This window comes from Rhinoderma darwinii, chromosome 2, assembly GCF_050947455.1.
Source record: "Rhinoderma darwinii isolate aRhiDar2 chromosome 2, aRhiDar2.hap1, whole genome shotgun sequence".
Taxonomy (NCBI): Eukaryota; Metazoa; Chordata; class Amphibia; order Anura; family Rhinodermatidae; genus Rhinoderma; species Rhinoderma darwinii.
Window position 1 is genome coordinate 52452470 of NC_134688.1, and position 144179 is coordinate 52596648.

Here is a 144179-nt window from a genome sequence, read left to right on the forward strand (position 1 = left end):
TTATTAGTTTCTATATGCAGTATCCACCAATACCCTCCACAGTTAGAATGACACTTTTTGTATGTCCTGGGTCAGAATGCCCCTTTTGTATGGCCCCACAGTAATGAAGCCCCCTTTTCTAAGCCCCGACTCAGTCCTTTTATCCCCGATATTAATAGTGCCCCCTTTGCTCCTATAAAATAAAAAATTATACTCACCTAATAGACGACCAACCGGGTCAGACATTTCGCTTCCTCCCTGTGCCGTTATTGTTTGTCCAATTTCAGGGGCGTATGGAGCCCCAGAGCTGTGGGCCACCCCAAATCCCTGGACCCCAGCCGGTCATCCTATTTAACCCTTTGGTAATTTTACACTGGTTGGGGACTGGACTCTGTTCTAGATAGAAATGTTGCCATTGATTGAGATTTGTCCTAATACATTGTCTTTCTTTCTCCTAGAATTAATTCCTCATAAGAGTTAATGATAACCACACGTCCCAGGAGGGCAGATCAAAGATTAAGCAGAGCCCTCCACCTCACATCACATAACGTTCTACATTCAGTCGGATGTATTCAGTAGGAGAGTCCAAGGTGAGTGTATTTTATTAACTGCATCTCTAAATGATCACATAGTGTGTATTACTGGTCAATACTGAAGAGGGCACTACCACCATAGATGGCCTGGGCACCCTCAACTTACACTGCCGATTCGGCATTTAGGGCCCAAACCTATAATATAAAAAAACAGAAAGATACAATCCCTAGTTTATTGACTGGGTGATGTTATTTGGGCACTGTATGATTAAATTATTTGGACACTACATGGTGCATCATAAGGGGGAGGACGTCACAGATACTGCACATGTCACCAATAAACCTAAGGCCGGCCCTGGATGTGACACAATAGCTGCCACTTGACATGCCATCCACACGGACATGACCGCTGTGGCCTAGCAACTAAAGACAACAGAACCACCAGCGCAGGAGCCACAGGGAATTTAAAAAATGAGTAGGGACAATTTGTTATTTTTAGCCATATGCGGCTTAGACTAAGGTTTATGAAACTGTCAGAGAACCCCTTTAATAATTATTTTGTCTGTTGAATCCAGAAATCCAATTTACCATTTTCTACTCTCTCTACTCCAGTCCAAAAGACTCCACAAAAGACAAATTAGAAGTTTTCCATTAAGGATAAGATTATATAGAAGAATAACAATAAGCTCCTGGTCCCTGATACAAAATCTATACCAGGGTCCTCCAACTATTATGTGCCATTATACTGCTGGTGTTATTTTTGTGGCAGAGGGGCATTGGACTCGCCCTGTGATAGAAAATGAAATGTGTGAAAGTAAATATATTATTATTCATTATAGATATGGGGTTATTTTATGTATGTGCATTAAACCCATTATGTATTTTACAGACATTTATAACATCTGAATATGTGGCACCAGTGACAGCCGACATGCTAGGAGATCCACTGTATATATGTAAGTATTATAGCAAATAACAACCTATAGAAATTCTATAATGTGATGTCATCCAGAGTGTTCCTATAGAGACACATGACAAGACTGTGGGAACAATCTCCCTGATGTTTTCAATAGGCTGAACATATATTTGTTGATATGATGAACCATACTAAGCGCACGTCATAATATCTTCACAGTTTATACTTTTTGTTCCAGAATTTCTTGAGATCGGCTGCCTGCTGCCAGGGGGACTCTCTGAAGTAATATTTCATCTATATGCGGTATGTCCATCATTAGTTACTATATACAGTATCCACCAGTAGCTCTGTACATTGAAAAAGTAATGAGCGGGCAAAATGCCAAGAAAGGCGTAGCAGTGGGGAACCTTGGATAGTTGGTAGGAATAGGCATAATGTAAGTTAGGGGTATCTTTGTCCAAAATGCTGGCCACATGGCTCGGTTTGGGACTGAACGTAGGTGTAAGGTAATTGGGTGAGGGAGTGTAGGGGGATTTTAGACAGCTTTGGTCTGCCAAGAACATTTGCGATGTGTCAAGGCCTGGATGCAATAGACAAGGACTTAAGTGAGTTTCATTACACAGTCATAATCTGCAGGCATAGGTGATAATGGACACTGGCAGAATGTTTTTATATTTACAGCACTCAAGCGGAAAGCAATGGAAGGTGCCAGGATATTGCCACGTATAGAGCCCCCACAAGTCATGCAGCACAAGGACCTGGACTTGGGGTGTACTGGATTGTTTGGAGCAAATGGCATCAAGGAAGCAAGGCAGGTATCCTCAATGGTATCATTCTAGCAAAAATTTGAGGGAACATGGCACGATGATGGGCCAAGTGCCAGGATCCTTGCGCAGGGATCCAGGGTCGATAAAGGCAGCAATATCCCAGTAGGGCCTCATAATCTCAACATGGGAGAGGGACACCTTGGGGTTGCCAAAATGTTTAGAACACGGGGTACTGGCACAATGTTTGGAATTACAGGAGCAGCGCATCTGGATGTAAAGAGAAGCAGAAGAAGGCAACAGTAGCTGGTTGAGTCTGATTCTGATCTGTCAGATGATAATAAGTGGTCTGATGTTGGGGATAGATGGGCTAATGGGCAAGACGTTTAAGATACTGAAAAAAATGTTTACGCAGGATAAAGTAAAAAGGTAAAAGCGAGGAGGCGTGATACCGAAAGCCAATCCTTTACTGGAAAGAGGGGGTAAAGTTTGGGGCCAGGAAACATGTTTGTTGATTTCTACCTACACACACTTGTCCCAGGAAATGTTGGGAAACATAAGGGAGGAAAGGCTTGTCTAGTTTTTGTGATGTCTATGGAAGATTTTGTTTAGTATTGCAGTGTTATGGTGGTGGAGCAGGACCCCCTTATTGATCAGGTGCCAATAAAAAGGGATGGTGCCTGTGAAGCAGGCTGGTAAGTATAAAAAAAATACATCTGTCGCATCTAAAGGAGGCATCAGTAAACGATGAAATAGACAAGGAGTTGAGTGAGTTGCATCATTTCAGCAGAATCTGCAGGCACGGATGACAATGGATACTTGCAGAATGTTTTTTGTGCCTACAGGACTCAAGTGAGAAGCAGTGGAAAGGACACGGATATCGCCACGGATAGGGCGTCCACGAGTCATGCAGCACAAGGAACTGGACTTCTGATGTAATTGACTGTTTGGAGGAGATGGCGTACATTTGCGAAGAATGTAGTTGGATTTCGAAGCGCGTAAGCAGTCTTGTATCATCACTTCAACATGCCGTGTGGTTTATAAAATGTTTTTCTAATAAAGTCATCACATTGTCATGAGGATTGCTGGACCGTATTTTCTTCTGTTTACTGTATATTTATTGGACAGTGCTAACGCCATACAGCCCTCCCTGTAGAGAACGCCATACAGCCCTCCTGTAGAGAACGCCATACAGTCCCCCTGCAGAGAACGCCATACAGCCCCCCCTGTAGAGAACGCCATACAGCCCCCCCCTGTAGAGAACGCCATACAGCCCCCCCTGTAGGGAACGCCATACATCCCGCCCCTGTAGAGAACGCCATAGAGCCCCCCCCTTGTAGGGAACGCCATACAGCCCCCCCTGTATGGAACGCCATACAGCCCCCCCTGTAGGGAACGCCATACAGCGTTCCCCCCCTGTAGGGAACACCATACAGCGTCCCCCCTCCCAAAAAAATGCGACCTACAGTGTGTCCTACAAAATACATGTATCCCCTATCCACAGGATAGGGGATACATGTGTGATCGCTGGCAGCGAAAGCTGCTTCTATCCTCTCTCCTCAGGGTCCCCGGCAGTCACTGACATCCGGAGACCCGACATTCAGCAGCCCGATCGCGCGGGCAGTAAGTTAAAACCGGAGTCGTAAAAAGTCTATGGCTCGGGTTTTAAGGACCCTGACCGCTGGCCGTAAAAATACAGCCAGCGGTCGGGAAACAGTTAATGGCAGAGCTGGGAGATACCTCCCTGCTCTGCCGTAGTGTTCAGTGGCGTCCCGCTGTAGCAGCCATAGCGGCTGCCAGCGGAGCCTCCGGCTATGGTGGGGGCCCGTGCCGGCGGGCGACACGGGCCCCCTCATGCCGCGGGCCCCGTAGCAGCCGCTACAGCTGCTACGGCGGTAGTTACGCCACTGCTCAGTACATATATACAACAACAAAAAAAATCTCAGTGTTATGACTGCGGACCTCTATCGCTCACCCTGTGATGAACGGCCGCGACCGCAACTTCCTGGCCACCTCCCCAGAGACCACGGCTGGCACGGCCTTCCCTTCCTGGAGTGTGCGAGGAGTGCCTTAAAGGGCCAGCGTGCGCACTTCCTAAAAGTTTTCAATCCTACCCCAGTGCACCCTGGATTATAAAAAGGTCTCTGCCCTTCCACTCCTTGCTTGAGCGTTGTTTGTACTTTTCCCATGTTTGTATTGCAAAGGGTCCCTTAGTATTTTCCTGCTTGATCCCAGAGTTCCCGTTCCCTGCATCCTATTTCCTGTATCCCTTGCTGTTTCCTAACTGTGCCTGCCTTTTATCAGAGTCGTGTGGTACCGCCGGCTGGATATGCCACGTCTGTGTGTCATCTACCATTCCTGCTGCTATCCGCTTCGTCTGGCGCAACCTGCCACACCTAGCCCTATCTGAGCCGGAGCCCACGGCCTAGTGGGTCCACATACGGATGTAGCCATCTTTAACTTGACTCTGATAACTTGTTGCAGCATGATATCACACAAAATTAATTGAAAAGGTCAAGATAAGGGATCTTTCCACTGTGTATTTAATGCGTTATTAGTCAAGTTAAAGTCAGCTACATATGTTCCCTAGATTGTGACAGTACGCTCAGGCCATGGAACCCGCTGGCCAGCCTAAGACCACAGTTCAGGTCATACAGACGGATATGCGTGACCTATATGCACGTCAGCAATTACTAAGGGGTGGACCCCAATAGTATATATTGTATCTATATGCACGTCAGGATCAACTCCTCGTGGCTGTAAACTCCATCATCGCCCGACTGGATCAACTTCCTGTTCCTTCCCCAGAGACTGCTGCCGTTCCACTGTCTAATACTCCTACTGTCTGTTTTCCGGATCCACAGTTGCACTGCCTCTTTTTCCTCGCTATGACTGCGTGCTCACCATTTCTCCTCTGATGAGGCGAAGGTAGCGTTCATTATTTCCCTCCTCGCTGGCAAGTCCTCGCATGGGCGAACCCCATCCTGGAATGACAGGGGCCCAAATTTTCGGACTTAGCCCTGTTCTTACAGACTTTTTGTGACGTGTTCAAGAAGCCGGGTCGAACATCCTTAGCAGCAGCCACTCTGCTAACCCTCAAGCAAGGGGGTCCACAGCAGGAGAGTATGCCATCTCCTTCCGTACCCTGGCAGCAGAGTTGGCATGGAACAATGAAGCATTGGTGGCGACCTATGGCATGGACTGTCCTCACACACCATGGACGAGCTGGCAGCCCGCGACCTCCCACCTACCTTGGATACCCATATCCTGTTGGCTACCCGGGTCAACATGAGGATCCAGGAACGCGATGAGGAGGTTCAGTGGAGAGACGTTTTCACAGATTAGCACCCTCGTTCCAGAGACCACTACTGCCCCCTCTTGTTGCTCTACCTGAGGAACCAATGCAGGTAGACAGAGTCAAGTTGTCCGAGCAGGAGAAACAGCGCTGACGCTCTTCAGGTCTGTGTTTGTATTGCGGCCTTAAAGGCCCTTTCGTGCGCCAATGTCCACAAAAGCCGGGAAACTCCAGCTCCTAGAGAGGCAACTCTAGGTGGGATGATGCCAAACATCAAAACCTCTTCCAAATTATCTATTCCTGTGACCATCATCTCGGGAGAGACATCACACTTCTCCTCTGCCTATTTTGACTCCAGGGCAGCTGCAGATTTCATCCAGCAGGATTTAGAAGACCGACTACATCTACCCACAGTTCTTCTGGAGAGATCCCTTGCTGTTGCTTCTGTAAATGGACTACCATTGCCCGATCCTATTGTGGCTATCATGAAACCACTTACGTTACAAATCGGAGTCCTTCACTCAGAACAGATCAACTTCCTCGTCCTGCCTAAAGCCATCAACCCGGTTCTGCTGGGTCTGCCTTGGCTTCGTCTACACGCCCAGGTCCTTCACTGGAGTTCTGGAGAGGTCCCCCAATGGGGGCCAAGATGCCTTAGCCGCTGCCTGCAACAGGTCCGCCCTGTTTTGCCTCCACTGCCTCAGTCACTCTCCGATCTACCATCTCATTAAGCCAGTTTTGAGGACATCTTCAGTAAGAGCAGGTAGATAAAACCAGTGGGAACCAGGTGGGATCCACTGTAAAAAAGAGACACCATCCAGGCGCAATACTTTTTTGAGAAAATATATATATATAATTAATTGTCTAAAACAATAGATCATAATAAAACATACATAAAAAAGAGAGATAGAGGGTCTCTTGAGGTACAACGCGTTTAGTGGAAACAGAACCACTTTATCAAGTAAACATGAGACCATAAAGTTTTTTCCAGAGAACCCCTTTAATGACCACCGTGAAAAGGCGTATTGTCATTAAGGAGTTAAATTCGCAGTGTTGGACGGTCATCTCCAGTTTACTGTTGTATCATTATTATACCGAAATTTATATTATATTATATAATATAATATAATAATATATTATATAATATATATATTATTATATTATACCTGTTAGGAGATGATGTCACCCCCAGATGAAGGCTGTGCCGAAACGTGCGTCGTGGTTGGCGCCATCCCGGTTGTGTCATATAGATGGGTATATATTGAGGCATGTTATTTCATATGCTGTACTCTTTTGAACATGTGTTGCACCTATCCTAGGACCACCACTACTTGTATTTAGCTTCTTGTCCATGTCCTTGTCCATCCTGCACTATTGTAAAGACAATTTATATTATATATGGTATATATATCCTTATTTCATATATATTGCTTAGCACTATACACTTTATAAATAAGATGTATCCGTATTGTTATGGGCATGTGTTCACCCTGTGTATTTCACTCTGGAGATGTTGCTATATCTATTGTGTGACACTTTTTATTCATTTGTCCTCTATATTTAATAAAGTTTTTTGATACTTTTCAAAAGCATCACTATTGGTGCTTGGTGCCATTATTGTTTAGGTCAGGTTTGCCCCCTGCCGCTAGGGGCTGTGGGGTAACACAGCAGGAGGCGTGTGCAGATGCCTGAGGGACTCAGTGGTGTGCCTGCTGAACATGGTGGGCGGTTCCCTGGTGAAGGGTGCGGGTCCATCCCAGGTTTTCGCGTGGGCGGTCCTGTAAAACATTTTCCCTTGTTAACCCTCTTCCGGTGAGTTATGAGGCTGTTGCGGTCTCAGTCCAGACTGAGACACCTAATTAGGTAAACAGGGATAACTTAGCTGTGTATGTCTGCTTCGAGGGATCGGAACCCATCTTAAGCAGGAGGTCAGGAAACAAATAGGGAAGGATGAGTATGTGGAGATGTTCTCCCTCCTCCCCTTGGAGAAGTTCTATCTGGATCAGGGGAAGAGGGGCTAGAGCATAAAAGAAGGAGGAGGAGAAAAGGCGTTATCTCCTGATTCCGCAAATGTTTACCAATTGGTTAATATGGTGAACGTTTTCATTTGCGATTCTAGCTAGAGTGATTTGCGAAAAGACCCCGGAGCACTGCTCGGCCCTTTTATGTTTTATGGATTCTATTGGGGAAGCATATAGGGTGTATAAGGGCCTGGTATGGCTCCGTTATGATAAAGAAGTCACAGTACAGCTGACACTAAGCTTTATGCAGAACATAGTGGAATGTCAAAAACAGCAAAAAAAATCAAGAGAATCAAAAGAAATTTAATAAAACAACACCAGTCCCAAGTGAATATAATTCGTAATGTTGTAGAGGGGTAAGGGAATGATAATGCTGGGAACTCTCTCTGTCATACTCTACTTAAACCCTATACACACACAAGAAACAGAGTATAGAGCCAAGTATATATGAAAAGAATAACAAATTTTATTAAATACATATAAAAACATACATGTAAAAAAGGTACATGAGTGGAGAGACTCTATATGATATGAACACAAGTAAGTAGGAAAACCAAGTGTATGGTGTGTTTAAAGTCTTTATATTAACTCCTTAACGCCGAAGGACGGATATATCCGTCCTCAGCAGCTGCTAGTTCGCGCAGGAGGACGGATATATCCGTCCTGTGATGGCGCGGGTACTGAGACTGTTATACACAGCCGGGCTCGTGCTGCAACTGCCGGAATCGAAGCGCGCTCCGATTCCTGCAGTTTAACCCATTAAATGCCGCTGTCAATAGTGACAGCGGCATTTAATGTGTTTGACAGAGGGAGGGAGCTCCCTCTGTCACCCGATCGGCGCCCCCGCAAACAAATCGCGGGTCGCCGTCGGGTTTCCATGACAGCCGGGGGTCTAACAAAGACCCCCAGGTCTGTCTTCCGCAACTGCCCGTTAGGCGATGCCGGAGGCATGACCTAACAGGTTGCCTGTCAGTTTCACACTGACAGGCAATAATGCTTTGGTATACTAAGTATACCAAAGCATTATATATGCGATCTGCAGATCGCATAGTGAAGTCCCCTGGTGGGACTTAAAAAAAAAATGTCAATCAGTTAAATAAAGTTTGTTGAAAAAAAAATAATAATAATTACAGTCAAAATCAAATAAAACTACTTTTTTTGCCCAAAAAGTGTTTTTTTCAGTAAAAGTGTCAAAACAAATAACACATACACATATATGGTAACAACTTGACCAATAAAATGAACACATTAATTAAACCGCCGGATGAACGGCGTCCAAAAAAACCGCAAAAAACAACGACAAAATTCTCTCTTTTCTCCCATTCCCCCCATAAAAAATAAAATAAAAGTTAATCTATAAGTCCTATGTACCCCAAAATAGTACTAATGAAAACTACACATTGGCCCGCAAAAATCAAGCCCACATACGGCCACATCGACGGAAAAATAAAAAAATGACGGCTCTTGGAACGCGGCGATGCAAAAACAAGTAATTTTTTTCTAAAAGGGTTTTTATTGTGCAAACGTAGGAAAACATATAAAACCTTTACATATTTGGTATCCCCGTAATCGTGCCGACCCATAGAATAAAGTTAACATGTTATTTACGCTGCATAGTAAACGGCGTAAATTTATAACGTGAAAATTAATGCTGGAATAGCTGCTTATTTTCAATTCTCTCCAAAAATAAAGTTAATAAAAGTTAATCAATATATTATAAGCATCTAAAAATGGTACAATTACAAAATACAACTCGTCCCGCAAAAAACAAGCCCTTATACGGCTATGTCGACGTAATAAAAAAAAGTTACGACTCTTGGAATGCGACCGTGAAAAAACAAAAAATAATCCTTGGTCATTAACGTGCAAAATGGCCCGGTCATTAAGGGGTTAAGGACATATGAATAGGGCAGTGTGCTATCGTATATAACGCTAGTTGTTTGAGTGTGAGCTGTTTTGTTAAGGACAGAAGTGTCCAAAGGGTGTTTTCTAGAGTAAAATACTCCCAACATTAATAACTCAGATAGCCTTACCCATAATAGTAGTCCTGGTAGCCTGGATACCTGTGTGTAGAACAATAAGATGTCATTTTTTATCAAAATTTCTTATTTTCACAGGAAACAAAATACCCCATTTTGTTGCCCAATTTGTCCTTGGTGCGGCAATACCCCATTTGTGGTGATAAACTGCCGTTTGGGCCCATGGGAGGGCTCAGAAGGAAAGGACCACCATTTGGCCTACTGGAGTTTTTCTGGTGCTAAGTCATGTATGCAGAAGCCCCTGAGGTACCAGTACAGTTGAAACCACTAAGAAGTGACCCCATTTTAAAAACTACACCCCTTAAGACATTCATCTAGAGGTGTAGTGAGCCTTTTGACCCCACAGGTACTGTGTAAAAGATAATGCGCAGCAGATGGGGCAGAGTGAGATTTGCAATTTTCTATATATATATGGCATGTCCGTGCCCGATATAGTGTGCCCAGCATGTGCCACTGGAGATATACACACCATAAGATGTAATGTGGGTTCTCCCGGGTACGGCAATACCCTACATGTGGCTGTTATTAGCTGCCTGGGCACACGGCAGGGCTCAGAAGGGAAAGATGAGGGGCATAAGTTGTGCGGAGTGTATCAGGGTAAATTAAAAATTAAGGGATGTATGATAAATTCGAAAACAATCTTTCATACAGAGCCCTGGTTTTTCGGGACACGTGTCGCATTCGTATATTGTTTACCTCCTTATTCCTCTCTTTGAGCAGACTCTGCACCTCTTTTGACTTTTTCCCTTCTTGCCAGTTTGGGGAACTTCTCCTGGAAAGTGTTGCCCTGGTACGATGCGTGTGGCCTCGCTTCCGGAAGTACTGGATGCTCCCTATTCTTGGTCCTAAAGATTAGGTTCTTGATAATCACCTCTTGAAATTCCAGGAAAGGGCCGCCATCAGGGGGGTATTAGGGCTACTACTGTAGGGGGCCCGGCCAAACTTAATTGAAAGGGGGGCCCGGCAACTGCCGCGACTTGCCTTTGGTAGAAAAAAACAGGCCCCTGCAATGGGGCCTGTTTTTTTCACCAAAACAATGTTGTGAGCTGCGGGCCCCCCTCTCGTGAAACACCGGCGTGAGCTGCGTGCCCCCCTCTCATCACCGCCGCGAAACACCGCCCGCTTGAGCGCATACGACCCCAAGCGCGCGCGCACAGGCGCGAACGACCAGGCGCGCCGCCGAGAGGGAGGCGGTGCGCCCGCAACACAAGATCTAGTGGGAAGGACAGCCACACTGGACAGCGGCGCAGTCTACTTACCTGCTGGCCCGCCTCCGACTCGTCCGCCTCCGATTCCACCTCCTCTTCCTCCTCGTCCGACTCCGCCTCCTCGTTCGACTCCGCCTCCTCCTTCTCCAGAGCGTGGCTGCGTAAGGAGAGGGGGAGGAGTCTAGTTGTTGCGCGGCGGCAGTTCTACGATCCCCGCCATTTTCTGGAGCCTGGAGCCTGGAGGTGAAGGACGACATCTGGACCGAAGACATCGCCTGAAGAGGACTGGAGTGGGAGCAGCTCTGCTGACATGGTGAGTAAAGTGTCTCAAAGTGCTGTTTATGTATGGCCCTGTTCACACAGAGTATTTTGCAGGCCGAAAAAATCTGCCTCAAAATTCCTTAAAGAATTTTGAGGCAGATTTTGACCTGCCCACACTATCTTGCCGCGTTTTTTGCTGCGTTTTTTGCCCGCTGCGATTGAGGACAGCAGACAAAAAATGCAGCGAAAAATGCATTTTCTGCCTCCCATTGATTTCGATGGGAGGTCAGAGGCGGAACCGCGGCAAGAAAGGACGTGCTGCTTTTTCTTTTTTCCTCGAATGGCTCCCATTGATTTCAGATTAAATCAATGGGAGGCGGTTTTGGAAGTTGTTTGGTGCTGATTCTGACGCAGTGTCCGAGTCAATATCAAGGCCCAAAAACTCTGTGAACTGGGCCTTATTGTTAGGGCTTATTCAGACGAACATGTAATACATCCGTGCAACGTGCGTGATTTTCACGCGCCTCGCACGGACCTATGTTACTCAATGGGGTCGTGCAGACTGTCAGTGATTTTCACGCAGCGTGTGTCCGTGTGTCCGCTGCGTAAAACTCACGACATGTCCTATATTTGTGCATTGTTGGCGCATCACGCACCCATTGAAGCCAATGGGTGGGTGAAAATCACGCCCAGCGCTTCCGCAGCAGTATAAACTATGAATGAAAACAGAAAAGCACCACGTGCTACAAACATACAAACAGAGTGTCATAATGATGGCGGCTGCGCGAAACTCACGCAGCCACGCATCATACGCTGCTGCCACACGGAGCGGTTATGGACCTTTTGCATGCGCAAAACGCCACATTTTTGCGCACACAAAAAGCACACGCTTGTGTGAATCCGGCCTTAGGGTAGGAACACACTAGGCATGAACACTGCGGATTTTATGCAACACATTTTATTGTGGAAAATCCGCAGCGTATTACAGTCGCAGCAGAGTGGATGAGATTTGAACAAATCTCATCCACACGCTGCAAAAAAAATGGACCTGCAGTGTGGCTTTTGGCTTTTTAAGCCGCAGCATGTCAATTTATGCTGCAGAATCGCCGCTCCTCTGTTGCGGAAATGCTGCGGTTCTGCCACAAAAATCACACATGAGAAAAAAAAAAGGTACTTTTTTACATTTATAAAAAAGTTTAGACTTGCCCCGGCCGTAGTCCTGGTGACGCGAACCTCTATTCTTAGCGCAGCCCGGCCTCCTGTCATGACGTTTCATCCCATGTGACTGCTGCAGTGGTCACATGGTCTACAGCGTCATCCCAGGAGGCGGGGCTACGTTCAGAAGAGAGAGATGCGTCACCAGGACTACGGCCGGGGCAAGTCTAAACTTTTTTTTCCCTGCAGGATTCCCGCAGCGGACGCGCCTCACGAAACCTGCGCCACTATTTGGTGCGGTTTTGCTGGCAGAATTCCCTGCGGCTACCGGGGCGGATAAGCTGTGGAGTTTTACTCAGCATATCCGCCTAGTGTGTTCCTTATGATGTCGCTCCTGGAGCTGCTGCTGGTCTCTAAATAGGCAATTGGTCCAGTAGAATTTGGAATTATTTTTTTCGTGAACCAGCTTAAAAAAACACAAAACTTTTGTGTTAGGGCCTGTTCACATCACCGTTCGCTTCCGCTCCGGGGTTCCGTCTGAGGTTTCTGTCGGGTGAACCCCGCAACGGAAAGTGAAAGTGACAGCACAGCTTCCGTTTCAGTCACCATTGATCTCAATGGTGACGGAAACATCACTAATGGTTTCCGTTCGTCACCATTCCGGCTGGTTTTCGGACGGAATCAATAGCGTAGTCGACTGCGCTAATGGTGACGGAAACGGAAGCTGTCACTTTCACTTTCCGTTGCGGGGTTCACCCGACGGAAACCTGAGACGGAACCCCGGAACGGAAGCGAACGGTGATGTGAACAGGCCCTAACACAAAAGTTTTGTATTTTTTTAAGCTGGTAAAACTCCACAGCTTATCCGCCCCGGTAGCCGCAGGGAATTCCGCCAGCAAAACCGCACCAAATAGTGGCGCAGGTTTCGTGAGGCATGTCCGCTGCGGGAATCCTGCAGGGAAAAAAAAGTTTAGACTTGCCCCGGCCGTAGTCCTGGTGACGCGTCTCTCTCTACTGAACGTTGCCCCGCCTCCTGGGATGACGCTGTAGACCATGTGACCGCTGCAGCAGTCACATGGGATGAAACGTCATGACAGGAGGCCGAGCTGCGCTAAGAATAGAGGATCGCGTCACCAGGACTACGGCTGGGGCAAGTCTAAACTTTTTTATAAATTTGAAAAAGTACCTTTTTTTTTTTTCCTCATGTGTGCTTTTTGCGGCAGAACCGCAGCATTTCCGCAACAGAGGAGCGGCGATTCCACAGAATACATTGACATGCTGCGGCTTAAAAAGCCACACTGCAGGTCCATTTTTTTTCCAGCGTGTGAATGAGATTTGTTCACATCTCATCCACTCTGCTGCGACTGTAATACGCTGCGGATTTTCCACAATAAAATGTGTTGCATAAAATCTGCAGTGTTCATGCCTAGCGTGTTCCTACCCTAAGGCCGGATTCACACGAGCGTGTGCTTTTTGTGTGCGCAAAAACGTGGCGTTTTGCGCATGCAAAAGGTCCATAACAGCTCCGTGTGTTAGCAGCGTATGATGCGCGGCTGCGTGATTTTCGCGCAGCCGCCATTATTATGACACTCTGTTTGTATGTTTGTAGCACGTGGTGCTTTTCTGTTTTCATTCATAGTTTATACGGCTGCGGAAGTGCTGGGCGTGATTTTCACGCACCCATTGACTTCAATGGGTGCGTGATGCGCGAACAATGCACAAATATCGGACATGTCGTGAGTTTTACGCAGCGGACACACGCTGCATGAAAATCACTGACAGTCTGAACGGCCCCATAGAGTAACATAGGTCCGTGCGAGGCGCGTGAAAATCACGCGCGTTGCACGGATGTATTACACGTTCGTCTGAATAAGCCCTAACAATAAGGCCCAGTTCACAGAGTTTTTGGGCCTTGATATTGACTCGGACACTGCGTCAGAATCAGCACCAAAAAACTTCCAAAACCGCCTCCCATTGATTTAATCTGGAATCAATGGGAGCCAGTCGCGGAAAAAAGAAAAAGCAGCACGTCCTTTCTTGCCGCGGTTCTGCCTCTGACCTCCCATCGAAATCAATGGGAGGCAGAAAATACATTTTTCCCTGCGTTTTTTGTCTGCTGTCCTCAATCGCCGCGGGCAAAAAACGCGGCAAGATAGTGTGGGCAGGTCAAAATCTGCCTCAAAATTCGGTGCGTGGTTCCAGGCGGTCGCGGGTGCGCATGCGCGGGAGTTTGCGGATGCGCACAAGCGGTCGTACGGGCGGCAGTGTTTGACGGCCCCCATGACGACCCCCATGCTACCCAGGGCCGCCATCAGGGGGGGTATTATGAGTACTGATGTGAGAGGCCCGGCCAAACCTAATTGAAAGGGGGGCCCGCAGCTCACGACATTCTTTTGGTGAAAAAAACGGGCCCCATTGCAGGGGCCTGTTTTTTTTCTAACAAAGGCAAGTCGCGGAAGTTGCCGGGCCCCCCTTTCAATTAGGTTTGGCCGGGCCTCTCACAACAGTACCCATAAAACCCCCCCTGATGGCGGCCCTGGGTACCATGATATAGTGCTGGACGGAGTACCGTTAACAGGCGGTGCCACGGTAGGGGGGCCCAGAAAATTTAGCTGTAGGGGGCCCTGAAATTCCTGATGGCGGCCCTGCGTACAGGTACATGGGTACTGGTGTGGCCATGTATTGTTGTTAGTACAAGGACATCTCTCTTGTCCTTGTACTTGACACACAATATGTTGCTCCAAGATTGTGCCCTGCTCTCACCCCTTCTGAGTGTTTGCCCAAGCAGAGTCTTAGGGAGGCCTCTCAGATTTTTTCTAGCAGTGCCGCATGCCGCAGGACTTCTGGAAGCGAGGCACTTGAAGAGTGGGACGCTGGTATAAAAATTATCCAAGTAGAGGTGGTAACCCTGGTCCAGCAGTGGGTGCACCAAATCCCACACAATTTTTGCGTTAATTCCCAGTAAGGGGGGGGGCATTCTGGGGGCTGAATACTGCTGTCCTTCCCTTCATACATCCTAAATTTCTAGGTATACCCTGATGCACTCTCGCACAGCTTATACATCTTTACGCCATACCTTGCCCTCTTACTCGGCAGGTACTGGCGGAATTGAAGCCTCCCTTTAAAATGTACCAGGGACTCATCAATAGAAATACACTTCTCGGGGGTGTATGCTTGGGCAAACCGAGCACTGAAATTGTCTAATAGGGGTCTCAGTTTGTACAAACGGTCAAAACTGGGGTCATCTCGGGGTGGGCACTGCTCATTATCCTTATAATTTAAGAAGCGAAATATTGCCTCATAATGCATCCTGGACATGGCCATACGGTACATTGGGGGTATGGTATAAGATGTTAATGCTCCAGTAGGTCCTAATGGATGGTTTTTTCAGAAGCCCCATGTTCAAGTGAAGTCCCCAGAACTTGCCCAACTCTGCTACATATACAGGGGTCCACCTGTAGGATTGGGCATAAAATGATGTAGGGTTCTTAGTAATATACTGTTGGACATATAAATTTGTCTGGGAGACCATAAGATCTATAAAGTCATCAGTGAAGAAGAACTTGAAAAAGCCCATTTCACTGAGCCCTGCCCTATAAAATTTTAACTCTGGGATTTTGGGCTCATAAATGTCTGGTGTGGGGGTCCAAATGGGGGCTTGAACTGCGGCGGGGTCATTTCGCTCGGGGGCTTCAACTGCACTTGTGGTCAAGGGGCATCTCCTAGGAGGTTCCTCTTCTTCATCACTGAATGAGGAGGTGGATAAATAAAACAGAGTCTCACCATCCGACGACTCTGTGTCGGAGGCAAGAAATGAATATGCCTCTTCGGCACTAAATGTCCGTTGGGACATGTTTGATTGCTTTCCTAACTAGGAGCAATAGGCTGCTACCTAAACCAGCTCAAAAAATTGGTGTTTTTATAGAACGAGTGGGCTTCCCTGAGACTAAACTTAACAAGGGCGAGGGTTCCTAACACTAAACTTAACTAGATTTTATTTGAACTTCCCTGAGACTAAATCTAACTACGGCGACTATTCTCTGACACTAAACCTAACTAGATTATTCTGAGCTTCCCTAACACTAAACCTAACTACGGTGACGGGTGCCTGACACTAAACCTATCTAGATTATTCCGAGCTTCCCTGACGCTAAACCTAACTACTGTGATGGACCCCTAACGCTAGATCTAACTATGGTGATGGATTCCTGACGCTATACCTAACTATGCTTTTTGACGGTTCCCTGACACTAACTAACACTAATACTAAACTAACTAGATAAATTGTCTCAATTAACAGGTTTTTTTTTCGTTTTTTTTTTTTTATATATATTTTTTTATTTTATATGTTTTATAAAGAAAAAAATAATTCCCAGGGACCAAGAAATTGGTCCTGAAGACTAAGAAGTGGTCATTGATAGGAGATCACTGACCAAAAATGTGGGGGGAACACAAGGAGGAAGGGTAAAGGACTGGGTAGTGGATTGGGGAGGTGGGAAGCAGAAAAAAGTTTTATTTTTTTCACTTTTGTTCACTCTTTTTCTTCTCTCCCTCTACTCACAACCGCTCTGAACGCCTCGCTATCTCCATCTCAGGGCGGGTGCGGCAGGATGTGATGTCAGGGAGAGGAAGTGAAGAGACCGATCGCCACTATTCGACAGTTACTCACTGACTGACCAATAGTGGCGATTGTGGAGGCGGGACCATCGCAATAGGTCCCGGCGTATTGAGCTGTGATAGCCTGCTGTCGGAAACAGCAGCTGTCACAGCTCGTGCACGCGCCGGTGGAAAATGGCGATGCATTTTCCCTGCGACATAATATTCCGTCGCTGAGCGCGAACGGGGCGGTCAGCGCGACGGAATATTACGTTGCTGAGCTCGAAGGGGTTAAATACATTGAATACACAGTGTCAAGAAACTTTAATTTCTGTAATGGTAGGAAGGAGGTGAAGGGAAAGTGAGCCCTAATCTACCCACCGCCCTGTCCCTGCCTACTTGCAACGACCCGCCCTAGGCGACGGGGTACAACTGGGCGGCTGTCCCTACGCTGTCTAAGTGCACGGGAGAACAAACAGGGAACACGCAAGGGAAGGGGCAGTAGCCCACGGAACGCCGCGAGGAAACGAGCGGAGAATGAGTTGTCAGGACCAGGATGAAGTGGAGTATACCCAAGTGAGCACGGAGGAGGAAGCAAGCCGGAGGCAAAGCGGGTTAAGCAGAACAGCAGCAAGGCAGAAGCACGGCAGAAGCAGGCTGGAGCAAGCAGCAGTGGGGCCAGGAATCCAAAAGAATTACAAGCACTGAGGAGGAGAACACAGCAGGTAATAAAGGACAGGGGGCGGAACTAACTCCGACTGACCAGGCCACGATAGGCTCTCCCACTCCTGAGCCTGCCACCCTGGTTGGTGGGAGATGGTGTCAGTCGAACAGGTCTGGCCTCAGGTGTGGATTGATTAATCCCAGGAGTATACCTAGACGTAGTACCTGGCAGATCCCTAACAGTACTCCCCCTTTTATGAGGGGCCACCGGACCCTTACTAAGAGGACCCGGTTTAGTAGGGAAGAGAAGGTGGAACCTCCTGATCAATACCCCAGCGTGATCATCACGGGCAGGTACCCAAGTCCTCTCCTCCGGCCCGTACCCTCTTCAATGGACCAGGTACTGGAGGGAGACCTGGACCATCCTACTGTCCATAATCTTGGCCACCTCGAATTCCACCCCCTCAGGGGTGAGAACGGGAACAGGAGGTTTCCTCGAGGGGGACCAGGACGGGGAGCAGCGTTTAAGGAGGGAGGCATGGAAGACGTCATGTATGCGAAAGGATGGTGGCAGCTCCAGACGGAAGGATACAGGATTGAGGACTTCAATGATCTTATAAGGCCCAATAAATCGGGGAGCAAACTTCCTGGACGGGACCTTAAGGCGCAATTTCCTGGATGACAACCAGACCAAATCCCCGATGACAAACCGGGGGTTAGCAGAACGTCTACTATCCGCCTGAATCTTTTGTGCGCTCTGGGACGCCTCTAGGTTCTTCTGAACCTGGGCCCAGACAGTGCACAGTTCCCGATGAACATCCTCTACCTCAGGATTATTGGAACAACCAGGGGAAACGGAGGAGAACCTTGGGTTAAACCCGAAATTACAGAAAAACGGGGAGACCCCTGACGAGTTACTGACCCGGTTATTCAGGGAAAATTCAGCAAGGGGAAGGAATGAGACCCAATCGAATTGACAGTCAGAGATGAAACACCTTAAATATTGTTCCAGGGACTGGTTAGTCCTCTCCGTTTGGCCATTAGTTTCGGGATGGAAGGCGGAGGAGAAGGACAGATCAATCTCCAACTTTTTACAAAAGGCTCTCCAAAATAAGGAAACAAATTGTACCCCTCTGTCAGGGATATTGACTGGGGCCCCATGGAGACGCAGGATGTGTTTCACAAACAAAGAAGCTAACGTCTTGGCGTTAGGTAGCTTCTTAAGGGGCACAAAGTGGCACATCTTGCTGAAGCGGTCTACTACCACCCACACCACCGACTTGCCCTGAGATGGAGGCAAATCGGTGATAAAATCCATGGAGATATGGGTCCAAGGTCTCTGGGGAATGGGCAAGGAACGTAGTAGGCCCGCAGGTCGGGACCTAGGGGTTTTGGACCTAGCGCAAACCTCATAAGCGGCGACGTAAGCTCTAATGTCTTTAGGCAACCCAGGCCACCAATAGTTTCTGGTAATGAGGTGTTTGGTGCCCAAGATGCCAGGATGACCAGATAGAGTGGAGTCATGGTTTTCCCTGAGTACCCTTAGCCGGTATTGCAGGGGAACAAACAGTTTGTCCCCAGGGACGTTCCCGGGAGCTGCACCCTGATCAGCCGCGATATCAGAAGCTAAATCAGAATCCGTGGCAGAAACTATTATACCAGGGGATAAAATACAAGCAGGATCCTTCTCGGAAGGAGGATTGGCCATGAAACTACGTGACAGGGCATCAGCCTTAATATTCTTGGACCCAGCCCTATAGGTAACCAAGAAATTAAATCTGGTAAAGAATAGTGCCCACCGAGCTTGTCTAGGATTAAGCCTCCTGGCCGATTCTAGGAAAACCAGATTCTTGTGATCCGTAAGGACCGTTACCTGGTGTCTGGCCCCCTCCAGGAAGTTCCGCCACTCTTCAAAAGCCCATTTAATGGCTAGAAGTTCGCGGTTGCCAATATCATAGTTACTCTCCGTGGGCAAAAACTTCCTAGAGAAGTAAGCACAGGGGCGGAGATGGGTGAGGGAGCTGGTACCCTGGGACAAGACGGCCCCCACTCCGACCTCGGATGCGTCAACCTCCACAATAAATGGCTCCTCTTGGTTGGGCTGAATCAGCACGGGGGCCGAGATAAAGCACTTCTTGAGGGTCTCAAAGGCCTGGACGGCCTCAGGGGGCCAATGGAGGATATCAGCACCCTTGCGAGTAAGGTCCGTAAGAGGCTTAGCGACGACCGAGAAGTTGGCAATAAATCTCCTGTAATAGTTGGCGAACCCTAAAAAACACTGTAACGCCTTAAGGGAGGCAGGTTGGACCCATTCCGCCACAGCCTGAACCTTGGCAGGGTCCATGCGGAATTCATGAGGAGTGAGGATTTGCCCTAAAAATGGTATCTCCTGTACCCCAAAGACACATTTTTCAGTCTTAGCAAACAGATTATTCTCCCGAAGGACCTGGAGCACCTTCCTGACATGCTCCACGTGGGAGGACCAGTCCTTGGAAAACACCAGTATGTCATCAAGGTACACAACAAGAAAATTACACAGGTAATCTCTCAGGATTTCATTAATAAAATTCTGGAAGACAGTAGGGGCATTACACAACCCAAAGGGCATGACCAGGTATTCGAAATGACCCTCGGGTGTGTTGAACGCAGTTTTCCACTCATCCCCCTCTTTGATGCGGATAAGGTTATATGCCCCCCGTAGATCGAACTTAGAAAACCATTGGGCTCCCTGAACCTGATTAAAAAGATCCGGAATCAAAGGAAGTGGGTACTGGTTCCTTACGGTGACCTTATTCAGGTTACGATAATCAATGCACGGCCTAAGACCACCATCCTTCTTCCCCACAAAGAAGAAGCCAGCACCTACAGGAGAAGTCGAGGGGCGAATGAAACCCTTGGCCAGGCATTCTTGGATATACACCCTCATAGCTTCACGTTCAGGACATGAAAGATTAAATATCCTACCCTTAGGAAGCTTGGCACCAGGCACCAAATCGATGGCGCAATCGTAATCTCTATGGGGGGGCAACACCTCGGAGGCCTCCTTAGAAAACACATCGGCGAAGTCCTCAACAAACTCAGGAAGCGTGTTTACCTCCTCCCGGGGAGAAATAGAGTTAACAGAAAGACATGACATAAGACATTCACTACCCCATTTGGTGAGATCCCCAGTATTCCAATCAAACGTGGGATTATGCAACTGCAACCAGGGAAGACCTAATACCAGATCAGACGATAATCCCTGCATCACCAGTACAGAGCACTGCTCCAAATGCATGGAGCCAACCAGGAGTTCAAAAACAGGAGTATGCTGAGTAAAATAACCATTAGCAAGGGGAGTTGAGTCGATACCTACTACAGGGATAGGATAAGGTAAATCAATAAAAGGCATTTTTAGAGACATAGCAAATTCCACAGACATGATATTAGCAGATGAGCCAGAATCCACGAAGGCACTGCCAGTGGCAGACCGGCCAGCAAACGAGACCTAAAAGGGAAGTAAAATTTTATTGCGTTTCACATTAACGGGAAATACCTGTGCGCCCAAGTGACCTCCCCGATGATCACTTAGGCGCGGAAGTTTTCCGGCTTTTTATTCTTGCGCCTGGGACAGGTGTTCAGAAGATGCTTGTCGTCCCCACAGTAGAAGCAGAGACCATTCATTCTGCGAAACTCCCTACGTTGTCGAGGGGACATGGAGGCCCCGAGTTGCATAGGTACCTCTGAGTCCTCCGTGGAGGGGCGAGGAGACGGGACCTCGGGGGGAATCGCAGAAAAGTCAGAGGGGAGCACATTGAAGCGTTCAAGCTGACGTTCCCTGAGACGTCGGTGAAGTCGTACTGCTAGGGCCATAACCTGGTCAAGGGAGTCAGAAGAGGGGTAACTAACCAGCAGATCCTTCAGGGCATCAGATAATCCTAACCTAAACTGGCACCTTAGGGCTGGATCGTTCCACCGAGAAGCTACGCACCACTTTCTAAAATCAGAACAGTACTCCTCAAGCGGTTTCCTACCCTGACGTAAGGTGACCAGCTGACTCTCGGCTAAAGCAGTCCTGTCAGTCTCGTCGTAAATGAGTCCGAGGGCAGAGAAAAAGCGATCAACAGAGGAAAGTTCAGGGGCGTCAGGAGCCAAGGAGAAGGCCCACTCTTGGGGCCCTTCCTGGAGTCGGGATATGATGATACCCACCCGCTGGTTCTCGGAACCTGAGGAGTGGGGTTTAAGGCGGAAATACAGTCTGCAACTCTCCCGGAAGGAGAGAAACGTCTTACGGTCCCCTGAGAACCGGTCAGGTAACTTGAGGTCGGGTTCTAGAGGTGAGGTGAGGGGAACTACTACGGCAGCGTCACCCTGGTTGACCCTCTAGGCCAGGGCCTGGACCTGTAGGGAGAGGCCCTGCATCTGCTGGGTCAGGGTCTCAAGGGGGTCCATGATAGCGTCAGCGTAGGGGAAATGGTAGACTAGGTAAGGGGCTTGTAATTATGTAATGGTAGGAAGGAGGTGAAGGGAAAGTGAGCCCTAATCTACCCACCGCCCTGTCCCTGCCTACATGCAACGACCCGCCCTAGGCGACGGGGTACAACTGGGCGGCGGTCCCTACGCTGTCTAAGTGCACGGGAGAACAAACAGGGAACACGCAAGGGAAGGGGCAGTAGCCCACGGAACGCCGCAAGGAGAATGAGTTGTCAGGACCAGGATGAAGTGGAGTATACCCAAGTGAGCACGGAGGAGGAAGCAAGCCGGAGGCAAAGCGGGTTAAGCAGAACGGGAGCAAGGCAGAAGCACGGCAGAAGCAGGCTGGAGCAAGCAGCAGTGGGGCCAGGAATCCAAAAGAATTACAAGCACTGAGGAGGAGAACACAGCAGGTAATAAAGGACAGGGGGCGGAGCTAACTCCGACTGACCAGGCCGCGATAGGCTCTCCCACTCCTGAGCCTGCCACCCTGGTTGGTGGGAGATGGTGTCAGTCGAACAGGTCTGGCCTCAGGTGTGGATTGATTAATCCCAGGAGTATACCTAGACGTAGTACCTGGCAGATCCCTAACAATTTCACTTTTTCAATGGTTTTCAGTGACTTAAGTGATAAATTATCATGCTGCAGCAAGTTATCAGAGTCAGGATAAGGATTGCTATATCTGTACACGACTGCAAACAAAGAAACAAGAAGTTCATCTGCTCACCAGGCCGTCCATGTGTCCAATAAACTCTCGGTGGGCGGATAATTGTCCGGTAACTTTATCCATTAAAATGGAGACGATCCAGAACTTAGGCTACATTCACACGACAGTGAAAAAAAATGGCCATTAAAAACTGATCAACTGCTAGCGCGCTGAACAAGATGGACGTGTGAAAGGAGAGCTCTCCCGGTGACTGAGGACAAATACCAGATTATACCGACTTAGCAGAATAGATCTCACCCTGATCCATCTGACACTTACGGTGAGGACATCAGGAGTGATAAGAGGTAAAAATCAGATGGCTGGAGAAGGTGGCGTGGTAACACGAGACCAGCCACAGGCCTGCGATAAGAGTAGCCGACACGAGGAGAACTCTCCTGCTAGCCACCCTCTCCCCCAGATCTCTCCCCCTCCGGATAGCACATCGGAGAGTGTTACCGGAGAATACCGGAACACGGAGACGGATTACTACTGCCAGGCAGTGGGAATGAAAGCCTGCTGCATTGCTCTCACACAGCAGCATTTGAGGTGGGAAGGAGACGGCGTTATCATCGCGAGTACGACGCCATTACGCCGCCATTACACCGCTACTGCAACAACTTAAGATATCAGCATAAGTTGGACGGAAGGAGATCTCTGCTGAGCCGTGAGTAAACAGACTTGGTGGGGTTTACCTACTCACTCACTACTATACCTATATATTACAAGACTGTAACCCTGCGACGGAGGCCTGTTGGTACTGTGAGACCAGGACCTCAATTAGCAACACAGGCGCACACAGGAGTGAACGGGTGAGAGAGGCTACATAGCAGCAGTGATTGACACAAGCGGGACTGTGTATACACCTGGGTATATGGGCATAGCTCACATTTTTCTTGAGGACTACTCAAGCCTCTAATACGAACACTGATATAAAACACCTATTAGGGTCATAGGCCCAATTTTTTCCCAAATTGGAACTATTTATATAATGGAACCAGTCTGAGAAGTGAAACTAGGAGAGGAGAAACTGGTGGACAAGCACAAGACATATACTTTGAGTCTTACCAAACATAGCGTTCAAAAATGGTCAGAGGACATAAAATGGATAGCTGGGACACCCCCAAACAGAAGAAAAAAGGACAGACAGATATGGATAAATTCCTACATAAAAAATCGCCTACATCGAAAAAAGAAGGCCGCAAAAGTGAGCAAGTGCCCTCCCAACAAGCAGATCAGTTAGAATCTTCAGATGAGAGTTCAGATGAGGAAGCTCCAAGAGGTGCTGGTTCAATAAATATATCCACAGCGGCAATGCAAAAGATAATTGAAAACGCTTTGAAACCGGTTCTGAAAGAACTTGTAGACTTCAAGCAAGAGGTGCGACAAATGCACAAGAGGGTCGAAGTACTAGAGGAAACCCAAAGCAAATTGATAATGCACAGTGCAGCAACAACTACCGCAATGGAGAACTGCCTAATTCCTTTTAATAGTATTCTCTCCTATGTAGAGGATCAAGATAATAGGGGGCGGAGAAACAACTTGCGAATAAAAGGTATTCCAGAGACGGTCATGCCAACTGAAATCCTGTCGACAGTAAGCAAAATGTTACAAGTGTTAATACCAGACGACCAAGGCGGCACTCTAGTAGTAGAAAGAGCGCACAGGGCGCTGAGGCCAAAGCCAAAGGATGGAGACCCTCCAAGAGATGTTATCTGCCAACTCATCACACAGAGATAAAATTCTCCGAGCAGCCAGAGAAGCTCATATGTTAATGTACAATGGCTATAATTACACAATATTTCAAGACATCTCTCCAGTTACTATGAACAAAAGACGACAACTAAAACCGTTGACGGAAGCTTTATGAGCCAAAGGTATCCAGTACAGATGGTTATTTCCTTTTGGGATCGCCTTCGGAATAAATGGGGCTATGAAAACCATAAGATGTCCGGATGACTTAACACCTTTATACAATGAGCTTGGAATGGACTCGCAACGACCGTTGTCCTGGCTTCAAATCGTGGATGTCGCATCGCTTCCGAGACCCCCGATCCCTACCATCACTGCATCAGGAATAACGGCGCGGGGACATAACAGTAGGAAGAGACTTTCCACCCAAACAGAAGTTGACCCAGAGAAGACTTCTTGAAGAGATACTCGTATCCTTACCTGGAATGCGTGTTTTCGAAATGTTTCTAAAATATTACGCAGGAATGTTTAATGTTTAATTTTTAAATTTGAGTTAGACGCGAGGAGTTACGCCATATATGGTCAATATCTGCACTTTTGAAGGTTTTGTGTATTTAGCTCAGTTTATTCTATGCTCTCCTCTCCTGGTTCATCACGTATTGTGAAATACCTATTTAAGTAATCCACTGTACTTGTATAGGATATTGTTATTGATCTTGTACAACACATTGCTAAACTTACACCAAATATGTCCGACATACACGTAACAACATGGAATGTAAAAGGGATGAATTCACCAACAAAGCGATCTAGACTTTTCCAGATCCTGAGATCTCAGAACACAGACGCGGCGATGTTGCAAGAAACGCACTTGACAAAGAGGAAAATGCCCCAGCTATCCACAACATACTTCAACAAGTGGTTTCATTCACAACACCCTGATTTAAAAAAATGTGGTGTATCAATAGCTATCAAAAAATCAGTGCCCTTTACATATATATATCACAGCTTTCTGATGCAGAAGGGAGATTCCTCTTTGTTAAAGGCTTGATTGCGAATACACCAATCACGTTTGCGAACATTTATGCGCCAAGCACTCAACAAGTCAAATGGTTGGTAACCACTTTGAAACAACTGAAGCTGTTCCAACATGGGATATGTATTTTAGGAGGTGATTTAAATGTCACTCTAGAGCCATTGCTAGATTCGTCCAAAGGTAGCTCACAGCAATCGTATAGGAGTCTTAGATTGCTACAAAAAACACTAGCAGACCTACAATTGAGAGACACATGGAGGTCGTTTCACCCAACGGTTAAAGACTATACACACTTTTCTGCGCCCCATCAGTCCTATCAACGGCTGGACTATATATTTGTTCAAGCCCCACAGCTCACTAAGGTGTCCGCAATAACAATTAAACAAATTGTAGTATCAGATCATGCCCCGGTGGTTATGGGCTTTAAGGTAATGTCTCTACCCAAATCGTCAAATGTCTGGAGATTAAATGAAACACTACTGAGGTCCTCGGTACACACACAGAGGATTTCAGATAGCCTTAGTCACTATTTTAAAGAAAATATAAATGAAGATATATCACTGGCTAACACATGGGAGGCACACAAGACAGTAATTAGGGGTGAGTTCATTTCTATTGGCTCTCGTGCTAAAAAGATTCATATGCAGGAAATAGATGAGACTATGAGGAAAATTTTAGAGTTAGAAGGACAACATAAATTATCCTTGGCAGCAAAGACCCAAAGAGAGTTAGTTACACAACGAGAACACCTCAAGCAGATACTTAACTTAAGAGCCTCCAAAGCATATTTAAACTCCAAACATGCAGTGTACCTTCACGGGAATAGGGGGTCAAAACTCATGGCCCTAATGGCTAAAAAACGACAGGACCAAGCCTATATTAGAACAATCAAGACAGAAAATGGGAAAATACACACAACAACAGAAAATATTGCACAACAATTTAAAACCTACTATGAGGCTTTATATGGGATAAGAGCACAGGAATCCGGGGAACAATTTGCACAGCGAAGCGAAGAAATAGATAATTTTTTGGAGAATATAAATCTTCCTAGGCTAGACGACAATCAGAGAGAAGTGTTGTCTCGACCCTTCTCTCCCACGGAAGTAGAAGAGGCCTTGAAAGGTATGCCTCTGGGGAAGAGCCCGGGACCTGATGGGCTCCCAGCGGTATACTACAAAACCTTTCAAGAATTGCTTTTGCCACATATGGTTTCGACATATAACTCAATATCTGAGGGTAGTGGGTTTACCCGTCAGACTTTAGAGGCACACATCTCTATAATCCCCAAAGCTGAAAAAGACCCGGCTCTTTGTAGTAGTTACAGACCGATATCATTACTAAATGTAGATATAAAAATTTATGCTAAAATCATCGCGAATAGACTGAGGCTGCTGATACCGAATTTGGTCAATATGGAGCAAGTGGGGTTTGTAGCGGGGAGGGAGGGAAGAGACAACACACTGAGAGTACTACATCTGATACAGCTGGCTCGTAGACGTAAAATTCCCTTGGCACTGTTATCTACCAACGCCGAAAAGGCATTTGACCGCGTAGATTGTACTTTTATGGTCAAAACACTTCACAAATTTGGCTTACCGGAACTCATGATTAAGCAAATTATGGCCTTATACGCCTGTCCTTCAGCAAAGGTTAGAGTGAATGGTATCCTATCCCCCCCTTTTCGGATTATGAATGGAACGAGACAGGGTTGTCCGCTATCGCCTCTTTTATTTGTCTTAGCTATTGAAACGATGATTCAACAAGTTTGTCAATGCAAACAGATTCAAGGGGTGGAGATTGGGGGCAGAGTACACCTGACGGCATCCTTCGCTGATGATCTCTTGATATTAACCTCAAACCCACAAATCTCATTCCCCATACTGGCCGACATGTTTGTCAAATTTGAAGGAATCTCTAACTTTAAAATTAACCCAGATAAGTCGGTTGCATTGAACATCACGTGCTCTGAAGAGGTGGTAGCGGAGACCCAGCTTTCGTCCCCATTTAAATGGTCATTAAACTCGATTAAGTATTTGGGCATACAGATTGCACCTTCCCCGGACTCATGGTTTTCAATGAACTATAAACCCTTGATCTCACAAATTGAGAGTATACTGACGAATTGGAAATTACCATATATATCCTGGCTAGGCAGATGTAACCTAATAAAAATGTTGATAATTCCCAAAATAACCTACCTGATACAGACAATGCCAATTTACCTACCACAAAAATACTTTCATAACATTAACAAGAAACTGCTAAGATACATATGGGGTGGAAGGGGACATCGGCTGGCGTTCAAAACCTTGATTAGACCAAAAGCACTAGGGGGAATAAATTTCACAGACCTCCAAACCTTCTACCAAGCTACTCAGATGAACAGAATACTAGACTGGTATGGGGTAACACGACACAAACTATATGTATATATAGAAGAAGAGGTGAGTGGTAGGCCTTTAACTCAGAGGTTAATACGGTCAGTGTTGCCTGGCATGAATGATACAACCACTAATATCCTCACAAAAGCGGTATTAGCTGTATGGAAAAAGTTGTCACTAGAAGAAGATGTTTGTCACACTCCTACATTACTGACAACACTAGGTGATCTATTAGGGCTTAAAGAGAAGAGGGAAGGGGCTCATATCTGCATGGGATCAGAATTGAGAGAAGTGGCCTTAGGAAACATTGTACACATGGATAAATTTCCCTCATTAGAGTACATTAGAGGTAAATACCCTCAAATGAGAATACATTATCTGGAGTACTTACAACTGCTCTCAAACTATAAATTTCTGGTAAAACATGGCTTTGTTATCAGACCACTGACATGGTTTGAGTCACTGCTGTCCTCAGCAACACCAATACCGAAATCCCTCTCCTTACTATATAAGAAGCTAGCTTCCATGAAGGGAAAGAGCGATTTACCACATATCTTATCATGGGAGAAAGAGCTGAAGGTTCAATTTACAAAGGCGGAAATACAATATATCTATAAATACAGCAGCGGGCCCTCTAGATGCATAAACCTACAAGAAACCTCCTATAAATTAGTCACTAGATGGTACAAAACGCCGGAACTATTGCATCGTATAGACCCAACGATATCTCCCCTTTGCTGGAGATGTAACCAACAGGTAGGAACATATACGCACATCTGGTGGGAGTGTACAAATATTCAATCCTTTTGGAGAAAAGTACAATGAATTCTGACAATTATTTGCCCCACAGCACAGACTTTAACACTTACCTATTTACTGCTGAACCTTCACTCTGTCAACCCCTCAGGTCATTCACGGGAGAAACTGTGGCCACAATTAGTTTTAGCAGCAAAGGCTTTGATACCGCTAAATTGGAGGAAGACAACCTCCCCATCAATTACCCAATATTAAACAAAATAGCTCAAATGTCGAGACTAGAGGAACTTAGCTATCTGGCCTTAAGAAACGTAGGTAAATACTATAGTATTTGGCAACCTTGGTTGAACTTCCTAAATGACACAAAGGGATATATGGAATGCTTAGAGGAATGAAACAGTGGGTATCTGTAGGTCTCATCGCCATACAAAGTAGTAACGAGATCGAATGATGTGTCTACCAATGGTAAGGAGTCATAACACCAATACAGAGACAATATGTGGATCGGTTGATGGCAAGTTAAGAAGTAGAGAAGTAAAAGAGAAATATTGGATGCAAATTTAAATGGAATAGGGGAATCTTGTATGATGTTGTCACGAAAGGTATTAAAGTGTTATGTAATTAACAATGGAATTATATGTATCTCTAGTACAAATGATTCATCCGAATTGTATTTTATAACATGTATGTTAAAAAATTTGGAAAAAACCAATAAACAAAGTTTGACAAAAAAAACAAAAACTGATCAACTGTCAGTTTTTCATGGCCGTTTTGCATCATTGTGTCTGCAAATTTGTATACACTTCCAGTCCGTCTGTCCGTTTTTAATGGCCGTTTGACATCCATTTTGCATCCGTTTTTCATGGCCGTTAAAAAAACTGATGAATTTCATTTGTCTGGCTTCTTTTGTACCAACCCCCTGAAAACACCCAAACAAAGGTCATTGTCATGATTGTTTCACAGCCCCCCTAGAGATGATGCCACACAGCCCCCCTGTAGATGATGGCACACGGACTCCCTGTATATGATGCCACACAGACCCCCTGTAGATGATGAAACACAGACCCCCTGTAGATGATGGCACACAGACCCCCTGTAGATGATGGCACACAGACCCCCTGTAGATGATGGCTCACAGCCTCCCTGTAGATGATGTCAAACAGCCCCCCTGTAGATGATGGCACACAGCCCCCCTGTAGATGATGGCACACAGCCCCCCTGTAGATGATGGCACACTGCCCCATGTAGATGATGGCACACAGCCCCCTTGTAGACGATGGCACACAGCCCCCTGTAGACGATGGCACACAGCCCCCCTGTAGATGATGACACAGACACCTCTCCGGAGAAAGCACCACACCCCCCCTCCCTGTGGTAATCTTCCGGGACTCTCTCTATAAATTCAGGACCGTGCTGAAAAATTTGCTACAGTAGACAACAATGTCCCCTGTACTAGCGCCATGCTACCATAGTAGTGAGCGCAACAATATCCGTAATTTTTGTCCGCCTGAATGCCCTACATACTCACCGATGCATGACCATCTACGTCACGAGTGATCTCTAGTCTCACTGGTTCTGCGAAGGCGACGAGAGGACGTCATCTCGTCACCTTCGCAGAACCCATGAGACTAGAGACCACACCTGTAGAGGACGGCGCTGCAACGGTGAGTATGTGTCATTGCGCCGCCGAATACCATCAAGGGAGCCAATAGTTCCCTTGGCTCTTGAATCCCCAAATCACAGAACCGTTTTTAACGGCTGTTACATATATTGACGGCCGTTAAAAATTGATCCATTGACTTCTATGGGGGCCGTCTGGCCGTGAAAGCGGCCAAAAATAGGACATGTTCTATTTTTTGACGGCCAATATTCACGGGTGGTTAAAAAAAGGCCGTGTGAATATACCCATAGAACATCATTGTTCTGAAATAAACAATCCCTTATCTTGACTTTTTCAATGGCTTTTGTTGTGTGATATCACGCTGCAACAAATGATATTTTATTTCACATATAGCGAAAAGTAGTAATCCAAAAATAGGTTTGTAACGTTTCGGTCTATACATTCAACCTTCTTTAGACACGGATATGCGGCGCTTGTGACCTCGGTCGCTGTTGGGTAATGGCGCCATTATTTTTGGATTACTACTTTTCGCTATATGTGAAATCAAATATCACTTATTGCATAATACCTTGGAGCGCTGAGTTCCAATTTTTTACACATTGGCGTGGAAGCCTACTAACGCACACTTGAAACACGGAGTGCTGCGGGATCAAGAAAGTATCACGCTGCAACAAGTTATCAGAGTCAAGTTAAAGATGGCTACATCTGTATTACAGTATAAAATCCATCTAGTAACAGATTACACGTTTCATACATTACATGTTCTTAGTCGTAGCCCCTATAACCACACATGTATCTTTCTTCCATGTTTATAAACAGCAGTCCCATGTAACGCCTATATCCAGTGTATGCACAGACAGTCTATCCAGGCAGTAGGAGATAATTAGATGATGTAACAGATACTGCAGCCGCTTATGATGTCACTGATGATGTCATAGACAGTACTAGCCGTTAGGTTCTATGTGCAGCTGGATTACATATTTTTTACAATTTCTGCCAATGACGTCTGGACCGGGACTGTGATTGACTGTGTGATTGACAGGTAAGATGCAGCATTTTATCATTAATTCTACATGTTACTGGACACATGAAATATATACGCTCTAGAATTCTCATATAAGGCCAGATTCACACTGGACATTACTGCAGCAATTTCTAACCACACCAACACCTCACCACAACTATATGATTGTAGAAGGATTTTTTTCTGGTGATTGTCGGGGGTTGTTTTTTTTTTTTAGACAAACAGTTCAAGTTCCAGTAAAATGTTTCTATTAATGCAAGTAACAACTGAACATTTTACATTCAGATTTCAATATTTCATATTTTCTCATTAAAGTTACAACTCAGTACAACAGAGTATGTTCACACAGCCTATTTTCAGCCGTTTTCCTGGCCGTAAACACCCCGAAAAACAGCCGAAAATACGGAGGCTAGACGCCTCCAAACATCTGCCCATTGATTTCAATGGGAAAAACTGTTTTTTTTTCCGATGGTGCATTTTACGTGGGCGTTTGATAAAGCGGCGCATAAAAAACACCCTGTAAAAAGAAGTGCATTTCACTCCTTCGGCCGTTTTTGGAGCCGTTTTTCATTGTCTCAATAGAAAAACAGCTCCAAGAACGTTGGTAAAAACGCCTCAAAAAATGTTTGTGGTTTAAAAAATGGCTGAAAATCAGAGGCTGTTTTCCCTTGAAAAGAGCTCTGTATTTTAGAGACGTTTTTTAGTTAAGTGTGTGAACATACCCTTACCATTGTCTGAGAATTGCAGCTGTCAGTAATGTGGAATGTGACTTCTCAGTCGTTTTCAATATGATGTCTAATTTAATTTAATTAAATAGTCTTAAAAAGCTACCGTATATTTTCCTAATAAGGCTCAGCAGTAGCCAGGGCCGGCCTTAGGGGTGTGCGACCTGTGCCATTACATAGGGCGCATCCCTCCAGCAGGTGGAACGGGGCGCTGCGCTGGCTCCCTTCCACTGCTTGTGTTTTAGAAGCGGCCGGGCAACTCAGCAGCTGCCTTTCCGCCTGGGTGCTTCTCTCACTGACATCGCGTTTCTAGCAGCGAAAATCGGGATTCCTCTAGGAGAAGGGGGCATTGGGGATTGGCATTTGTAAATTGCCCACATTGTGACCCCCCCTAATGTCAGTCATGGACACCTGGGCCTGGGTGTGACTGCAACCTCTTCACCCCTATAGTTATGTTCCCTGGGTTTACACTAAGATTACAAAATGTTTTCAATGTCTGACTCGTCCTGTGATAGAAAATGAAAGGTGTGAAAGTAAATATATTATTATTCATTATGGATATGGGGTTATTTTATGTTTATTCCATTATGTATTTTACAGACATTTATGACATCTGAATATGTGGCACCAGTGACAGCCGACATGCTAGGACATACACTGTATATATGTAAGTATTATAGCAAATGACAACCTATAGAAATTCTATAATCTGATGTCATCCAGAATGTTCCTATAGAGACACATGACAAGACTGTGGGAACAAATTCCCCAATGTTATTCATCCAGGGCCTGTCTTAGGGGTGTGCGACCTGTGCAGTTACACTGGGTGCATCACCTGTCACTAATGAATGGGGCGCCACTGGTCTTGATGTCTGGGGCACCGATTGCTTGAACACTCAATCCCACTCTTCATGTAAAAAAAGTAAAGGGCACTGCTCAGGATGCAGATACAATTCCTTGATAATGGATTACATTACAGTGTGGCAGACAATACTTGTCTGGCAGTGTTATTTGGGCACTGTATGATTGCAGTATTTGAGTACTATATTCTACGCCATAAAGCTGAATTCAGACGCTGCAGATTTGCTGCGCGGCAAAATTCACAAGTGTTACAGGTGAATAGTTACAGTCTCAAAAACTCATCCACATGTAGCAAAAGTAAACGCTGGGAATTTTGCTGCAGCTTTATATTATTATTATTATAGAAATGCTCCATAAAGAAGATATTATGGTATTAGTAATATATAAGGGACTTGTTATTTATGTAATTTCCTAATACACATTTGGCTTATGGGGGAGCACACAGCGCACACAGAGTGTCTACATTACCAGTACTGCAGTCTGTGCGCCACCATACAGGTCCGTCCACATGAAGTTGCAGTGTACATGAGCCCTAATGTACATTTCCTTCATTGTTGGGTGGTCCATACTGAGCACACGTCTGTCTGGAGAAATAAAACGACACAATTATTGTTTTTTCCAGAACACCTTAAGATCGGCTGCCTGCTGCCAGGGGGACTCTCTGAAGCAATATTTCATCTATGCAAGGTGCGTCTCTTATTAGTTACTATATGCAGTATCCACCAATACCCTCCACAGTTAGAATGACACTTTTTGTATGTCCTGGGTCAGAATGCCCCTTTTGTATGGCCCCACAGTAATGAAGCCCCCTTTTCTAAGCCCCGACTCAGTCCTTTTATCCCCCATATTAATAGTGCCCCCTTTGCTCCTATAAAATAAAAAATTATACTCACCTAATAGACGACCAACCGGGTCAGACATTTTGCTTCCTCCCTGCGCCGTTATTGTTTGTCCAATTTTTAGGGGTGTATGGAGCTCCAGAGCTGTGGGCCACCCCAAATCCCTGGACCCCAGCCGGTCATCCTATTTACCCCTTTGGTAATTTTACACTGGTTGGGGACTGGACTCGGTTCTAGATAGAAATGTTGCCATTGATTGAGATTTGTCCTAATACATTGTCTTTCTTTCTCCTAGAATTAATTCCTCATAAGAGTTAATGATAACCACGTCCCAGGAGGGCAGATCAAAGATTAAGCAGAGCCCTCCACCTCGCATCACATAACGTTCTACATTCAGTCGGATGTATTCAGTAGGAGAGTCCAAGGTCAGTGTATTTTATTAACTGCATCTCTAAATGATCACATAGTGTGTATTACTGGTCAATACTGAAGAGGGCACTACCACCATAGATGGCCTGGGCACCCTCAACTTACACTGCCGATCCGGCATTTAGGGCCCAAACCTATAATATAAAAAAATAGAAAGATACAATCCCTAGTTTATTGACTGGGTGATGTTATTTGGGCACTGTATGATTAAATTATTTGGACACTACATGGTGCATCATAAGGGGGAGGACGTCACAGATACTGCACATGTCACCAATAAACCTAAGGCCGGCCCTGGATGTGACACAATAGCTGCCACGTGACATGCCATCCACACAGACATGACCGCTGTGGCCTAGCAACTAAAGACAACAGAACCATCAGCGCAGGAGCCACAGGGAATTTAAAAAATGAGTAGGGACAATTTGTTATTTTTAGCCATATGCGGCTTAGACTAAGGTTTATGAAACTGTCAGAAAACCCCTTTAATAATTATTTTGTCTGTTGAATCCAGAAATCCAATTTACCATTTTCTACTCTCTCTACTCCAGTCCAAAAGACTCCACAAAAGACAAATTAGAAGTTTTCCATTAAGGATAAGATTATATAGAAGAATAACAATAAGCTCCTGGTCCCTGATACAAAATCTATACCAGGGTCCTCCAACTATTATGTGCCATTATACTGCTGGTGTTATTTTTGTGGCAGAGGGGCATTGGACTCGCCCTGTGATAGAAAATGAAATGTGTGAAAGTAAATATATTATTATTCATTATAGATATGGGGTTATTTTATGTATGTGCATTAAACCCATTATGTATTTTACAGACATTTATAACATCTGAATATGTGGCACCAGTGACAGCCGACATGCTAGGAGATCCACTGTATATATGTAAGTATTATAGCAAATAACAACCTATAGAAATTCTATAATGTGATGTCATCCAGAGTGTTCCTATAGAGACACATGACAAGACTGTGGGAACAATCTCCCTGATGTTTTCAATAGGCTGAACATATATTTGTTGATATGATGAACCATACTAAGCGCACGTCATAATATCTTCACAGTTTATACTTTTTGTTCCAGAATTTCTTGAGATCGGCTGCCTGCTGCCAGGGGGACTCTCTGAAGTAATATTTCATCTATATGCGGTATGTCCATCATTAGTTACTATATACAGTATCCACCAGTAGCTCTGTACATTGAAAAAGTAATGAGCGGGCAAAATGCCAAGAAAGGCGTAGCAGTGGGGAACCTTGGATAGTTGGTAGGAATAGGCATAATGTAAGTTAGGGGTATCTTTGTCCAAAATGCTGGCCACATGGCTCGGTTTGGGACTGAACGTAGGTGTAAGGTAATTGGGTGAGGGAGTGTAGGGGGATTTTAGACAGCTTTGGTCTGCCAAGAACATTTGCGATGTGTCAAGGCCTGGATGCAATAGACAAGGACTTAAGTGAGTTTCATTACACAGTCATAATCTGCAGGCATAGGTGATAATGGACACTGGCAGAATGTTTTTATATTTACAGCACTCAAGCGGAAAGCAATGGAAGGTGCCAGGATATTGCCACGTATAGAGCCCCCACAAGTCATGCAGCACAAGGACCTGGACTTGGGGTGTACTGGATTGTTTGGAGCAAATGGCATCAAGGAAGCAAGGCAGGTATCCTCAATGGTATCATTCTAGCAAAAATTTGAGGGAACATGGCACGATGATGGGCCAAGTGCCAGGATCCTTGCGCAGGGATCCAGGGTCGATAAAGGCAGCAATATCCCAGTAGGGCCTCATAATCTCAACATGGGAGAGGGACACCTTGGGGTTGCCAAAATGTTTAGAACACGGGGTACTGGCACAATGTTTGGAATTACAGGAGCAGCGCATCTGGATGTAAAGAGAAGCAGAAGAAGGCAACAGTAGCTGGTTGAGTCTGATTCTGATCTGTCAGATGATAATAAGTGGTCTGATGTTGGGGATAGATGGGCTAATGGGCAAGACGTTTAAGATACTGAAAAAAATGTTTACGCAGGATAAAGTAAAAAGGTAAAAGCGAGGAGGCGTGATACCGAAAGCCAATCCTTTACTGGAAAGAGGGGGTAAAGTTTGGGGCCAGGAAACATGTTTGTTGATTTCTACCTACACACACTTGTCCCAGGAAATGTTGGGAAACATAAGGGAGGAAAGGCTTGTCTAGTTTTTGTGATGTCTATGGAAGATTTTGTTTAGTATTGCAGTGTTATGGTGGTGGAGCAGGACCCCCTTATTGATCAGGTGCCAATAAAAAGGGATGGTGCCTGTGAAGCAGGCTGGTAAGTATAAAAAAAATACATCTGTCGCATCTAAAGGAGGCATCAGTAAACGATGAAATAGACAAGGAGTTGAGTGAGTTGCATCATTTCAGCAGAATCTGCAGGCACGGATGACAATGGATACTTGCAGAATGTTTTTTGTGCCTACAGGACTCAAGTGAGAAGCAGTGGAAAGGACACGGATATCGCCACGGATAGGGCGTCCACGAGTCATGCAGCACAAGGAACTGGACTTCTGATGTAATTGACTGTTTGGAGGAGATGGCGTACATTTGCGAAGAATGTAGTTGGATTTCGAAGCGCGTAAGCAGTCTTGTATCATCACTTCAACATGCCGTGTGGTTTATAAAATGTTTTTCTAATAAAGTCATCACATTGTCATGAGGATTGCTGGACCGTATTTTCTTCTGTTTACTGTATATTTATTGGACAGTGCTAACGCCATACAGCCCTCCCTGTAGAGAACGCCATACAGCCCTCCTGTAGAGAACGCCATACAGTCCCCCTGCAGAGAACGCCATACAGCCCCCCCTGTAGAGAACGCCATACAGCCCCCCCCTGTAGAGAACGCCATACAGCCCCCCCTGTAGGGAACGCCATACATCCCGCCCCTGTAGAGAACGCCATAGAGCCCCCCCCTTGTAGGGAACGCCATACAGCCCCCCCTGTATGGAACGCCATACAGCCCCCCCTGTAGGGAACGCCATACAGCGTTCCCCCCCTGTAGGGAACACCATACAGCGTCCCCCCTCCCAAAAAAATGCGACCTACAGTGTGTCCTACAAAATACATGTATCCCCTATCCACAGGATAGGGGATACATGTGTGATCGCTGGCAGCGAAAGCTGCTTCTATCCTCTCTCCTCAGGGTCCCCGGCAGTCACTGACATCCGGAGACCCGACATTCAGCAGCCCGATCGCGCGGGCAGTAAGTTAAAACCGGAGTCGTAAAAAGTCTATGGCTCGGGTTTTAAGGACCCTGACCGCTGGCCGTAAAAATACAGCCAGCGGTCGGGAAACAGTTAATGGCAGAGCTGGGAGATACCTCCCTGCTCTGCCGTAGTGTTCAGTGGCGTCCCGCTGTAGCAGCCATAGCGGCTGCCAGCGGAGCCTCCGGCTATGGTGGGGGCCCGTGCCGGCGGGCGACACGGGCCCCCTCATGCCGCGGGCCCCGTAGCAGCCGCTACAGCTGCTACGGCGGTAGTTACGCCACTGCTCAGTACATATATACAACAACAAAAAAAATCTCAGTGTTATGACTGCGGACCTCTATCGCTCACCCTGTGATGAACGGCCGCGACCGCAACTTCCTGGCCACCTCCCCAGAGACCACGGCTGGCACGGCCTTCCCTTCCTGGAGTGTGCGAGGAGTGCCTTAAAGGGCCAGCGTGCGCACTTCCTAAAAGTTTTCAATCCTACCCCAGTGCACCCTGGATTATAAAAAGGTCTCTGCCCTTCCACTCCTTGCTTGAGCGTTGTTTGTACTTTTCCCATGTTTGTATTGCAAAGGGTCCCTTAGTATTTTCCTGCTTGATCCCAGAGTTCCCGTTCCCTGCATCCTATTTCCTGTATCCCTTGCTGTTTCCTAACTGTGCCTGCCTTTTATCAGAGTCGTGTGGTACCGCCGGCTGGATATGCCACGTCTGTGTGTCATCTACCATTCCTGCTGCTATCCGCTTCGTCTGGCGCAACCTGCCACACCTAGCCCTATCTGAGCCGGAGCCCACGGCCTAGTGGGTCCACATACGGATGTAGCCATCTTTAACTTGACTCTGATAACTTGTTGCAGCATGATATCACACAAAATTAATTGAAAACGTCAAGATAAGGGATCTTTCCACTGTGTATTTAATGCGTTATTAGTCAAGTTAAAGTCAGCTACATATGTTCCCTAGATTGTGACAGTACGCTCAGGCCATGGAACCCGCTGGCCAGCCTAAGACCACAGTTCAGGTCATACAGACGGATATGCGTGACCTATATGCACGTCAGCAATTACTAAGGGGTGGACCCCAATAGTATATATTGTATCTATATGCACGTCAGGATCAACTCCTCGTGGCTGTAAACTCCATCATCGCCCGACTGGATCAACTTCCTGTTCCTTCCCCAGAGACTGCTGCCGTTCCACTGTCTAATACTCCTACTGTCTGTTTTCCGGATCCACAGTTGCACTGCCTCTTTTTCCTCGCTATGACTGCGTGCTCACCATTTCTCCTCTGATGAGGCGAAGGTAGCGTTCATTATTTCCCTCCTCGCTGGCAAGTCCTCGCATGGGCGAACCCCATCCTGGAATGACAGGGGCCCAAATTTTCGGACTTAGCCCTGTTCTTACAGACTTTTTGTGACGTGTTCAAGAAGCCGGGTCGAACATCCTTAGCAGCAGCCACTCTGCTAACCCTCAAGCAAGGGGGTCCACAGCAGGAGAGTATGCCATCTCCTTCCGTACCCTGGCAGCAGAGTTGGCATGGAACAATGAAGCATTGGTGGCGACCTATGGCATGGACTGTCCTCACACACCATGGACGAGCTGGCAGCCCGCGACCTCCCACCTACCTTGGATACCCATATCCTGTTGGCTACCCGGGTCAACATGAGGATCCAGGAACGCGATGAGGAGGTTCAGTGGAGAGACGTTTTCACAGATTAGCACCCTCGTTCCAGAGACCACTACTGCCCCCTCTTGTTGCTCTACCTGAGGAACCAATGCAGGTAGACAGAGTCAAGTTGTCCGAGCAGGAGAAACAGCGCTGACGCTCTTCAGGTCTGTGTTTGTATTGCGGCCTTAAAGGCCCTTTCGTGCGCCAATGTCCACAAAAGCCGGGAAACTCCAGCTCCTAGAGAGGCAACTCTAGGTGGGATGATGCCAAACATCAAAACCTCTTCCAAATTATCTATTCCTGTGACCATCATCTCGGGAGAGACATCACACTTCTCCTCTGCCTATTTTGACTCCAGGGCAGCTGCAGATTTCATCCAGCAGGATTTAGAAGACCGACTACATCTACCCACAGTTCTTCTGGAGAGATCCCTTGCTGTTGCTTCTGTAAATGGACTACCATTGCCCGATCCTATTGTGGCTATCATGAAACCACTTACGTTACAAATCGGAGTCCTTCACTCAGAACAGATCAACTTCCTCGTCCTGCCTAAAGCCATCAACCCGGTTCTGCTGGGTCTGCCTTGGCTTCGTCTACACGCCCAGGTCCTTCACTGGAGTTCTGGAGAGGTCCCCCAATGGGGGCCAAGATGCCTTAGCCGCTGCCTGCAACAGGTCCGCCCTGTTTTGCCTCCACTGCCTCAGTCACTCTCCGATCTACCATCTCATTAAGCCAGTTTTGAGGACATCTTCAGTAAGAGCAGGTAGATAAAACCAGTGGGAACCAGGTGGGATCCACTGTAAAAAAGAGACACCATCCAGGCGCAATACTTTTTTGAGAAAATATATATATATAATTAATTGTCTAAAACAATAGATCATAATAAAACATACATAAAAAAGAGAGATAGAGGGTCTCTTGAGGTACAACGCGTTTAGTGGAAACAGAACCACTTTATCAAGTAAACATGAGACCATAAAGTTTTTTCCAGAGAACCCCTTTAATGACCACCGTGAAAAGGCGTATTGTCATTAAGGAGTTAAATTCGCAGTGTTGGACGGTCATCTCCAGTTTACTGTTGTATCATTATTATACCGAAATTTATATTATATTATATAATATAATATAATAATATATTATATAATATATATATTATTATATTATACCTGTTAGGAGATGATGTCACCCCCAGATGAAGGCTGTGCCGAAACGTGCGTCGTGGTTGGCGCCATCCCGGTTGTGTCATATAGATGGGTATATATTGAGGCATGTTATTTCATATGCTGTACTCTTTTGAACATGTGTTGCACCTATCCTAGGACCACCACTACTTGTATTTAGCTTCTTGTCCATGTCCTTGTCCATCCTGCACTATTGTAAAGACAATTTATATTATATATGGTATATATATCCTTATTTCATATATATTGCTTAGCACTATACACTTTATAAATAAGATGTATCCGTATTGTTATGGGCATGTGTTCACCCTGTGTATTTCACTCTGGAGATGTTGCTATATCTATTGTGTGACACTTTTTATTCATTTGTCCTCTATATTTAATAAAGTTTTTTGATACTTTTCAAAAGCATCACTATTGGTGCTTGGTGCCATTATTGTTTAGGTCAGGTTTGCCCCCTGCCGCTAGGGGCTGTGGGGTAACACAGCAGGAGGCGTGTGCAGATACCTTAGGGACTCAGTGGTGTGCCTGCTGAACATGGTGGGCGGTTCCCTGGTGAAGGGTGCGGGTCCATCCCAGGTTTTCGCGTGGGCGGTCCTGTAAAACATTTTCCCTTGTTAACCCTCTTCCGGTGAGTTATGAGGCTGTTGCGGTCTCAGTCCAGACTGAGACACCTAATTAGGTAAACAGGGATAACTTAGCTGTGTATGTCTGCTTCGAGGGATCGGAACCCATCTTAAGCAGGAGGTCAGGAAACAAATAGGGAAGGATGAGTATGTGGAGATGTTCTCCCTCCTCCCCTTGGAGAAGTTCTATCTGGATCAGGGGAAGAGGGGCTAGAGCATAAAAGAAGGAGGAGGAGAAAAGGCGTTATCTCCTGATTCCGCAAATGTTTACCAATTGGTTAATATGGTGAACGTTTTCATTTGCGATTCTAGCTAGAGTGATTTGCGAAAAGACCCCGGAGCACTGCTCGGCCCTTTTATGTTTTATGGATTCTATTGGGGAAGCATATAGGGTGTATAAGGGCCTGGTATGGCTCCGTTATGATAAAGAAGTCACAGTACAGCTGACACTAAGCTTTATGCAGAACATAGTGGAATGTCAAAAACAGCAAAAAAAATCAAGAGAATCAAAAGAAATTTAATAAAACAACACCAGTCCCAAGTGAATATAATTCGTAATGTTGTAGAGGGGTAAGGGAATGATAATGCTGGGAACTCTCTCTGTCATACTCTACTTAAACCCTATACACACACAAGAAACAGAGTATAGAGCCAAGTATATATGAAAAGAATAACAAATTTTATTAAATACATATAAAAACATACATGTAAAAAAGGTACATGAGTGGAGAGACTCTATATGATATGAACACAAGTAAGTAGGAAAACCAAGTGTATGGTGTGTTTAAAGTCTTTATATTAACTCCTTAACGCCGAAGGACGGATATATCCGTCCTCAGCAGCTGCTAGTTCGCGCAGGAGGACGGATATATCCGTCCTGTGATTGTGCGGGTACTGAGACTGTACCCACGCGATCAGCGGCAGGAGCACGGCTGTTATACACAGCCGGGCTCGTGCTGCAACTGCCGGAATCGAAGCGCGCTCCGATTCCTGCAGTTTAACCCATTAAATGCCGCTGTCAATAGTGACAGCGGCATTTAATGTGTTTGACAGAGGGAGGGAGCTCCCTCTGTCACCCGATCGGCGCCCCCGCAAACAAATCGCGGGTCGCCGTCGGGTTTCCATGACAGCCGGGGGTCTAACAAAGACCCCCAGGTCTGTCTTCCGCAACTGCCCGTTAGGCGATGCCGGAGGCATGACCTAACAGGTTGCCTGTCAGTTTCACACTGACAGGCAATAATGCTTTGGTATACTAAGTATACCAAAGCATTATATATGCGATCTGCAGATCGCATAGTGAAGTCCCCTGGTGGGACTTAAAAAAAAAATGTCAATCAGTTAAATAAAGTTTGTTGAAAAAAAAATAATAATAATTACAGTCAAAATCAAATAAAACTACTTTTTTTGCCCAAAAAGTGTTTTTTTCAGTAAAAGTGTCAAAACAAATAACACATACACATATATGGTAACAACTTGACCAATAAAATGAACACATTAATTAAACCGCCGGATGAACGGCGTCCAAAAAAACCGCAAAAAACAACGACAAAATTCTCTCTTTTCTCCCATTCCCCCCATAAAAAATAAAATAAAAGTTAATCTATAAGTCCTATGTACCCCAAAATAGTACTAATGAAAACTACACATTGGCCCGCAAAAATCAAGCCCACATACGGCCACATCGACGGAAAAATAAAAAAATGACGGCTCTTGGAACGCGGCGATGCAAAAACAAGTAATTTTTTTCTAAAAGGGTTTTTATTGTGCAAACGTAGGAAAACATATAAAACCTTTACATATTTGGTATCCCCGTAATCGTGCCGACCCATAGAATAAAGTTAACATGTTATTTACGCTGCATAGTAAACGGCGTAAATTTATAACGTGAAAATTAATGCTGGAATAGCTGCTTATTTTCAATTCTCTCCAAAAATAAAGTTAATAAAAGTTAATCAATATATTATAAGCATCTAAAAATGGTACAATTACAAAATACAACTCGTCCCGCAAAAAACAAGCCCTTATACGGCTATGTCGACGTAATAAAAAAAAGTTACGACTCTTGGAATGCGACCGTGAAAAAACAAAAAATAATCCTTGGTCATTAACGTGCAAAATGGCCCGGTCATTAAGGGGTTAAGGACATATGAATAGGGCAGTGTGCTATCGTATATAACGCTAGTTGTTTGAGTGTGAGCTGTTTTGTTAAGGACAGAAGTGTCCAAAGGGTGTTTTCTAGAGTAAAATACTCCCAACATTAATAACTCAGATAGCCTTACCCATAATAGTAGTCCTGGTAGCCTGGATACCTGTGTGTAGAACAATAAGATGTCATTTTTTATCAAAATTTCTTATTTTCACAGGAAACAAAATACCCCATTTTGTTGCCCAATTTGTCCTTGGTGCGGCAATACCCCATTTGTGGTGATAAACTGCCGTTTGGGCCCATGGGAGGGCTCAGAAGGAAAGGACCACCATTTGGCCTACTGGAGTTTTTCTGGTGCTAAGTCATGTATGCAGAAGCCCCTGAGGTACCAGTACAGTTGAAACCACTAAGAAGTGACCCCATTTTAAAAACTACACCCCTTAAGACATTCATCTAGAGGTGTAGTGAGCCTTTTGACCCCACAGGTACTGTGTAAAAGATAATGCGCAGCAGATGGGGCAGAGTGAGATTTGCAATTTTCTATATATATATGGCATGTCCGTGCCCGATATAGTGTGCCCAGCATGTGCCACTGGAGATATACACACCATAAGATGTAATGTGGGTTCTCCCGGGTACGGCAATACCCTACATGTGGCTGTTATTAGCTGCCTGGGCACACGGCAGGGCTCAGAAGGGAAAGATGAGGGGCATAAGTTGTGCGGAGTGTATCAGGGTAAATTAAAAATTAAGGGATGTATGATAAATTCGAAAACAATCTTTCATACAGAGCCCTGGTTTTTCGGGACACGTGTCGCATTCGTATATTGTTTACCTCCTTATTCCTCTCTTTGAGCAGACTCTGCACCTCTTTTGACTTTTTCCCTTCTTGCCAGTTTGGGGAACTTCTCCTGGAAAGTGTTGCCCTGGTACGATGCGTGTGGCCTCGCTTCCGGAAGTACTGGATGCTCCCTATTCTTGGTCCTAAAGATTAGGTTCTTGATAATCACCTCTTGAAATTCCAGGAAAGGGCCGCCATCAGGGGGGTATTAGGGCTACTACTGTAGGGGGCCCGGCCAAACTTAATTGAAAGGGGGGCCCGGCAACTGCCGCGACTTGCCTTTGGTAGAAAAAAACAGGCCCCTGCAATGGGGCCTGTTTTTTTCACCAAAACAATGTTGTGAGCTGCGGGCCCCCCTCTCGTGAAACACCGGCGTGAGCTGCGGGCCCCCCTCTCATCACCGCCGCGAAACACCGCCCGCTTGAGCGCATACGACCCCAAGCGCGCGCGCACAGGCGCGAACGACCAGGCGCGCCGCCGAGAGGGAGGCGGTGCGCCCGCAACACAAGATCTAGTGGGAAGGACAGCCACACTGGACAGCGGCGCAGTCTACTTACCTGCTGGCCCGCCTCCGACTCGTCCGCCTCCGATTCCACCTCCTCTTCCTCCTCGTCCGACTCCGCCTCCTCGTTCGACTCCGCCTCCTCCTTCTCCAGAGCGTGGCTGCGTAAGGAGAGGGGGAGGAGTCTAGTTGTTGCGCGGCGGCAGTTCTACGATCCCCGCCATTTTCTGGAGCCTGGAGCCTGGAGGTGAAGGACGACATCTGGACCGAAGACATCGCCTGAAGAGGACTGGAGTGGGAGCAGCTCTGCTGACATGGTGAGTAAAGTGTCTCAAAGTGCTGTTTATGTATGGCCCTGTTCACACAGAGTATTTTGCAGGCCGAAAAAATCTGCCTCAAAATTCCTTAAAGAATTTTGAGGCAGATTTTGACCTGCCCACACTATCTTGCCGCGTTTTTTGCTGCGTTTTTTGCCCGCTGCGATTGAGGACAGCAGACAAAAAATGCAGCGAAAAATGCATTTTCTGCCTCCCATTGATTTCGATGGGAGGTCAGAGGCGGAACCGCGGCAAGAAAGGACGTGCTGCTTTTTCTTTTTTCCTCGAATGGCTCCCATTGATTTCAGATTAAATCAATGGGAGGCGGTTTTGGAAGTTGTTTGGTGCTGATTCTGACGCAGTGTCCGAGTCAATATCAAGGCCCAAAAACTCTGTGAACTGGGCCTTATTGTTAGGGCTTATTCAGACGAACATGTAATACATCCGTGCAACGTGCGTGATTTTCACGCGCCTCGCACGGACCTATGTTACTCAATGGGGTCGTGCAGACTGTCAGTGATTTTCACGCAGCGTGTGTCCGTGTGTCCGCTGCGTAAAACTCACGACATGTCCTATATTTGTGCATTGTTGGCGCATCACGCACCCATTGAAGCCAATGGGTGGGTGAAAATCACGCCCAGCGCTTCCGCAGCAGTATAAACTATGAATGAAAACAGAAAAGCACCACGTGCTACAAACATACAAACAGAGTGTCATAATGATGGCGGCTGCGCGAAACTCACGCAGCCACGCATCATACGCTGCTGCCACACGGAGCGGTTATGGACCTTTTGCATGCGCAAAACGCCACATTTTTGCGCACACAAAAAGCACACGCTTGTGTGAATCCGGCCTTAGGGTAGGAACACACTAGGCATGAACACTGCGGATTTTATGCAACACATTTTATTGTGGAAAATCCGCAGCGTATTACAGTCGCAGCAGAGTGGATGAGATTTGAACAAATCTCATCCACACGCTGCAAAAAAAATGGACCTGCAGTGTGGCTTTTGGCTTTTTAAGCCGCAGCATGTCAATTTATGCTGCAGAATCGCCGCTCCTCTGTTGCGGAAATGCTGCGGTTCTGCCACAAAAATCACACATGAGAAAAAAAAAAGGTACTTTTTTACATTTATAAAAAAGTTTAGACTTGCCCCGGCCGTAGTCCTGGTGACGCGAACCTCTATTCTTAGCGCAGCCCGGCCTCCTGTCATGACGTTTCATCCCATGTGACTGCTGCAGTGGTCACATGGTCTACAGCGTCATCCCAGGAGGCGGGGCTACGTTCAGAAGAGAGAGATGCGTCACCAGGACTACGGCCGGGGCAAGTCTAAACTTTTTTTTCCCTGCAGGATTCCCGCAGCGGACGCGCCTCACGAAACCTGCGCCACTATTTGGTGCGGTTTTGCTGGCAGAATTCCCTGCGGCTACCGGGGCGGATAAGCTGTGGAGTTTTACTCAGCATATCCGCCTAGTGTGTTCCTTATGATGTCGCTCCTGGAGCTGCTGCTGGTCTCTAAATAGGCAATTGGTCCAGTAGAATTTGGAATTATTTTTTTCGTGAACCAGCTTAAAAAAACACAAAACTTTTGTGTTAGGGCCTGTTCACATCACCGTTCGCTTCCGCTCCGGGGTTCCGTCTGAGGTTTCTGTCGGGTGAACCCCGCAACGGAAAGTGAAAGTGACAGCACAGCTTCCGTTTCAGTCACCATTGATCTCAATGGTGACGGAAACATCACTAATGGTTTCCGTTCGTCACCATTCCGGCTGGTTTTCGGACGGAATCAATAGCGTAGTCGACTGCGCTAATGGTGACGGAAACGGAAGCTGTCACTTTCACTTTCCGTTGCGGGGTTCACCCGACGGAAACCTCAGACGGAACCCCGGAACGGAAGCGAACGGTGATGTGAACAGGCCCTAACACAAAAGTTTTGTATTTTTTTAAGCTGGTAAAACTCCACAGCTTATCCGCCCCGGTAGCCGCAGGGAATTCCGCCAGCAAAACCGCACCAAATAGTGGCGCAGGTTTCGTGAGGCATGTCCGCTGCGGGAATCCTGCAGGGAAAAAAAAGTTTAGACTTGCCCCGGCCGTAGTCCTGGTGACGCGTCTCTCTCTACTGAACGTTGCCCCGCCTCCTGGGATGACGCTGTAGACCATGTGACCGCTGCAGCAGTCACATGGGATGAAACGTCATGACAGGAGGCCGAGCTGCGCTAAGAATAGAGGATCGCGTCACCAGGACTACGGCTGGGGCAAGTCTAAACTTTTTTATAAATTTGAAAAAGTACCTTTTTTTTTTTTCCTCATGTGTGCTTTTTGCGGCAGAACCGCAGCATTTCCGCAACAGAGGAGCGGCGATTCCACAGAATACATTGACATGCTGCGGCTTAAAAAGCCACACTGCAGGTCCATTTTTTTTCCAGCGTGTGAATGAGATTTGTTCACATCTCATCCACTCTGCTGCGACTGTAATACGCTGCGGATTTTCCACAATAAAATGTGTTGCATAAAATCTGCAGTGTTCATGCCTAGCGTGTTCCTACCCTAAGGCCGGATTCACACGAGCGTGTGCTTTTTGTGTGCGCAAAAACGTGGCGTTTTGCGCATGCAAAAGGTCCATAACAGCTCCGTGTGTTAGCAGCGTATGATGCGCGGCTGCGTGATTTTCGCGCAGCCGCCATTATTATGACACTCTGTTTGTATGTTTGTAGCACGTGGTGCTTTTCTGTTTTCATTCATAGTTTATACGGCTGCGGAAGTGCTGGGCGTGATTTTCACGCACCCATTGACTTCAATGGGTGCGTGATGCGCGAACAATGCACAAATATCGGACATGTCGTGAGTTTTACGCAGCGGACACACGCTGCATGAAAATCACTGACAGTCTGAACGGCCCCATAGAGTAACATAGGTCCGTGCGAGGCGCGTGAAAATCACGCGCGTTGCACGGATGTATTACACGTTCGTCTGAATAAGCCCTAACAATAAGGCCCAGTTCACAGAGTTTTTGGGCCTTGATATTGACTCGGACACTGCGTCAGAATCAGCACCAAAAAACTTCCAAAACCGCCTCCCATTGATTTAATCTGGAATCAATGGGAGCCAGTCGCGGAAAAAAGAAAAAGCAGCACGTCCTTTCTTGCCGCGGTTCTGCCTCTGACCTCCCATCGAAATCAATGGGAGGCAGAAAATACATTTTTCCCTGCGTTTTTTGTCTGCTGTCCTCAATCGCCGCGGGCAAAAAACGCGGCAAGATAGTGTGGGCAGGTCAAAATCTGCCTCAAAATTCGGTGCGTGGTTCCAGGCGGTCGCGGGTGCGCATGCGCGGGAGTTTGCGGATGCGCGCAAGCGGTCGTACGGGCGGCAGTGTTTGACGGCCCCCATGACGACCCCCATGCTACCCAGGGCCGCCATCAGGGGGGGTATTATGAGTACTGATGTGAGAGGCCCGGCCAAACCTAATTGAAAGGGGGGCCCGCAGCTCACGACATTCTTTTGGTGAAAAAAACGGGCCCCATTGCAGGGGCCTGTTTTTTTTCTAACAAAGGCAAGTCGCGGAAGTTGCCGGGCCCCCCTTTCAATTAGGTTTGGCCGGGCCTCTCACAACAGTACCCATAAAACCCCCCCTGATGGCGGCCCTGGGTACCATGATATAGTGCTGGACGGAGTACCGTTAACAGGCGGTGCCACGGTAGGGGGGCCCAGAAAATTTAGCTGTAGGGGGCCCTGAAATTCCTGATGGCGGCCCTGCGTACAGGTACATGGGTACTGGTGTGGCCATGTATTGTTGTTAGTACAAGGACATCTCTCTTGTCCTTGTACTTGACACACAATATGTTGCTCCAAGATTGTGCCCTGCTCTCACCCCTTCTGAGTGTTTGCCCAAGCAGAGTCTTAGGGAGGCCTCTCAGATTTTTTCTAGCAGTGCCGCATGCCGCAGGACTTCTGGAAGCGAGGCACTTGAAGAGTGGGACGCTGGTATAAAAATTATCCAAGTAGAGGTGGTAACCCTGGTCCAGCAGTGGGTGCACCAAATCCCACACAATTTTTGCGTTAATTCCCAGTAAGGGGGGGGGCATTCTGGGGGCTGAATACTGCTGTCCTTCCCTTCATACATCCTAAATTTCTAGGTATACCCTGATGCACTCTCGCACAGCTTATACATCTTTACGCCATACCTTGCCCTCTTACTCGGCAGGTACTGGCGGAATTGAAGCCTCCCTTTAAAATGTACCAGGGACTCATCAATAGAAATACACTTCTCGGGGGTGTATGCTTGGGCAAACCGAGCACTGAAATTGTCTAATAGGGGTCTCAGTTTGTACAAACGGTCAAAACTGGGGTCATCTCGGGGTGGGCACTGCTCATTATCCTTATAATTTAAGAAGCGAAATATTGCCTCATAATGCATCCTGGACATGGCCATACGGTACATTGGGGGTATGGTATAAGATGTTAATGCTCCAGTAGGTCCTAATGGATGGTTTTTTCAGAAGCCCCATGTTCAAGTGAAGTCCCCAGAACTTGCCCAACTCTGCTACATATACAGGGGTCCACCTGTAGGATTGGGCATAAAATGATGTAGGGTTCTTAGTAATATACTGTTGGACATATAAATTTGTCTGGGAGACCATAAGATCTATAAAGTCATCAGTGAAGAAGAACTTGAAAAAGCCCATTTCACTGAGCCCTGCCCTATAAAATTTTAACTCTGGGATTTTGGGCTCATAAATGTCTGGTGTGGGGATCCAAATGGGGGCTTGAACTGCGGCGGGGTCATTTCGCTCGGGGGCTTCAACTGCACTTGTGGTCAAGGGGCATCTCCTAGGAGGTTCCTCTTCTTCATCACTGAATGAGGAGGTGGATAAATAAAACAGAGTCTCACCATCCGACGACTCTGTGTCGGAGGCAAGAAATGAATATGCCTCTTCGGCACTAAATGTCCGTTGGGACATGTTTGATTGCTTTCCTAACTAGGAGCAATAGGCTGCTACCTAAACCAGCTCAAAAAATTGGTGTTTTTATAGAACGAGTGGGCTTCCCTGAGACTAAACTTAACAAGGGCGAGGGTTCCTAACACTAAACTTAACTAGATTTTATTTGAACTTCCCTGAGACTAAATCTAACTACGGCGACTATTCTCTGACACTAAACCTAACTAGATTATTCTGAGCTTCCCTAACACTAAACCTAACTACGGTGACGGGTGCCTGACACTAAACCTATCTAGATTATTCCGAGCTTCCCTGACGCTAAACCTAACTACTGTGATGGACCCCTAACGCTAGATCTAACTATGGTGATGGATTCCTGACGCTATACCTAACTATGCTTTTTGACGGTTCCCTGACACTAACTAACACTAATACTAAACTAACTAGATAAATTGTCTCAATTAACAGGTTTTTTTTTCGTTTTTTTTTTTTTATATATATTTTTTTATTTTATATGTTTTATAAAGAAAAAAATAATTCCCAGGGACCAAGAAATTGGTCCTGAAGACTAAGAAGTGGTCATTGATAGGAGATCACTGACCAAAAATGTGGGGGGAACACAAGGAGGAAGGGTAAAGGACTGGGTAGTGGATTGGGGAGGTGGGAAGCAGAAAAAAGTTTTATTTTTTTCACTTTTGTTCACTCTTTTTCTTCTCTCCCTCTACTCACAACCGCTCTGAACGCCTCGCTATCTCCATCTCAGGGCGGGTGCGGCAGGATGTGATGTCAGGGAGAGGAAGTGAAGAGACCGATCGCCACTATTCGACAGTTACTCACTGACTGACCAATAGTGGCGATTGTGGAGGCGGGACCATCGCAATAGGTCCCGGCGTATTGAGCTGTGATAGCCTGCTGTCGGAAACAGCAGCTGTCACAGCTCGTGCACGCGCCGGTGGAAAATGGCGATGCATTTTCCCTGCGACATAATATTCCGTCGCTGAGCGCGAACGGGGCGGTCAGCGCGACGGAATATTACGTTGCTGAGCTCGAAGGGGTTAAATACATTGAATACACAGTGTCAAGAAACTTTAATTTCTGTAATGGTAGGAAGGAGGTGAAGGGAAAGTGAGCCCTAATCTACCCACCGCCCTGTCCCTGCCTACTTGCAACGACCCGCCCTAGGCGACGGGGTACAACTGGGCGGCTGTCCCTACGCTGTCTAAGTGCACGGGAGAACAAACAGGGAACACGCAAGGGAAGGGGCAGTAGCCCACGGAACGCCGCGAGGAAACGAGCGGAGAATGAGTTGTCAGGACCAGGATGAAGTGGAGTATACCCAAGTGAGCACGGAGGAGGAAGCAAGCCGGAGGCAAAGCGGGTTAAGCAGAACAGCAGCAAGGCAGAAGCACGGCAGAAGCAGGCTGGAGCAAGCAGCAGTGGGGCCAGGAATCCAAAAGAATTACAAGCACTGAGGAGGAGAACACAGCAGGTAATAAAGGACAGGGGGCGGAACTAACTCCGACTGACCAGGCCACGATAGGCTCTCCCACTCCTGAGCCTGCCACCCTGGTTGGTGGGAGATGGTGTCAGTCGAACAGGTCTGGCCTCAGGTGTGGATTGATTAATCCCAGGAGTATACCTAGACGTAGTACCTGGCAGATCCCTAACAGTACTCCCCCTTTTATGAGGGGCCACCGGACCCTTACTAAGAGGACCCGGTTTAGTAGGGAAGAGAAGGTGGAACCTCCTGATCAATACCCCAGCGTGATCATCACGGGCAGGTACCCAAGTCCTCTCCTCCGGCCCGTACCCTCTTCAATGGACCAGGTACTGGAGGGAGACCTGGACCATCCTACTGTCCATAATCTTGGCCACCTCGAATTCCACCCCCTCAGGGGTGAGAACGGGAACAGGAGGTTTCCTCGAGGGGGACCAGGACGGGGAGCAGCGTTTAAGGAGGGAGGCATGGAAGACGTCATGTATGCGAAAGGATGGTGGCAGCTCCAGACGGAAGGATACAGGATTGAGGACTTCAATGATCTTATAAGGCCCAATAAATCGGGGAGCAAACTTCCTGGACGGGACCTTAAGGCGCAAGTTCCTGGATGACAACCAGACCAAATCCCCGATGACAAACCGGGGGTTAGCAGAACGTCTACTATCCGCCTGAATCTTTTGTGCGCTCTGGGACGCCTCTAGGTTCTTCTGAACCTGGGCCCAGACAGTGCACAGTTCCCGATGAACATCCTCTACCTCAGGATTATTGGAACAACCAGGGGAAACGGAGGAGAACCTTGGGTTAAACCCGAAATTACAGAAAAACGGGGAGACCCCTGACGAGTTACTGACCCGGTTATTCAGGGAAAATTCAGCAAGGGGAAGGAATGAGACCCAATCGAATTGACAGTCAGAGATGAAACACCTTAAATATTGTTCCAGGGACTGGTTAGTCCTCTCCGTTTGGCCATTAGTTTCGGGATGGAAGGCGGAGGAGAAGGACAGATCAATCTCCAACTTTTTACAAAAGGCTCTCCAAAATAAGGAAACAAATTGTACCCCTCTGTCAGGGATATTGACTGGGGCCCCATGGAGACGCAGGATGTGTTTCACAAACAAAGAAGCTAACGTCTTGGCGTTAGGTAGCTTCTTAAGGGGCACAAAGTGGCACATCTTGCTGAAGCGGTCTACTACCACCCACACCACCGACTTGCCCTGAGATGGAGGCAAATCGGTGATAAAATCCATGGAGATATGGGTCCAAGGTCTCTGGGGAATGGGCAAGGAACGTAGTAGGCCCGCAGGTCGGGACCTAGGGGTTTTGGACCTAGCGCAAACCTCATAAGCGGCGACGTAAGCTCTAATGTCTTTAGGCAACCCAGGCCACCAATAGTTTCTGGTAATGAGGTGTTTGGTGCCCAAGATGCCAGGATGACCAGATAGAGTGGAGTCATGGTTTTCCCTGAGTACCCTTAGCCGGTATTGCAGGGGAACAAACAGTTTGTCCCCAGGGACGTTCCCGGGAGCTGCACCCTGATCAGCCGCGATATCAGAAGCTAAATCAGAATCCGTGGCAGAAACTATTATACCAGGGGATAAAATACAAGCAGGATCCTTCTCGGAAGGAGGATTGGCCATGAAACTACGTGACAGGGCATCAGCCTTAATATTCTTGGACCCAGCCCTATAGGTAACCAAGAAATTAAATCTGGTAAAGAATAGTGCCCACCGAGCTTGTCTAGGATTAAGCCTCCTGGCCGATTCTAGGAAAACCAGATTCTTGTGATCCGTAAGGACCGTTACCTGGTGTCTGGCCCCCTCCAGGAAGTTCCGCCACTCTTCAAAAGCCCATTTAATGGCTAGAAGTTCGCGGTTGCCAATATCATAGTTACTCTCCGTGGGCAAAAACTTCCTAGAGAAGTAAGCACAGGGGCGGAGATGGGTGAGGGAGCTGGTACCCTGGGACAAGACGGCCCCCACTCCGACCTCGGATGCGTCAACCTCCACAATAAATGGCTCCTCTTGGTTGGGCTGAATCAGCACGGGGGCCGAGATAAAGCACTTCTTGAGGGTCTCAAAGGCCTGGACGGCCTCAGGGGGCCAATGGAGGATATCAGCACCCTTGCGAGTAAGGTCCGTAAGAGGCTTAGCGACGACCGAGAAGTTGGCAATAAATCTCCTGTAATAGTTGGCGAACCCTAAAAAACACTGTAACGCCTTAAGGGAGGCAGGTTGGACCCATTCCGCCACAGCCTGAACCTTGGCAGGGTCCATGCGGAATTCATGAGGAGTGAGGATTTGCCCTAAAAATGGTATCTCCTGTACCCCAAAGACACATTTTTCAGTCTTAGCAAACAGATTATTCTCCCGAAGGACCTGGAGCACCTTCCTGACATGCTCCACGTGGGAGGACCAGTCCTTGGAAAACACCAGTATGTCATCAAGGTACACAACAAGAAAATTACACAGGTAATCTCTCAGGATTTCATTAATAAAATTCTGGAAGACAGTAGGGGCATTACACAACCCAAAGGGCATGACCAGGTATTCGAAATGACCCTCGGGTGTGTTGAACGCAGTTTTCCACTCATCCCCCTCTTTGATGCGGATAAGGTTATATGCCCCCCGTAGATCGAACTTAGAAAACCATTGGGCTCCCTGAACCTGATTAAAAAGATCCGGAATCAAAGGAAGTGGGTACTGGTTCCTTACGGTGACCTTATTCAGGTTACGATAATCAATGCACGGCCTAAGACCACCATCCTTCTTCCCCACAAAGAAGAAGCCAGCACCTACAGGAGAAGTCGAGGGGCGAATGAAACCCTTGGCCAGGCATTCTTGGATATACACCCTCATAGCTTCACGTTCAGGACATGAAAGATTAAATATCCTACCCTTAGGAAGCTTGGCACCAGGCACCAAATCGATGGCGCAATCGTAATCTCTATGGGGGGGCAACACCTCGGAGGCCTCCTTAGAAAACACATCGGCGAAGTCCTCAACAAACTCAGGAAGCGTGTTTACCTCCTCCCGGGGAGAAATAGAGTTAACAGAAAGACATGACATAAGACATTCACTACCCCATTTGGTGAGATCCCCAGTATTCCAATCAAACGTGGGATTATGCAACTGCAACCAGGGAAGACCTAATACCAGATCAGACGATAATCCCTGCATCACCAGTACAGAGCACTGCTCCAAATGCATGGAGCCAACCAGGAGTTCAAAAACAGGAGTATGCTGAGTAAAATAACCATTAGCAAGGGGAGTTGAGTCGATACCTACTACAGGGATAGGATAAGGTAAATCAATAAAAGGCATTTTTAGAGACATAGCAAATTCCACAGACATGATATTAGCAGATGAGCCAGAATCCACGAAGGCACTGCCAGTGGCAGACCGGCCAGCAAACGAGACCTAAAAGGGAAGTAAAATTTTATTGCGTTTCACATTAACGGGAAATACCTGTGCGCCCAAGTGACCTCCCCGATGATCACTTAGGCGCGGAAGTTTTCCGGCTTTTTATTCTTGCGCCTGGGACAGGTGTTCAGAAGATGCTTGTCGTCCCCACAGTAGAAGCAGAGACCATTCATTCTGCGAAACTCCCTACGTTGTCGAGGGGACATGGAGGCCCCGAGTTGCATAGGTACCTCTGAGTCCTCCGTGGAGGGGCGAGGAGACGGGACCTCGGGGGGAATCGCAGAAAAGTCAGAGGGGAGCACATTGAAGCGTTCAAGCTGACGTTCCCTGAGACGTCGGTGAAGTCATACTGCTAGGGCCATAACCTGGTCAAGGGAGTCAGAAGAGGGGTAACTAACCAGCAGATCCTTCAGGGCATCAGATAATCCTAACCTAAACTGGCACCTTAGGGCTGGATCGTTCCACCGAGAAGCTACGCACCACTTTCTAAAATCAGAACAGTACTCCTCAAGCGGTTTCCTACCCTGACGTAAGGTGACCAGCTGACTCTCGGCTAAAGCAGTCCTGTCAGTCTCGTCGTAAATGAGTCCGAGGGCAGAGAAAAAGCGATCAACAGAGGAAAGTTCAGGGGCGTCAGGAGCCAAGGAGAAGGCCCACTCTTGGGGCCCTTCCTGGAGTCGGGATATGATGATACCCACCCGCTGGTTCTCGGAACCTGAGGAGTGGGGTTTAAGGCGGAAATACAGTCTGCAACTCTCCCGGAAGGAGAGAAACGTCTTACGGTCCCCTGAGAACCGGTCAGGTAACTTGAGGTCGGGTTCTAGAGGTGAGGTGAGGGGAACTACTACGGCAGCGTCACCCTGGTTGACCCTCTAGGCCAGGGCCTGGACCTGTAGGGAGAGGCCCTGCATCTGCTGGGTCAGGGTCTCAAGGGGGTCCATGATAGCGTCAGCGTAGGGGAAATGGTAGACTAGGTAAGGGGCTTGTAATTATGTAATGGTAGGAAGGAGGTGAAGGGAAAGTGAGCCCTAATCTACCCACCGCCCTGTCCCTGCCTACATGCAACGACCCGCCCTAGGCGACGGGGTACAACTGGGCGGCGGTCCCTACGCTGTCTAAGTGCACGGGAGAACAAACAGGGAACACGCAAGGGAAGGGGCAGTAGCCCACGGAACGCCGCAAGGAGAATGAGTTGTCAGGACCAGGATGAAGTGGAGTATACCCAAGTGAGCACGGAGGAGGAAGCAAGCCGGAGGCAAAGCGGGTTAAGCAGAACGGGAGCAAGGCAGAAGCACGGCAGAAGCAGGCTGGAGCAAGCAGCAGTGGGGCCAGGAATCCAAAAGAATTACAAGCACTGAGGAGGAGAACACAGCAGGTAATAAAGGACAGGGGGCGGAGCTAACTCCGACTGACCAGGCCGCGATAGGCTCTCCCACTCCTGAGCCTGCCACCCTGGTTGGTGGGAGATGGTGTCAGTCGAACAGGTCTGGCCTCAGGTGTGGATTGATTAATCCCAGGAGTATACCTAGACGTAGTACCTGGCAGATCCCTAACAATTTCACTTTTTCAATGGTTTTCAGTGACTTAAGTGATAAATTATCACGCTGCAGCAAGTTATCAGAGTCAGGATAAGGATTGCTATATCTGTACACGACTGCAAACAAAGAAACAAGAAGTTCATCTGCTCACCAGGCCGTCCATGTGTCCAATAAACTCTCGGTGGGCGGATAATTGTCCGGTAACTTTATCCATTAAAATGGAGACGATCCAGAACTTAGGCTACATTCACACGACAGTGAAAAAAAATGGCCATTAAAAACTGATCAACTGCTAGCGCGCTGAACAAGATGGACGTGTGAAAGGAGAGCTCTCCCGGTGACTGAGGACAAATACCAGATTATACCGACTTAGCAGAATAGATCTCACCCTGATCCATCTGACACTTACGGTGAGGACATCAGGAGTGATAAGAGGTAAAAATCAGATGGCTGGAGAAGGTGGCGTGGTAACACGAGACCAGCCACAGGCCTGCGATAAGAGTAGCCGACACGAGGAGAACTCTCCTGCTAGCCACCCTCTCCCCCAGATCTCTCCCCCTCCGGATAGCACATCGGAGAGTGTTACCGGAGAATACCGGAACACGGAGACGGATTACTACTGCCAGGCAGTGGGAATGAAAGCCTGCTGCATTGCTCTCACACAGCAGCATTTGAGGTGGGAAGGAGACGGCGTTATCATCGCGAGTACGACGCCATTACGCCGCCATTACACCGCTACTGCAACAACTTAAGATATCAGCATAAGTTGGACGGAAGGAGATCTCTGCTGAGCCGTGAGTAAACAGACTTGGTGGGGTTTACCTACTCACTCACTACTATACCTATATATTACAAGACTGTAACCCTGCGACGGAGGCCTGTTGGTACTGTGAGACCAGGACCTCAATTAGCAACACAGGCGCACACAGGAGTGAACGGGTGAGAGAGGCTACATAGCAGCAGTGATTGACACAAGCGGGACTGTGTATACACCTGGGTATATGGGCATAGCTCACATTTTTCTTGAGGACTACTCAAGCCTCTAATACGAACACTGATATAAAACACCTATTAGGGTCATAGGCCCAATTTTTTCCCAAATTGGAACTATTTATATAATGGAACCAGTCTGAGAAGTGAAACTAGGAGAGGAGAAACTGGTGGACAAGCACAAGACATATACTTTGAGTCTTACCAAACATAGCGTTCAAAAATGGTCAGAGGACATAAAATGGATAGCTGGGACACCCCCAAACAGAAGAAAAAAGGACAGACAGATATGGATAAATTCCTACATAAAAAATCGCCTACATCGAAAAAAGAAGGCCGCAAAAGTGAGCAAGTGCCCTCCCAACAAGCAGATCAGTTAGAATCTTCAGATGAGAGTTCAGATGAGGAAGCTCCAAGAGGTGCTGGTTCAATAAATATATCCACAGCGGCAATGCAAAAGATAATTGAAAACGCTTTGAAACCGGTTCTGAAAGAACTTGTAGACTTCAAGCAAGAGGTGCGACAAATGCACAAGAGGGTCGAAGTACTAGAGGAAACCCAAAGCAAATTGATAACGCACAGTGCAGCAACAACTACCGCAATGGAGAACTGCCTAATTCCTTTTAATAGTATTCTCTCCTATGTAGAGGATCAAGATAATAGGGGGCGGAGAAACAACTTGCGAATAAAAGGTATTCCAGAGACGGTCATGCCAACTGAAATCCTGTCGACAGTAAGCAAAATGTTACAAGTGTTAATACCAGACGACCAAGGCGGCACTCTAGTAGTAGAAAGAGCGCACAGGGCGCTGAGGCCAAAGCCAAAGGATGGAGACCCTCCAAGAGATGTTATCTGCCAACTCATCACACAGAGATAAAATTCTCCGAGCAGCCAGAGAAGCTCATATGTTAATGTACAATGGCTATAATTACACAATATTTCAAGACATCTCTCCAGTTACTATGAACAAAAGACGACAACTAAAACCGTTGACGGAAGCTTTATGAGCCAAAGGTATCCAGTACAGATGGTTATTTCCTTTTGGGATCGCCTTCGGAATAAATGGGGCTATGAAAACCATAAGATGTCCGGATGACTTAACACCTTTATACAATGAGCTTGGAATGGACTCGCAACGACCGTTGTCCTGGCTTCAAATCGTGGATGTCGCATCGCTTCCGAGACCCCCGATCCCTACCATCACTGCATCAGGAATAACGGCGCGGGGACATAACAGTAGGAAGAGACTTTCCACCCAAACAGAAGTTGACCCAGAGAAGACTTCTTGAAGAGATACTCGTATCCTTACCTGGAATGCGTGTTTTCGAAATGTTTCTAAAATATTACGCAGGAATGTTTAATGTTTAATTTTTAAATTTGAGTTAGACGCGAGGAGTTACGCCATATATGGTCAATATCTGCACTTTTGAAGGTTTTGTGTATTTAGCTCAGTTTATTCTATGCTCTCCTCTCCTGGTTCATCACGTATTGTGAAATACCTATTTAAGTAATCCACTGTACTTGTATAGGATATTGTTATTGATCTTGTACAACACATTGCTAAACTTACACCAAATATGTCCGACATACACGTAACAACATGGAATGTAAAAGGGATGAATTCACCAACAAAGCGATCTAGACTTTTCCAGATCCTGAGATCTCAGAACACAGACGTGGCGATGTTGCAAGAAACGCACTTGACAAAGAGGAAAATGCCCCAGCTATCCACAACATACTTCAACAAGTGGTTTCATTCACAACACCCTGATTTAAAAAAATGTGGTGTATCAATAGCTATCAAAAAATCAGTGCCCTTTACATATATATATCACAGCTTTCTGATGCAGAAGGGAGATTCCTCTTTGTTAAAGGCTTGATTGCGAATACACCAATCACGTTTGCGAACATTTATGCGCCAAGCACTCAACAAGTCAAATGGTTGGTAACCACTTTGAAACAACTGAAGCTGTTCCAACATGGGATATGTATTTTAGGAGGTGATTTAAATGTCACTCTAGAGCCATTGCTAGATTCGTCCAAAGGTAGCTCACAGCAATCGTATAGGAGTCTTAGATTGCTACAAAAAACACTAGCAGACCTACAATTGAGAGACACATGGAGGTCGTTTCACCCAACGGTTAAAGACTATACACACTTTTCTGCGCCCCATCAGTCCTATCAACGGCTGGACTATATATTTGTTCAAGCCCCACAGCTCACTAAGGTGTCCGCAATAACAATTAAACAAATTGTAGTATCAGATCATGCCCCGGTGGTTATGGGCTTTAAGGTAATGTCTCTACCCAAATCGTCAAATGTCTGGAGATTAAATGAAACACTACTGAGGTCCTCGGTACACACACAGAGGATTTCAGATAGCCTTAGTCACTATTTTAAAGAAAATATAAATGAAGATATATCACTGGCTAACACATGGGAGGCACACAAGACAGTAATTAGGGGTGAGTTCATTTCTATTGGCTCTCGTGCTAAAAAGATTCATATGCAGGAAATAGATGAGACTATGAGGAAAATTTTAGAGTTAGAAGGACAACATAAATTATCCTTGGCAGCAAAGACCCAAAGAGAGTTAGTTACACAACGAGAACACCTCAAGCAGATACTTAACTTAAGAGCCTCCAAAGCATATTTAAACTCCAAACATGCAGTGTACCTTCACGGGAATAGGGGGTCAAAACTCATGGCCCTAATGGCTAAAAAACGACAGGACCAAGCCTATATTAGAACAATCAAGACAGAAAATGGGAAAATACACACAACAACAGAAAATATTGCACAACAATTTAAAACCTACTATGAGGCTTTATATGGGATAAGAGCACAGGAATCCGGGGAACAATTTGCACAGCGAAGCGAAGAAATAGATAATTTTTTGGAGAATATAAATCTTCCTAGGCTAGACGACAATCAGAGAGAAGTGTTGTCTCGACCCTTCTCTCCCACGGAAGTAGAAGAGGCCTTGAAAGGTATGCCTCTGGGGAAGAGCCCGGGACCTGATGGGCTCCCAGCGGTATACTACAAAACCTTTCAAGAATTGCTTTTGCCACATATGGTTTCGACATATAACTCAATATCTGAGGGTAGTGGGTTTACCCGTCAGACTTTAGAGGCACACATCTCTATAATCCCCAAAGCTGAAAAAGACCCGGCTCTTTGTAGTAGTTACAGACCGATATCATTACTAAATGTAGATATAAAGATTTATGCTAAAATCATCGCGAATAGACTGAGGCTGCTGATACCGAATTTGGTCAATATGGAGCAAGTGGGGTTTGTAGCGGGGAGGGAGGGAAGAGACAACACACTGAGAGTACTACATCTGATACAGCTGGCTCGTAGACGTAAAATTCCCTTGGCACTGTTATCTACCAACGCCGAAAAGGCATTTGACCGCGTAGATTGTACTTTTATGGTCAAAACACTTCACAAATTTGGCTTACCGGAACTCATGATTAAGCAAATTATGGCCTTATACGCCTGTCCTTCAGCAAAGGTTAGAGTGAATGGTATCCTATCCCCCCCTTTTCGGATTATGAATGGAACGAGACAGGGTTGTCCGCTATCGCCTCTTTTATTTGTCTTAGCTATTGAAACGATGATTCAACAAGTTTGTCAATGCAAACAGATTCAAGGGGTGGAGATTGGGGGCAGAGTACACCTGACGGCATCCTTCGCTGATGATCTCTTGATATTAACCTCAAACCCACAAATCTCATTCCCCATACTGGCCGACATGTTTGTCAAATTTGAAGGAATCTCTAACTTTAAAATTAACCCAGATAAGTCGGTTGCATTGAACATCACGTGCTCTGAAGAGGTGGTAGCGGAGACCCAGCTTTCGTCCCCATTTAAATGGTCATTAAACTCGATTAAGTATTTGGGCATACAGATTGCACCTTCCCCGGACTCATGGTTTTCAATGAACTATAAACCCTTGATCTCACAAATTGAGAGTATACTGACGAATTGGAAATTACCATATATATCCTGGCTAGGCAGATGTAACCTAATAAAAATGTTGATAATTCCCAAAATAACCTACCTGATACAGACAATGCCAATTTACCTACCACAAAAATACTTTCATAACATTAACAAGAAACTGCTAAGATACATATGGGGTGGAAGGGGACATCGGCTGGCGTTCAAAACCTTGATTAGACCAAAAGCACTAGGGGGAATAAATTTCACAGACCTCCAAACCTTCTACCAAGCTACTCAGATGAACAGAATACTAGACTGGTATGGGGTAACACGACACAAACTATATGTATATATAGAAGAAGAGGTGAGTGGTAGGCCTTTAACTCAGAGGTTAATACGGTCAGTGTTGCCTGGCATGAATGATACAACCACTAATATCCTCACAAAAGCGGTATTAGCTGTATGGAAAAAGTTGTCACTAGAAGAAGATGTTTGTCACACTCCTACATTACTGACAACACTAGGTGATCTATTAGGGCTTAAAGAGAAGAGGGAAGGGGCTCATATCTGCATGGGATCAGAATTGAGAGAAGTGGCCTTAGGAAACATTGTACACATGGATAAATTTCCCTCATTAGAGTACATTAGAGGTAAATACCCTCAAATGAGAATACATTATCTGGAGTACTTACAACTGCTCTCAAACTATAAATTTCTGGTAAAACATGGCTTTGTTATCAGACCACTGACATGGTTTGAGTCACTGCTGTCCTCAGCAACACCAATACCGAAATCCCTCTCCTTACTATATAAGAAGCTAGCTTCCATGAAGGGAAAGAGCGATTTACCACATATCTTATCATGGGAGAAAGAGCTGAAGGTTCAATTTACAAAGGCGGAAATACAATATATCTATAAATACAGCAGCGGGCCCTCTAGATGCATAAACCTACAAGAAACCTCCTATAAATTAGTCACTAGATGGTACAAAACGCCGGAACTATTGCATCGTATAGACCCAACGATATCTCCCCTTTGCTGGAGATGTAACCAACAGGTAGGAACATATACGCACATCTGGTGGGAGTGTACAAATATTCAATCCTTTTGGAGAAAAGTACAATGAATTCTGACAATTATTTGCCCCACAGCACAGACTTTAACACTTACCTATTTACTGCTGAACCTTCACTCTGTCAACCCCTCAGGTCATTCACGGGAGAAACTGTGGCCACAATTAGTTTTAGCAGCAAAGGCTTTGATACCGCTAAATTGGAGGAAGACAACCTCCCCATCAATTACCCAATATTAAACAAAATAGCTCAAATGTCGAGACTAGAGGAACTTAGCTATCTGGCCTTAAGAAACGTAGGTAAATACTATAGTATTTGGCAACCTTGGTTGAACTTCCTAAATGACACAAAGGGATATATGGAATGCTTAGAGGAATGAAACAGTGGGTATCTGTAGGTCTCATCGCCATACAAAGTAGTAACGAGATCGAATGATGTGTCTACCAATGGTAAGGAGTCATAACACCAATACAGAGACAATATGTGGATCGGTTGATGGCAAGTTAAGAAGTAGAGAAGTAAAAGAGAAATATTGGATGCAAATTTAAATGGAATAGGGGAATCTTGTATGATGTTGTCACGAAAGGTATTAAAGTGTTATGTAATTAACAATGGAATTATATGTATCTCTAGTACAAATGATTCATCCGAATTGTATTTTATAACATGTATGTTAAAAAATTTGGAAAAAAACAATAAACAAAGTTTGACAAAAAAAACAAAAACTGATCAACTGTCAGTTTTTCATGGCCGTTTTGCATCATTGTGTCTGCAAATTTGTATACACTTCCAGTCCGTCTGTCCGTTTTTAATGGCCGTTTGACATCCATTTTGCATCCGTTTTTCATGGCCGTTAAAAAAACTGATGAATTTCATTTGTCTGGCTTCTTTTGTACCAACCCCCTGAAAACACCCAAACAAAGGTCATTGTCATGATTGTTTCACAGCCCCCCTAGAGATGATGCCACACAGCCCCCCTGTAGATGATGGCACACGGACTCCCTGTATATGATGCCACACAGACCCCCTGTAGATGATGAAACACAGACCCCCTGTAGATGATGGCACACAGACCCCCTGTAGATGATGGCACACAGACCCCCTGTAGATGATGGCTCACAGCCTCCCTGTAGATGATGTCAAACAGCCCCCCTGTAGATGATGGCACACAGCCCCCCTGTAGATGATGGCACACAGCCCCCCTGTAGATGATGGCACACTGCCCCATGTAGATGATGGCAAACAGCCCCCTTGTAGACGATGGCACACAGCCCCCTGTAGACGATGGCACACAGCCCCCCTGTAGATGATGACACAGACACCTCTCCGGAGAAAGCACCACACCCCCCCTCCCTGTGGTAATCTTCCGGGACTCTCTCTATAAATTCAGGACCGTGCTGAAAAATTTGCTACAGTAGACAACAATGTCCCCTGTACTAGCGCCATGCTACCATAGTAGTGAGCGCAACAATATCCGTAATTTTTGTCCGCCTGAATGCCCTACATACTCACCGATGCATGACCATCTACGTCACGAGTGATCTCTAGTCTCACTGGTTCTGCGAAGGCGACGAGAGGACGTCATCTCGTCACCTTCGCAGAACCCATGAGACTAGAGACCACACCTGTAGAGGACGGCGCTGCAACGGTGAGTATGTGTCATTGCGCCGCCGAATACCATCAAGGGAGCCAATAGTTCCCTTGGCTCTTGAATCCCCAAATCACAGAACCGTTTTTAACGGCTGTTACATATATTGACGGCCGTTAAAAATTGATCCATTGACTTCTATGGGGGCCGTCTGGCCGTGAAAGCGGCCAAAAATAGGACATGTTCTATTTTTTGACGGCCAATATTCACGGGTGGTTAAAAAAAGGCCGTGTGAATATACCCATAGAACATCATTGTTCTGAAATAAACAATCCCTTATCTTGACTTTTTCAATGGCTTTTGTTGTGTGATATCACGCTGCAACAAATGATATTTTATTTCACATATAGCGAAAAGTAGTAATCCAAAAATAGGTTTGTAACGTTTCGGTCTATACATTCAACCTTCTTTAGACACGGATATGCGGCGCTTGTGACCTCGGTCGCTGTTGGGTAATGGCGCCATTATTTTTGGATTACTACTTTTCGCTATATGTGAAATCAAATATCACTTATTGCATAATACCTTGGAGCGCTGAGTTCCAATTTTTTACACATTGGCGTGGAAGCCTACTAACGCACACTTGAAACACGGAGTGCTGCGGGATCAAGAAAGTATCACGCTGCAACAAGTTATCAGAGTCAAGTTAAAGATGGCTACATCTGTATTACAGTATAAAATCCATCTAGTAACAGATTACACGTTTCATACATTACATGTTCTTAGTCGTAGCCCCTATAACCACACATGTATCTTTCTTCCATGTTTATAAACAGCAGTCCCATGTAACGCCTATATCCAGTGTATGCACAGACAGTCTATCCAGGCAGTAGGAGATAATTAGATGATGTAACAGATACTGCAGCCGCTTATGATGTCACTGATGATGTCATAGACAGTACTAGCCGTTAGGTTCTATGTGCAGCTGGATTACATATTTTTTACAATTTCTGCCAATGACGTCTGGACCGGGACTGTGATTGACTGTGTGATTGACAGGTAAGATGCAGCATTTTATCATTAATTCTACATGTTACTGGACACATGAAATATATACGCTCTAGAATTCTCATATAAGGCCAGATTCACACTGGACATTACTGCAGCAATTTCTAACCACACCAACACCTCACCACAACTATATGATTGTAGAAGGATTTTTTTCTGGTGATTGTCGGGGGTTGTTTTTTTTTTTTAGACAAACAGTTCAAGTTCCAGTAAAATGTTTCTATTAATGCAAGTAACAACTGAACATTTTACATTCAGATTTCAATATTTCATATTTTCTCATTAAAGTTACAACTCAGTACAACAGAGTATGTTCACACAGCCTATTTTCAGCCGTTTTCCTGGCCGTAAACACCCCGAAAAACAGCCGAAAATACGGAGGCTAGACGCCTCCAAACATCTGCCCATTGATTTCAATGGGAAAAACTGTTTTTTTTTCCGATGGTGCATTTTACGTGGGCGTTTGATAAAGCGGCGCATAAAAAACACCCTGTAAAAAGAAGTGCATTTCACTCCTTCGGCCGTTTTTGGAGCCGTTTTTCATTGTCTCAATAGAAAAACAGCTCCAAGAACGTTGGTAAAAACGCCTCAAAAAATGTTTGTGGTTTAAAAAATGGCTGAAAATCAGAGGCTGTTTTCCCTTGAAAAGAGCTCTGTATTTTAGAGACGTTTTTTAGTTAAGTGTGTGAACATACCCTTACCATTGTCTGAGAATTGCAGCTGTCAGTAATGTGGAATGTGACTTCTCAGTCGTTTTCAATATGATGTCTAATTTAATTTAATTAAATAGTCTTAAAAAGCTACCGTATATTTTCCTAATAAGGCTCAGCAGTAGCCAGGGCCGGCCTTAGGGGTGTGCGACCTGTGCCATTACATAGGGCGCATCCCTCCAGCAGGTGGAACGGGGCGCTGCGCTGGCTCCCTTCCACTGCTTGTGTTTTAGAAGCGGCCGGGCAACTCAGCAGCTGCCTTTCACCCTGGGTGCTTCTCTCACTGACATCGCGTTTCTAGCAGCGAAAATCGGGATTCCTCTAGGAGAAGGGGGCATTGGGGATTGGCATTTGTAAATTGCCCACATTGTGACCCCCCCTAATGTCAGTCATGGACACCTGGGCCTGGGTGTGACTGCAACCTCTTCACCCCTATAGTTATGTTCCCTGGGTTTACACTAAGATTACAAAATGTTTTCAATGTCTGACTCGTCCTGTGATAGAAAATGAAAGGTGTGAAAGTAAATATATTATTATTCATTATGGATATGGGGTTTTTTTATGTTTATTCCATTATGTATTTTACAGACATTTATGACATCTGAATATGTGGCACCAGTGACAGCCGACATGCTAGGACATACACTGTATATATGTAAGTATTATAGCAAATGACAACCTATAGAAATTCTATAATCTGATGTCATCCAGAATGTTCCTATAGAGACACATGACAAGACTGTGGGAACAAATTCCCCAATGTTATTCATCCAGGGCCTGTCTTAGGGGTGTGCGACCTGTGCAGTTACACTGGGTGCATCACCTGTCACTAATGAATGGGGCGCCACTGGTCTTGATGTCTGGGGCACCGATTGCTTGAACACTCAATCCCACTCTTCATGTAAAAAAAGTAAAGGGCACTGCTCAGGATGCAGATACAATTCCTTGATAATGGATTACATTACAGTGTGGCAGACAATACTTGTCTGGCAGTGTTATTTGGGCACTGTATGATTGCAGTATTTGAGTACTATATTCTACGCCATAAAGCTGAATTCAGACGCTGCAGATTTGCTGCGCGGCAAAATTCACAAGTGTTACAGGTGAATAGTTACAGTCTCAAAAACTCATCCACATGTAGCAAAAGTAAACGCTGGGAATTTTGCTGCAGCTTTATATTATTATTATTATAGAAATGCTCCATAAAGAAGATATTATGGTATTAGTAATATATAAGGGACTTGTTATTTATGTAATTTCCTAATACACATTTGGCTTATGGGGGAGCACACAGCGCACACAGAGTGTCTACATTACCAGTACTGCAGTCTGTGCGCCACCATACAGGTCCGTCCACATGAAGTTGCAGTGTACATGAGCCCTAATGTACATTTCCTTCATTGTTGGGTGGTCCATACTGAGCACACGTCTGTCTGGAGAAATAAAACGACACAATTATTGTTTTTTCCAGAACACCTTAAGATCGGCTGCCTGCTGCCAGGGGGACTCTCTGAAGCAATATTTCATCTATGCAAGGTGCGTCTCTTATTAGTTACTATATGCAGTATCCACCAATACCCTCCACAGTTAGAATGACACTTTTTGTATGTCCTGGGTCAGAATGCCCCTTTTGTATGGCCCCACAGTAATGAAGCCCCCTTTTCTAAGCCCCGACTCAGTCCTTTTATCCCCCATATTAATAGTGCCCCCTTTGCTCCTATAAAATAAAAAATTATACTCACCTAATAGACGACCAACCGGGTCAGACATTTTGCTTCCTCCCTGCGCCGTTATTGTTTGTCCAATTTTTAGGGGTGTATGGAGCTCCAGAGCTGTGGGCCACCCCAAATCCCTGGACCCCAGCCGGTCATCCTATTTACCCCTTTGGTAATTTTACACTGGTTGGGGACTGGACTCGGTTCTAGATAGAAATGTTGCCATTGATTGAGATTTGTCCTAATACATTGTCTTTCTTTCTCCTAGAATTAATTCCTCATAAGAGTTAATGATAACCACGTCCCAGGAGGGCAGATCAAAGATTAAGCAGAGCCCTCCACCTCACATCACATAACGTTCTACATTCAGTCGGATGTATTCAGTAGGAGAGTCCAAGGTCAGTGTATTTTATTAACTGCATCTCTAAATGATCACATAGTGTGTATTACTGGTCAATACTGAAGAGGGCACTACCACCATAGATGGCCTGGGCACCCTCAACTTACACTGCCGATCCGGCATTTAGGGCCCAAACCTATAATATAAAAAAATAGAAAGATACAATCCCTAGTTTATTGACTGGGTGATGTTATTTGGGCACTGTATGATTAAATTATTTGGACACTACATGGTGCATCATAAGGGGGAGGACGTCACAGATACTGCACATGTCACCAATAAACCTAAGGCCGGCCCTGGATGTGACACAATAGCTGCCACGTGACATGCCATCCACACAGACATGACCGCTGTGGCCTAGCAACTAAAGACAACAGAACCATCAGCGCAGGAGCCACAGGGAATTTAAAAAATGAGTAGGGACAATTTGTTATTTTTAGCCATATGCGGCTTAGACTAAGGTTTATGAAACTGTCAGAAAACCCCTTTAATAATTATTTTGTCTGTTGAATCCAGAAATCCAATTTACCATTTTCTACTCTCTCTACTCCAGTCCAAAAGACTTCACAAAAGACAAATTAGAAGTTTTCCATTAAGGATAAGATTATATAGAAGAATAACAATAAGCTCCTGGTCCCTGATACAAAATCTATACCAGGGTCCTCCAACTATTATGTGCCATTATACTGCTGGTGTTATTTGTGTGGCAGAGGGGCATTGGACTCGCCCTGTGATAGAAAATGAAATGTGTGAAAGTAAATATATTATTATTCATTATAGATATGGGGTTATTTTATGTATGTGCATTAAACCCATTATGTATTTTACAGACATTTATAACATCTGAATATGTGGCACCAGTGACAGCCGACATGCTAGGACATACACTGTATATATGTAAGTATTATAGCAAATAACAACCTATAGAAATTCTATAATGTGATGTCATCCAGAATGTTCCTATAGAGACACATGACAAGACTGTGGGAACAATCTCCCTGATGTTTTCAATAGGCTGAACATATATTTGTTGATATGATGAACCATACTAAGCGCACGTCATAATATCTTCACAGTTTATACTTTTTGTTCCAGAATTTCTTGAGATCGGCTGCCTGCTGCCAGGGGGACTCTCTGAAGTAATATTTCATCTATATGCGGTATGTCCATCATTAGTTACTATATACAGTATCCACCAGTAGCTCTGTACATTGAAAAAGTAATGAGCGGGCAAAATGCCAAGAAAGGCGTAGCAGTGGGGAACCTTGGATAGTTGGTAGGAATAGGCATAATGTAAGTTAGGGGTATCTTTGTCCAAAATGCTGGCCACATGGCTCGGTTTGGAACTGAACGTAGGTGTAAGTTAATTGGGTGAGGGCGTGTAGGAGGATTTTAGACAGCTTTGGTCTGCCAAGAACATTTGCGATGTGTCAAGGCCTGGATGCAATAGACAAGGACTTAAGTGAGTTTCATTACACAGTCATAATCTGCAGGCATAGGTGATAATGGACACTGGCAGAATGTTTTTATATTTACAGCACTCAAGCGGAAAGCAATGGAAGGTGCCAGGATATTGTCACGTATAGAGCCCCCACAAGTCATGCAGCACAAGGACCTGGACTTGGGGTGTACTGGATTGTTTGGAGCAAATGGCATCAAGGAAGCAAGGCAGGTATCCTCAATGGTATCATTCTAGCAAAAATTTGAGGGAACATGGCACGATGATGGGCCAAGTGCCAGGATCCTTGCGCAGGGATCCAGGGTCGATGAAGGCAGCAATATCCCAGTAGGGCCTCATAATCTCAACATGGGAGAGGGACACCTTGGGGTTGCCAAAATGTTTAGAACACGGGGTACTGGCACAATGTTTGGAATTACAGGAGCAGCGCATCTGGATGTAAAGAGAAGCAGAAGAAGGCAACAGTAGCTGGTTGAGTCTGATTCTGATCTGTCAGATGATAATAAGTGGTCTGATGTTGGGGATAGATGGGCTAATGGGCAAGACGTTTAAGATGCTGAAAAAAATGTTTACGCAGGATAAAGTAAAAAGGTAAAAGCGAGGAGGCGTGATACCGAAAGCCAATCCTTTACTGGAAAGAGGGGGTAAAGTTTGGGGCCAGGAAACATGTTTGTTGATTTCTACCTACACACACACTTGTCCCAGGAAATGTTGGGAAACATAAGGGAGGAAAGGCTTGTCTAGTTTTTGTGATGTCTATGGAAGATTTTGTTTAGTATTGCAGTGTTATGGTGGTGGAGCAGGACCCCCTTATTGATCAGGTGCCAATAAAAAGGGATGGTGCCTGTGAAGCAGGCTGGTAAGTATAAAAAAAAATACATCTGTCGCATCTAAAAGAGGCATCAGTAAACGATGAAATAGACAAGGAGTTGAGTGAGTTGCATCATTAAAGCAGAATCTGCAGGCACGGATGACAATGGATACTTGCAGAATGTTTTTTGTGCCTACAGGACTCAAGTGAGAAGCAGTGGAAAGGACCCGGATATCGCCACGGATAGGGCGTCCACGAGTCATGCAGCACAAGGAACTGGACTTCTGATGTAATTGACTGTTTGGAGGAGATGGCGTACATTTGCGAAGAATGTAGTTGGCTTTCGAAGCGCGTAAGCAGTCTTGTATCATCACTTCAACATGCCGTGTGGTTTATAAAATGTTTTTCTAATAAAGTCATCACATTGTCATGAGGATTGCTGGACCGTATTTTCTTCTGTTTACTGTATATTTATTGGACAGTGCTAACGCCATACAGCCCTCCCTGTAGAGAACGCCATACAGCCCTCCTGTAGAGAACGCCATACAGTCCCCCTGCAGAGAACGCTATACAGCCCCCCCTGTAGAGAACGCCATACAGCCCCCCCTGTAGAGAACGCCATACAGCCCCCCTTGTAGGGAACGCCATACATCCCCCCCTGTAGAGAACGCCATAGAGCCCACCCCCTGTAGGGAACGCCATACAGCCCCCCTGTAGGGAACGCCATACAGCCCCCCCTTTAGGGAACGCCATACAGCGTTCCCCCCCCCTGTAGGGAACACCATACAGCGTCCCCCCTCCCAAAAAAATGTGAACTACAGTGTGTCCTACAAAATACATGTATCCCCTATCCACAGAATAGGGGATAGATGTGTGATCGCTGGCAGCGAAAGCTGTTTCTATCCTCTCCTCAGGGTCCCCGGCAGTCACTGACAGCCGGAGACCCGACATTCAGCAGCCCGATAGCGCGGTCAGTAAGTTAAAACCGGAGTCGTAAAAAGTCTATGGTTCGGGTTTTAAGGACCCTGACCGCTGGCCGTAAAAATACAGCCAGCGGTCGGGAACCAGTTAATGGCAGAGCGGGGAGATACCTCCCTGCTCTGCCATAGTGTTCAGTGGCGTCCCGCTGTAGCAGCCATAGCGGCTGCCAGCGGAGTCTCCGGCCATGGTGGTCGGCCCGTGCCGGCGGGCAACACGGGCCCCCTCATGCCGCGGGCCCCGTAGCAGCCGCTACGGCTGCTATGGCGGTAGTTACGCCACTGCTCAGTACATATATACAACACCAAAAAAAATCTCAGTGTTATGACTGCGGACCTCTGTCGCTCACCCTGTGATGAACGGCCGCGACCGCAACTTCCTGGCCACCTCCCCAGAGACCACGGCTGGCGCGGCCTTCCCTTCCTGGAGTGTGCGAGGAGTGCCTTAAAGGGCCAGCGTGCGCACTTCCTAAAAGTTTTCTATCCTACCCCAGTGCACCCTGGATTATAAAAAGGTCTCTGCCCTTCCACTCCTTGCTTGAGCGTTGTTTGTACTTTTCCCATGTTTGTATTGCAAAGGGTCCCTTAGTATTGCTTGATCCCAGAGTTCCCGTTCCCTGCATCCTATTTCCTGTATCCCTTGCTGTTTCCTAACTGTGCCTGCCTTTTATCAGAGTCGTGTGGTACCGCCGGCTGGATATGCCACATCTGTGTGTCATCTACCATTCCTGGTGCCATCCGCTTCGTCTGGCGCAACCTGCCACACCTAGCCCTATCTGAGCCGGAGCCCACGGCCTAGTGGGTCCACATACGGATGTAGCCATCTTTAACTTGACTCTGATAACTTGTTGCAGCGTGATATCACACAAAAATAACCATTGAGAAGTCATTGAAAAGGTCAAGATAAGGGATCTTTCCACTGTGTATTTAATGCGTTATTAGTCAAGCTAAAGTCAGCTACATATGTTCCCTAGATTGTGACAGTATGCTCAGGCCATGGAACCCGCTGGCCAGCCTAAGACCACAGTTCAGGTCATACACTCTTCCTGTGTCGACTTCATCTCAGGTACCCGCTTCTGACTCTGCATATGGGGACTTCCTGCAAATCTGGCAACAGACCCGGTCCTCTATTTTGCTGGTGGTCGAACGCATGAAGCGAAAGGCAGATACTAGGAGAAGAGAGCCGCCTCAGTATCTTCCGGGGACTAAAGTCTGGCTGTCCTCTCGGAACATTTGCTTGAGGGTGCCCTCATACAAGTTCGCTCCCAGGTTCCTTGGTCCTTTCGAGGTCCTGCAACAATTTAACCCTGTCTCCTATAAGCTGCGGCTGCCTCCTACCCTCAGAATCCCTAACTCCTTCCATGTGTCCCTCCTGAAACCAGTGGTCCTGAACCGCTACAGCAAGACCTCAAGTTCCACAGTTGCTCCCAGCGGTCCTTCTGATGTATTTGAGGTAAAGGAGATCCTGGACCGCAAGAGAGTAGGAGGAAGGACTTTCTATTTGGTGGACTAGAGAGGGTTTGGTCCTGAGGAGAGGTCCTGGGAGCCAGAAGAGAACCTCAGTGCTCCTGCTCTTATTAAAAAGTTCCTCTCTCACTCTGGCCCAAAGAAGAGGGGGCGTAAGAGGGGGGATACTGTAGCGCCCATGGCTGCGGGCCGTCGAGTTTACTCACCTCCCGACGCCCGCAGCCATGGATCTGTGAGCGCTGGCCTCCGTCTCCCTCCTAGGAGATGCCAGCGCTCACTTCCGCTCCGTTCGGCTAGATCCCGTAGGGTGCGCGCGCACGCTCGCGCCCGGCCTTAAAGGGCCAGCGCGCGCAATTAGGAAATTGTCATCACCATCAACTGCCACGATTTCCTGGTCTATAAGAAGGCCCCTGGCCTTCTAATCCTTGCCTGAGCGTTGTTAGTCTTTCCCAGTCTGTCTCGCAAATGGTTCCGTAGTGTCTCCCGTTCCAGCTGTTACCCATGCCCTGTTACCGTTCCTGTATTCCGTGTTGTTCCTGTGCCTACCCGCGTTCAAGTGTCTTCTGCCACGTCAAGTGGCATCTGCCACGTCAAGTGCCATCTGCCATGTCAAGTGCCATCTGCCACGTCAAGTGTCTTCTGCCACGTCAAATGCCATCTGCCACGTCAAGTGTCTTCTGCCACGTCAAGTGCCATCTGCCACTTCATGTGCCATCTGCCACGTCAAGTGCCATCTGCCACGTCAAGTGTCATCGGATACTGCCCGCCACGTCTGGCGCCACTTGCCGCACCTGCCTCCATCCATGCTGAAGCCACAGCCACCACCCGGACTATTTCAGGTACCCAAGCATACTGTCTGCCATTTACTTCTGCTTAGACTGTGACCTGGTCAGCTGCCTCCCCACTGCGGCAGAGCGGCCTAGTGGGTCCACATACCCTGTGCCCGTGACAGTTACTATGTACAGTACCCGCTAGTAGCTCTCTACACTGAAAGTCACGAGCGGGCAAAATACCCATAAGGAATGATAAGAAGGGCCACGTGGCCCCCAGAAAAGGTTAGTAGTTGGGAACTTTGGATAGCATGGTAGACATAGTGCAGTTAAAGGGATTCTTTGTCCACAATGGAGTAGCCATATGGCCCGCTTTGGGCCTGAAAATAGGTGTAAGGTAATTGTGTGAGGGGACAAGGGGTGGAGTAAAGGTAATTAGGTGAGGGGATTAGGCGTGGAGCAGTGTAGGGGGATTTTAGGCAAGGTTGGGACACATCAAGGCCCAGTAAAAGTATATGTAGGGGCTTCAGGGAGATGGGAATGAGGGTGCTGGCGGCTGCTGCAGTTACTTGTCAAGTGAAAAAGAAGCATAGGAGGTTAGTAGGGATTGGGTGAAGGGATTTTTTTGAGTAGTGCAGTATTATGATGCTGGTGCAAAGCCCCCTTTTTTGATGAAGTGTCAATAAAAACTGATGGTGCCCGGAAAGAAGGCTGGTAGGTATAGAACAATACAACATCTGTGGCATCTAAAAGAATCACCAGTAAACGATGCAATAGACAAGGAGTTGAGTGAGTTGCATTACCCAGGTATAGGTTGCAGGTATGGGTGACAATGGATACTGGCAGAATGTTTTTGTGCAAACAGGACTCAAGCGGGAAGCAGTGGAAGGATATCGCCACGAATATAGCGTCCACAAGTAATGCAACATAAGGACCTGGTTTGAGATGTAATAGACTGTTCGGAGGAGATGGCATATATTTGTTGGCGAAGAACACAGTTGGCGTTCGAAATGTGCAAGGAGTCTTGTATGATCACTTCACCAGGCCGGGTGGTTTATGAAATGTTTTTAGAATAAAGTCCTCACATTGTCAAGTGCATTGCAGGACCATATTTTCTTCTGTTAGCAGTACATCTGTTTGATAGTGGTGGTCGGGGGAGTCACGAAGATTGGTCAGGGTGTACAATGGCTACCTAGGTAGGGAGCCAGCTGGTGCAGGCGGGCACGGCAGAAGCGGGTTTAGTTGCCTGATGGTGCAGAACAAGGATTTTAGATGCAATGGACAGTTCAAAGAGCATGGTATATATTGGCTAGACATCGATCTTGATCTGTTAACGACCTGCAAGCACGGTAGAAGATGGTTTAAAAAGTGATAATTGGTGGGGGCAAAGTAGGCCAGTTGCAAAAAAAAATGTAAGCCCTGCCTATTTACATAGACCAGGCCTACAACCTATGGTATTTTAATTACAAATAATACATATGGTGCAATGCAACACACCCAAAAAGGAATACAGACTACGCACCAAATCGCCTATAGACGTACAGACATTAGTTGCTTTATATAACAAACAGACGTAGTGTAAAATAAATAAAAATAGAGGACTGTATATAATAAGGGACGACGCAGTAAAAACAGTAATAATAATGGAGGATGTTGTATTTAATTATAAGGAAGAACGCTGTATAGTATAGTATAGTGCATCGTGGAACATTATTCCTACTCAAATAATCTAATAAAAAAATTCTCGAATAAAACAATTACGATATTCCAAATGCACCATATATTAATGTTGACTTTTAAATAAATATGTTTCTATGTATGACTAATATCCTATAAACTTTCCAAGCCTGTGTGACTCCCTGTCCAGCATATGGGGCAAATTTACTATTCAAAATGATCCGGAGTTCTGGAGTACATGCCGTGGGACACATTTATTAACTGTTTTAGACACTTTTTTTACATGGTAGCACAAACCCCACAATACTCAATCAAAATGAAATAAAACATGACAACAGTTTCTTTGGATAAAAATGGCCACGGTGTTTATTAAGGGTAACCTAAGATAAAATAATTCGAAGAGAATAACCATAAATAATCGAATAAATAATAAAATATAAATATTTTGACCAATAAAAACCAAGTCCGCCCAGCATTAGCTGGGTGACAAACCCCTCTAACAAACAACGTGACGTGAAGGAATTTAAGAACAATAGGGCGGGAGGGTGGGCGACGGTCCAATCTTCAAAAACTGGCTGCTTGACCACGATGAACTGCTCCTTTTATGTCCAATTTTCCCGCCTTTAGGATTTTATCAATGACCAATCAGCTGGCCTTCCACAAAACTGCCTGGAGATAGAATCTGCCAGAACCTGCTCATGCAATTGCACAGCTGACCTAGGTCCAATCAGCTGGGACCAACTCCAAACTGCCCAGAGACAGAAACATCTGGAAACCGGCTCGTGCCACCAGCACAGCTTACCCGGGGGACACCACGATGGTAAGTACCATTCTAATATAAAACAACAAATGGAGAAAAGAGGGAAAGGGGGAGAGAAAAACATACCAAGCAAAAAAAAACATATTTTATTAACAACTTATGGGGGGCCGTGCGACCATGTGTCCCCCAGGCAATAGCCTGGGGGGCCCCTGACATTCTCAGCAAGGGACATGATCTATCAAAACGGGCGTGGTTAAAAATGCAACAACGGGCACCAAGATTTTGGTGCAAAATAACTGGCGTAAATTAAGCCAACTAAGAGGAGGTGTTAGGAAGAGAAAAGTGTCCAGCATGTCTAGCTAAATGCGCCAAATTTATCATGCAGAATGAACCACTTTGATACATTTGGCATGTTTTCTGACTGTCTTGTCTAAGTTTGAACTGCCTATGATTATATTAGTAAATCTGCTCCTATTTATATAATTACTAATATATATAGCATACATACCTACCCACAGTAATTATATTAAATTGACCTATTACGTATAGAACTGTATGTGCACATTCAGTACAGTAGTGCTCAGCTTATTTAGTGCACTGTGAGAACGGTGGAGAGCAATGTGGCGTGCATAGCATGCCACAGCAAATCACTTAGCTAGTTAAGACGACCCCCAAATACAAAAATTTTGTGTACAAATACAATATCAGATTCAAGCATAATGCATACATACGGTGATAAATTTAAGTTCAGTACATGAATACAGCACAAGAACCAAGCCCAGTACATGAATACAGCACAAGAACCAAGCTCAGTACATAAATAAAGCACCAGAACCAAGCTCAGTACATAAATACAGCACCAGAACAAAGATCAATACATAAATACAGAACCAGAACCAAGATCAGTACATAAATACAGAACCAAACCAAAGATCAGTACTGTAATCGCCATGGTTGCGGACCGCCATTACCGGCATCACTTACCCTACAGTGGCCGCAGACCAATGAACTCTAGCCGGCGTCTCCCTTCCCAGAGAGGCCAGCACACGCGGTTGCACTGCTCCACTGTTTCTCCTAGGGTGTCTCTAAAGGACCAGCGCACGCATCTGTAAAATACTCCCTGCCCAATCCCAATGCACCCTGGATTATAAAAAGGACTCTGCCCATTTCCACAATGCCTGATCATTGTTGTGTCTTCCCATGTTCGTTTACAAATGGTCCCTTAGTTGTATCCTGTATCCTGTGTTCCCGTATCCTGTATCCAGTAATTATGTTTGTTCCAGTGCGAAGTCTAATGTCGGAGTCGAGTCATCTGTGCCAAGTGTCTGCCAAGCCAAGTGTCTGCCAAATCTATCCAGGTACACTTGTCCTAAAGACTATCTTTGAATATTGCTTGGCCAGCTGCTACTCCGGTACATATTCCGGTACATACCCCATAGTCATAACAGTACGCTCGGGCAATGGGTCCCACTGGTCAACCGAAAACCGCAATTCAGATGTTGCAAGCGGACATGCGTGACCTCCGTGCACGCCAGAATCAGCTCCTACGGGCTGTAAACTCCATAATTACCTGTTTGGATCTTCCTTCTGTTCCTCCTATGGCTGCTTCTGCTACTCCACCACCGTCTAACCCTACTGCCTGTCCTGATTCTGCAATTTCATTGCCTCCACCTCCCCGCTATGATGGGAATCTTAAAACCTGTAGCGGCTTCATCAACCAGTGTACGATCCACTTCAAGTTACAAACTCATCTCTTCCCCTCTGATGAGGCCAATATCGCTTTTATTATCTCCCTCCTCTCTGGCAAAGCCCTGGCATGAGCGAACCCCATATTGGAACGAGAGGGTCCGGAATGCTCTGATTTACAACTGTTTCTAGAGACTTTCTGTACAGTGTTTGAAGAACCGGGCCGAACATTCTCTGCAGCTGCTTCACTGCTGTCCCTTAATCAAGGGGAATCAACTTCTGTAAAAAAGGCAATACATGACAAAAAAAGGGCATTTGAAAAATAGAAATCTGAGGGTACAGCTGTAGCCTTTGTAAATTATAAACAGCTTAATAAAAGTTGTAAAAAGGTAATAAAATCAGCAAAAATACAAAATAAAAGGCAGGTGGCCAAGGATAGTAAAATAAATCCCAAAAAATTCTTCAAGTATATAAATGCAAAAAAGCCAAGGTCTGAACATGTAGGACCCCTAGATAGTGGTAATGGGGAGTTGGTCACAGGGGATCAAGAGAAGGCAGAGTTACTAAATGGGTTCTTTAGTTCTGTATATACAACAGAAGAAAGAGCAAATGTTGTTAATATATCAGTTAACCCCTTCCCTCTTTAGCCACTTTTGACCTTCCTGACCGAGCCTCATATTTCAAATCTGACATGTGTCACTTTATGTGGTAATAACTCCGGAATGCTTTCACCTATCCAAGCGATTCTGAGATTGTTTTCTCGTGACACATTGGACTTTATGTTACTGTCAAAATTTGCTCGATATGTTCAGTATTTAATTGTGAAAAACACAAAAATGTAGTGAAAAATTGCAAAAATTAGCATTTTTCTCAATGTAAATGTATCTGCTTGTAAGACAGGCAGTTATACCACACAAAATTGTTGCTAATTAACATCCCCCATATGTCTACTTTAGATTGGCATCATTTTTTGAACATCCTTTTATTTTTCTATGACGTTACAAGGCTTAGAACTTTAGCAGCAATTTCTCACATTTTCATGAAAATTTCAAAAGGCCATTTTTACAGGGGCCAGTTCAGTTCTGAAGTGGCTTTGAGGGCCTTATATATTAGAAACCCCCAAAAAGTCACCCCATTTTAAAAACTTCACCCCTCAAAGTATTCAAAACAGCATTTAGAAAATGTCTTAACCCTTTACACATGTCACAGGAATTAAAGCAAAGTAGAGGTGAAATTTACAAATTTCATATTTTTTTGCAGAAATAAATTTTTAGTACAATTTTTTTTATAACACAGAAGGTTTTACCAGAGAAATGCAACTCAATATTTGTTGCCCAGTTTCTGCAGTTTTAGGAAATATCCCACATGTGGCCCTAGCATGCTACTGGACTGAAGCACCGGCCTCAGAAGCAAAGGAACACCTAGTGGATTTTGGGGCCTTATTTTTGTTAGAATAAATTTTAGGCACCATGTCAGGTTTGAAGGGCTCTTGCGGTGCCAAAACAGTCAAAATCCCCCAAAAGTGACCCCATCTGGGAAACTACACACCTCAAGGAAATTATCTAGGGGTACAGTGAGCATTTTGACCGCACAGGTTTTTTACAGAAATTATTGGAAGTAGGCCGTGAAAATTAAAATCAACATTTCTTCAAAGAAAATGTAGGTTTAGCGATTTTTTTTCTCATTTCCACAAGGACTAAAGGAGAAAAAGCACCGTAAAATTTGTAAAGCAATTTCTCCCGAGTAAAACAATACCCCACATGTGGTAATAAACGGTTGTTTGGAGACACGGCAGGGCTGAGAAGGGAAAGAGCGCTATTTGGCTTTTGGAGCTCAAGTTTAGCAGGAATGGTTTGCGGAGGCCATGTCACATTTACAAAGCCCCTGAGGGGACAAAACAGTGGAAACCCCCAACAAGTGACCCCATTTTGGAAACTACACCCATTGAGGAAATTATCTAGGGGTATAGTGAGCGTTTTGACCCAACAGGTTTTTTGCATAAATTATTGGAAATAGGCCCTGAAAATTACAATCTAAATTTTTTCAAAGAAAATGTAGGTTTAGCTAATTTTTTCTCATTTCCACAAGGACTGAAGGAGAAAAAGCACCGTAAAATTTGTAAACCAATCTCTCCCGAGTAAAACAATACCCCACATGTGGTAATAAACGGTTGTTTGGAGACACGGCAGGGCTGAGAAGGGAAAGAGCGCTATTTGGCTTTTGGAGTTCAAATTTAGCAGGAATGGTTTGCGGAGGCCATGTCACATTTACGAAGTCCCTGAGGAGACAAAACAGTGGAAACCCCCCACAAGTGACCCCATTTTGGAGACTACACCCATTGAGGAAATTATCTAGGGGTATAGTGAGCGATTTGACCCCACAGGTTTTTTGCAGAAATTATTGGAAGTAGGCCCTGAAAATAAAAATCAACATTTTTTCAAAGAAAATGTAGGTTTAGCTTATTTTTACTAATTTCCAGAAGGACTGAAGGAGAAAAAGCACCACAAAATTTGTAAAGCAATTTCTCCCGAGTAAAACAATGCCCCACATGTGGTAATAAACGGCTGTTTGGAGACACGGCTTGGCTTAGAAGGGAAAGAGCGCTATTTGGCTTTTGGAGATCACATTGAGCAGGAATGGGTTGCGGCGGCCATGTCACATTTGCAAAGCCCCTGAGGGGAAAAAACAATGAAAACGCCCAAAAAGTGACACCATTTAGGAAACTACACCTCTTGAGGAATTCATCTAGGGGCGTAGTGAGCATTTTGACCCCACAGATGTTTCATAGAATTTATTAGAATTGGGCAGTGAAAATAAAAACAATCCTTTTTCTTCAATAAGACGTAGCTTTAGCGCAATTTTTTTCATTTTCGCAACAAATAAAGGAAAAAAAAGAACCCAACATTTGTAAAGCAATTTCTCCCGAGTACGGCAATACCCCATATGTGGTCATAAACTGCTGTTTGGGCACACGGCAGGACTCAGAAGGGAAGGACCGCCATTTGGAGTGCAGATGTTGCTGGATTGGTTTCTGGGCGCCTGTGGGCCCAAAACAGTGGAAACCCCCCAGAAGTGACCCAATTTTGGAAACTACACCCCTCAATGCATTTACCTAGGGGTGTAGTGAGCATGTTAATCCTGCAGATGTTTTGTAGAAATTAGTGTGAACTCGATGTTGCAGAGTGAAAATGGGATTTTTTCCACAGATATGTGGACAATATGTGGTACCCGGCTTGTGCCACCATAACAAGACAGCTCTCTAATTATTATGCTGGGTTTCCTGGTTTTAGAAACACCCTACATGTGGCCCTAATCTCTTGCCTGGACAGTCGACCAGGCTCAGGAGTTAAAGCGTACCATGTAAAATTGAGGCCTAATTTGGCGATTTACAAAGTATTGGTTCACAACTGCAGAGGCTCAGATGTGAAATAATAAAAATAAACCCCTGGGAAGTGACCCCATTATGGAAACTGCACCCCTCAAGGCATTTATTAAGGGTTGTAGTGAGCATTTTCACCCCACAGGTCTTTTCCATAAATGAATGTGCGGTGGATGGTGCAAATTTAAAATTTATATTTTTCCCTAGATATGCCATTCAGTGGCAAATATGTCGTGCCCAGCTTATGCCACTGGAGACACACACCCCAAAAATTGCTAAAAGGGTTCTCCCGGGTATGACAGTGCCATATATGTGGAAGGAAACTGCTGTTTGGGCACGCTGTAGGGTTCAGATGGGAGGAAACGCCATTTGGCTTTTGGAGCGTGGATTTTGCTTGGTAGTAGTTTTGTTTGGAGTCTTACTGGTGTTTCCGTTTATAATGTAGGGCATATGTAAGCCGGGCGGAGTATATAAGGGGCATAGTCAGGTGGTATAATAATGGGGTAAAAAAAAACAATAAAATAATCCATAGATGTGTGTTACGCTGTGACACAATCATTTCCGCACAGGCCAGTGTCGCACTGATAAATGGCGTCCTTTCTTATGCCCCTTTTGGTCCATACTCCGCGCCTTTGTAGTTTGGGGAATTTTGCTAGGAAGTGTTGTCCTGGTGTAATACGGGCACCGTCGCTTCCAGCGGATATGTTTGGGCCCTCCCTTTCCTGGTTCCCTAATTTTAGGTCCTTGATAAATCGCCTCTTCAAACAGAAGAAATGTTCCCCTCGGGCACAACTGCATATTTTTTTATTTCCTGACTTATTGGAGCCATAACTCATTTTATTTTTCATAGACGTAGCGGTATGAGGGCTGGTTTGTTGCGGGACGAGCTGTAGTTATTATTGGTACCATTTTGGGGTACATGCAACTTTTTGATCACCTTTTATCCTATTTTTTGGGATGCCAGGTAAACAAAAAAACGCAATTCTGGCACAGCTTTTTTCGGGTTTTTTTATACAGCGTTCACCATGCGTTATAAATTACATATTAACTTTATTCTGCGGGTCAGTACGATTCCGGCGATACCTAATTTATAGCACTTTTTTATGTTTTACAACTTTTTGCACAATAAAATTACTTTTGTAAAAAGAATGTATTTTTTTTCTGTCGCCAAGTTTTGAGAACCATAACTTTTTATTTTTTTTGTCGACGGAGGTGTATGAGGGCTTGTTTTTTGCGGGACGAGCTATAGTTTTTATAGGTACCATTTTTGGATACGTGCGACTTTTTGATCACTTTTTATTCTAACATTTGTAGGGCAAAGTGACTAAAAAACAGAAACTCTGGTAACGTTTTTTACGTTTTTTTTTACGCTGTTCACCGCGTGCAATAAATAATATAATATTTTGATACCTCAGGTCGTTACGGTCGTGGCGATACCAAATACATATGGTTTATTATTATTTTTCAATAATAAAGGACTTGATAAGAGTAAAAGGGGGATTGTGTTTTATTTGATTACTTGAAACTTTTATTGTTTTCAAACTTATATTATTTGCACTTTTTTTTACACTTTTTTATACTTTTTTTACACTTTTTCTCAAGTCCCACTAGGGGACTTGAAGGTCCAACGGTCATATTTTTTTTTTTCTAATACATTGCACTACCTATGTAGTGCAATGTATTAGATCTGTCAGTCATTCACTGACAGCAAGCCGATTAGGCTTCGCCTCCCGGCGGGGCCTAAATCGGCTTCCGTAATGGCAGAGCAGGAGACCATTGTGTCTCCTGTTGCCATAACAGCAGTCGCCAGTCCTGATTGCCTGTCAGGGCTGGCGATCTGCTAGTAACCGCTACGATGCAGCAATCGCTTTCGATTGCTGCATCGAAGGGGTTAATGGCAGGGATCGGAGCTAGCTCCGGTTCCTGCCGTTACAGGTGGATGTCAGCTGTACAGTACAGCTGACTTCCACCGCTGATGACGCCGGATCAGCTCCTGACCCGGCGCTATCTTGCCGGCAGCTACGGAAGCCGATCAGGCTCCGCCGCCGGGCGGATCTTGACCGGCTTCGGTGCTAGGCAGACCGGGAGGCCAGTATTAGGCCTCCGGTTGCCATTGCAGCCACCGGAACCCCGGCAATTTCATTACTGGGGTTCCGATGAGCTGCAAACACCTTAAGTGCAGCGATCGCGTTTGAGCGCTGCACTTAAGGGGTTAATGGCGGGGATCGAAGCTAATTTCGGTCCCCGCCGTTACAGCCGGATGTCAGCTGTAAGATGACTAATCACTAATGATGTCACAGGGATTCTCTGTGCAGAGAGGGTTTGTAAGCTTGCATGCCAGACAAGATGCGATCTGTGGCACCAAGACGTTATAGTATTTTCTTTTCCCAACAGTTTGGCATGCACTGAAGGCTTGCACACATGTTGTTAAATTTATTTTTTATAGCCTGATAGTCCAGAATACATACAAGTTTATTAATGTTAAGACAAAGAAAGTTTTCCAGTTCGAATTGGCGTTGTGCTCCTCATTCTTTCCCATATTGTGGGAAAAGAATGGGTCATTTGTTGTAGGTAGAAGAGGAATGGTGTACTAATATTGGTACCAGAAGAACGCGCCTCCAAGGGATGAAGAGGAACTTGGCGCGCTACACACCTGTTGGATCGTGGAGTAACACATTTAGGAAAGGTATGGACAGCACTTGCGATCGGGAGCATTGGATATTCTGGGCCAGCAGGTACTATCCTATATTTAAACTAGATGTTAGGAAATATTGGTGTAATAATACTTCTAAAAATGCACCAATTCTGGACATGGAATGGCCGGCTGAAGGGGTAGGAGAAGGCCGGATTTTTTTTAACACCATGTGTGCATGCACTGAAGGCTTGCACACATGTTGTTAAATTCATTTTTTATAGCCTGATAGTCCAGAATACATACAAGTTTGTCACACGTTAAGACAAAGAATGTTATTCAGTTCGAATTGGCGTTGTGCCCCTCATTCTTTCCCATATTGTGGGCAAAAAATGGGTCATTTGTTGTAGGTAGAAGAGGAATTGTGTACTAATATTGGTACCAGAAGAACGCGCCTCCAAGGGATGAAGAGGAACTTGGCGCGCTACACACCTGTTGTATCGTGGAGTAACACATTTAGGAAAGGTATGGACAGCACTTGCGATCGGGAGCGTTGGATATTCTGGGCCAGCAGATACTATTCTATATTTAAACTAGATGTTAGGAAATATTGGTGTAATAATACTCCTAAAAATGCACCACTTATGGAGATGGAATGGCCGGCTGAAGGGGTAGGAGGAGGCCGGATTTTTTTTAACACCATGTGTGCATGCACTGAAGGCTTGCACACATGTTATTAAATTCATTTTTTACAGCCTGATAGTCCAGAATACATACAGGTTTGTCACACGTTAAGACAAAGAATGTTTTCCAGTTCGAATTGGCGTTGTGCCCCTCATTCTTTCCCATATTGTGGGCAAAGAATGGGTCATTTGTTGTAGGTAGAAGAGGAATGGTGTACTAATATTGGTACCAGAAGAATGCGCCTCCAAGGGATGAAGAGGAACTTGGCGCGCTACACACCTGTTGGATCGTGGAGTAACACACTTGGGAAAGGTAGGGACAGCACTTGTGATCGGGAGCGTTGCATATTCTGGGCCAGCAGGTACTATCCTATATTTAAACTAGATGTTAGGAAATATTGGTGTAATAATACTCCTAAAAATTCACCAATTCTGGAGATGGAATGGCCGGCTGAAAGGGTAGGAAGAGGCCGGATTTTTTTTTAACACCATGTGTGCATGCACTGAAGGCTTGCACACATGTTGTTAAATTCATTTTTTATAGCCTGATAGTCCAGAATACATACAAGTTTGTCACACGTTAAGACAAAGAATGTTTTCCAGTTCGAATTGGCGTTGTGCCCCTCATTCTTTCCCATATTGTGGGCAAAGAATGCGTCATTTGTTGTAGGTAGAAGAGGAATGGTGTACTAATATTGGTACCAGAAGAACGTGCCTCCAAGGAATGAAGAGGAACTTGGCACGCTACACATCTCTTAGATCATGGAGTAACACGTTTAAGAAAGGTATGGACAGCACTTGCGATCGGGAGCGTTGGATATTCTTGGCCAGCAGGTACTATCCTATATTTAAACTAGATGTTAGGAAATATTGGTGTAATAATACTCCTAAAAATGCACCAATTCTGGAGATGGAATGGCCGGCTGAAGGGTTAGGAGGAGGCCGGATTTTTTTTAACACCATGTGTGCATGCACTGGAGGCTTGCACACATGTTTTTAAATTCACTTTTTATAGCCTGATAGTCCAGAATACATACAAGTTTGTCACACGTTAAGACAAAGAATGTTTTCCAGTTCGAATTGGCGTTGTGCCCCTCATTCTTTCCCACATTGTGGGCAAAGAATGGGTCATTTGTTGTAGGTAGAAGAGGAATGGTGTACTAATATTGGTACCAGAAGAAAGCGCCTCCAAGGGATGAAGAGGAACTTGGCGTGCTACACACCTGTTGGATCGTGGAGTAACACATTTAGGAAAGGTATGGACAGCACTTGTGATCGGGAGCGTTGGATATTCTTGGCCAGCAGGTACTATCCTATATTTAAACTAGATGTTAGGAAATATTGGTGTAATAATACTCCTAAAAATGCACCAATTCTGGAGATGGAATGGCCGGCTGAAGGGGTAGGAGGAGGCCGGATTTTTTTTAACACCATGTGTGCATGCACTGAAGGCTTGCACACATGTAATTAAATTCATTTTTTATAGCCTGATAGTCCAGAATACATACAAGTTTGTCACACGTTAAGACAAAAAATGTTTTCCAGTTCGAATTTGCGTTGTGCCCCTCATTCTTTCCCATATTGTGGGCAAAGAATGGGTCATTTGTTGTAGGTAGAAGAGGAATGGTGTACTAATATTGGTACCAGAAGAACGCACCTCCAAGGGATGAAGAGGAACTTGGCGCGCTACAAACCTGTTGGATCGTGGAGTAACACATTTAGGAAAGGTATGGACAGCACTTGCGATCAGAAGCGTTGGATATTCTGGGCCAGCAGGTACTATCCTATATTGAAACTAAATGTTAGGAAATATTGGTGTAATAATACTCCTAAAAATGCACCAATTCTGGAGATGGAATGGCCGGCTGAAGGGTTAGGAGGAGGCCGGATTTTTTTTAACACCATGTGTGCATGCACTGGAGGCTTGCACACATGTAATTAAATTTATTTTTTATAGCCTGATAGTCCAGAATACATACAAGTTTGTCACACGTTAAGACAAAGAATGTTTTCCAGTTCGAATTGGCGTTGTGCCCCTCATTCTTTCCCATATTGTGGGCAAAGAATGGGTCATTTGTTGTAGGTAGATGAGGAATAAAGTACTAATATTGGTACCAGAAGAACGCGCCTCCAAGGGATGAAGAGGAACTTGGAGCGCTACACACCTGTTGGATCGTGGAGTAACACATTTAGGAAAGGTATGGACAGCACTTGCGATCGGGAGCGTTGGATATTCTGGGCCAGCAGGTCCTATCCTATATTTAAACTAGATGTTAGGAAATATTGGTGTAATAATACTCCTAAAAATGCACCAATTCTGGACATGGAATGGCCGGCTGAAGGGTTAGGAGGAGGCCGGATTTTTTTTAACACCATGTGTGCATGCACTGAAGGCTTGCACACATCTTGTTAAATTCATTTTTTACAGCCTGATAGTCCAGAATACATACAAGTTTGTCACACGTTAAGACAAAGAATGTTTTCCAGTTCGAATTTGCGTTGTGCCCCTCATTCTTTCCCATATTGTGGGCAAAGAATGGGTCATTTGTTGTAGGTAGAAGAGGAATGGTGTATTAATATTGGTACCAGAAGAATGCGCCTACAAGGGATGAAGAGGAACTTGGCGCGCTACAAACCTGTTGGATCGTGGAGTAACACATTTAGGAAAGGTATGTACAGCACTTGCGATCGGGAGCGTTGGATATTCTGGGCCAGCAGGTACTATCCTATATTTAAACTAGATGTTAGGAAATATTGGTGTAATAATACTCCTAAAAATGCACCAATTCTGGAGATGGAATGGCCGGCTGAAGGGGAAGGAGGAGGCCGGATTTTTTTTAACACCATGTGTGCATGCACTGAAGGCTTGCACACATGTTGTTAAATTCATTTTTTATAGCCTGATAGTCCAGAATACATACAAGTTTGTCACACGTTAAGACAAAGAATGTTTTCCAGTTCGAATTTGCGTTGTGCCCCTCATTCTTTCCCATATTGTGGGCAAAGAATGGGTCATTTGTTGTAGGTAGAAGAGGAATGGTATACTAATATTGGTACCAGAAGAACGCGCCTCCAAGGGATGAAGAGGAACTTGGCGCGCTACAAACCTGTTGGATCGTGGAGTAACACATTTAGGAAAGGTATGTACAGCACTTGCGATCGGGAGCGTTGGATATTCTGGGCCAGCAGGTACTATCCTATATTTAAACTAGATGTTAGGAAATATTGGTGTAATAATACTCCTAAAAATTCACCAATTCTGGAGATGGAATGGCCGGCTGAAGGGTTAGGAGGGGGCCGGATTTTTTTTAACACCATGTGTGCATGCACTGGAGGCTTGCACACATGTTTTTAAATTTATTTTTTATAGCCTGATAGTCCAGAATACATACAAGTTTGTTCATGTTAAGACAAAGAATGTTTTCCAGTTCGAATTGGCGTTGTGCCCCTCATTCTTTCCCATATAGTGGGCAAAGAGTGGGTCATTTGTTGTAGGTAGAAGAGGAATGGTGTACTAATATTGGTACCAGAAGTACGTGCCTCCGAGGGATGAAGAGGAACTTGGCGCGCTACACACCTGTTGGATCGTGGAGTAACAAATTTAAGAAAGATATGGACAGCACTTGCAATCGGGAGCGTTGGATATTCTGGGCCAGCAGGTACTATCCTATATTTAAACTAGATGTTAGGAAATATTGGTGTAATAATACTCCTAAAAATGCACCAATTCTGGAGATGGAATGGCCGGCTGAAGGGGTAGGAGGAGGCCGGATTTTTTTTAACACCATGTGTGCATGCACTGAAGGCTTGCACACATGTTGTTACATTTATTTTTTATAGCCTGATAGTCCAGAATACATACAAGTTTGTCACACGTTAAGACAAAGAATGTTTTCCAGTTCGAATTAGCAATGTGCCCCTCATTCTTTCCCATATTGTGGGCAAAGAGTGGGTCATTTGTTGTAGGTAGAAGAGGAATGGTGTACTAATATTGGTACCAGAAGAACGTGCCTCCAAGGGATGAAGAGGAACTTGGCGCGCTACACACCTGTTGGATCGTGGAGTAACAAATTTAAGAAAGATATGGACAGCACTTGCAATCGGGTGCGTTGGATATTCTGGCCAGCAGGTACTATCCTATATTTAAACTAGATGTTAGGAAATATTGGTGTAATAATACTCCTAAAAATGCACCAATTCTGGAGATGGAATGGCCGGCTGAAGGGGTATGAGGAGGCCGGATTTTTTTTAACACCATGTGTGCATGCACTGAAGCCTTGCACACATGTTGTTAAATTAATTTTTTACAGTCTAATAGTCCAGAATACATACAAGTTTGTTACACGTTAAGACAAAGAATGTTCTCCAGTTCGAATTGGCGTTGTGCCCCTCATTCTTTCCCAAATTGTGGGAAAAGAATGGGTCATTTGTTGTAGGTAGAAGAGGAATGGTGTACTAATATTGGTACCAGAAGAACGCGCCTCCAAGGGATGAAGAGGAACTTGGCACGCTACACACCTGTTGGATCGTGGAGTAACACATTTAAGAAAGGTATGGACAGGACTTGCGATCAGGAGCATTGGATATTCTGGACCAGCAGCTACTATCCTAACTTTAAACTAGATGTTAGGAAATATTGGTGTAATAATACTCCTAAAAATGCACCAATTCTGGAGATGGAATGGCCGGCTGAAGGGGTAGGAGGAGGCCGGATTTTTTTTAACACCATGTGTGCATGCACTGAAGGCTTGCACACATGTTGTTACATTTATTTTTTATAGCCTAATAGTCCAGAATACATACAAGTTTGTCACACGTTAAGACAAAGAATGTTTTCCAGTTCGAATTAGCAATGTGCCCCTCATTCTTTCCCATATTGTGGGCAAAGAGTGGGTCATTTGTTGTAGGTAGAAGAGGAATGGTGTACTAATATTGGTACCAGAAGAACGTGCCTCCAAGGGATGAAGAGGAACTTGGCGCGCTACACACCTGTTGGATCGTGGAGTAACAAATTTAAGAAAGATATGGACAGCACTTGCAATCGGGTGCGTTGGATATTCTGGCCAGCAGGTACTATCCTATATTTAAACTAGATGTTAGGAAATATTGGTGTAATAATACTCCTAAAAATGCACCAATTCTGGAGATGGAATGGCCGGCTGAAGGGGTAGGAGGAGGCCGGATTTTTTTTAACACCATGTGTGCATGCACTGAAGCCTTGCACACATGTTGTTAAATTTATTTTTTACAGTCTAATAGTCCAGAATACATACAAGTTTGTTACACGTTAAGACAAAGAATGTTTTCCAGTTCGAATTGGCGTTGTGCCCCTCATTCTTTCCCAAATTGTAGGAAAAGAATGGGTCATTTGTTGTAGGTAGAAGAGGAATGGTGTACTAATATTGGTACCAGAAATTGTGCATCCAAGGGATAAAGAGGAACTTGGCGCGCTACACACCTGTTGGATCCTGGAGTAACGCATTTAAGAAAGGTATGGACAGCACTTGCGATCGGGAGCGTTGGATATTCTGGACCAGCAGGTACTATCCTAACTTTAAACTAGATGTTAGCAAATATTGGTGTAATAATACTAAAAATGCACCACTTATGGAGATGGAATGGCCGGCTGAAGGGGTAGGAGGAGGCCGGATTTTTTTTAACACCATGTGTGCATGCACTGAAGGCTTGCACACATGTTGTTAAATTCATTTTTTATAGCCTGATAGTCCAGAATACATACAAGTTTGTCACACGTTAAGACAAAGAATGTTTTCCAGTTCGAATTGGCGTTGTGCCCTCATTCTTTCCCATATTGTGGATAAAGAATGGGTCATTTGTTGTAGGTAGAAGAGGAATGGTGTACTAATATTGGTACCAGAAGAACGCGCCTCCACGGGATGAAGAGGAACTTGGCGCGCTACACACCTGTTGGATCGTGGAGTAACACATTTAGGAAAGGTATGGACAGCACTTGCGATCGGGAGCAGTGGATATTCTGGGCCAGAAGGTACTATCCTATATTTAAACCAGATGTTAGGAAATATTGGTGTAATAATACTCCAAAAAATGCACCAATTTTGGACATGGAATGGCCGGCTGAAGGGTTAGGAGGAGGCCGGATTTTTTTTTAACACCATGTGTGCATGCACTGAAGGCTTGCACACATGTTGTTAAATTCATTTTTTATACCCTGATAGTCCAGAATACATACAAGTTTGTCACACGTTAAGACAAAGAATGTTTTCCAGTTCGAATTGGCGTTGTGCCCCTCATTCTTTCCAATATTGTGGGCAAAGAATGGGTCATTTGTTGTATGTAGAAGAGGAATGGTGTACTAATATTGGTACCAGAAGAACGCACCTCCAAGGGATAAAGAGGAACACGGCGCGCTACACACCTGTTGGATCGTGAGGTAACACATTTAGGAAAGGTATGGACAGCAATTGTGAACGGGATCATTGGATATTCTGGACCAGCAAGTACTATCCTATCTTTAAACTAGATGTTAGGAAATATTGGTGTAATAATACTCCTAAAAATGCACCAATTCTGGAGATGGAATGGCCGGCTGAAGGGGTAGGAGGAGGCCGGATTTTTTTTAACACCATGTGTGCATGCACTGAAGGCTTGCACACATGTTGTTAAATTCATTTTTTACAGTCTGATAGTCCAGAATACATACAAGTTTGTTCATGTTAAGACAAAGAATGTTTTACAGTTCGAATTGGCATTGTGCCCCTCATTCTTTCCCATATTGTGGGCAAAGAATGGGTCATTTGTTGTAGGTAGAAGAGGAATGGTGTACTAATATTGGTACCAGAAGAACGTGCATCCAAGGGATGAAGAGGAACTTGGAGCGCTACACACCTGTTGGATCCTGGAGTAACACATTTAAGAAAGGTATGGACAGCACTTGCGATCGGGAGCGTTGGATATTCTGGACCAGCAGGTACTATCCTAACTTTAAACTAGATGTTAGCAAATATTGGTGTAATAATACTCCTAAAAATGCACCAATTCTGGAGATGGAATGGCCGGCTGAAGGGGTAGGAGGAGGCCGGATTTTTTTTAACTCCATGTGTGCATGCACTGAAGGCTTGCACACATGTTGTTAAATTCCTTTTTTATAGCCTGATAGTCCAGAATACATACAAGTTTGTCACACGTTAAGACAAAGAATGTTTTCCAGTTCGAATTGGCGTTGTGCCCCTCATTCTTTCCCAAATTGTGGGCAAAGAATGGGTCATTTGTTGTAGGTAGAAGAGGAATGGTGTACTAATATTGGTACCAGAAGAACGCGCCTCCAAGGGATGAAGAGGAACTTGCCGCGCTACACACCTGTTGGATCGCGGAGTAACACATTTAAGAAAGGTATGGACAGGACTTGCGATCGGGAGCGTTGGATATTCTGGACCAGCAGGTACTATCCTAACTTTAAACTAGATGTTAGGAAATATTGGTGTAATAATACTCCTAAAAATGCACCAATTCTGGAGATGGAATGGCCGGCTGAAGGGGTAGGAGGAGGCCGGATTTTGTTTTAACACCATGTGTGCATGCACTGAAGGCTTGCACACATGTTGTTAAATTTATTTTTTATAGCCTGATAGTCCAGAATACATACAAGTTTGTTCATGTTAAGACAAAGAATGTTTTCCAGTTCGAATTGGCGTTGTGCCCCTCATTCTTTCCCATATTGTGGGCAAAGAATGGGTCATTTGTTGTAGGTAGAAGAGGAATGGTGTACTAATATTGGTACCAGAAGAACGTGCATCCAAGGGATGAAGAGGAACTTGGCGCGCTACACACCTGTTGGATCCTGGAGTAACACATTTAAGAAAGGTATGGACAGCACTTGCGATCGGGAGCGTTGGATATTCTGGACCAGCAGGTACTATCCTAACTTTAAACTAGATGTTAGCAAATATTGGTGTAATAATACTAAAAATGCACCACTTATGGAGATGGAATGGCCGGCTGAAGGGGTAGGAGGAGGCCGGATTTGTTTTAACACCATGTGTGCATGCACTGAAGGCTTGCACACATGTTGTTAAATTCATTTTTTACAGTCTGATAGTCCAGAATACATACAAGTTTGTTCATGTTAAGACAAAGAATGTTTTCCAGTTCGAATTGGCATTGTGCCCCTCATTCTTTCCCATATTGTGGGCAAAGAATGGGTCATTTGTTGTAGGTAGAAGAGGAATGGTGTACTAATCTTGGTACAAGAAGAACGTGCATCCAAGGGATGAAGAGGAACTTGGCGCGCTACACACCTGTTGGATCCTGGAGTAACACATTTAAGAAAGGTATGGACAGCACTTGCGATCGGGAGCGTTGGATATTCTGGACCAGCAGGTACTATCCTAACTTTAAACTAGATGTTAGGAAATATTGGTGTAATAATACTCCAAAAAATGCACCAATTCTGGACATGGAATTGCCGGCTGAAGGGTTAGGAGGAGGCCGGATTTTTTTTTAACACAATGTGTGCATGCACTGAAGGCTTGCACACATGTTGTTAAATTCATTTTTTATAGCCTGATAGTCCAGAATACATACAAGTTTGTCACACGTTAAGACAAAGAATGTTTTCCAGTTCGAATTGGCGTTGTGCCCCTCATTCTTTCCCATATTGTGGGCAAAGAATGGGTCATTTGTTGTATGTAGAAGAGGAATGGTGTACTAATATTGGTACCAGAAGAACGCGCCTCTAAGGGATAAAGAGGAACACGGCGCGCTACACACCTGTTGGATCGTGGAGTAACACATTTAGGAAAGGTATTGACAGCAATTGTGAACGGGATCGTTGGATGTTCTGGACCAGCAAGTACTATCCTATCTTTAAACGAGATGTTAGGAAATATTGGTGTAATAATACTCCTAAAAATGCACCAATTCTGGAGATGGAATGGCCGGCTGAAGGGGTAGGAGGAGGCCGGATTTTTTTTAACACCATGTGTGCATGCACTGAAGGCTTGCACACATGTTGTTCTCAGTCGTTTTCAATATGATGTCTAATTTAATTGAATTAAATAGTCTTAAAAAGCTACCGTATATTATCCTAATAAGGCTCAGCAGTAGCCAGGGCCGGCCTTAGGGGTGTGCGACCTGTGCCATTACATAGGGCGCATCCCTCCAGCAGGTGGAACGGGGCGCTGCGCTGGCTCCCTTCCACTGCTTGTGTTTTAGAAGCGGCCGGGCAACTCAGCAGCTTCCTTTCCGCCTGGGTGCTTCTCTCACTGACATCGCGTTTCTAGCAGCGAAAATCGGGATTCCTCTAGGAGATGGGGGCATTGGGGATTGGCATTTGTAAATTGCCCACATTGTGACCCCCCCTAATGTCAGTCATGGACAGCTGGGCCTGGGTGTGACTGCAACCTCTTCACCCCTATAGTTATGTTCCCTGGGTTTAAACTAACATTACAAAATGTTTTCAATGTCTGACTCGTCCTGTGATAGAAAATGAAAGGTGTGAAAGTAAATATATTATTATTCATTCTAGATATGGGGTTATTTTATGTTTATTCCATTATGTATTTTACAGACATTTATGACATCTGAATATGTGGCACCAGTGACAGCTGACATGCTAGAAGATCCACTGTATATATGTAAGTACTATAGCAAATGACAACCTATAGAAATTCTATAATCTGATGTCATCCAGAATGTTCCTATAGAGACACATGACAAGACTGTGGGAACAAATTCTCCAATGTTGTTCATCCAGGGCCTGTCTTAGGGGTGTGCGACCTGTGCAGTTACACTGGGTGCATCACCTGTCACTAATGAATGGGGCGCCACTGGTCTTGATGTCTGGGGCACCCATTGCTTGAACACTCAATCCCACTCTTCATGTAAAAAAAGTAAAGGGCACTGCTCAGGATGCAGATACAATTCCTTGATAATGGATTACATTACAGTGTGGCAGACAATACTTGTCTGGCAGTGTTATTTGGGCACTGTATGATTGCAGTATTTGAGTACTATATTCTACGCCATAAAGCTGAATTCAGACGCTGCAGATTTGCTGCGCGGCAAAATTCACAAGTGTTACAGGTGAATAGTTACAGTCTCAAAAACTCATCCACATTTAGCAAAAGTAAACGCTGGGAATTTTGCTGCAGCTTTATATTATTATTATTATAGAAATGCTCCATAAAGAAGATATTATGGTATTAGTAATATATAAGGGACTTGTTATTTATGTAATTTTCTAATACACATTTGGCTTATGGTGGAGCACACAGCGCACACAGAGTGTCTACATTACCAGTACTGCAGTCTGTGCGCCACCATACAGGTCCGTCCACATGAAGTTGCTGTGTACATGAGCCCTAATGTACATTTCCTTCATTGTTGGGTGGTCTATACTGAGTGCACGGCTTCCTTTGCTGCATTATCTCATTGTAGCCTTGGCCGTTTAATAGCTCCCTCGATCGCCCTGTCATTGCATGGCGTTTATTTTCTTTTCGCTATCGGCGATGTATGCTTGGCCGCCTGTAGCTCCCCCTTGTTACTAACGATGCATTCTGCATCTGTTCCATTGGCTGCGTAGTTACCAGGGAGCTGACCTGTGGGTGGGCGTCGCTGGTTGACGTCTTACTCTCCCATTGGTTCGGCTCGGCGTTACTCAATGCCTGGGAGGCGGGGCCTAGGCTTTAAAGCTTCCTAGTTTCCTCGGTGCGCGCTAGACCGCTATCAGTGTCTCGTATGCGCCGCTATACAATTTGAACAGCTGAATATCAGCTGACCGGCACTTCGTGAATAAATCCGAGAATTATCAGGAAACTCGTACCCCTGAGGACGCTCCCCTAATGTGGTGCAGAAACGCGTTGGGAAGTGTGCCTGTGAATCTGTGGCAATCAGACTTTACTAATATTTGCCAGCACATTTAAAGAGGGGCTGTGGGAAATTTACATCTGACTTTTTAGGCACTTGTCAATGAGCGCATGCTGATTGTCTATCTCACACACTCTTTACTGTGCGTTCCTGATCTGGTTGCCAACGCCTGTACTTGGATCTTTTGGCACTCTGTGCCCTACTATATTTTAATAATAAATTATCAATAAATAATAATTTTAAGCGTTTATACAGGCAGAACATTTGTATTCTAACAATTTAAACGTATACCTATACATCACCTATTTTGGACTTATCCTTCATTGTTGGGTGGTCTATACTGAGCACACGTCTGTCTGGAGAAATAAAACTACACAATTATTGTTTTTTCCAGAAAACCTTAAGATCGGCTGCCTGCTGCCAGGGGGACTCTCTGAAGCAATATTTCATCTATGCAAGGTGCGTCTCTTATTAGTTACTATATGCAGTATCCACCAATACCCTCCACAGTTAGAATGACACTTTTTGTATGTCCTGGGTCAGAATGCCCCTTTTGTATGGCCCCACAGTAATGAAGCCCCCGACTCAGTCCTTTTATCCCCGATATTAATAGTGCCCCCTTTGCTCCTATAAAATAAAAAATTATACTCACCTAATAGACGACCAACCGGGTCAGACATTTCGCTTCCTCCCTGTGCCGTTATTGTTTGTCCAATTTCAGGGGCGTATGGAGCCCCAGAGCTGTGGGCCACCCCAAATCCCTGGACCCCAGCCGGTCATCCTATTTACCCCTTTGGTAATTTTACACTGGTTGGGGACTGGACTCTGTTCTAGATAGAAATGTTGCCATTGATTGAGATTTGTCCTAATACATTGTCTTTCTTTCTCCTAGAATTAATTCCTCATAAGAGTTAATGATAACCACGTCCCAGGAGGGCAGATCAAAGATTAAGCAGAGCCCTCCACCTCACATCACGTTCTACATTCAGTCGGATGTATTCAGTAGGAGAGTCCAAGGTGAGTGTATTTTATTAACTGCATCTCTAAATGATCACATAGTGTGTATTACTGGTCAATACTGAAGAGGGCACTACCACCATAGATGGCCTGGGCACCCTCAACTTACACTGCCGATTCGGCATTTAGGGCCCAAACCTATAATATAAAAAAACAGAAAGATACAATCCCTAGTTTATTGACTGGGTGATGTTATTTGGGCACTGTATGATTAAATTATTTGGACACTACATGGTGCATCATAAGGGGGAGGACGTCACAGATACTGCACATGTCACCAATAAACCTAAGGCCGGCCCTGGATGTGACACAATAGCTGCCACTTGACATGCCATCCACACGGACATGACCGCTGTGGCCTAGCAACTAAAGACAACAGAACCATCAGCGCAGGAGCCACAGGGAATTTTAAAAATGAGTAGGGGCAATTTGTTATTTTTAGCCATATGCGGCTTAGACTAAGGTTTATGAAACTGTCAGAGAACCCCTTTAATAATTATTTTGTCTGTTGAATCCAGAAATCCAATTTACCATTTTCTACTCTCTCTACTCCAGTCCAAAAGACTCCACAAAAGACAAATTAGAAGTTTTCCATTAAGGATAAGATTATATAGAAGAATAACAATAAGCTCCTGGTCCCTGATACTAAATCTATACCAGGGTCCTCCAACTATTATATGCCATTATACTGCTGGTGTTATTTGTGTGGCAGAGGGGCATTGGACTCGCCCTGTGATAGAAAATGAAATGTGTGAAAGTAAATATATTATTATTCATTATAGATATGGGGTTATTTTATGTATGTGCATTAAACCCATTATGTATTTTACAGACATTTATAACATCTGAATATGTGGCACCAGTAATCAAAAATAGATATTGGGATGCACTCCTCAATCAATTGGCGTGGTGCTAGTAAGGTAGGGACGAGAATCCCACAATATTGAAAATATATAACCCCAGCACTCACAGAGGTACGCAAAAGATCCAGATGCAAACAAATTTAAGTTTTATTGCAACAAAAGATGGTAAAGTTGAGGTGGAAAGCGACTTGGTAAAGACGTTTCGACCGAACCTCGGCCTTTGTCACGGTCGCTAAAATGATAAAGAATAAAATGCTTTTACAAAGTTGGCAAAAAAATACAGTATGAACAAATGAAAATAATAATATGAAAACAACATATATAGATGAGTTATCTCTGTTTACATGAAATTATATAGCGCTGTCACCTCAGATATACACAGAGAACAATTATTATACATTATAAGGAAAAATAAAAATATTTTAATACTGAACTGTATAAAGAAAATTGCGTGATCAATTAGTGGAACACGTAACACAAGAATTAAGGAAATCATAATCATCTATGAAAGAATAAGTCATAATGATCTATAAAAACAAGACTAGGGGCTGAATAGTCAGAACAAAATTAAGTTAAATATGCTCAAGGAGGATCTAGCAGTATATAGCTGTATGTGGCATAAACAATCTGGAAACCTCTGATGGTGATGCAATACCTAGGTTACATATATTGATTTAGTTTTGTTATTGTGGTGGGGAGAGGAAAGAGTCCTCACTGTAGACCATACCATAAAGTACCGGTAGAAAATAAAGGACAGTGTGAAAAGGAACAAACGCTAGAGGATAAACTAAAGGGAGAAAGTAAGAGGAAAGACATGTGCTGCTGTACCTGTAAGACGATATCACTGGTATGGGTTGTCCGCCGGATATTCCCTGTGTGTCTGTGCTATGTGAGTTGCATCTGTGTTTATACCAGACCAACCGGAACTGACGTCAGTGGTACAGCCAGAGCCATCTAACAGCTGATATGTGAGTGCAGTGAATATTCATGAGGTAATTATAGCAAGGGACCGTGAAAAAGAAACCTTCTGGGAGTATTGACAGAGCCATCTAGCTGCTGATATGTGAGTGCAGTGAATATTCCTGAGGTAATTATAGTAAGGGACCGTGGAGAAAGAGAGCAAAGGGACCTAGCAGCTGATGTGAGTGCAATGAATATTCCTGAGGTTATTATAGTAAGAATGTGTGTTAGTGTGTGTGTATATATATATATATATATATATATACATATATACATATATATATATATATATATATATATATATACATACATATATATACATATATGTGAGTGGCATGTAATGAAGGAATGCAACTATATAGAGAAGTATGTTGGCAGAAACTGATTGGACGCTATCTAGTTGCCATGACAACGAACCAGAGAAGGAAAGGGACCGTATGTCTGAAGGTATAGATGATCTCAGCCCATGTGTATGGGATGTCAATGTAAGGATAGATGTAGGAACGGTATAGAAGGTGATAGTAGTCATGGCAACATGGAGAGAAGGGAAAATTAGAAAAATTAGAAAAAATTTTGAAAAAATAAAAAATAAAAAATAAAAATCAGAAAAAATATATATGTATAAAAATGAAGGAATAAAGATGAGATTTGACAGCCGGTTTTATGGTACTTTTACCTGGTCCATGTGGATGTGTTTTTTCTCTAGCGTGTCTAGAAACAGAAAAGACAACAAGTTAGAATATGCAAGTCAAACAAGATATAGGAACTGGCATTAATACATGAACTGCACAGAAGATAATAGGGTTTCGTATCAATTCATTAGGTCAAATTCCCTATTGAGACCCCTGGGACTTAAGGTTTGTAATGTATGTATCCAGTAGGATTCCCGTTCCTTAAGTAAATGTATGTGGTTGCCACCTCTACGTGGTTGAGGAACGTGTTCAATTATCTGGAACTGAAATTGGGAAAGTTGATGATTAGCCTTACTGAAGTGGTCTGGTAATGGTAACCAGTTTTTGTTACAGCGGATAGTAGATTTGTGGCTTGTTATGCGATCCCTAATGTGTTGTGTGGTGTGGCACCAGTGACAGCCGACATGCTAGGAGATCCACTGTATATATGTAAGTATTATAGCAAATAACAACCTATAGAAATTCTATAATGTGATGTCATCCAGAGTGTTCCTATAGAGACACATGACAAGACTGTGGGAACAATCTCCCTGATGTTTTCAATAGGCTGAACATATATTTGTTGATATGATGAACCATACTAAGCGCACGTCATAATATCTTCACAGTTTATACTTTTTGTTCCAGAATTTCTTGAGATCGGCTGCCTGCTGCCAGGGGGACTCTCTGAAGTAATATTTCATCTATATGCGGTATGTCCATCATTAGTTACTATATACAGTATCCACCAGTAGCTCTGTACATTGAAAAAGTAATGAGCGGGCAAAATGCCAAGAAAGGCGTAGCCGTGGGGAACCTTGGATAGTTGGTAGGAATAGGCATAATGTAAGTTAGGGGTATCTATGTCCAAAATGCTGGCCACATGGCTCGGTTTGGGACTGAACGTAGGTGTAAGGTAATTGGGTGAGGGAGTGTAGGGGGATTTTAGACAGCTTTGGTCTGCCAAGAACATTTGCGATGTGTCAAGGCCTGGATGCAATAGACAAGGACTTAAGTGAGTTTCATTACACAGTCATAATCTGCAGGCATAGGTGATAATGGACACTGGCAGAATGTTTTTATATTTACAGCACTCAAGCGGAAAGCAATGGAAGGTGCCAGGATATTGCCACGTATAGAGCCCCCACAAGTCATGCAGCACAAGGACCTGGACTTGGGGTGTACTGGATTGTTTGGAGCAAATGGCATCAAGGAAGCAAGGCAGGTATCCTCAATGGTATCATTCTAGCAAAAATTTGAGGGAACATGGCACGATGATGGGCCAAGTGCCAGGATCCTTGCGCAGGGATCCAGGGTCGATAAAGGCAGCAATATCCCAGTAGGGCCTCATAATCTCAACATGGGAGAGGGACACCTTGGGGTTGCCAAAATGTTTAGAACACGGGGTACTGGCACAATGTTTGGAATTACAGGAGCAGCGCATCTGGATGTAAAGAGAAGCAGAAGAAGGCAACAGTAGCTGGTTGAGTCTGATTCTGATCTGTCAGATGATAATAAGTGGTCTGATGTTGGGGATAGATGGGCTAATGGGCAAGACGTTTAAGATGCTGAAAAAAATGTTTACGCAGGATAAAGTAAAAAGGTAAAAGCGAGGAGGCGTGATACCGAAAGCCAATCCTTTACTGGAAAGAGGGGGTAAAGTTTGGGGCCAGGAAACATGTTTGTTGATTTCTACCTACACACACTTGTCCCAGGAAATGTTGGGAAACATAAGGGAGGAAAGGCTTGTCTAGTTTTTGTGATGTCTATGGAAGATTTTGTTTAGTATTGCAGTGTTATGGTGGTGGAGCAGGACCCCCTTATTGATCAGGTGCCAATAAAAAGGGATGGTGCCTGTGAAGCAGGCTGGTAAGTATAAAAAAAATACATCTGTCGCATCTAAAGGAGGCATCAGTAAACGATGAAATAGACAAGGAGTTGAGTGAGTTGCATCATTTCAGCAGAATCTGCAGGCACGGATGACAATGGATACTTGCAGAATGTTTTTTGTGCCTACAGGACTCAAGTGAGAAGCAGTGGAAAGGACACGGATATCGCCACGGATAGGGCGTCCACGAGTCATGCAGCACAAGGAACTGGACTTCTGATGTAATTGACTGTTTGGAGGAGATGGCGTACATTTGCGAAGAATGTAGTTGGATTTCGAAGCGCGTAAGCAGTCTTGTATCATCACTTCAACATGCCGTGTGGTTTATAAAATGTTTTTCTAATAAAGTCATCACATTGTCATGAGGATTGCTGGACCGTATTTTCTTCTGTTTACTGTATATTTATTGGACAGTGCTAACGCCATACAGCCCTCCCTGTAGAGAACGCCATACAGCCCTCCTGTAGAGAACGCCATACAGTCCCCCTGCAGAGAACGCCATACAGCCCCCCCTGTAGAGAACGCCATACAGCCCCCCCCTGTAGAGAACGCCATACAGCCCCCCCTGTAGGGAACGCCATACATCCCGCCCCTGTAGAGAACGCCATAGAGCCCCCCCCCTTGTAGGGAACGCCATACAGCCCCCCCTGTATGGAACGCCATACAGCCCCCCCTGTAGGGAACGCCATACAGCGTTCCCCCCCTGTAGGGAACACCATACAGCGTCCCCCCTCCCAAAAAAATGCGACCTACAGTGTGTCCTACAAAATACATGTATCCCCTATCCACAGGATAGGGGATACATGTGTGATCGCTGGCAGCGAAAGCTGCTTCTATCCTCTCCTCAGGGTCCCCGGCAGTCACTGACATCCGGAGACCCGACATTCAGCAGCCCGATCGCGCGGGCAGTAAGTTAAAACCGGAGTCGTAAAAAGTCTATGGCTCGGGTTTTAAGGACCCTGACCGCTGGCCGTAAAAATACAGCCAGCGGTCGGGAAACAGTTAATGGCAGAGCGGGGAGATACCTCCCTGCTCTGCCGTAGTGTTCAGTGGCGTCCCGCTGTAGCAGCCATAGCGGCTGCCAGCGGAGCCTCCGGCCATGGTGGGGGCCCGTGCCGGCGGGCGACACGGGCCCCCTCATGCCGCGGGCCCCGTAGCAGCCGCTACGGCTGCTACGGCGGTAGTTACGCCACTGCTCAGTACATATATACAACAACAAAAAAAATCTCAGTGTTATGACTGCGGACCTCTATCGCTCACCCTGTGATGAACGGCCGCGACCGCAACTTCCTGGCCACCTCCCCAGAGACCACGGCTGGCACGGCCTTCCCTTCCTGGAGTGTGCGAGGAGTGCCTTAAAGGGCCAGCGTGCGCACTTCCTAAAAGTTTTCAATCCTACCCCAGTGCACCCTGGATTATAAAAAGGTCTCTGCCCTTCCACTCCTTGCTTGAGCGTTGTTTGTACTTTTCCCATGTTTGTATTGCAAAGGGTCCCTTAGTATTTTCCTGCTTGATCCCAGAGTTCCCGTTCCCTGCATCCTATTTCCTGTATCCCTTGCTGTTTCCTAACTGTGCCTGCCTTTTATCAGAGTCGTGTGGTACCGCCGGCTGGATATGCCACGTCTGTGTGTCATCTACCATTCCTGCTGCCATCCGCTTCGTCTGGCGCAACCTGCCACACCTAGCCCTATCTGAGCCGGAGCCCACGGCCTAGTGGGTCCACATACGGATGTAGCCATCTTTAACTTGACTCTGATAACTTGTTGCAGCATGATATCACACAAAAATAATTGAAAAGGTCAAGATAAGTGATCTTGCCACTGTGTATTTAATGCGTTATTAGTCAAGTTAAAGTCAGCTACATATGTTCCCTAGATTGTGACAGTACGCTCAGGCCATGGAATCCGCTGGCCAGCCTAAGACCACAGTTCAGGTCATACAGACGGATATGCGTGACCTATATGCACGTCAGCAATTACTAAGGGGTGGACCCCAATAGTATATATTGTATCTATATGCACGTCAGGATCAACTCCTCGTGGCTGTAAACTCCATCATCGCCTGACTGGATCAACTTCCTGTTCCTTCCCCAGAGACTGCTGCCGTTCCACTGTCTAATACTCCTACTGTCTGTTTTCCGGATCCACAGTTGCACTGCCTCTTTTTCCTCGCTATGACTGCGTGCTCACCATTTCTCCTCTGATGAGGCGAAGGTAGCGTTCATTATTTCCCTCCTCGTTGGCAAGTCCTCGCATGGGCGAACCCCATCCTGGAATGACAGGGGCCCAAATTTTCGGACTTAGCCCTGTTCTTACAGACTTTTTGTGACGTGTTCAAGAAGCCGGGTCGAACATCCTTAGCAGCAGCCACTCTGCTAACCCTCAAGCAAGGGGGTCCACAGCAGGAGAGTATGCCATCTCCTTCCGTACCCTGGCAGCAGAGTTGGCATGGAACAATGAAGCATTGGTGGCGACCTATGGCATGGACTGTCCTCACACACCATGGACGAGCTGGCAGCCCGCGACCTCCCACCTACCTTGGATACCCATATCCTGTTGGCTACCCGGGTCAACATGAGGATCCAGGAACGCGATGAGGAGGTTCGGTGGAGAGACGTTTTCACAGATTAGCACCCTCGTTCCAGAGACCACTACTGCCCCCTCTTGTTGCTCTACCTGAGGAACCAATGCAGGTAGACAGAGTCAAGTTGTCCGAGCAGGAGAAACAGCGCTGACGCTCTTCAGGTCTGTGTTTGTATTGCGGCCTTAAAGGCCCTTTCGTGCGCCAATGTCCACAAAAGCCGGGAAACTCCAGCTCCTAGAGAGGCAACTCTAGGTGGGATGATGCCAAACATCAAAACCTCTTCCAAATTATCTATTCCTGTGACCATCATCTCGGGAGAGACATCACACTTCTCCTCTGCCTATTTTGACTCCAGGGCAGCTGCAGATTTCATCCAGCAGGATTTAGAAGACCGACTACATCTACCCACAGTTCTTCTGGAGAGATCCCTTGCTGTTGCTTCTGTAAATGGACTACCATTGCCCGATCCTATTGTGGCTATCATGAAACCACTTACGTTACAAATCGGAGTCCTTCACTCAGAACAGATCAACTTCCTCGTCCTGCCTAAAGCCATCAACCCGGTTCTGCTGGGTCTGCCTTGGCTTCGTCTACACGCCCAGGTCCTTCACTGGAGTTCTGGAGAGGTCCCCCAATGGGGGCCAAGATGCCTTAGCCGCTGCCTGCAACAGGTCCGCCCTGTTTTGCCTCCACTGCCTCAGTCACTCTCCGATCTACCATCTCATTAAGCCAGTTTTGAGGACATCTTCAGTAAGAGCAGGTAGATAAAAACAGTGGGAACCTGGTGGGATCCACTGTAAAAAAGAGACACCATCCAGGCGCAATACTTTTTTGAGAAAAAAAATATATATAATTAATTGTCTAAAACAATAGATCATAATAAAACATACATAAAAAAGAGAGATAGAGGGTCGATTAAGGTACAACGCGTTTAGTGTAAACAGAACCACTTTATCAAGTAAACATGAGACCATAAAGTTTTTTCCAGAGAACCCCTTTAATGACCACCGTGAAAAGGCGTATTGTCATTAAGGGGTTAAATTCGCATTGTTGGACGGTCATCTCCAGTTTACTGTTGTATCATTATTATACCGAAATTTATATTATATTATATAATATAATATAATAATATATTATATAATATATATATTATTATATTATACCTGTTAGGAGATGATGTCTCCCCCAGATGAAGGCTGTGCCGAAACGTGCGTCGTGGTTGGCGCCATCCCGGTTGTGTCATATAGATGGGTATATATTGAGGCATGTTATTTCATATGCTGTACTCTTTTGAACATGTGTTGCACCTATCCTAGGACCACCACTACTTGTATTTAGCTTCTTGTCCATGTCCTTGTCCATCCTGCACTATTGTAAAGACAATTTATATTATATATGGTATATATATCCTTATTTCATATATATTGCTTAGCACTATACACTTTATAAATAAGATGTATCCGTATTGTTATGGGCATGTGTTCACCCTGTGTATTTCACTCTGGAGATGTTGCTATATCTATTGTGTGACACTTTTTATTCATTTGTCCTCTATATTTAATAAAGTTTTTTGATACTTTTCAAAAGCATCACTATTGGTGCTTGGTGCCATTATTGTTTAGGTCAGGTTTGCCCCCTGCCGCTAGGGGCTGTGGGGTAACACAGCAGGAGGCGTGTGCAGATGCCTGAGGGACTCAGTGGTGTGCCTGCTGAACATGGTGGGCGGTTCCCTGGTGAAGGGTGCGGGTCCATCCCAGGTTTTCGCGTGGGCGGTCCTGTAAAACATTTTCCCTTGTTAACCCTCTTCCGGTGAGTTATGAGGCTGTTGCGGTCTCAGTCCAGACTGAGACACCTAATTAGGTAAACAGGGATAACTTAGCTGTGTATGTCTGCTTCGAGGGATCGGTGCCCATCTTAAGCAGGAGGTCAGGAAACAAATAGGGAAGGATGAGTATGTGGAGATGTTCTCCCTCCTCCCCTTGGAGAAGTTCTATCTGGATCAGGGGAAGAGGGGCTAGAGCATAAAAGAAGGAGGAGGAGAAAAGGCGTTATCTCCTGATTCCGCAAATGTTTACCAATTGGTTAATATGGTGAACGTTTTCATTTGCGATTCTAGCTAGAGTGATTTGCGAAAAGACCCCGGAGCACTGCTCGGCCCTTTTATGTTTTATGGATTCTATTGGGGAAGCATATAGGGTGTATAAGGGCCTGGTATGGCTCCGTTATGATAAAGAAGTCACAGTACAGCTGACACTAAGCTTTATGCAGAACATAGTGGAATGTCAAAAACAGCAAAAAAAATCAAGAGAATCAAAAGAAATTTAATAAAACAACACCAGTCCCAAGTGAATATAATTCGTAATGTTGTAGAGGGGTAAGGGAATGATAATGCTGGGAACTCTCTCTGTCATACTCTACTTAAACCCTATACACACACAAGAAACAGAGTATAGAGCCAAGTATATATGAAAAGAATAACAAATTTTATTAAATACATATAAAAACATACATGTAAAAAAGGTACATGAGTGGAGAGACTCTATATGATATGAACACAAGTAAGTAGGAAAACCAAGTGTATGGTGTGTTTAAAGTCTTTATATTAACTCCTTAACGCCGAAGGACGGATATATCCGTCCTCAGCAGCTGCTAGTTCGCGCAGGAGGACGGATATATCCGTCCTGTGATGGCGCGGGTACTGAGACTGTTATACACAGCCGGGCTCGTGCTGCAACTGCCGGAATCGAAGCGCGCTCCGATTCCTGCAGTTTAACCCATTAAATGCCGCTGTCAATAGTGACAGCGGCATTTAATGTGTTTGACAGAGGGAGGGAGCTCCCTCTGTCACCCGATCGGCGCCCCCGCAAACAAATCGCGGGTCGCCGTCGGGTTTCCATGACAGCCGGGGGTCTAACAAAGACCCCCAGGTCTGTCTTCCGCAACTGCCCGTTAGGCGATGCCGGAGGCATGACCTAACAGGTTGCCTGTCAGTTTCACACTGACAGGCAATAATGCTTTGGTATACTAAGTATACCAAAGCATTATATATGCGATCTGCAGATCGCATAGTGAAGTCCCCTGGTGGGACTTAAAAAAAAAATGTCAATCAGTTAAATAAAGTTTGTTGAAAAAAAAATAATAATAATTACAGTCAAAATCAAATAAAACTACTTTTTTTGCCCAAAAAGTGTTTTTTTCAGTAAAAGTGTCAAAACAAATAACACATACACATATATGGTAACAACTTGACCAATAAAATGAACACATTAATTAAACCGCCGGATGAACGGCGTCCAAAAAAACCGCAAAAAACAACGACAAAATTCTCTCTTTTCTCCCATTCCCCCCATAAAAAATAAAATAAAAGTTAATCTATAAGTCCTATGTACCCCAAAATAGTACTAATGAAAACTACACATTGGCCCGCAAAAATCAAGCCCACATACGGCCACATCGACGGAAAAATAAAAAAATGACGGCTCTTGGAACGCGGCGATGCAAAAACAAGTAATTTTTTTCTAAAAGGGTTTTTATTGTGCAAACGTAGGAAAACATATAAAACCTTTACATATTTGGTATCCCCGTAATCGTGCCGACCCATAGAATAAAGTTAACATGTTATTTACGCTGCATAGTAAACGGCGTAAATTTATAACGTGAAAATTAATGCTGGAATAGCTGCTTATTTTCAATTCTCTCCAAAAATAAAGTTAATAAAAGTTAATCAATATATTATAAGCATCTAAAAATGGTACAATTACAAAATACAACTCGTCCCGCAAAAAACAAGCCCTTATACGGCTATGTCGACGTAATAAAAAAAGTTACGACTCTTGGAATGCGACCGTGAAAAAACAAAAAATAATCCTTGGTCATTAACGTGCAAAATGGCCCGGTCATTAAGGGGTTAAGGACATATGAATAGGGCAGTGTGCTATCGTATATAACGCTAGTTGTTTGAGTGTGAGCTGTTTTGTTAAGGACAGAAGTGTCCAAAGGGTGTTTTCTAGAGTAAAATACTCCCAACATTAATAACTCAGATAGCCTTACCCATAATAGTAGTCCTGGTAGCCTGGATACCTGTGTGTAGAACAATAAGATGTCATTTTTTATCAAAATTTCTTATTTTCACAGGAAACAAAATACCCAATTTTGTTGCCCAATTTGTCCTTGGTGCGGCAATACCCCATTTGTGGTGATAAACTGCCGTTTGGGCCCATGGGAGGGCTCAGAAGGAAAGGACCACCATTTGGCCTACTGGAGTTTTTCTGGTGCTAAGTCATGTATGCAGAAGCCCCTGAGGTACCAGTACAGTTGAAACCACTGAGAAGTGACCCCATTTTAAAAACTACACCCCTTAAGACATTCATCTAGAGGTGTAGTGAGCCTTTTGACCCCACAGGTACTGTGTAAAAGATAATGCGCAGCAGATGGGGCAGAGTGAGATTTGCAATTTTCTATATATATATGGCATGTCCGTGCCCGATATAGTGTGCCCAGCATGTGCCACTGGAGATATACACACCATAAGATGTAATGTGGGTTCTCCCGGGTACGGCAATACCCTACATGTGGCTGTTATTAGCTGCCTGGGCACACGGCAGGGCTCAGAAGGGAAAGATGAGGGGCATAAGTTGTGCGGAGTGTATCAGGGTAAATTAAAAATTAAGGGATGTATGATAAATTCGAAAACAATCTTTCATACAGAGCCCTGGTTTTTCGGGACACGTGTCGCATTCGTATATTGTTTACCTCCTTATTCCTCTCTTTGAGCAGACTCTGCACCTCTTTTGACTTTTTCCCTTCTTGCCAGTTTGGGGAACTTCTCCTGGAAAGTGTTGCCCTGGTACGATGCGTGTGGCCTCGCTTCCGGAAGTACTGGATGCTCCCTATTCTTGGTCCTAAAGATTAGGTTCTTGATAATCACCTCTTGAAATTCCAGGAAAGGGCCGCCATCAGGGGGGTATTAGGGCTACTACTGTAGGGGGCCCGGCCAAACTTAATTGAAAGGGGGGCCCGGCAACTGCCGCGACTTGCCTTTGGTAGAAAAAAACAGGCCCCTGCAATGGGGCCTGTTTTTTTCACCAAAACAATGTTGTGAGCTGCGGGCCCCCCTCTCGTGAAACACCGGCGTGAGCTGCGGGCCCCCCTCTCATCACCGCCGCAAAACACCGCCCGCTTGAGCGCATACGACCCCAAGCGCGCGCGCACAGGCGCGAACGACCAGGCGCGCCGCCGAGAGGGAGGCGGTGCGCCCGCAACACAAGATCTAGTGGGAAGGACAGCCACACTGGACAGCGGCGCAGTCTACTTACCTGCTGGCCCGCCTCCGACTCGTCCGCCTCCGACTCCACCTCCTCTTCCTCCTCGTCCGACTCCGCCTCCTCGTTCGACTCCGCCTCCTCCTTCTCCAGAGCGTGGCTGCGTAAGGAGAGGGGGAGGAGTCTAGTTGTTGCGCGGCGGCAGTTCTACGATCCCCGCCATTTTCTGGAGCCTGGAGCCTGGAGGTGAAGGACGACATCTGGACCGAAGACATCGCCTGAAGAGGACTGGAGTGGGAGCAGCTCTGCTGACATGGTGAGTAAAGTGTCTCAAAGTGCTGTTTATGTATGGCCCTGTTCACACAGAGTATTTTGCAGGCCGAAAAAATCTGCCTCAAAATTCCTTAAAGAATTTTGAGGCAGATTTTGACCTGCCCACACTATCTTGCCGCGTTTTTTGCTGCGTTTTTTGCCCGCTGCGATTGAGGACAGCAGACAAAAAATGCAGCGAAAAATGCATTTTCTGCCTCCCATTGATTTCGATGGGAGGTCAGAGGCGGAACCGCGGCAAGAAAGGACGTGCTGCTTTTTCTTTTTTCCTCGAATGGCTCCCATTGATTTCAGATTAAATCAATGGGAGGCGGTTTTGGAAGTTGTTTGGTGCTGATTCTGACGCAGTGTCCGAGTCAATATCAAGGCCCAAAAACTCTGTGAACTGGGCCTTATTGTTAGGGCTTATTCAGACGAACATGTAATACATCCGTGCAACGTGCGTGATTTTCACGCGCCTCGCACGGACCTATGTTACTCAATGGGGTCGTGCAGACTGTCAGTGATTTTCACGCAGCGTGTGTCCGTGTGTCCGCTGCGTAAAACTCACGACATGTCCTATATTTGTGCATTGTTGGCGCATCACGCACCCATTGAAGCCAATGGGTGGGTGAAAATCACGCCCAGCGCTTCCGCAGCAGTATAAACTATGAATGAAAACAGAAAAGCACCACGTGCTACAAACATACAAACAGAGTGTCATAATGATGGCGGCTGCGCGAAACTCACGCAGCCACGCATCATACGCTGCTGCCACACGGAGCGGTTATGGACCTTTTGCATGCGCAAAACGCCACGTTTTTGCGCACACAAAAAGCGCACGCTTGTGTGAATCCGGCCTTAGGGTAGGAACACACTAGGCATGAACACTGCGGATTTTATGCAACACATTTTATTGTGGAAAATCCGCAGCGTATTACAGTCGCAGCAGAGTGGATGAGATTTGAACAAATCTCATCCACACGCTGCAAAAAAAATGGACCTGCAGTGTGGCTTTTGGCTTTTTAAGCCGCAGCATGTCAATTTATGCTGCAGAATCGCCGCTCCTCTGTTGCGGAAATGCTGCGGTTCTGCCACAAAAATCACACATGAGAAAAAAAAAAGGTACTTTTTTACATTTATAAAAAAGTTTAGACTTGCCCCGGCCGTAGTCCTGGTGACGCGAACCTCTATTCTTAGCGCAGCCCGGCCTCCTGTCATGACGTTTCATCCCATGTGACTGCTGCAGTGGTCACATGGTCTACAGTGTCATCCCAGGAGGCGGGGCTACGTTCAGAAGAGAGAGATGCGTCACCAGGACTACGGCCGGGGCAAGTCTAAACTTTTTTTTCCCTGCAGGATTCCCGCAGCGGACGCGCCTCACGAAACCTGCGCCACTATTTGGTGCGGTTTTGCTGGCAGAACTCCCTGCGGCTACCGGGGCGGATAAGCTGTGGAGTTTTACTCAGCATATGCGCCTAGTGTGTTCCTTATGATGTCGCTCCTGGAGCTGCTGCTGGTCTCTAAATAGGCAATTGGTCCAGTAGAATTTGGAATTATTTTTTTCGTGAACCAGCTTAAAAAAACACAAAACTTTTGTGTTAGGGCCTGTTCACATCACCGTTCGCTTCCGCTCCGGGGTTCCGTCTGAGGTTTCTGTCGGGTGAACCCCGCAACGGAAAGTGAAAGTGACAGCACAGCTTCCGTTTCAGTCACCATTGATCTCAATGGTGACGGAAACATCACTAATGGTTTCCGTTCGTCACCATTCCGGCTGGTTTTCGGACGGAATCAATAGCGTAGTCGACTGCGCTAATGGTGACGGAAACGGAAGCTGTCACTTTCACTTTCCGTTGCGGGGTTCACCCGACGGAAACCTCAGACGGAACCCCGGAACGGAAGCGAACGGTGATGTGAACAGGCCCTAACACAAAAGTTTTGTATTTTTTTAAGCTGGTAAAACTCCACAGCTTATCCGCCCCGGTAGCCGCAGGGAATTCCGCCAGCAAAACCGCACCAAATAGTGGCGCAGGTTTCGTGAGGCATGTCCGCTGCGGGAATCCTGCAGGGAAAAAAAAGTTTAGACTTGCCCCGGCCGTAGTCCTGGTGACGCGTCTCTCTCTACTGAACGTTGCCCCGCCTCCTGGGATGACGCTGTAGACCATGTGACCGCTGCAGCAGTCACATGGGATGAAACGTCATGACAGGAGGCCGAGCTGCGCTAAGAATAGAGGATCGCGTCACCAGGACTACGGCTGGGGCAAGTCTAAACTTTTTTATAAATTTGAAAAAGTACCTTTTTTTTTTTTCCTCATGTGTGCTTTTTGCGGCAGAACCGCAGCATTTCCGCAACAGAGGAGCGGCGATTCCACAGAATACATTGACATGCTGCGGCTTAAAAAGCCACACTGCAGGTCCATTTTTTTTCCAGCGTGTGAATGAGATTTGTTCACATCTCATCCACTCTGCTGCGACTGTAATACGCTGCGGATTTTCCACAATAAAATGTGTTGCATAAAATCTGCAGTGTTCATGCCTAGCGTGTTCCTACCCTAAGGCCGGATTCACACGAGCGTGTGCTTTTTGTGTGCGCAAAAACGTGGCGTTTTGCGCATGCAAAAGGTCCATAACAGCTCCGTGTGTTAGCAGCGTATGATGCGCGGCTGCGTGATTTTCGCGCAGCCGCCATTATTATGACACTCTGTTTGTATGTTTGTAGCACGTGGTGCTTTTCTGTTTTCATTCATAGTTTATACGGCTGCGGAAGTGCTGGGCGTGATTTTCACGCACCCATTGACTTCAATGGGTGCGTGATGCGCGAACAATGCACAAATATCGGACATGTCGTGAGTTTTACGCAGCGGACACACGCTGCATGAAAATCACTGACAGTCTGAACGGCCCCATAGAGTAACATAGGTCCGTGCGAGGCGCGTGAAAATCACGCGCGTTGCACGGATGTATTACACGTTCGTCTGAATAAGCCCTAACAATAAGGCCCAGTTCACAGAGTTTTTGGGCCTTGATATTGACTCGGACACTGCGTCAGAATCAGCACCAAAAAACTTCCAAAACCGCCTCCCATTGATTTAATCTGGAATCAATGGGAGCCAGTCGCGGAAAAAAGAAAAAGCAGCACGTCCTTTCTTGCCGCGGTTCTGCCTCTGACCTCCCATCGAAATCAATGGGAGGCAGAAAATACATTTTTCCCTGCGTTTTTTGTCTGCTGTCCTCAATCGCCGCGGGCAAAAAACGCGGCAAGATAATGTGGGCAGGTCAAAATCTGCCTCAAAATTCGGTGCGTGGTTCCAGGCGGTCGCGGGTGCGCATGCGCGGGAGTTTGCGGATGCGCGCAAGCGGTCGTACGGGCGGCAGTGTTTGACGGCCCCCATGACGACCCCCATGCTACCCAGGGCCGCCATCAGGGGGGGTATTATGAGTACTGATGTGAGAGGTCCGGCCAAACCTAATTGAAAGGGGGGCCCGCAGCTCACGACATTCTTTTGGTGAAAAAAACGGGCCCCATTGCAGGGGCATGTTTTTTTTCTAACAAAGGCAAGTCGCGGAAGTTGCCGGGCCCCCCTTTCAATTAGGTTTGGCCGGGCCTCTCACAACAGTACCCATAAAACCCCCCCTGATGGCGGCCCTGGGTACCATGATATAGTGCTGGACGGAGTACCGTTAACAGGCGGTGCCACGGTAGGGGGGCCCAGAAAATTTAGCTGTAGGGGGCCCTGAAATTCCTGATGGCGGCCCTGCGTACAGGTACATGGGTACTGGTGTGGCCATGTATTGTTGTTAGTACAAGGACATCTCTCTTGTCCTTGTACTTGACACACAATATGTTGCTCCTAGATTGTGCCCTGCTCTCACCCCTTCTGAGTGTTTGCCCAAGCAGAGTCTTAGGGAGGCCTCTCAGATTTTTTCTAGCAGTGCCGCATGCCGCAGGACTTCTGGAAGCGAGGCACTTGAAGAGTGGGACGCTGGTATAAAAATTATCCAAGTAGAGGTGGTAACCCTGGTCCAGCAGTGGGTGCACCAAATCCCACACAATTTTTGCGTTAATTCCCAGTAAGGGGGGGGCATTCTGGGGGCTGAATACTGCTGTCCTTCCCTTCATACATCCAAAATTTCTAGGTATACCCTGATGCACTCTCGCACAGCTTATACATCTTTACGCCATACCTTGCCCTCTTACTCGGCAGGTACTGGCGGAATTGAAGCCTCCCTTTAAAATGTACCAGGGAGTCATCAATAGAAATACACTTCTCGGGGGTGTATGCTTGGGCAAACCGAGCACTGAAATGGTCTAATAGGGGTCTCAGTTTGTACAAACGGTCAAAACTGGGGTCATCTCGGGGTGGGCACTGCTCATTATCCTTATAATTTAAGAAGCGAAATATTGCCTCATAATGCATCCTGGACATGGCCATACGGTACATTGGGGGTATGGTATAAGATGTTAATGCTCCAGTAGGTCCTAATGGATGGTTTTTTCAGAAGCCCCATGTTCAAGTGAAGTCCCCAGAACTTGCCCAACTCTGCTACATATACAGGGGTCCACCTGTAGGATTGGGCATAAAATGATGTAGGGTTCTTAGTAATATACTGTTGGACATATAAATTTGTCTGGGAGACCATAAGATCTATAAAGTCATCAGTGAAGAAGAACTTGAAAAAGCCCATTTCACTGAGCCCTGCCCTATAAAATTTTAACTCTGGGATTTTGGGCTCATAAATGTCTGGTGTGGGGGTCCAAATGGGGGCTTGAACTGCGGCGGGGTCATTTCGCTCGGGGGCTTCAACTGCACTTGTGGTCAAGGGGCATCTCCTAGGAGGTTCCTCTTCTTCATCACTGAATGAGGAGGTGGATAAATAAAACAGAGTCTCACCATCCGACGACTCTGTGTCGGAGGCAAGAAATGAATATGCCTCTTCGGCACTAAATGTCCGTTGGGACATGTTTGATTGCTTTCCTAACTAGGAGCAATAGGCTGCTACCTAAACCAGCTCAAAAAATTGGTGTTTTTATAGAACGAGTGGGCTTCCCTGAGACTAAACTTAACAAGGGCGAGGGTTCCTAACACTAAACTTAACTAGATTTTATTTGAACTTCCCTGAGACTAAATCTAACTACGGCGACTATTCTCTGACACTAAACCTAACTAGATTATTCTGAGCTTCCCTAACACTAAACCTAACTACGGTGACGGGTGCCTGACACTAAACCTATCTAGATTATTCCGAGCTTCCCTGACGCTAAACCTAACTACTGTGATGGACCCCTAACGCTAGATCTAACTATGGTGATGGATTCCTGACGCTATACCTAACTATGCTTTTTGACGGTTCCCTGACACTAACTAACACTAATACTAAACTAACTAGATAAATTGTCTCAATTAACAGGTTTTTTTTTCGTTTTTTTTTTTTTATATATATTTTTTTATTTTATATGTTTTATAAAGAAAAAAATAATTCCCAGGGACCAAGAAATTGGTCCTGAAGACTAAGAAGTGGTCAGTGATAGGAGATCACTGACCAAAAATGTGGGGGGAACACAAGGAGGAAGGGTAAAGGACTGGGTAGTGGATTGGGGAGGTGGGAAGCAGAAAAAAGTTTTATTTTTTTCACTTTTGTTCACTCTTTTTCTTCTCTCCCTCTACTCACAACCGCTCTGAACGCCTCGCTATCTCCATCTCAGGGCGGGTGCGGCAGGATGTGATGTCAGGGAGAGGAAGTGAAGAGACCGATCGCCACTATTCGACAGTTACTCACTGACTGACCAATAGTGGCGATTGTGGAGGCGGGACCATCGCAATAGGTCCCGGCGTATTGAGCTGTGATAGCCTGCTGTCGGAAACAGCAGCTGTCACAGCTCGTGCACGCGCCGGTGGAAAATGGCGATGCATTTTCCCTGCGACATAATATTCCGTCGCTGAGCGCGAACGGGGCGGTCAGCGCGACGGAATATTACGTTGCTGAGCTCGAAGGGGTTAAATACATTGAATACACAGTGTCAAGAAACTTTAATTTCTGTAATGGTAGGAAGGAGGTGAAGGGAAAGTGAGCCCTAATCTACCCACCGCCCTGTCCCTGCCTACTTGCAACGACCCGCCCTAGGCGACGGGGTACAACTGGGCGGCGGTCCCTACGCTGTCTAAGTGCACAGGAGAACAAACAGGGAACACGCAAGGGAAGGGGCAGTAGCCCACGGAACGCCGCGAGGAAACGAGCGGAGAATGAGTTGTCAGGACCAGGATGAAGTGGAGTATACCCAAGTGAGCACGGAGGAGGAAGCAAGCCGGAGGCAAAGCGGGTTAAGCAGAACAGCAGCAAGGCAGAAGCACGGCAGAAGCAGGCTGGAGCAAGCAGCAGTGGGGCCAGGAATCCAAAAGAATTACAAGCACTGAGGAGGAGAACACAGCAGGTAATAAAGGACAGGGGGCGGAACTAACTCCGACTGACCAGGCCACGATAGGCTCTCCCACTCCTGAGCCTGCCACCCTGGTTGGTGGGAGATGGTGTCAGTCGAACAGGTCTGGCCTCAGGTGTGGATTGATTAATCCCAGGAGTATACCTAGACGTAGTACCTGGCAGATCCCTAACAGTACTCCCCCTTTTATGAGGGGCCACCGGACCCTTACTAAGAGGACCCGGTTTAGTACGGAAGAGAAGGTGGAACCTCCTGATCAATACCCTAGCGTGATCATCACGGGCAGGTACCCAAGTCCTCTCCTCCGGCCCGTACCCTCTTCAATGGACCAGGTACTGGAGGGAGACCTGGACCATCCTACTGTCCATAATCTTGGCCACCTCGAATTCCACCCCCTCAGGGGTGAGAACGGGAACAGGAGGTTTCCTCGAGGGGGACCAGGACGGGGAGCAGCGTTTAAGGAGGGAGGCATGGAAGACGTCATGTATGCGAAAGGATGGTGGCAGCTCCAGACGGAAGGATACAGGATTGAGGACTTCAATGATCTTATAAGGCCCAATAAATCGGGGAGCAAACTTCCTGGACGGGACCTTAAGGCGCAAGTTCCTGGACGACAACCAGACCAAATCCCCGATGACAAACCGGGGGTTAGCAGAACGTCTACTATCCGCCTGAATCTTTTGTGCGCTCTGGGACGCCTCTAGGTTCTTCTGAACCTGGGCCCAGACAGTGCACAGTTCCCGATGAACATCCTCTACCTCAGGATTATTGGAACAACCAGGGGAAACGGAGGAGAACCTTGGGTTAAACCCGAAATTACAGAAAAACGGGGAGACCCCTGACGAGTTACTGACCCGGTTATTCAGGGAAAATTCAGCAAGGGGAAGGAATGAGACCCAATCGAATTGACAGTCAGAGATGAAACACCTTAAATATTGTTCCAGGGACTGGTTAGTCCTCTCCGTTTGGCCATTAGTTTCGGGATGGAAGGCGGAGGAGAAGGACAGATCAATCTCCAACTTTTTACAAAAGGCTCTCCAAAATAAGGAAACAAATTGTACCCCTCTGTCAGGGATATTGACTGGGGCCCCATGGAGACGCAGGATGTGTTTCACAAACAAAGAAGCTAACGTCTTGGCGTTAGGTAGCTTCTTAAGGGGCACAAAGTGGCACATCTTGCTGAAGCGGTCTACTACCACCCACACCACCGACTTGCCCTGAGATGGAGGAAAATCGGTGATAAAATCCATGGAGATATGGGTCCAAGGTCTCTGGGGAATGGGCAAGGAACGTAGTAGGCCCGCAGGTCGGGACCTAGGGGTTTTGGACCTAGCGCAAACCTCATAAGCGGCGACGTAAGCTCTAATGTCTTTAGGCAACCCAGGCCACCAATAGTTTCTGGTAATGAGGTGTTTGGTGCCCAAGATGCCAGGATGACCAGATAGAGTGGAGTCATGGTTTTCCCTGAGTACCCTTAGCCGGTATTGCAGGGGAACAAACAGTTTGTCCCCAGGGACGTTCCCGGGAGCTGCACCCTGATCAGCCGCGATATCAGAAGCTAAATCAGAATCCGTGGCAGAAACTATTATACCAGGGGATAAAATACAAGCAGGATCCTTCTCGGAAGGAGGATTGGCCATGAAACTACGTGACAGGGCATCAGCCTTAATATTCTTGGACCCAGCCCTATAGGTAACCAAGAAATTAAATCTGGTAAAGAATAGTGCCCACCGAGCTTGTCTAGGATTAAGCCTCCTGGCCGATTCTAGGAAAACCAGATTCTTGTGATCCGTAAGGACCGTTACCTGGTGTCTGGCCCCCTCCAGGAAGTGCCGCCACTCTTCAAAAGCCCATTTAATGGCTAGAAGTTCGCGGTTGCCAATATCATAGTTACTCTCCGTGGGCAAAAACTTCCTAGAGAAGTAAGCACAGGGGCGGAGATGGGTGAGGGAGCTGGTACCCTGGGACAAGACGGCCCCCACTCCCACCTCGGATGCGTCAACCTCCACAATAAATGGCTCCTCTTGGTTGGGCTGAATCAGCACGGGGGCCGAGATAAAGCACTTCTTGAGGGTCTCAAAGGCCTGGACGGCCTCAGGGGGCCAATGGAGGACATCAGCACCCTTGCGAGTAAGGTCCGTAAGAGGCTTAGCGACGACCGAGAAGTTGGCAATAAATCTCCTGTAATAGTTGGCGAACCCTAAAAAACACTGTAACGCCTTAAGGGAGGCAGGTTGGACCCATTCCGCCACAGCCTGAACCTTGGCAGGGTCCATGCGGAATTCATGAGGAGTGAGGATTTGCCCTAAAAATGGTATCTCCTGTACCCCAAAGACACATTTTTCAGTCTTAGCAAACAGATTATTCTCCCGAAGGACCTGGAGCACCTTCCTGACATGCTCCACGTGGGAGGACCAGTCCTTGGAAAACACCAGTATGTCATCAAGGTACACAACAAGAAAATTACACAGGTAATCTCTCAGGATTTCATTAATAAAATTCTGGAAGACAGTAGGGGCATTACACAACCCAAAGGGCATGACCAGGTATTCGAAATGACCCTCGGGTGTGTTGAACGCAGTTTTCCACTCATCCCCCTCTTTGATGCGGATAAGGTTATATGCCCCCCGTAGATCGAACTTAGAAAACCATTGGGCTCCCTGAACCTGATTAAAAAGATCCGGAATCAAAGGAAGTGGGTACTGGTTCCTTACGGTGACCTTATTCAGGTTACGATAATCAATGCACGGCCTAAGACCACCATCCTTCTTCCCCACAAAGAAGAAGCCAGCACCTACAGGAGAAGTCGAGGGGCGAATGAAACCCTTGGCCAGGCATTCTTGGATATACACCCTCATAGCTTCACGTTCAGGACATGAAAGATTAAATATCCTACCCTTAGGAAGCTTGGCACCAGGCACCAAATCGATGGCGCAATCGTAATCTCTATGGGGGGGCAACACCTCGGAGGCCTCCTTAGAAAACACATCGGCGAAGTCCTGAACAAACTCAGGAAGCGTGTTTACCTCCTCCCGGGGAGAAATAGAGTTAACAGAAAGACATGACATAAGACATTCACTACCCCATTTGGTGAGATCCCCAGTATTCCAATCAAACGTGGGATTATGCAACTGCAACCAGGGAAGACCTAATACCAGATCAGACGATAATCCCTGCATCACCAGTACAGAGCACTGCTCCAAATGCATGGAGCCAACCAGGAGTTCAAAAACAGGAGTATGCTGAGTAAAATAACCATTAGCAAGGGGAGTTGAGTCGATACCTACTACAGGGATAGGATAAGGTAAATCAATAAAAGGCATTTTTAGAGACATAGCAAATTCCACAGACATGATATTAGCAGATGAGCCAGAATCCACGAAGGCACTGCCAGTGGCAGACCGGCCAGCAAACGAGACCTAAAAGGGAAGTAAAATTTTATTGCGTTTCACATTAACGGGAAATACCTGTGCGCCCAAGTGACCTCCCCGATGATCACTTAGGCGCGGAAGTTTTCCGGCTTTTTATTCTTGCGCCTGGGACAGGTGTTCAGAAGATGCTTGTCGTCCCCACAGTAGAAGCAGAGACCATTCATTCTGCGAAACTCCCTACGTTGTCGAGGGGACATGGAGGCCCCGAGTTGCATAGGTACCTCCGAGTCCTCCGTGGAGGGGCGAGGAGACGGGACCTCGGGGGGAATCGCAGAAAAGTCAGAGGGGAGCACATTGAAGCGTTCAAGCTGACGTTCCCTGAGACGTCGGTCAAGTCGTACTGCTAGGGCCATAACCTGGTCAAGGGAGTCAGAAGAGGGGTAACTAACCAGCAGATCCTTCAGGGCATCAGATAATCCTAACCTAAACTGGCACCTTAGGGCTGGATCGTTCCACCGAGAAGCTACGCACCACTTTCTAAAATCAGAACAGTACTCCTCAACCGGTTTCCTACCCTGACGTAAGGTGAACAGCTGACTCTCGGCTAAAGCAGTCCTGTCAGTCTCGTCGTAAATGAGTCCGAGGGCAGAGAAAAAGCGATCAACAGAGGAAAGTTCAGGGGCGTCAGGAGCCAAGGAGAAGGCCCACTCTTGGGGCCCTTCCTGGAGTCGGGATATGATGATACCCACCCGCTGGTTCTCGGAACCTGAGGAGTGGGGTTTAAGGCGGAAATACAGTCTGCAACTCTCCCGGAAGGAGAGAAACGTCTTACGGTCCCCTGAGAACCGGTCAGGTAACTTGAGGTCGGGTTCTAGAGGTGAGGTGAGGGGAACTACTACGGCAGCGTCACCCTGGTTGACCCTCTAGGCCAGGGCCTGGACCTGTAGGGAGAGGCCCTGCATCTGCTGGGTCAGGGTCTCAAGGGGGTCCATGATAGCGTCAGCGTAGGGGAAATGGTAGACTAGGTAAGGGGCTTGTAATTATGTAATGGTAGGAAGGAGGTGAAGGGAAAGTGAGCCCTAATCTACCCACCGCCCTGTCCCTGCCTACATGCAACGACCCGCCCTAGGCGACGGGGTACAACTGGGCGGCGGTCCCTACGCTGTCTAAGTGCACGGGAGAACAAACAGGGAACACGCAAGGGAAGGGGCAGTAGCCCACGGAACGCCGCGAGGAGAATGAGTTGTCAGGACCAGGATGAAGTGGAGTATACCCAAGTGAGCACGGAGGAGGAAGCAAGCCGGAGGCAAAGCGGGTTAAGCAGAACGGGAGCAAGGCAGAAGCACGGCAGAAGCAGGCTGGAGCAAGCAGCAGTGGGGCCAGGAATCCAAAAGAATTACAAGCACTGAGGAGGAGAACACAGCAGGTAATAAAGGACAGGGGGCGGAGCTAACTCCGACTGACCAGGCCGCGATAGGCTCTCCCACTCCTGAGCCTGCCACCCTGGTTGGTGGGAGATGGTGTCAGTCGAACAGGTCTGGCCTCAGGTGTGGATTGATTAATCCCAGGAGTATACCTAGACGTAGTACCTGGCAGATCCCTAACAATTTCACTTTTTCAATGGTTTTCAGTGACTTAAGTGATAAATTATCACGCTGCAGCAAGTTATCAGAGTCAGGATAAGGATTGCTATATCTGTACACGACTGCAAACAAAGAAACAAGAAGTTCATCTGCTCACCAGGCCGTCCATGTGTCCAATAAACTCTCGGTGGGCGGATAATTGTCCGGTAACTTTATCCATTAAAATGGAGACGATCCAGAACTTAGGCTACATTCACACGACAGTGAAAAAAAATGGCCATTAAAAACTGATCAACTGCTAGCGCGCTGAACAAGATGGACGTGTGAAAGGAGAGCTCTCCCGGTGACTGAGGACAAATACCAGATTATACCGACTTAGCAGAATAGATCTCACCCTGATCCATCTGACACTTACGGTGAGGACATCAGGAGTGATAAGAGGTAAAAATCAGACGGCTGGAAAAGGTGGTGTGGTAACACGAGACCAGCCACAGGCCTGCGATAAGAGTAGCCGACACGAGGAGAACTCTCCTGCTAGCAACCCTCTCCCCCAGATCTCTCCCCCTCCGGATAGCACATCGGAGAGTGTTACCGGAGAATACCGGAACACGGAGACGGATTACTACTGCCAGGCAGTGGGAATGAAAGCCTGCTGCATTGCTCTCACACAGCAGCATTTGAGGTGGGAAGGAGACGGCGTTATCATCGCGAGTACGACGCCATTACGCCGCCATTACACCGCTACTGCAACAACTTAAGATATCAGCATAAGTTGGACGGAAGGAGATCTCTGCTGAGCCGTGAGTAAACAGACTTGGTGGGGTTTACCTACTCACTCACTACTATACCTATATATTACAAGACTGTAACCCTGCGACGGAGGCCTGTTGGTACTGTGAGACCAGGACCTCAATTAGCAACACCGGCGCACACAGGAGTGAACGGGTGAGAGAGGCTACATAGCAGCAGTGATTGACACAAGCGGGACTGTGTATACACCTGGGTATATGGGCATAGCTCACATTTTTCTTGAGGACTACTCAAGCCTCTAATACGAACACTGATATAAAACACCTATTAGGGTCATAGGCCCAATTTTTTCCCAAATTGGAACTATTTATATAATGGAACCAGTCTGAGAAGTGAAACTAGGAGAGGAGAAACTGGTGGACAAGCACAAGACATATACTTTGAGTCTTACCAAACATAGCGTTCAAAAATGGTCAGAGGACATAAAATGGATAGCTGGGACACCCCCAAACAGAAGAAAAAAGGACAGACAGATATGGATAAATTCCTACATAAAAAATCTCCTACATCGAAAAAAGAAGGCCGCAAAAGTGAGCAAGTGCCCTCCCAACAAGCAGATCAGTTAGAATCTTCAGATGAGAGTTCAGATGAGGAAGCTCCAAGAGGTGCTGGTTCAATAAATATATCCACAGCGGCAATGCAAAAGATAATTGAAAACGCTTTGAAACCGGTTCTGAAAGAACTTGTAGACTTCAAGCAAGAGGTGCGACAAATGCACAAGAGGGTCGAAGTACTAGAGGAAACCCAAAGCAAATTGATAACGCACAGTGCAGCAACAACTACCGCAATGGAGAACTGCCTAATTCATTTTAATAGTATTCTCTCCTATGTAGAGGATCAAGATAATAGGGGGCGGAGAAACAACTTGCGAATAAAAGGTATTCCAGAGACGGTCATGCCAACTGAAATCCTGTCGACAGTAAGCAAAATGTTACAAGTGTTAATACCAGACGACCAAGGCGGCACTCTAGTAGTAGAAAGAGCGCACAGGGCGCTGAGGCCAAAGCCAAAGGATGGAGACCCTCCAAGAGATGTTATCTGCCAACTCATCACACAGAGATAAAATTCTCCGAGCAGCCAGAGAAGCTCATACGTTAATGTACAATGGCTATAATTACACAATATTTCAAGACATCTCTCCAGTTACTATGAACAAAAGACGACAACTAAAACCGTTGACGGAAGCTTTATGAGCCAAAGGTATCCAGTACAGATGGTTATTTCCTTTTGGGATCGCCTTCGGAATAAATGGGGCTATGAAAACCATAAGATGTCCGGATGACTTAACACCTTTATACAATGAGCTTGGCATGGACTCGCAACGACCGTTGTCCTGGCTTCAAATCGTGGATGTCGCATCGCTTCCGAGACCCCCGATCCCTACCATCACTGCATCAGGAATAACGGCGCGGGGACATAACAGTAGGAAGAGACTTTCCACCCAAACAGAAGTTGACCCAGAGAAGACTTCTTGAAGAGATACTCGTATCCTTACCTGGAATGCGTGTTTTCGAAATGTTTCTAAAATATTACGCAGGAATGTTTAATGTTTAATTTTTAAATTTGAGTTAGACGCGAGGAGTTACGCCATATATGGTCAATATCTGCACTTTTGAAGGTTTTGTGTATTTAGCTCAGTTTATTCTATGCTCTCCTCTCCTGGTTCATCACGTATTGTGAAATACCTATTTAAGTAATCCACTGTACTTGTATAGGATATTGTTATTGATCTTGTACAACACATTGCTAAACTTACACCAAATATGTCCGACATACACGTAACAACATGGAATGTAAAAGGGATGAATTCACCAACAAAGCGATCTAGACTTTTCCAGATCCTGAGATCTCAGAACACAGACGTGGCGATGTTGCAAGAAACGCACTTGACAAAGAGGAAAATGCCCCAGCTATCCACAACATACTTCAACAAGTGGTTTCATTCACAACACCCTGATTTAAAAAAATGTGGTGTATCAATAGCTATCAAAAAATCAGTGCCCTTTACATATATATATCACAGCTTTCTGATGCAGAAGGGAGATTCCTCTTTGTTAAAGGCTTGATTGCGAATACACCAATCACGTTTGCGAACATTTATGCGCCAAGCACTCAACAAGTCAAATGGTTGGTAACCACTTTGAAACAACTGAAGCTGTTCCAACATGGGATATGTATTTTAGGAGGTGATTTAAATGTCACTCTAGAGCCATTGCTAGATTCGTCCAAAGGTAGCTCACAGCAATCGTATAGGAGTCTTAGATTGCTACAAAAAACACTAGCAGACCTACAATTGAGAGACACATGGAGGTCGTTTCACCCAACGGTTAAAGACTATACACACTTTTCTGCGCCCCATCAGTCCTATCAACGGCTGGACTATATATTTGTTCAAGCCCCACAGCTCACTAAGGTGTCCGCAATAACAATTAAACAAATTGTAGTATCAGATCATGCCCCGGTGGTTATGGGCTTTAAGGTAATGTCTCTACCCAAATCGTCAAATGTCTGGAGATTAAATGAAACACTACTGAGGTCCTCGGTACACACACAGAGGATTTCAGATAGCCTTAGTCACTATTTTAAAGAAAATATAAATGAAGATATATCACTGGCTAACACATGGGAGGCACACAAGACAGTAATTAGGGGTGAGTTCATTTCTATTGGCTCTCGTGCTAAAAAGATTCATATGCAGGAAATAGATGAGACTATGAGGAAAATTTTAGAGTTAGAAGGACAACATAAATTATCCTTGGCAGCAAAGACCCAAAGAGAGTTAGTTACACAACGAGAACACCTCAAGCAGATACTTAACTTAAGAGCCTCCAAAGCATATTTAAACTCCAAACATGCAGTGTACCTTCACGGGAATAGGGGGTCAAAACTCATGGCCCTAATGGCTAAAAAACGACAGGACCAAGCCTATATTAGAACAATCAAGACAGAAAATGGGAAAATACACACAACAACAGAAAATATTGCACAACAATTTAAAACCTACTATGAGGCTTTATATGGGATAAGAGCACAGGAATCCGGGGAACAATTTGCACAGCGAAGCGAAGAAATAGATAATTTTTTGGAGAATATAAATCTTCCTAGGCTAGACGACAATCAGAGAGAAGTGTTGTCTCGACCCTTCTCTCCCACGGAAGTAGAAGAGGCCTTGAAAGGTATGCCTCTGGGGAAGAGCCCGGGACCTGATGGGCTCCCAGCGGTATACTACAAAACCTTTCAAGAATTGCTTTTGCCACATATGGTTTCGACATATAACTCAATATCTGAGGGTAGTGGGTTTACCCGTCAGACTTTAGAGGCACACATCTCTATAATCCCCAAAGCTGAAAAAGACCCGGCTCTTTGTAGTAGTTACAGACCGATATCATTACTAAATGTAGATATAAAAATTTATGCTAAAATCATCGCGAATAGACTGAGGCTGCTGATACCGAATTTGGTCAATATGGAGCAAGTGGGGTTTGTAGCGGGGAGGGAGGGAAGAGACAACACACTGAGAGTACTACATCTGATACAGCTGGCTCGTAGACGTAAAATTCCCTTGGCACTGTTATCTACCGACGCCGAAAAGGCATTTGACCGCGTAGATTGTACTTTTATGGTCAAAACACTTCACAAATTTGGCTTACCGGAACTCATGATTAAGCAAATTATGGCCTTATACGCCTGTCCTTCAGCAAAGGTTAGAGTGAATGGTATCCTATCCCCCCCTTTTCGGATTATGAATGGAACGAGACAGGGTTGTCCGCTATCGCCTCTTTTATTTGTCTTAGCTATTGAAACGATGATTCAACAAGTTTGTCAATGCAAACAGATTCAAGGGGTGGAGATTGGGGGCAGAGTACACCTGACGGCATCCTTCGCTGATGATCTCTTGATATTAACCTCAAACCCACAAATCTCATTCCCCATACTGGCCGACATGTTTGTCAAATTTGAAGGAATCTCTAACTTTAAAATTAACCCAGATAAGTCGGTTGCATTGAACATCACGTGCTCTGAAGAGGTGGTAGCGGAGACCCAGCTTTCGTCCCCATTTAAATGGTCATTAAACTCGATTAAGTATTTGGGCATACAGATTGCACCTTCCCCGGACTCATGGTTTTCAATGAACTATAAACCCTTGATCTCACAAATTGAGAGTATACTGACGAATTGGAAATTACCATATATATCCTGGCTAGGCAGATGTAACCTAATAAAAATGTTGATAATTCCCAATATAACCTACCTGATACAGACAATGCCAATTTACCTAAGACAAAAATACTTTCATAACATTAACAAGAAACTGCTAAGATACATATGGGGCGGAAGGGGACATCGGCTGGCGTTCAAAACCTTGATTAGACCAAAAGCACTAGGGGGAAAAAATATCACAGACCTCCAAACCTTCTACCAAGCTACTCAGATGAACAGAATACTAGACTGGTATGGGGTAACACGACACAAACTATATGTATATATAGAAGAAGAGGTGAGTGGTAGGCCTTTAACTCAGAGGTTAATACGGTCAGTGTTGCCTGGCATGAATGATACAACCACTAATATCCTCACAAAAGCGGTATTAGCTGTATGGAAAAAGTTGTCACTAGAAGAAGATGTTTGTCACACTCCTACATTACTGACAACACTAGGTGATCTATTAGGGCTTAAAGAGAAGAGGGAAGGGGCTCATATCTGCATGGGATCAGAATTGAGAGAAGTGGCCTTAGGAAACATTGTACACATGGATAAATTTCCCTCATTAGAGGTAAATACCCTCAAATGAGAATACATTATCTGGAGTACTTACAACTGCTCTCAAACTATAAATTTCTGGTAAAACATGGCTTTGTTATCAGACCACTGACATGGTTTGAGTCACTGCTGTCCTCAGCAACACCAATACCGAAATCCCTCTCCTTACTATATAAGAAGCTAGCTTCCATGAAGGGAAAGAGCGATTTACCACATATCTTATCATGGGAGAAAGAGCTGAAGGTTCAATTTACATTGGTGGAAATACAATATATCTATAAATCCAGCAGCGGGCCCTCTAGGTGCATAAACCTACAAGAAACCTCCTATAAATTAGTCACTAGATGGTACAAAACGCCGGAACTATTGCATCGTATAGACCCAACGATATCTCCCCTTTGCTGGAGATGTAACCAACAGGTAGGAACATATATACGCACATCTGGTGGGAGTGTACAAATATTCAATCCTTTTGGAGAAAAGTACAATGAATTCTGACAATTATTTGCCCCACAGCACAGACTTTAACACTTACCTATTTACTGCTGAACCTTCACTCTGTCAACCCCTCAGGTCATTCACGGGAGAAACTGTGGCCACAATTAGTTTTAGCAGCAAAGGCTTTGATACTAAATTGGAGGAAGACAACCTACCCATCAATTACCCAATATTAAACAAAATAGCTCAAATGTCGAGACTAGAGGAACTAAGCTATCTGGCCTTAAGAAACGTAGGTAAATACTATAGTATTTGGCAACCTTGGTTGAACTTCCTAAATGACACAAAGGGATATATGGAATGCTTAGAGGAATGAAACAGTGGGTATCTGTAGGTCTCATCGCCATACAAAGTAGTAACGAGATCGAATGATGTGTCTACCAATGGTAAGGAGTCATAACACCAATACAGAGACAATATGTGGATCAGTTGATGGCAAGTTAAGAAGTAGAGAAGTAAAAGAGAAATATTGGATGCAAATTTAAATGGAATAGGGGAATCTTGTATGATGTTGTCACGAAAGGTATTAAAGTGTTATGTAATTAACAATGGAATTATATGTATCTCTAGTACAAATGATTCATCCGAATTGTATTTTATAACATGTATGTTAAAAAATTTGGAAAAAAACAATAAACAAAGTTTGACAAAAAAAAACAAAAACTGATCAACTGTCAGTTTTTCATGGCCGTTTTGCATCATTGTGTCTGCAAATTTTTATACACTTCCAGTCCGTCTGTCCGTTTTTAATGGCCGTTTGACATCCATTTTGCATCCGTTTTTCATGGCCGTTAAAAAAACTGATGAATTTCATTTGTCTGGCTTCTTTTGTCCCAACCCCCTGAAAACACCCAAACAAAGGTCATTGTCATGATTGTTTCACAGCCCCCCTGTAGATGATGCCACACAGCCCCCCTGTAGATGATGGCACACGGACCCTCTGTATATGATGCCACACAGACCCCCTGTAGATGATGAAACACAGACCCCCTGTAGATGATGGCACACAGACCCCCTGTAGATGATGGCACACAGACCCCCTGTAGATGATGGCTCACAGCCTCCCTGTAAATGATGTCACACAGCCCCCCTGTACATGATGGCACACAGCCCCCCTGTAGATGATGGCACACAGCCCCCCTGTAGATGATGGCACACCGCCCCATGTAGATGATGGCACACAGCCCCCTTGTAGACGATGGCACACAGCCCCCTGTAGACGATGGCACACAGCCCCCCTGTAGATGATGGCACACAGCCCCCCTGTAGATGATGGCACACAGCCCCCCTGTAGATGATGGCACACCGCCCCATGTAGATGATGGCACACAGCCCCCTTGTAGACGATGGCACACAGCCCCCTGTAGACGATGGCACACAGCCCCCCTGTAGATGATGACACAGGCACCTCTCCGGAGAAAGCACCACACCCCCCCTCCCTGTGGTAATCTTCCGGGACTCTCTCTGTAAATTCAGGACCGTGCCGAAAAATTTGCTACAGTAGACAACAATGTCCCCTGTACTAGCGCCATGCTACCATAGTAGTGAGCGCAACAATATCCGTAATTTTTGTCCGCCTGAATGCCCTACATACTCACCGATGCATGACCATCTACGTCACGAGTGATCTCTAGTCTCACTGGTTCTGCGAAGGCGACGCGAGGACGTCATCTCGTCACCTTCGCAGAACCCATGAGACTAGAGACCACACCTGTAGAGGACGGCGCTGCAACGGTGAGTATGTGTCATTGCGCCGCCGATTACCAGCAAGGAAGCCAATAGTTCCCTTGGCTCTTGAATCCCCAAATCACAGAACCGTTTTTAACGGCTGTTACATGTATTGACGGCCGTTAAAAAATTGATCCATTGACTTCTATGGGGGCCGTCTGGCCGTGAAAGCGGCCAAAACAAGGACATGTTCTATTTTTTGACGGCCAATATTCACGGGTGGTTAAAAAAAGGCCGTGTGAATATACCCATAGAACATCATTGTTCTGAAAGCGGACGTTTTTTACTGTTGTGTGAATGTAGCCTAAAACGAAATTCAATAAAATGTATCCTTTATTAGTTCAGATGTTGCCGTCTTTAGCTTGACTTTTAACGCATTAAATAAACAATCCCTTATCTTGACTTTTTCAATGGTTTTTGTTGTGTGATATCACGCTGCAACAAATGATATTTTATTTCACATATAGCGAAAAGTAGTAATCCAAAAATAGGTTTTTAACGTTTCGGTCTATACATTCAACCTTCTTTAGACACGGATATGCGGCGCTTGTGACCTCGGTCGCTGTTGGGTAATGGCGCCATTATTTTTGGATTACTACTTTTCGCTATATGTGAAATCAAATATCACTTATTGCATAATACCTTGGAGTGCTGAGTTCCCATTTTTTACACATTGGCGTGGAAGCCTACTCACGCACACTTGAAACACGGAGTGCTGCGGGATCAAGAAAGTATCACGCTGCAACAAGTTATCAGAGTCAAGTTAAAGATGGCTACATCTGTATTACAGTATAAAATCCATCTAGTAACAGATTACACGTTTCATACATTACATGTTCTTAGTCGTAGCCCCTATAACCACACATGTATCTTTCTTCCATGTTTATAAACAGCAGTCCCATGTAACGCCTATATCCAGTGTATGCACAGACAGTCTATCCAGGCAGTAGGAGATAATTAGATGATGTAACAGATACTGCAGCCGCTTATGATGTCACTGATGATGTCATAGACCGTACTAGCCGTTAGGTTCTATGTGCAGCTGGATTACATATTTTTGACAATTTCTGCCAATGACGTCTGGACCGGGACTGTGATTGACTGTGTGATTGACAGGTAAGATGCAGCATTTTATCATTAATTCTACATGTTACTGGACACATGAAATATATACGCTCTAGAATTCTCATATAAGGCCAGATTCACACTGGACATTACTGCAGCAATTTTTAACCACACCAACACCTCACCACAACTATATGATTGTAGAAGGATTTTTTTCTGGTGATTGTCGGGGGTTGTTTTTTTTTTTAGACAAACAGTTCAAGTTCCAGTAAAATGTTTCTATTAATGCAAGTAACAACTGAACATTTTACATTCAGATTTCAAGGTTTCATATTTTCTCATTAAAGTTACAACTCAGAGTATGTTCACATGGCCTATTTTCATGGCCATAAACGCCCCGAAAAACATCTAAAACGACAGAGGCTGAACGCCTCCAAACATCTGCGCTTTGATTTCAATGGGAAAAACGGGGGTTTGTTCCGATGAGGCGTTTTTTACGTGGCCGTTTAAAAAAAACTGTAGAAGGATTTTTTTCTGGTGATTGTCAGGAGTTGGGGTTGTTTTATTTTTTAGACAAACAGTTCAAGTTCCAGTAAAATGTTTCTATTAATGCAAGTAACAACTGAACATTTTACATTCAGATTTCAATGTTTCATATTTTCTCATTAAAGTTACAACTCAGTACAACAGAGTATGTTCACACAGCCTATTTTCAGCCGTTTTCCTGGCCGTAAACACCCCGAAAAACAGCCGAAAATACGGAGGCTAGACGCCTCCAAACATCTGCCCATTGATTTCAATGGGAAAAACTGTTTTTTTTTCCGATGGTGCATTTTACGTGGGCGTTTGATAAAGCGGCGCATAAAAAACACCCTGTAAAAAGAAGTGCATTTCACTCCTTCGGCCGTTTTTGGAGCCGTTTTTCATTGTCTCAATAGAAAAACAGCTCCAAGAACGTTGGTAAAAACGCCTCAAAAAATGTTTGTGGTTTAAAAAATGGCTGAAAATCAGAGGCTGTTTTCCCTTGAAAAGAGCTCTGTATTTTAGAGACGTTTTTTAGTTAAGTGTGTGAACATACCCTTACCATTGTCTGAGAATTGCAGCTGTCAGTAATGTGGAATGTGACTTCTCAGTCGTTTTCAATATGATGTCTAATTTAATTTAATAGTCTTAAAAAGCTACCGTATATTTTCCTAATAAGGCTCAGCAGTAGCCAGGGCCGGCCTTAGGGGTGTGCGACCTGTGCCATTACATAGGGCGCATCCCTCCAGCAGGTGGAACGGGGCGCTGCGCTGGCTCCCTTCCACTGCTTGTGTTTTAGAATCGGCCGGGCAACTCAGCAGCTGCCTTTCCGCCTGGGTGCTTCTCTCACTGACATCGCGTTTCTAGCAGCGAAAATCGGGATTCCTCTAGGAGATGGGGGCATTGGGGATTGGCATTTGTAAATTGCCCACATTGTGACCCCCCCTAATGTCAGTCATGGACACCTGGGCCTGGGTGTGACTGCAACCTCTTCACCCCTATAGTTATGTTCCCTGGGTTTACACTAACATTACAAAATGTTTTCAATGTCTGACTCGTCCTGTGATAGAAAATGAAAGGTGTGAAAGTAAATATATTATTATTCATTATGGATATGGGGTTATTTTATGTTTATTCCATTATGTATTTTACAGACATTTATGACATCTGAATATGTGGCACCAGTGACAGCCGACATGCTAGAAGATCCACTGTATATATGTAAGTATTATAGCAAATGACAACCTATAGAAATTCTATAATCTGATGTCATCCAGAATGTTCCTATAGAGACACATGACAGGACTGTGGGAACAAATTCCCCAATGTTGTTCATCCAGGGCCTGTTTTAGGGGTGTGCGACCTGTGCGGTTACACTGGGTGCATCACCTGTCACTAATGAATGGGGCGCCACTGGTCTTGATGTCTGGGGCACCCATTGCTTGAACACTCAATCCCACTCTTCATGTAAAAAAAGTAAAGGGCACTGCTCAGGATGCAGATACAATTCCTTGATAATGGATTACATTACAGTGTGGCAGACAATACTTGTCTGGCAGTGTTATTTGGGCACTGTATGATTGCAGTATTTGAGTACTATATTCTACGCCATAAAGCTGAATTCAGACGCTGCAGATTTGCTGCGCGGCAAAATTCACAAGTGTTACAGGTGAATAGTTACATTCTCAAAAACTCATCCACATGTAGCAAAAGTAAACGCTGGGAATTTTGCTGCAGCTTTATATTATTATTATTATAGAAATGCTCCATAAAGAAGATATTATGGTATTAGTAATATATAAGGGACTTGTTATTTATGTAATTTCCAAATACACATTTGGCTTATGGGGGAGCACACAGCGCACACAGAGTGTCTACATTACCAGTACTGCAGTCTGTGCGCCACCATACAGGTCCATCCACATGAAGTTGCTGTGTACATGAGCCCTAATGTACATTTCCTTCATTGTTGGGTGGTCTATACTGAGCACACGTCTGTCTGGAGAAATAAAACTACACAATTATTGTTTTTTCCAGAACACCTTAAGATCGGCTGCCTGCTGCCAGGGGGACTCTCTGAAGCAATATTTCATCTATGCAAGGTGCGTCTCTTATTAGTTACTATATGCAGTATCCACCAATACCCTCCACAGTTAGAATGACACTTTTTGTATGTCCTGGGTCAGAATGCCCCTTTTGTATGGCCCCACAGTAATGAAGCCCCCTTTTCTAAGCCTGACTCAGTCCTTTTATCCCCCATATTAATAGTGCCCCCTTTGCTCCTATAAAATAAAAAATTATACTCACCTAATAGACAACCAACCGGGTCAGACATTTCGCTTCCTCCCTGCGCCGTTATTGTTTGTCCAATTTTTAGGGGCGTATGGAGCTCCAGAGCTGTGGGCCACCCCAAATCCCTGGACTCCAGCCGGTCATCCTATTTACCCCTTTGGTAATTTTACACTGGTTGGGGACTGGACTCTGTTCTAGATAGAAATGTTGCCATTGATTGAGATTTGTCCTAATACATTGTCTTTCTTTCTCCTAGAATTAATTCCTCATAAGAGTTAATGATAACCACACGTCCCAGGAGGGCAGATCAAAGATTAAGCAGAGCCCTCCACCTCACATCACATAACGTTCTACATTCAGTCGGATGTATTCAGTAGGAGTGTCCAAGGTCAGTGTATTTTATTAACTGCATCTCTAAATGATCACATAGTGTGTATTACTGGTCAATACTGAAGAGGGCACTACCACCATAGATGGCCTGGGCACCCTCAACTTACACTGCCGATCCGGCATTTAGGGCCCAAACCTATAATATAAAAAAACAGAAAGATACAATCCCTAGTTTATTGACTGGGTGATGTTATTTGGGCACTGTATGATTAAATTATTTGGACACTACATGGTGCATCATAAGGGGGAGGACGTCACAGATACTGCACATGTCACCAATAAACCTAAGGCCGGCCCTGGATGTGACACAATAGCTGCCACGTGACATGCTATCCACACGTATATGACCGCTGTGGCCTAGCAACTAAAGACAACAGAACCATCAGCGCAGGAGCCACAGGGAATTTTAAAAATGAGTAGGGACAATTTGTTATTTTTAGCCATATGCGGCTTAGACTAAGGTTTATGAAACTGTCAGAGAACCCCTTTAATAATTATTTTGTCTGTTGAATCCAGAAATCCAATTTACCATTTTCTACTCTCTTTACTCCAGTCCAAAAGATTCCACAAAAGACAAATTAGAAGTTTTCCATTAAGGATAAGATTATATAGAAGAATAACAATAAGCTCCTGGTCCCTGATACAAAATCTATACCAGGGTCCTCCAACTATTATATGCCATTATACTGCTGGTGTTATTTGTGTGGCAGAGGGGCATTGGACTCGCCCTGTGATAGAAAATGAAATGTGTGAAATAAATATATTATTATTCATTATAGATATGGGGTTATTTTATGTATGTGCATTAAACCCATTATGTATTTTACAGACATTTATAACATCTGAATATGTGGCACCAGTGACAGCCGACATGCTAGAAGATCCACTGTATATATGTAAGTATTATAGCAAATAACAACCTATAGAAATTCTATAATGTGATGTCATCCAGAATGTTCCTATAGAGACACATGACAAGTCTGTGGGAACAATCTCCCTGATGTTTTCAATAGGCTGAACATATATTTGTTGATATGATGAACCATACTAAGCGCACGTCATAATATCTTCACAGTTTATACTTTTTGTTCCAGAATTTCTTGAGATCGGCTGCCTGCTGCCAGGGGGACTCTCTGAAGTAATATTTCATCTATATGCGGTATGTCCATCATTAGTTACTATATACAGTATCCACCAGTAGCTCTGTACATTGAAAAAGTAATGAGCGGGCAAAATGCCAAGAAAGGCGTAGCAGTGGGGAACCTTGGATAGTTGGTAGGAATAGGCATAATGTAAGTTAGGGGTATCTTTGTCCAAAATGCTGGCCACATGGCTCGGTTTGGGACTGAACGTAGGTGTAAGGTAATTGGGTGAGGGAGTGTAGGGGGATTTTAGACAGCTTTGGTCTGCCAAGAACATTTGCGATGTGTCAAGGCCTGGATGCAATAGACAAGGACTTAAGTGAGTTTCATTACACAGTCATAATCTGCAGGCATAGGTGATAATGGACACTGGCAGAATGTTTTTATATTTACAGCACTCAAGCGGAAAGCAATGGAAGGTGCCAGGATATTGTCACGTATAGAGCCCCCACAAGTCATGCAGCACAAGGACCTGGACTTGGGGTGTACTGGATTGTTTGGAGCAAATGGCATCAAGGAAGCAAGGCAGGTATCCTCAATGGTATCATTCTAGCAAAAATTTGAGGGAACATGGCACGATGATGGGCCAAGTGCCAGGATCCTTGCGCAGGGATCCAGGGTCGATGAAGGCAGCAATATCCCAGTAGGGCCTCATAATCTCAACATGGGAGAGGGACACCTTGGGGTTGCCAAAATGTTTAGAACACGGGGTACTGGCACAATGTTTGGAATTACAGGAGCAGCGCATCTGGATGTAAAGAGAAGCAGAAGAAGGCAACAGTAGCTGGTTGAGTCTGATTCTGATCTGTCAGATGATAATAAGTGGTCTGATGTTGGGGATAGATGGGCTAATGGGCAAGACGTTTAAGATGCTGAAAAAAATGTTTACGCAGGATAAAGTAAAAAGGTAAAAGCAAGGAGGTGTGATACCGAAAGCCAATCCTTTACTGGAAAGAGGGGGTAAAGTTTGGGGCCAGGAAACATGTTTGTTGATTTCTACCTACACACACTTGTCCCAGGAAATGTTGGGAAACATAAGGGAGGAAAGGCTTGTCTAGTTTTTGTGATGTCTATGGAAGATTTTGTTTAGTATTGCAGTGTTATGGTGGTGGAGCAGGACCCCCTTATTGATCAGGTGCCAATAAAAAGGGATGGTGCCTGTGAAGCAGGCTGGTAAGTATAAAAAAAAATACATCTGTCGCATCTAAAAGAGGCATCAGTAAACGATGAAATAGACAAGGAGTTGAGTGAGTTGCATCATTAAAGCAGAATCTGCAGGCACGGATGACAATGGAAACTTGCAGAATGTTTTTTGTGCCTACAGGACTCAAGTGAGAAGCAGTGGAAAGGACACGGATATCGCCACGGATAGGGCATCCACGAGTCACGCAGCACAAGGAACTGGACTTCTGATGTAATTGACTGTTTGGAGGAGATGGCGTACATTTGCGAAGAATGTAGTTGGCTTTCGAAGCGCGTAAGCAGTCTTGTATCATCACTTCAACATGCCGTGTGGTTTATAAAATGTTTTTCTAATAAAGTCATCACATTGTCATGAGGATTGCTGGACCGTATTTTCTTCTGTTTACTGTATATTTATTGGACAGTGCTAACGCCATACAGCCCTCCCTGTAGAGAACGCCATACAGCCCTCCTGTAAAGAACGCCATACAGCCCCCCCTGTAGAGAACGCCATACAGCCCCCCCTGTAGGGAACGCCATACAGCCCCCCCTGTAGAGAACGCCATACAGGCCCCCCTGTAGGGAACGCCATACATCCCCCCCCTGTAGAGAACGCCATAGAGCCCCCCCCCCGTAGGGAACGCCATACAGCCCCCCTTGTAGGGAACGCCATACAGCCCCCCCTGTAGGGAACGCCATACAGTGTCCCCCCCCCTGTAGGGAACGCCATACAGCGTCCTCCCTCCCAAAAAATTGCGACCTACAATGTGTCCTACAAAATACATGTATCCCCTATCCACAGGATAGGGGATACATGTGTGATCGCTGGCAGCGAAAGCTGCTTCTATCCTCTCCTCAGTGTCCCCGGCAGTCACTGACAGCCGGAGACCCGACATTCAGCAGCCCGATCGCGCGGGCAGTAAGTTAAAACCGGAGTCGTAAAAAGTCTATGGCTCAGGTTTTAAGGACCCTGACCGCTGGCCGTAAAAATACAGCCAGCGGTCGGGAACCAGTTAATGGCAGAGTGGGGAGATACCTCCCTGCTCTGCCGTAGTGTTCAGTGGCGTCCCGCTGTAGCAGCCATAGCGGCTGCCAGCGGAGCCTCCGGCCATGGTGGGGGCCCGTGCCGGCGGGCGACACGGGCCCCCTCATGCCACGGGCCCCGTAGCATGAGGCTGCTACGGCGGTAGTTACGCCACTGCTCAGTACATATATACAACACCAAAAAAAATCTCAGTGTTATGACTGCGGACCTCTGTCGCTCACCCTGTGATGAACGCAACTTCCTGGCCACCTCCCCAGAGACCACGGCTGGCGCGGCCTTCCCTTCCTGGAGTGTGCGAGGAGTGCCTTAAAGGGCCAGCGTGCGCACTTCCTAAAAGTTTTCTATCCTACCCCAGTGCACCCTGGATTATAAAAAGGTCTCTGCCCTTCCACTCCTTGCTTGAGTGTTGTTTGTACTTTTCCCATGTTTGTATTGCAAAGGGTCCCTTAGTATTTTCCTGCTTGATCCCAGAGTTCCCGTTCCCTGCATCCTATTTCCTGTATCCCTTGCTGTTTCCTAACTGTGCCTGCCTTTTATCAGAGTTGTGTGGTACCGCCGGCTGGATATGCCACGTCTGTGTGTCCTCTACCATTCCTGGTGCCATCCGCTTCGTCTGGCGCAACCTGCCACACCTAGCCCTATCTGAGCCGGAGCCCACGGCCTAGTGGGTCCACATACAGATGTAGCCATCTTTAACTTGACTCTGATAACTTGTTGCAGCATGATATCACACAAAAATAACCATTGAGAAGTCATTGAAAAGGTCAAGATAAGGGATCTTTCCACTGTGTATTTAATGCGTTATTAGTCAAGTTAAAGTCAGCTACATATGTTCCCTAGATTGTGACAGTACGCTCAGGCCATGGAACCCGCTGGCCAGCCTAAGACCACAGTTCAGGTCATACAGACGGATATGCGTGACCTATATGCACGTCAGCAATTACTAAGGGGTGGACCCCAATAGTATATATTGTATCTATATGCACGTCAGGATCAACTCCTCGTGGCTGTAAACTCCATCATCGCCCGACTGGATCAACTCCCTGTTCCTTCCCCAGAGACTGCTGCCGTTCCACTGCCTAATACTCCTACTGTCTGTTTTCCGGATCTACAGTTGCACTGCCTCTTTTTCCTCGCTATGACTGCGTCCTCACCATTTCTCCTCTGATGAGGCCAAGGTAGCGTTCATTATTTCCCTCCTCGCTGGCAAGTCCCTCGCATGGGCGAACCCCATCTTGGAATGACAGGGGCCCAAATTTTCGGACTTAGCCCTGTTCTTACAGACTTTTTGTGACGTGTTCAAGAAGCCGGGTCGAACATCCTTAGCAGCAGCCACTCTGCTAACCCTCAATCAAGGGGGTCCACAGCAGGAGAGTATGCCATCTCCTTCCGTACCCTGGCATCAGAGTTGGCATGGAACAATGAAGCATTGGTGGCGACTTATGGCATGGACTGTCCTCACACACCATGGACGAGCTGGCAGCCCGCGACCTCCCACCTACCTTGGATGTCCATATCCTGTTGGCTACCCGGGTCAACATGAGGATCCAGGAACGCGATGAGGAGGTTCGGTGGAGAGACGTTTTCACAGATTAGCACCCTCGTTCCAGAGACCACTACTGCCCCCTCTTGTTGCTCTACCTGAGGAACCAATGCAGGTAGACAGAGTCAAGTTGTCCGAGCAGGAGAAACAGCGCTGATTCTCTTCAGGTCTGTGTTTGTATTGCGGCCTTAAAGGCCCTTTCGTGCGCCAATGTCCACAAAAGCCGGGAAACTCCAGCTCCTAGAGAGGCAACTCTAGGTGGGATGATGCCAAACATCAAAACCTCTTCCAAATTATCTATTCCTGTGACCATCATCTCGGGAGAGACATCACACTTCTCCTCTGCCTATTTTGACTCCAGGGCAGCTGCAGATTTCATCCAGCAGGATTTAGTAGACCGACTACATCTACGCACAGTTCTTCTAGAGAGATCCCTTGCTGTTGCTTCTGTAAATGGACTACCATTGCCCGATCCTATTGTGGCTATCATGAAACCACTTACGTTACAAATCGGAGTCCTTCACTCAGAACAGATCAACTTCCTCGTCCTGCCTAAAGCCATCAACCCGGTTCTGCTGGGTCTGCCTTGGCTTCGTCTACATGCCCAGGTCCTTCACTGGAGTTCTGGAGAGGTCCCCCAATGAGGGCCAAGATGCCTTAGCCGCTGCCTGCAACAGGTCCGCCCTGTTTTGCCTCCACTGCCTCAGTCACTCTCCGATCTACCATCTCATTAAGCCAGTTTTGAGGACATCTTCAGTAAGAGCAGGTAGATAAAAACAGTGGGAACCTGGTGGGATCCACTGTAAAAAAGAGACACCATCCAGGCGCAATACTTTTTTGAGAAAATATATATATATAATTAATTGTCTAAAACAATAGATCATAATAAAACATACATAAAAAAGAGAGATAGAGGGTCTCTTGAGGTACAACGCATTTAGTGGAAACAGAACCACTTTATCAAGTAAACATGAGACCATAAAGTTTTTTTCCAGAGAACCCCTTTAATGACCACCGTGAAAAGGCGTATTGTCATTAAGGGGTTAAATTCGCAGTGTTGGACGGTCATCTCCAGTTTACTGTTGTATCATTATTATACCGAAATTTATATTATATTATATAATATAATAATATCTTATATAATATATATATTATTATATTATACCTGTTAGGAGATGATGTCACCCCCAGATGAAGGCTGTGCCGAAACGTGCGTCGTGGTTGGCGCCATCCCGGTTGTGTCATATAGATGGGTATATATTGAGGCATGTTATTTCATATGCTGTACTCTTTTGAACATGTGTTGCACCTATCCTAGGACCATCACTACTTGTATTTAGCTTCTTGTCCATGTCCTTGTCCATCCTGCAGTATTTTAAAGACAATTTATATTATATATGGTATATATATCCTTATTTCATATATACTGCTTAGCACTATACACTTTATAAATAAGATGTATCCGTATTGTTATGGGCATGTGTTCACCCTGTGTATTTCACTCTGGAGATGTTGCTATATCTATTGTGTGACACTTTTTATTCATTTGTCCTCTATATTTAATAAAGTTTTTTGATACTTTTCAAAAGCATCACTATTTGTGCTTGGTGCCATTATTGTTTAGGTCAGGTTTGCCCCCTGCCGCTAGGGGCTGTGGGGTAACACAGCAGGAGGCGTGTGCAGATGCATGAGGGACTCAGTGGTGTGCCTGCTGAACATGGTGGGCGGTTCCCTGGTGAAGGGTGCGGGTCCATCCCAGGTTTTCGCGTGGGCGGTCCTGTTTCATTTTCCCTTGTTAACCCTCTTCCGGTGAGTTATGAGGCGGTTGCGGTCTCAGTCCAGACTGAGACACCTAATTAGGTAAACAGGGATAACTTGGCTGTGTATGTCTGCTTCGAGGGATCGGTGCCCGTCTTAAGCAGGAGGTCAGGAAACAAATAGGGAAGGATGAGTATGTGGAGATGTTCTCCCTCCTCCCCTTGGAGAAGTTCTATCTATCTATCTAGCTAGAGTGATTTGCGAAAAGACCCCGGAGCACTGCTCGGCCCTTTTATTTTTTATGGATTCTATTGGGGAAGCATATAGGGTGTATAAGGGCCTGGTATGGCTCCGTTATGATAAAGAAGTCACAGTACAGCTGACACTAAGCTTTATGCAGAACATAGTGGAATGTCAAAAACAGCAAAAAAAATCAAGAGAATCAAAAGAAATTTAATAAAACAACACCAGTCCCAAGTGAATATAATTTGTAATGTTGTAGGGGGGTAAGGGAATGATAATGCTGGGAACTCTCTCTGTTATACTCTACTTAAACCCTATACACACACAAGAAACAGAGTATAGAGCCAAGTATATATGAAAAGAATAACAAATTTTATTAAATACATATAAAAACATACATGTTAAAAAGGTACATGAGTGGAGAGACTCTATATGATATGAACACAGGTAAGTAGGAAAACCAAGTGTATGGTGTGTTTAAAGTCCTTATATTAAGGACATATGAATAGGGCAGTGTGCTATCGTATATAACGTTAGTTGTTTGAGTGTGAGCTGTTTTGTTAAGGACAGAAGTGTCCAAAGGGTGTTTTCTAGAGTAAAATACTCCCAACATTAATAACTCAGATAGCCTTACCCATAATATTAGTCCTGGTAGCCTGGATACCTGTGTGTAAGAACAATAAGATGTCATTTTTTATCAAAATTTCTTATTTTCACAGGAAACAAAATACCCCATTTTGTTGCCCAATTTGTCCTTGGTGCGGCAATACCCCATTTATGGTGATAAACTGCCGTTTGGGCCCATGGGAGGGCTCAGAAGGAAAGGACCACCATTTGGCCTACTGGAGTTTTTCTGGTGTAAAGTCATGTATGCAGAAGCCCCTGAGGTACCAGTACAGTTGAAACCCCTGAGAAGTGACCCCATTTTAAAAACGACACCCCTTAAGACATTCATCTAGAGGTGTAGTGAGCCTTTTGACCCCACAGGTACAGTGTAAAAGATAATGCGCAGCAGATGGGGCAGAGTGAGATTTGCAATTTTCTATATATATATGGCATGTCCGTGCCCGATATAGTGTGCCCAGCATGTGCCACTGGAGATATACACACCATAAGATGTAATGTGGGTTCTCCCGGGTACGGCAATACCCTACATGTGGCTGTAATGATAGGGGTAGGGAAACAGACAAGTGAGCCCTAATCTACCCGCCACTCTGTCTCTGCCTACTTGCAACGACCCGCCCTAGGCGACGGGGTACAATTGGGCGGCGGTCCCTATGCTCAGTAAGTGCACGAGACAAACAGACAAGGGTACACAAAGCTAAGGGAAATGGGGCAGTTGCCCACGGCAACACCGTGAGCAACAAGAGAGGTGAACGAGCCGAGTCAAACCAGGAGTGTACGAGGTACCAAACGCAGAGCAGAAGAGTAGTCAGTAAGCCAGGGTCAGTATGGAGCAGGATCAAATAGTCAGGAGCTGTAGCTGGGCCAGGAAAACACACGAGAAGAATCACAAGCACTGGAGGAACAGGAAAGGCAGGTATAAATAGACAGAGGGCGGGAGTTAGCTGAGTCTGGCCAGGCTGCGATAGGCTCTCCCACTCCTAAGCCTGCCAGCCTGAGTGGTGGAAGCTGGAGTCAGTCTCAGAGACATAGACTCAGGTGTCGACTGATTACCTATGGGTGTTAACCCCGCTGTGCCTGGCAGATCCTTTACAGTACCCCCCTTTTATGAGGGGCCACTGGACCCTTTCTAAGTGGACCTGGTTTATTGGGGAAACGAAGGTGGAACTTCCTGACCAATACCCCAGCGTGAACATACCGGGCGGGTACCCAAGTCCTCTCCTCAGGCCCGTATCCTCTCCAATGGACCAGGTACTGGAGGGAGCCTTGGACCATCTTGCTGTCCACAATCTTGGCCACCTCGAATTCCACCCCTTCAGGGGTGAGAACGGGAACAGGAGGTCTCCTCGAGGGAGCTAAGGACGGGGAGCAGCGTTTAAGGAGGGAGGCATGAAACACGTCGTGTATTCGAAAAGATGGGGGCAACTCCAGTCGGAAGGAGACAGGATTGAGGACTTCAATTACCTTATACGGCCCAATAAACCGGGGAGCAAATTTCTTGGACGGGACCTTAAGGCGCAAGTTCCTAGACGATAACCACACCAGATCCCTGACCATAAACAAGGGGTTAACAGAACGTCTTCTATCAGCCTGAGTTTTTTGTACGCTCTGGGACGCCTCTAGGTTCTTCTGAACCTGGGCCCAGACTGTGCACAGTTCCCGATGAACGACCTCTACCTCGGGATTGTTGGAACTACCAGGTGAAACGGAGGAGAACCGTGGATTAAACCCAAAATTACAGAAAACGGGGGAGACCCCTGACGAGTTACTGACCTGGTTATTGAGGGAAAATTCGGCGAGGGGAATGAATGAGACCCAATCATATTGACAGTCAGAGATAAAACACCTTAAATATTGTTCTAGAGATTGATTAGTCCTCTCAGTTTGGCCATTAGTTTCAGGATGGAAGGCAGAGGAGAAGGACAGATCAATCTCCAACTTTTTACAGAAGGCTCTCCAAAACAATGAAACAAATTGTACCCCTCTGTCCGAAACAATATTGAAAGGGACCCCATGGAGACGCAGGATGTGTTTGACAAACAAGGTAGCTAACGTCTTGGCATTGGGTAGTTTCTTGAGGGGCACAAAGTGGCACATCTTACTGAAGCGGTCTACTACAACCCACACCACCGACTTGCCTTGAGATGGAGGCAAATCGGTGATAAAATCCATGGAGATATGGGTCCAAGGTCTCTGGAGAATGGGCAAAGAACGTAGTAAGGCCGCTGGTCGGGACCTGGGAGTCTTGGACCTAGCACAAACTTCACAAGCGGCAACGTAGGCCTTAACGTCTTTAGGCAACACAGGCCACCAATAGTTTCTGGCAATGAGGTGTTTGGTACCCAGGACGCCTGGATGACCAGATAGTGCGGAGTCATGGTTTTCCCTAAGTACCCTTAGCCGGAATTGCAGGGGAACAAACAGCTTGTCCTCAGGAAGGTTCCCGGGAGCTGAACCTTCATCAGCCGCGATTTCTGAGACTAAATCAGAATCAATAGAAGAAATGATTATACCAGGAGGCAGAATACAAGCAGGATCTTCCTCTGAAGGGGGGCTGGCCATGAAGCTACGCGACAGTGCATCGGCCTTAATATTTTTAGACCCAGCCCTATAGGTAACCAAAAAGTTGAAACTGGTAAAAAATAGCGCCCATTGAGCTTGTCTCGGGTTTAGCCTCCGGGCAGATTCTAGGAAAACAAGATTCTTGTGGTCGGTAAGGACCGTTACCTGGTGCCTAGCCCCCTCCAGGAAGTGGCGCCACTCTTCAAATGCCCATTTAATGGCTAAGAGTTCGCGGTTGCCAATATCATAGTTACTCTCAGTGGGCGAAAACTTCCTGGAGAAGTAGGCACAGGGACGGAGATGGGTGAGGGACCTGGTACCCTGGGACAAGGCAGCCCCCACTCCCACCTCGGATGCGTCAACTTCCACGATAAATGGCTCCATTTGGTTGGGCTGAACAAGCACCGGGGCCGAGATAAAGCACTTCTTAAGGACCTCAAAAGCCTGGACAGCCTCAGGAGGCCAGTGGAGGAGATCAGCACCTTTGCGAGTGAGGTCCGTAAGAGGCTTAGCGATGACCGAGAAGTTAGCAATAAATCTCCTGTAATAATTAGCGAACCCCAAGAAACACTGTAACGCCTTCAGGGAGGCAGGTTGGACCCATTCCGCCACAGCCTGGACCTTGGCGGGGTCCATGCGGAATTCATGAGGAGTGAGGATTTGACCCAAAAATGGTATCTCCTGTACCCCAAACACACATTTTTCGGATTTCGCAAGCAGTTTGTTTTCCCGAAGGACCTGGAGCACCTTCCTGACATGCTCAATGTGGGAGGACAGGTCCTTGGAAAACACCAGTATGTCATCAAGGTACACTACAAGAAAAACCCCCAGGTAATCCCTTAAAATTTCATTTATGAAATTCTGGAAGACCGCAGGAGCATTACAATACCCAAAGGGCATGACGAGGTATTCGAAATGACCTTTGGGCGTGTTAAACGCAGTCTTCCACTCATCCCCCTCTTTGATGCGGATAAGGTTATACTCCCCCCGTAGATCAAACTTAGAGAACCATTGGGCCCCCTGAACCTGATTAACCCCTTCGCGCCATTTCACGTACAGTTACGTGATGGGAGATGGCCTTTTCGCGCATCTCCACGTAACTGTACGTGATGGAGATGAAGCTGGCTCAGGAGCTGAGCCAGCGACATCACCGCCGGGTGACAGCTGTATGTTACAGCTGGCACCCTGAGGTATCGGCCAGGACCGGAGCTAGCCGCCGATCCGACCGATTAACCCCTCACATGCTGCGTTCAATAGAGATCGCAGCATGTGAGGAGTTTATAGCCACCGGCGCCCCAGCAACGTGATCTCTGGGTTGCCGGTGGCTGCAAAGGCGATCGGAGGGCTAATGCTTACCTCCCGATCAGCCTGTAACGGAATCCTCCTATGCCCCGTCGTCGGCGGGGCCCAGGAGGCTTCCGGTACCATCGGCAAGATGGCGCCGGCTCAGCTTCCGGCTCAGAAGCTGAGCCGGCGTCATCAGCAGTGGGTGTCCGCTGTATGTTACAGCGGACACCCCGATCTATCGGCAGGAACCGGAGCTAGCTCCGATTCCTGGCATTAACCCCTTCAATGCAGCGATTCAATGCAATCGCTGCATCAAAGTGGTTTGTATGCAATTGGCAGCCTTGCCATGCGATGGCAAGGCTGGCGACTGCTACTATGGCAACAGGATGCCTAACAATGGCTTCCTATCTGCCATTACGTTAGCCGATTAGGCCCCGCCCGGAGGCGGAGCCTGATCGGCTTGCTGTCAGTGAACAACTGACAGTTCTAATACATTGCACTACATAGGTAGTGCAATGTATTAGAACATCAAACAAACAGTTGGACCTTCAAGTCCCCTAGTGGGACCAAAGAAAAGTGTAAAAAAAAGTGTAAAAAAAGTAAAAATAAAAGTTGTAAAACATACAATAAAAGTTTCAAATAATAACACAAAACACAATCGCCCTTTTTCCTTTATCAAGTCATTTTATTATTGAAAAAAATAATAAAGCCATACATATTTGGTATCGCTGCGACCGTAACGACCTGAACTATAAAAATATTATGTTATTTATTCCGCACAGTGAACGCCGTAAAAAAACAAAACTAAAAAATACTGACATAATTGCTATTTTTTGGTCACTTTGTCTTCCAAAAATTTTAATAAAAAGTGATCAAAAAGTCGCATGTACCTAAAAATGGTACCTATAAAAACTATAACTCGTCTCGCTAAAAACAAGCCCTCATAGAGCACCGTCGACGAAAAATTAAAACCGTTATGGTTCTCACAACTTGGCGACAGAAAAAATCCATTCGCTTTACAAAAGTTATTTTATTGTGCAAAAAGTTGTAAAACATAAAAAGTGCTATAAATTAGGTATCACCGGAATCGGACTGACCTGCAGAATAAAAGTAACATGTAATTTATAATGCGTGGTGAACGCTGTATAAAAAAAACTAAAAAAATATGCCAGAATTGCTGTTTTTTGGTCACCTTGCCTCCCAAAAAAAAAAGGATAACAGGTGATCAAAATGTCGCATGTACCCCAAAATGGTACCAATAAAAACTACAGCCCGTCC